This window comes from Sceloporus occidentalis, unplaced genomic scaffold, assembly GCF_023333645.1.
Source record: "Sceloporus occidentalis isolate IW3139 unplaced genomic scaffold, rSceOcc1.0.p SCAF_1, whole genome shotgun sequence".
In the NCBI taxonomy this organism is placed as follows: domain Eukaryota; kingdom Metazoa; phylum Chordata; class Lepidosauria; order Squamata; family Phrynosomatidae; genus Sceloporus; species Sceloporus occidentalis.
In genome coordinates this window covers 136,964,633-137,093,439 of record NW_028316981.1, presented here as the reverse complement: position 1 = coordinate 137,093,439, position 128,807 = coordinate 136,964,633, and the positions used below count along the sequence as shown (strand labels likewise).

At 42.9% G+C, this 128,807-nt stretch overlaps 5 protein-coding genes across 11 annotated transcripts; 2 read left to right on the top strand and 3 right to left on the bottom strand.

Annotated features, from left to right (window-relative positions):
* Window positions 1-10,607: 10,607 nt before the first annotated feature.
* Window positions 10,608-34,065, bottom strand: P4HB (prolyl 4-hydroxylase subunit beta). Of its 2 annotated transcripts, none has more exons than XM_089538321.1 (11): window positions 33,812-34,065; window positions 30,929-31,135; window positions 25,118-25,251; window positions 24,507-24,644; window positions 19,495-19,599; window positions 19,149-19,274; window positions 18,465-18,665; window positions 15,770-15,890; window positions 15,443-15,624; window positions 14,986-15,072; window positions 10,608-11,659 (listed from the first exon to the last, which is right to left on the bottom strand). In XM_089538321.1, exons 1-11 carry the CDS (start codon window positions 33,993-33,995, stop codon window positions 11,573-11,575), a joined length of 1,572 nt encoding a protein of 523 aa, XP_089394447.1. In that variant the 5' UTR covers window positions 33,996-34,065; the 3' UTR covers window positions 10,608-11,572. The 2 variants fall into 2 exon arrangements, with proteins under 2 accessions (XP_089394447.1, XP_089394454.1); XM_089538328.1 differs by lacking the exon at window positions 33,812-34,065 and adding an exon at window positions 31,352-31,391.
* Window positions 34,066-62,575: 28,510 nt separating this feature from the next.
* On the bottom strand, window positions 62,576-86,992 carry ARHGDIA (Rho GDP dissociation inhibitor alpha). The gene is made up of 6 exons (XM_089538309.1): window positions 86,904-86,992; window positions 68,560-68,770; window positions 67,759-67,842; window positions 64,746-64,822; window positions 64,546-64,609; window positions 62,576-64,191 (listed from the first exon to the last, which is right to left on the bottom strand). Exons 2-6 carry the CDS (start codon window positions 68,747-68,749, stop codon window positions 63,992-63,994), a joined length of 615 nt encoding a protein of 204 aa, XP_089394435.1. The 5' UTR covers window positions 68,750-68,770; window positions 86,904-86,992; the 3' UTR covers window positions 62,576-63,991.
* A 3,435-nt stretch (window positions 86,993-90,427) lies between these two features.
* Window positions 90,428-98,603, bottom strand: LOC149322268 (THO complex subunit 4-like). The gene is made up of 6 exons (XM_089538238.1): window positions 98,166-98,603; window positions 95,824-95,955; window positions 93,409-93,556; window positions 92,574-92,637; window positions 92,111-92,279; window positions 90,428-91,217 (listed from the first exon to the last, which is right to left on the bottom strand). The coding sequence occupies exons 1-6, from the start codon at window positions 98,601-98,603 to the stop codon at window positions 91,203-91,205; spliced, it is 966 nt and encodes a 321-aa protein (XP_089394364.1). The 3' UTR covers window positions 90,428-91,202.
* Window positions 98,559-112,443, top strand: ANAPC11 (anaphase promoting complex subunit 11). 6 transcript variants are annotated; one of them, XM_089538299.1, is made up of 4 exons: window positions 98,580-98,668; window positions 104,970-105,123; window positions 105,218-105,368; window positions 112,355-112,443. In XM_089538299.1, the coding sequence occupies exons 2-3, from the start codon at window positions 105,015-105,017 to the stop codon at window positions 105,361-105,363; spliced, it is 255 nt and encodes an 84-aa protein (XP_089394425.1). In that variant the 5' UTR covers window positions 98,580-98,668; window positions 104,970-105,014; the 3' UTR covers window positions 105,364-105,368; window positions 112,355-112,443. The 6 variants fall into 6 exon arrangements, with proteins under 6 accessions (XP_089394408.1, XP_089394425.1, XP_089394417.1 ...); XM_089538291.1 differs by lacking the exon at window positions 112,355-112,443 and adding an exon at window positions 107,397-109,823; XM_089538282.1 differs by lacking the exons at window positions 98,580-98,668; window positions 112,355-112,443 and adding an exon at window positions 98,559-98,578 and having other exon boundaries at window positions 105,218-107,346.
* Window positions 112,378-116,448, top strand: LOC149322266 (neuropeptide B-like). The gene is made up of 3 exons (XM_089538248.1): window positions 112,378-112,447; window positions 113,862-114,165; window positions 116,222-116,448. Exons 2-3 carry the CDS (start codon window positions 113,869-113,871, stop codon window positions 116,345-116,347), a joined length of 423 nt encoding a protein of 140 aa, XP_089394374.1. The 5' UTR covers window positions 112,378-112,447; window positions 113,862-113,868; the 3' UTR covers window positions 116,348-116,448.
* The last annotated feature ends 12,359 nt before the right edge of the window (window positions 116,449-128,807 follow it).

Here is a 128,807-nt window from a genome sequence, read left to right as displayed (position 1 = left end):
TTGAGCCATGTTACTGCCTGAATCCTGAGAGAGAGAAAGCGCAGGAGCTTGTATACTCAGAGAAAATGCTTAAACAACCCTGTAAGTGCCAGACAAGAAGTAGCACATGCTGACAAGAAAGTCATTTGCGGTTTCTATCTGAGTTGTCAGCTCTGAGAGTCATGAAGTGAGCTGGAAGTATTGGGAAGCTGCTATTAACCCAACCATCTCAAGTGACTGGAACATCTCAGAATTCTGCCAGAAAATCTAAGAAGAAGGCAGAGCCCCTTTTCTGTATAACTCACTACACAGGTCAAAAAATAAAATAACTAGTTTCCATTCCACACAAAATTGATACAGGTCCACCCATTCCATCTTCTTCCCCACCGAGTGTTAACAGGCTTCTCACATATTCAGAAAAGTACCAAAGTAAACACCTCTCACTCCTGGAGATACCATTTCCATCGTATCTCTCCCCCACACATCCTTGTGATTGGGTTTCCACCAACCCACCCAAAAAGCATCCCTAGCAGACTGACTGGATAAGAACAACACCTCCTGAAAAAAAAATAAGTAAAGTATGTTTCTATAAAAGGGAATGGCCACTTTAGCAGGCATTGGAGGAGAAAACAGTGCAATTGTGAGGACTGGAGCTGTAATGTGACTCCACATCTCCCTGTTTTGTGGTGTTGGACTTTGCAAAATGATAACATCCCCTGCGAACATACACTGTAACCTGGAACTGTTCTCTCTCTGCCTTCCCAGTAACCCACGTAAGATAGAAGAATGAGATGTCAGCAGGGTCATAGGAAACTTGGTGCTCTCCAAATATTTATACTACAATATGCTGGACTGTTCTGGGCTGATAGAAGCTGTAGTCCAAAATATCAGGTGGGCACCTAGTTAGGGAAAGCTGGTTAGCTAAATGCCTCAGTAGTGGCATCTAAGATGAAGTGCGAACCATGGTCCTTGCTGCTGAACTGTAACTTTCTGTGTTCCTCACCATTGGCTCTGCGGGCTATGGTTGATGAGAGTTGCAGCCCAACAGTATCTGGAAGGCCACATGTTCCCATACAGTCTAAGGCCTGGGGAGATACTTTCTATTATAACTCCCCCAAAACCTCCATTAACCCCATCCTAAGACGGGGAAGATCTGGGAATTTCACAGCGTCATCCAGCTATCCATGTGAGGAGATGACTTTGCCTCCTAGGACTATAAGACCTGGTGCTACCTTGATCTGGTTGACAAATGGCACACACTTGCAAGTGCCTGAAGTAGTTGAAAGGGTCACAGCAGTACCACTTAAGATGGTGGGGGACACTTTGTAGGGACTGAGGAACTGTATCAGCTTGAACTCACTAGATTTCACATCCCCTCCCTTGAATTTGCTTCTGCAGCAACAGCAACCTCCCTTTCCCCTCTAAAACAAGGTGCATGTTCTCCATGTGCCTTGTTTCCTAGTGAACTTGCATTTATAGATAAGGTGTATGGGGTGCATGAATCTTGTTTTAAAAGGTGGGGAAAGCCTGCATGTGTTACACTCCTACAGCAGTGAATCCAGCAGCAGAAGGGACAAGTGGAGGAGGCACATTTTCCATAACTGTGACCCTGGAACTGATGAAAATCATCCTTCTCCTTTAAAGAATCTTACGTGTCATGCTGCATTCATTTTCACCTACTACCAGATGTCTTGGGAGCCTTTTACCAGGTCCAGACAGAACTTTGGGAATATGCAGTTTTAAATATATGAATAAAATGAATGGCAGAAACCATTTTCACCTCAAAGAGAGGTCACTGGCATTCAAGCCACTGGCAGTTTAGCAGCTGAAGTACAGGGATCCTTTTTGTTTCACATGTTGGAAGACATATATTCCACATAGTACAGAAATATGACGTTTTCCTTCTTAAGAACACAGAGACATTCTAGCCTTGTGGTTCCAGAGGAAGGCTGGTCAAGGAGGAGGAGGAAATATACTAATAGTGTATTCAAGATGGAAAACCAAAAAGACATCTTGAGAAACCTTTTTATTGCTCCTTCTCTTCTTCGACTCATGCCTGTTCCCACACAACCGTCTACCATTTGTGCTGCTCATGCTAGCAAACAAACACTGTCCTCCAACTGCCATTAAATAAATTCAGGCATACTCTGGTTGCATCAGCACTGCAGACATAATCCAGTTTGACAGCACTTTAATTGCCATGGCTCACTCCTATGGGATTCTTGGGTGTGTAGTTTTGTGAGACATTTAGCCTTCTCCATCAGAGAGCTCTGGTGACACAGCAAACTATAATTCCATAGCATAGCGGTTAAAATGCTGTCAAGTTGGATTATTTCTGCAGCACAGATGCAGTCTCCAACTGTGTTGGTAAATAGAAAGCTATTTGGAATAACCTACAGACCAGAAACTATTTGGGTAGTTATCACAATCCAAGTGCCAACTTGCCTGGAACTCTAACTGAGCAGAACAAGAAAACAAACTCCTGGTGAGCTTTTCCTTTCTGACATGCAGCAACTTGTTTTTCTGGGCTGGTGCTGCCGCTGCTATTCACTGACGAAGGAGGCATCCTCAATCCCCTCATGTGACAGGAAGGAATATTTACATATGACAATATTTTCAGTACAAGTGGCTGACAAGTTGGGACACCTGTCAGGACCTCATCAATGTGACAGGTAATCACTGCATAGGGCATGCTTGTCTAACCACTATTATCAAGTTCAAATCATGATGGCCTATAAAATCTGCATGCTTCCCCAAGAGTCTTACATTTATCTAATACAATTGACCCTCTATCCACAGATTCAACCATCCACAGTTTGAAAATATTAAAAAATACATAGATTTCCAAAAGCAAACCTTGATTTTACTACTTTATATAAGGGATACTATTTCACTGCCATTATTTTTTACTGGGACTTGATTTTGGTATCCATGGTAGGTTGGGAAGGGATTTCTGTTATTTCTGTTTCTCTCTCTGTTCTGTTTAAGCCAAATACTGACTTGTCAAAAGATCTGCCTATTTTATAGGTCAGGCTTCCCCAACCCAGCATCCTCCAAATGTATCAAATTACTGTACAACTCCCATCATTCTCAGCTGTGGAAGATGAAAAGTGTATGAACTAGAGGTGTTTTGTAGCAGACAAAAATAGAAGTGGAGTACTGTTTAGGTGATAATGCTCAGCAATGTTGAAGGTAGTAGGGAAGAAAAGATTGCACTAAAGGTAGAGAGATTAAATCAAGAAAGCCACAACTTTTGAGTTTGTAAGACTTGAGTAAAACTGTTGAAGACCAGCACTCTTGGAGGTTTTGTATTCATAGAAGTCAATCTGAAGGTTGAATATAATAAATAAAAAAATGATTTAACAATAAATAAGTAAATAAATAATCGTTTAGGCAGTTTCCAGAATGATGGGTGTAGGGCAGGGATGATTGATCATAGCCCCTACTGTATGTTTTTTGTACTGCCACTGCCACAGTTCTCACAATTGGCTAAAGTACAATAACATCCAAAATCCACAAAACAGTGATACCTTTATCAGACCAACCAAAATGCACAAATACATATTGCAAGTTTTAAAATATATTATTGTACTTTGCTATGTGGTCAACACGGCTTCCCCGGATATGTGAAGATACCACATGTTAGGGGAAGCCTAAAGAAGGAATTTACTATTTGAGTTTTCTACCTCCTACAGTTTTTAAAAACTGGGACTGCATTTGGAATGCTTTACCTAACAGCACTTAAAATTTTCCTAATGCAAAAGCATGGAGGCATCTTGATAAATTAAATGTTCTCTGTCTAATAAATGGGTTTGTAACCTCACAATGGGCGGGGACATCCTGGATCTCAAAGGAAGTACCACTATGTGTTGCTAATGGAATTTTAATTTTATTTCCTGGACTTTTAAAATGCTGTGTCTCTCAGTACCACATGGACAGAAGGAGGAGTGGCCTGACTGCATAGATATCCTTCCACATCATCTTAATTCAAAACACCAACGACAATATCTTGACAAAATGCAGTCCTGTGACTAACATCGTCAAAAACATTTTTTCTCCTGTGTAACATTTAACACCTTTACCCGATGAAGCTGCCAGTGGAGCTCTGGAAGATGCAGGATGCAGAACTGTACCCAGGTCTTAGAATCATAGAGTTGGAAGAGACTGCAAGGGCCATCAAGTCCAACCCCATTCTGCCATGCAGGAAATCTCAATCAAAGCATCCCCGACAGATGGCCATCCAGCCTCTGTTTAAAGATCTCCAATGAAGGAGACTCCACCACTCTCTGAGGAAGTTTGTTCCACTGTTGAACAGCCCTTACTGTCAGGACGTTCCTCCTAATGTTGAGGTGAAATCTCTTTTCCTGGAGCTTGCATCCATTGCTCCGGGTCCTGTTCTCTGGAGCAGCAGAAAACAAGCTCGCTCCCTCCTCAATATGACACCCCTTCAAGTATCCAAACAAGGCTATCATATCATCTCTTAACCTTCTCTTCTCCAGGCTAAATATCCCCAGCTCCCTAAGTTGTTCCTCATAGGACATGGTTTCCAGACCCTTCACCCTCCTTTGGACATGCTCCAGTTTCTCAACATCCTTTTTAAATTGGGGTGCCCAGAACTGGACACAATATTCCAGGTGGGGCCTGGCCAGAGCAGAATAGAGTGGAACTATTCCTCTTACAATTTTTACCATAATTCAGGCCAGCCCCACTAGGTTCAGCTCTGCAAATTGTCATAGCATAAATCAAGGCCATTTGAGAACTCATCCAAACTACATCACTGATAGAGTACCAACACTTAACTAGTAGATTGACTAGACTGTACATGTGTGTATGTGCCTTGGAGTCACCTTTCAACTTACTGAGTCACCATGAATTTCATAGGGTTTTCTTAGGCAACAAATAGTGGTATTGCCAGTTCCTTTCTTTGAAATATAGCCTATAGTTTTGGTTTGAAGGGAAGACTGACCGTTAAATTTTACCTCCTAAATATATTCGACATCAAGGAATATGGTAAAAAATATATATGAAAAAGTATTATTGTATGCTTTGGCCGCGGCTAGAATTATATATGCGAAGAATTGGAAGAAAGAGGAGAGTTCTGGAATAGAAGAATGGAGATGGAAAATGTTAGATTTGTTTGAGATGGATAAACTGACACATTTGGTTAATGATAAAAATATGGAAGAATTTAATGATGAATGGGAAATTTGGAAGACATATCTGATTAGTGTGAAAGGATAAAATGTCTACTATAACAGAAACATAATAAAAAGAATTAATAGCAGTGGGAATGTAAAACCAATATTATTGACTTCTAGAATGTAGAATATATAGAAACGGATTAGAAAATGAGGTGCAAGTCACAACAAGTAAGATTGGAAATATTCAAGGATGGACAAGTTAATAATAACAGGGAAAAGTAGAAAATGCTGATCTATTAGGATGTTTGAATAAGATATTTTTTTTAATATATATATATATATATATATATATATATATATATATATAGGATTCAATAGGGGAAACAGGTTTCTGTAGAGTCCAGTTGAAATAATTAAGATAATAAAGAACGAACGAGATAAGTCAGTAATCTAGGAAGTAACCAACCTTATTAAGAACTGAAGAAAAATATTTTATAGGACGTATTGGAATATATTTTAATTAATGTGAATATGATTGTATTGTTTTCCTTTTAAAATGTTTAATAAAATTTATTTTTTTAAAAAGAAAGAAATATAGCCTACAGTACTTCATAGTAATTGGCAGTCTCCCACCCAGGTACTAACCAGGGCTCAACCTGCTTAGCTTCCCAGATCAGAAAGGATCTGGTGCCTTTAGGACATTTAGGCTTCACTATAGTTTGTTATTGTGTGTCTTCAAGTCATTTTTGACTTCTGGCAACTCTAAGGCGAGCCTATTACAAATCTACAGGTAGCTATTACAGGTACATGAAATTCACCAAATGAACACCCTCATGTTACACTTAATTTCTGTGTTTAACAAGGAAACTGATTAAGTCTCAAGATAGATCCAACTTACTGGTAATATTTTTTTTAATGGAGGACCAGCCATTCTGTTTCTTTGTCCCAGCAACCCTAAGTTGAACTTTAAAACCTGAACAGTATGCAAAACCTGAAACATTCAAATCAGGAATGGGAAAAATGTCCTCCAGATGCTGAATTTCAGCTTGCCATTAACTGAGTAGGGCTGATAGAAATTGCAATCCTCTATCTGGATGCTATCAAACCTCCTTCAGGCTGAAGTGTAATCTAATCAAGTCTATGTTTTCTGCTGATATTTCATTCATGATAGGGACTAGCTTTATGACTGCCATAACATCATAGGGGCAGGCTCCAGATACATCAAGCCTGTTTTTTAATTTCACACATCCTCTAACCTGCCCCCCTGCATTGCTCAGCATCACCTGGACTGCATGTATACCACATAATTGATGCAGTTTGTCACCGCTTTAACTGCCATGCCTCAGCGCTATGGAATTATGGGATATGTAGTTCTATGAGCTTTTTAGCTTTGTCAGCACTCTGATGCATGACAAACTACAAATCCCAGGATTCCATATCCATGGCAGCTAAAGCGGTGTCATGCTGCATTAATCTTGCAGCATGGCAGCAGCTTTTGTTAAGAATTCTGGGTAATTCAAATGCTTGTCCAGCATTTTGGATAATTTTAATAACAGCATTGTCTAGCTATGAATATATATTTTATGAACCAACATGGTTTCCTTTGCATTTTGGAATTTTGCAATAATTAATACCGTAGGCAGTATGAATTGCTAAAGTAGGAATGGGAACTACACAGGGCTCCAGATAGTGTAGAACCACAAATCCCAGAAAACATGGCTAACATCAATGGTGAGGAATGCAATTGTACATGATCTGGTGTGAGATAGATAAATGCAGTCGGCAGAGATCTGTTCCTACCATTACAGACCACATGCAATCATCTAGGTACACTGGTAGTGATGCTGCTTTCCTTCCGGTTACCATTTTTGGTTGATTTCAGTCTTGGGTTGCTGGGGAGGGACACTGAAACTTTTTTTATCTGGAGGAACATGCACACTTTTAAAATAAGCAAGGCTTTGTTCCATTAGGCCTGTCTCTCCTGTTCAGACTTGGCAGCTACCACTGTTGCCTCATAATTCTGACACTGTAACTTAGTAGTAGGAATGCACTTATTTTGTTTAGATTACATTGTGTTGAAACTGCTCACCTTGTTTCACTTCAAAGTCTGACTGAACGTAAGAGTGTCCTAGTTCAGCACTCTTGACACTACACCACATCATCATCTGTATGCCACAATTGCTAACAGATGTAGAATATGCTTGTTCAGTATAGGATTCAGCTTCTTTGAGGTTGCTCTTTAAAATACATGTGAGCAAATTCATGGCAGACTAAGGTTCAATGATTTACTTGAAATGTTACAATGTCTGGCGAAATCTGAGATGCCAGAGAGACTGCTGACTAAAAATCCATCAGATCAGGGTGTGTGGGTATCCGGGCCCTGCATAGCGTCTCCCACCTCCCAGGATGTATAGAAGCCAAATTATGTAACACCTGATGAATCATGTCACATTGCTTGACTTACACATACGTAGGTTGTAGAGTTCAGATGATGCAGAACCACAGCTCAGCTTACAGGAGACTCTCCATTCAAGTGCAGTTACGTCAGCACTCAAACATTCCTAGCCAGCACACAATTCAACCCAATAGGAATGATGAAGAAAGTTCCAAATATCCTGGGCCCAACATACCTTACAGATCACGCTTGCCATTTAAAAATAAAAATCAGGTGCTTCTTCCAATATCATACCATCCATTACAAGAAACTGTATCAAGGGAGCTTCCACACCACTTGCAGAATTCCTTACCTCTGACGCTTCGGAGGAAGATATTTTCAGATGTGATTGGAAGTCTTGGTCTAGACCAGAATGGGAATCTTATCCTCCAAACTTTGTTCATGCACAACTCTGTATGCCCCACCATCGTCTTTACTGACTAGGACTGCTGGCAGTGGAAGCCCAACATCTAAAAGGTTTCACAGTTCTTACCTAAGGAGATAATTTTTTGCCTCTTCACTCAGTGGTTTTACCTTTTGTAATATGTAGTAATAATAATAATAATAATAATAATAATAATAATAATAATAGGTTTTATTTATATACTGCCCAATCACTGGGAATCCGAGCGGTTTACAATAGAAGGGATAACAGACAGTTCCCTGCCCACAGGCTTACAATCTAAAAGACACGACACAAAAGGAGAAGGGAATGGTGAGGGAGGGAAGGAATCAGGTCCAGCATTCTTCTCTCCCTCTGAGGCCTGGACCAAGGCAGATGGACCGGAGGGAGGGCTCTTCTTCTTCAGGCTAGCCCCTGATGGAACTGGGCCAGCCTACTCTCTCCCTCAGAGGCCGAAAGATGACAGTTGGGGAGGGAGGAGCCTCTTTCTTCAGGCTAGCCCCTGATGGTACTGGGCCAGCCTTCTCTCTCCCTCAGAGGCCGAAAGATGACAGTTGGGGAGGGAGGAGCCTCTTTCTTCAGGCTAGCCCCTGATGGTACTGGGCCAGCCTTCTCTCGCCCTCAGAGGCCGAAAGATGACAGTTGGGGAGGGAGGAGCCTCTTTCTTCAGGCTAGCCCCTGATGGTACTGGGCCAGCCTTCTCTTACAGTCCAAGATAAAATACACAAGAGGAACTGGAAGAGAAAAATAAGCAATTCAGTCACCCATTTTTTTATTTACAGCTGAGAAATAACTCTCAGAATCCCCTGCATCCAGCCATACACTCACTCAAATACACACTCAAAACAGATGCTTCAGCCCCACATTACAGTAAGGTCGGATGGAGGAAAGAGGTTGAATGGATCCCTCATACACTTCAGACACTACATCTATGTTTCTCTGCATATTTCACACAGAATCCCTCCCATGAATAATGTGCATTGCATCCAAGAAATCTGCAACAGATTCTTTCTAAGGATGTTTACCATGGATATGCCGTGCCTTCAAATGCTCAGCATGATTTCTATGAATTTTGTAGCCTGCATTATTTACTATCTCATTTTGTATTCCCTAGCAGATCTTTCCTGACTACATATTCACTAGTGTACAGTCCAACAAGGAACATCACATATGTAACAGTGAACAGTGACCAAATTATCAATGGGGAATTTAATTAGCTCAAGGTCATGAGAGGAGGCCTGTTACTACACCTCAGATGAGATCGCCCCTTCGATCTGTATATCAGGAACTAGAAATCCAGAAATGAGGCAGAGGCTGTAAGTACAAGCAATGTCTTTTATTGGAAACAGGGATTCAAACACACAGGCACATACACACATACATTCATACCAGACTCAGGAAATAACACAGTAAATGTGGGATAGATATTAGGCTTTCTAATGGAAATACTCACCTGATGTAGAGGTTCTATCTTGAGAAGTCCAAATTGTGTGAGGTTTTGCAAGTCTGCTTTAATATTTAAGGCTTAGCAGACCAAGTCAGAGAGAGACTCTGACTTCAAACTGACATAGATGTTGGCTGCCAGCAGTGAGAGTGTCTAGTAGCAGCACATTCCTAAATTTAGGAGACCTTTTAAGGGTTTAACAGGGTCTCTAGACAAAGGGTAATCAAAGGAAACTGTTTGAAGTATATTTCACATCTTAACCAAATGTTTTGATCTCCACCAAATGTTTCTGCTAGAGTAGGGACCCAAATGGCTATGCAAATGCCATTCCTTTGATTCAAATGGTTCCCCCTCAATCACAAAGAGAGACACTTCCTTAAGACATTTGATAGCATCTTTCCTGATAGCAATTTAGCAGCTCCTTGCATGACCTCATCAGAGCTGGGAAAGGAAATTCGTTTACATATCAAAACTCATGGCTTCCCTTTGTTTCAGTGGGAACCTGTTCTTTTAGATCACATGCGAAGGCCATATAGCTATTCAGGTCAAGATGCACTTTTGATATCAAGATGCAGGTCAGAGATTATCATTTAGATATATTAAAAAGGTGCAGATCAATGTCTATCACATGACAGAACTGTTTCTGTCAGAGGAACTGAGAAAATGGTTCCCCTCTTCCCACAGGAGTCTGACCATAATCCCCAAAGCCTGCTCCCAAATAATAAGTCTCAATCTCAAACCTGTTTTTTTGGAAGGTGTGCAGTGCTGCAAGTGTGGGGGTGGGGGTACAAGTTCCATCCGCACTGTGTTGCATAACTACTGTAACATTGAATGTAGCGTTACATATACACTGATCACTCAGATTAAGATTCTATACTTTTACGATATTGGACTAACACTGTTGGACATTCATATTCTACACTCACAACATGCAGACACTAGGCAAGAGCATAGGGTGACTCAAGCAAATTGTATCAAAAAATGCCTAAATCTTTATGCAGTCTTCCGGGTCTGTGTCATGTACCCTCTTTAAAACAGCAGTTTTGAAGCTATCTGATATGAGTGACAGATAATCCCCCCAACTACTACTATCACATTTATACCCATTAATATCCTTCCTTCCTAGAATCCCATCAAAGTAGCCATGGGCCACCACTTTGAGGAGGACTGTCTTAAAAGATATCAAATAAAATATCAGAAACAATATAGTATTAAAATTAACTTTTATTTGGCCAATGAGTTCCATTTCTTTTTGCATCATGGATGCTCAAAATTAATTCCAATTCTGCTGAAACACAGTCCCCTCCCCATAGCACTCCTTGGCTCTCAAGTACCCTCACACACACACACAAAAAAATAAATCCTAGTTATTGAGTGTCCTTTTTGTTGCATTCTGGCAGGCCATTTTCCAAATAGCTCTGTAAATACCTGGGAAACCCATTCACAAAGACATGTGTATAAGCCAGTCTTATGTCTGTTCAGGGGGCAGGGTGGTGGTGTCAGATTTTTGCCTTCGGAGAGGGAGCAATTGGTTTCTCCTTCCTCAGCTGCAAATCTCTGTACACCTCCTGATCTTTGGAAGAGAGAGATATACTGTTCATTCATAAAAGGAAAGCAAGACAGTAAGTTAAGAGGGTCTATCTTACCCTGCTCATTCATTTTCCTTTCCACAGGCACTGCAATGGTCATCCTAAGGGTGGCCTCCATACTGGAGTGGCCCCTCAAAAATGAGAACAGAGAACAGTTGTGACAGTAACTGAGGCCCTGCTGGGCTAACAGCAATTTATGACATTTTGACAAGTGTGGCTAAAGCCTGAAGGAGGTGTTACTGGTAAAGGTCCCAGGTTAGGCAATGGGATACATTGCCATTTCAATCTGCTTTTACCCCGATCACAGAACACTCTAGAAAAAGAAAATGTACATCACAGTGTGTATATGAAGAAAAAAAGATTCCAGCAGGGCACGCTACCTAATCGGTCCCCTTTTAAAAAACAGAAAAGTAAGACAAGAACAATCAGTTGACAGACAGGATGAAAGGTTACTTTAAACCATTCCCTGTACTCTTCAGCCAGCATCAGTCTTCTGGTTGGAATTTGTTTCTGGACTTGCTTGACTGCATGAGTAGGCAGCCACAGTGTAGTGTCTGGGGGATATGCAGATTGGACTCTTCTTTACAGTTCATCTTTTTTAAGTGTAGCATCCTCTTCATCCTCCCCATCAGTCTCTGGCTCTTCAATATCCTCTAGATCTTCCAGATCCTGCTTAGATGAAAAGGAAAATAAAAGAAGAGATCAGTCATCTGTAGAAGAAAGAAAAGGTCAGTCAGCTTCCTTGCACAGTGAGGGTCCTGCTATAGCAGCTGCCATTATTTTTACTAGTAAGGCAACTAACAAATATACTCCAACATAGAAAATGAAAGTTACTTTAGCTGGCTAAGCCTTAGCTTCAAGACATGCTGGCCAGTTAAAAGGCATGCTTTACAAGAACTTTGACTCCCCAAAAAGCTATGGAAACAGTAAACAAAAGCCTTCAAGCATTCCGAAAAACCAGACAGAAAGGACTTTCAGCCAAAAGTTAACATTTAGTCTAGTTGCCTTCCCATTTTCCCTACAAAAAAGGTCACTTGAGTGGATAAAAAAAGCTTAATGTCTCAGTAGGTACTGCACCCTACAATGTACTTGAGTTTCGTAGAGATGATTGAACTTGTACCTGTGGTCTCTAAATCATATTTAACTGAAAAAAGCCATAAGCATGAAAATAAGCCTGTGCAAATAATAAATAAATAGACTTTACTCTTGTACCCCGCCTTTCTGCTGCAGCAATCAAGGAGGCTTACATGACTAGAATATATTGGAATAATACATACTCTCAATAAATAAATTGACCCCTCCCCCTTAAAACAGGATTAAATATCAAGTGTCTGACCAGCCACAGATAAAGCCTAGATTGAGGCAGTTGTTCTGGTGCCTTGATTATATAGCATTCAGAATCCTGTACAACACTTTAAATTGATAACCAGTGGTTATTACAACTCCAGGAAAATTAGCAGGACCAGTACACAGGAGGAAGTGGTCAACAAGCCACATTCATGTTCATTCAAAGGAAAACATTACAAAAAAATCACACCAGTCCATCCACAAGGTAATAAACACAACCAAAGTACATGGAAATTGATTTCAGTATCACGTTAAGAAGATCTAGATAGCTGTTCATTAACAGATGGGTTCCAAAGTCATCCAAGTTCTCTGCTTTCTGCAGTGTGTTATCCTCAAATATGAGACTGCCTTACAAGATCTTCAATTAACTAAGTACATCATTTTAGCCCAAGCTCTCCCTTCTGTTGTGCAATCTCACTGAAAAAAGTCCCAGAAACTGGCTGGAAATTGAGGATTATCAACCAGACCATGACGATATTGACAAGGTAAAATATCACTCAGTCCACACATGTGTGACCTGTGAGTTGCATGCAACTCAATGCTGTTCTTTATATGGCTTATGAATCCCAGAAGGTTTGAGGAAAACCAATGTAGCTGCTCATCCTGAGAAGTTTGTCTCTCATGTCTTGAGTATCAGTTTCAATAGGTATCCATGCCAAAGTGGCATAATATTCAAGAAATATATACTATTTATTTCTTTTTTCAGCTCAGAGAATGAACACATTTTGGTAAAAGTGTACTGTGTATTAGCAAGGGACTACAACAGGCTAACACTCCCCACACCCGCATACACATACACAGAGGGAATGTTTCAGAAGAAGGCTTATTAACAGTTACAGCAAACTCAGTATGTTTCTTTGATTTAACATTCAATGATGTTAAATGAGAAATCAACCTTCAGTCACAGAATTTCAACTATGCATCAGGAACGTAGCCAGGATTTTAGGAGGGGGGGGGTTCCAGACTAAGTGCCACCATTATAATGAGGCTTGGGTGCGGCGGCACAGCAGCACGCACCATTCATTTTTCTAATGGAAGGGGGGGTCCAGACACCAAGAACCCCCCCCCCCCCCGCTACGTCCCTGTATGCATGAAGGTAGAAATCTACAACTCCAGGCGAATACTTACTTTGACACATTGGTCCAAACGTATATACCTGGTCAAAGACATATCATTTGTATTTTTTCTTTTTAAAGTGCATTCATGTCTTTCAAATCCAGTAATTTCAAAATGCAGTTAAATGTTCAAGAGATAGTTAGCACAGAAAGCATTATCATTTTCAGAAACCTGCCCCATTTTCCAGTTCACATTCTCTTCCCTTTTGAAGTTCTTTCTAAGCAATCTAGATTCATGTTAACACCTAGTACAACTGAAGGGACTCCAGTGCCATCTTGTTTTGGCCAACTGTAAAAGCTCAGCATTTTAGTTGTGATTTCTCTCTCTCCCCTATCCAAACTTTATTTTGCAGGTTTTAAAAAATACATATAAAAAGTAATTATGTTCAAGAGGTTCATGCCCAGCAGACCAAAGCAGCACCAAATCAAAATGAAATCTTCACTTTTATAGAGCTGAATAAAATCAAACAGTTTTAAGGAAAACAAGGCCAGCCAACTGGCACTACTCTGGCCCTGTCTCAGCAACATGTTAGTATCATATCTGATGCCTGGAGAGCATATAGTGTTAAACAGTACACCTACCTATCAATACATTGGATAATAATGCCAAAATTTATTCTTGAATCACAACAGATACCTAATTAGGCACAAAACAAAGGAGCAAGATACCAAATCAAGGGAGTTTCTCAACAAGCAGGAACAGGACAAATCATTTGCTGTACCAACCAGGTGGCTCAAACAGCTGCAGGTTTAGAGGTGACATTCACAGATTTCCATCCAAGATAGCCAGCACATTTGAGAAGCTACTTTTTTGGAATACAGTTCCCAGTCTCCCGGTCAGTACTATCAATGGCCCTGTTGGTAAGGCAATTCTTGGAGTTGAAAGATATGGCATGACAAGGTCACCAGTAATTTGTTTTGACCAAGGTACACCATAGTCCTAGCTAGGGCCCCCCAAGTTCACCTGCTATTCCTGCTGGGCTCTAGCTAAAAAACAGCAGTACTGCAGAGAATAGCATCACCAGTAAAAATGGCCAACAGCAAGAAAACAAGCCAGAATTGCCACACATGCTGACAGACGCCACTTAGGAGAACACGCACACCTGGTATCCAGTGCCGGAGACTGATCCAGCCCAGTGAAGATTCATCTCATGAGAACTACAGATAGTTGGGTCAAGTCTGAGAGAAATGTAAACAGCGTTTCTTGAGCATTTGTGATTACCTCAAAATGATGGGTTCTGACAAACTATGGAAGTTTGTGCCGGCTACTGCAGTTTATGCGGCCCAGCTAGTTAACATGGAATGGCAGTTATTCAGGAACACCCCCACCAGTATGCCAGCTCAATCTGGATATGACCAGCTGTACTTTATTTACAAGTTGCTATGGAAGCAGCATTCTCCGCTGTCACCAGGAGCCATAAGTAGCTTCAACAGAATTTCCCCTTCCTCTAGGATCACATCCAAACCTTGCCCCAGAACTGCACACATAGCAAAGCCCTTAAGGAGTCCACAGCCCTGTTTTCAGATACTCACGTCTTCATCTACACCACCATCTTTTCCACCACTTTCCAGGAACTTCTTAAAGCCCTCCAGTGTCCTCTCACCATTGTAGTCTACAACCTGCAAAGGCAAAGGAGCAAGGAAGTAATCATTTAAAGGACAGCTAAGTCTTCGTGGCCTGAAAATTTACTTTCTGAACAGCCACACAAACGAGATTGGAAAATTAATTTTACCCATGAGTTGAAGAACACCTAGTTACTAGATCCTCATGATTGCTGTGATGAAAGAATAGCCCAAACATGAGTACCATCTTCCATTAAGTAATCTATACCACCTTAACTTTAAGTTACCTATGAAATGACCACACATCCCTGCTCCCTGCAAATCTGTCCAATTCACATCTGTAAAAAACATTTATCTTCCCCACCACTCATTGTTTAAAAACATCCTTTCCAACAGAGACATCTCAAGCAATCTACAGCCCACTCACCGTTCTGCCAGGACCAGCAGGGAAAAACTTGAGGGTAGGGAAGCTGTGGACTTTCACTGCCTCAACTTCATTGGCTGTGGAATCCATCTTGGCAATGATAATGTTTTCATGGTCCTTGTAAGTCTCTCCTAGTTTATCCCAAATGGGAGCCAGTTGTTTACAATGGCCACACCAGGGAGCATCTGCAGGCCAGAAGGTGACAGGTCAGTTTAGCATCTTTTCAGGAAGAGCCAATCCCACATACCACTTCCTGGCAAAGCTGAAAAACATTCCCCTCTACTTTAACGTGGTGCAATTCAAGACCACGACTACCACTAAAGTACTCACAGAATTCCACAAAGACATTCTTTGTCTCATCAAAAGCCACATCTTCAAAGTTTTTCCCAACCAGGACTTTAACAGGCTGTTTATCCCAGTCATCAGAAATTTCTTGGCTCATTAGATGGGGCTGAAAGAGAAAAGCAAGAGAAGCAGCATGAGAGCAACAGTCTGGAATGTGCCAACAGGAACACCCCCCTCCCCCCCCCCCCCCGGCCACAGTTCCAGGACAGCCCAAAGCAACTAACAGACTTGGCCTATAAAAAGCCAGATTAATATAGACTTCCTCTTTCAAGGTCAACCCCTACCCACCCAATGACTGAGACACATAGGTTGCCACATGAAGGTTGCAAGCTGAAATTTTACAAAGTGCCTGTCTATGCATACAAAAACTGCCACCACTCCTGGTGGCAGCACTGAAGAAATACATGGAATGCAATGGAAAGAAAAAGAGCCACATACAGGCATTAAGATTACTTTTCCAAGACTTTTTTTAATAGATGGGTTTTCCCCCTCACTTTTATCATTAGGAGGACCCTTTCAATCAGAAGTGGGCAAAGTGTAGTCCTCAAGATGTTTGACAACTCCCAGCTTCATTGGTTGTGCATGTGGAATTTGCAGTGCAAAACATCTGAAGGGCTGCACTCTGCCCATCCTTAATCTAAAGGGTCAGTGTAATCATAAAAGTGCTGTGGAAAACTTTTTGCTGAGCTCTGGCTTAGGCAAGTGTTCATCAAATGGGTCCCTGCAGAAAATCTGAGCTACAATCACCATCGTTCCAGATCACTGGCCATCATAGCTGGGCTAATTGGAACTGCAGGCCAAAATATTGGGAGACCATTGTTAACATGGTTCCTCAGACCGTGTGGTCAGAACTGGGCTGCAAAGTAACTTGCTAAATTTATTTTCCTTGGATATTTGTTCCATATGTGAACTGCTCTTAGAACCTCTCAATCCTGAACCTATTTTTAATTGGAAGACAATGCATTCTATTTTTTTTGTGTGTGAGATACTTTTAAATAGACAAGGGTAGAAATCTGTGCTTGTTGGTATGTAACTGATTGCAGTGGACTCTCATTAGCCGAACCAACATATCCAATAGTGAGAGGGGATGTAAATTTCAGTCTAAGAACATCTGGAAGGCTAAAACTGCTCACTCTTGAAACAGAAAAGCACTGAAACCATTCCTCATGATCATCTACAGAACTAAAGGTAACCTTTTTAATGTATACATATTTGTAGCTCTGACTTGCCTGCTAGAATAGTGATCATTCTTGAAGTTCTTCCTAATCCTTTCTAAGTGTTAGGTTTACTACTAGAATACCAACTTAAGACAACATCCCTAATACTCAAAAAGCTCAGGAAAATTTTAAAGAAAACCATACATCACCATTGGCAGTCAATATGAAAATGGAAGCTTCCATGACTGAATGTCACACATGCATCAACCATTAGAAGGTTTGGTTGTTAAAGGTTCTAGACTGCTCTTCACCCAAAATGTGCTAGTGTTTGAAGCAGTTTTAAGATGAGGGAAATTCATATACAGTGCCTTACTTTCCCACTGGTGGTACAACCCTTGTAGATTTTACTATATTTTCCCCATAGGATATACGAAAGCTCTAAACAAAGCTCACCAGCATGGTCTGAATATTTAACTTTTGAACCAAACCTTATTGGTCCTATCTACATAGACATCTCTACTGCTACCAGATCTCTTATTCAACCCTTATATTAAGCCACTTAAGACTCAACTCTTCCATTTTCTTTCTAAATCCAACAACCCACCTTTGTTACTTAGGGCCAAAACAGACGGCCTGAAGGGGCGGCTTCAAGCCACCCCAAAGAAAGCTGGATCATGGCTGTGGCAACCGCATGCTGCGGCCCCAATCAGGCTTTTTGCCAGCTCAAAAAGAGGTAGCAAAATACTGTTCCTTTTTGAGCCAGCAAAAGGGCACCCTTTCCGCCAATGCTCTTCTGCAGCCCTGCAGTGTGTAGCGTATGAACACTGTGCTGCCGGAGTGCCGCAAAGCTGGTGCACGTGAAGTCAGGCAAATAGCTTTACAGTGGCTTGGGGGCATGCGTCATCTAAACAACATGCTCCCAAGACGCCTGGAAGCTGCCCTTTCAGGGTCATCTGTGCCAGCCCTTAGAAAGGTTATCTTGATTTTTTAGTTTCATTAATAATGCCTTCTGCTTTTCTGAACTGCATACAGCCTTTTTTTTAAAGTATACATTAACTCAGTCCCTTGAAGGCAAGGAAGAAAGGAAGTGAGGGTAACAAGGACAGTTGAGGAAGCAGCTTTCCAAGTGACAAATTTTAAAAGTAACTGCAGTTCTGTACAGCTGCTGTTGTCCTCTCCAGACTGAGATGGAAGGCTCCCAAGCTCTCGTGCAATGTGAGGACAAGGCCATGCTACCTCTTCTGCACGCCAATAAGCTAGAAGCAGCCCATGAACTGCTCTCAGATTTGAGCTCCCTTTATCAGCACATTAAAGCTATTTACATACTGGCACCATGCCCCACTGACTTTGCCCTTTGGATTTCTCAGCGTGAAGCTCTAAATACTATGCTGTTGGATGCGCTGCAAAGCTACTTTGAAAGGATTCATGCCATGTGACATTTCTCAGGTTCCATGCCATTTGTGGTTGTGGAATCAACTAACAGGGGTGCGTACCCTCTAAAACCACATTTAAACACTTATTACCTTAACTTTGCCCTCCAGGAACTTATTGCAGAAATCCTTGATGTTTTCTGGGGTCAGCTCATCTGATTCTGGTTTGTACTTGGTCATTTCTTCCTCTAGAGTAATGAGGCGAATAGCAGGACATTCCTCTTTCTTGAGACCAAAGAACTCTAAGATCCTCTGGTTATCAGTGTGATCACTGTCTATGTAGATGTACAAGATCTGCACAGGGGGAGTCAGGAGGATACAGAATGAAGGCATTAGAGAAAAGCATGTAGGACAGCAGAGGCACTCTTCCTCTTAAGAGCTACTCCAGTCATTCCATATTTAGAACTGTACCACAAGAGAGAGGCATTCATCAGATTTGAGAAACCCCAACATTTGTACATAATGTTAGCAAACAACTGCAGAACCCCTGTGAGCGACTGCCAAGGAATTCTGACTCTTGGGGCAAAGGCAGGGAGGAAAAAGGAACAGAGTATCATGGACAAGGCAAAGCTAACTAACTGGAGCGGCACGTAAAAGCACTCCACACTGCAACCTTTTGTTGCAAGTCTCACTTCTCTATACTGAAAAATAAATGTCCTCTGATCTTCACCTACATTTATTCAGGTGATAGACAAATATAAGATAGCAATATCAAAACAGTATTCTCAGGCTAGCAAGAGTAAAAGAGGAATTGCAGAGCCACTCCTTGGTCCTTACCTTCCCCTTAAAGCTCTCTGCTGCTTTTTTGAAGTTATCCAGTTTTTCTTGGTAGTCCGTTACACTCTTGGGCAGGAACAAAAGGATGTGGGTCTTGATCTCTCCTCCAAAGATTTTAGGTGCAGTCTGAACAAAAAACATATGCATTACTTGGGAGAAAAAACACTGCAAGGAACCTTGAGCTCTATGCTTCTGTACATTCCTCTCATTCGCTTTCCAGTTTGCTGCATGGAATACAATTTAAGCTGCTTGGACTCACTAGTCCCAACACAGAGCAGAGATTCTCCATGTCACCAACCCAATTCAACCATCCTGATCATACAATTTTGTTGAACCACTTCCATACCTGTTCAGTAAATTCAATCACCAAGGGCAACTGGTTTGATTTGATGAAGTTCAACAGACTCTCTTTTGTTATCTCCCCATCAAAGTTGTTACGGCCTTCATCAAACTGCAGAAAAAAGCACAAGGAGATTCAACTGATGATGACAAAGCTAATCAAGCCCATGGATTTCCAGTCCTCCTACTTAATAATCAAATTCAGCAGAGCAAATTAGACATATGCCATAATTCTAGAAAAGGACAAGATATGCTATTCTTGTGCAGAATTCAGTTTCCTGAAGACCCAATCATTCATTGGGTCTCATAGCTGTGAAGAAATTCTGGCTAAGAATGTGAAAAACATCTTCGGAGATCTCAGAAACCAGAAGCATGTCAGCGTAAGAGTACCACTAGTTTAAGGAGGTGCTGTGGGCTTTAGCACTCTGTCTAGTTCCTTGTCTTTTTCCACAGCAGGTTATTCATAAATTTGCAAGACAAACATGAAGCTGTTCAACTGCAAAATATATGTAGGCTTCTGTACAACTGCTCTTGGCACATTTAAAAAAAACTAGTAAAGGAATTATCAGGGTTATGTTTGTAGGACGCCTGTCCATCATTCCCTTCTGGCCCCAAGGGTGCCCATTTCACATTTCAGACAAGGCATAAAATTCTCAAGTTAAAATCCAGGGCAGAATCTCCACCAAAGCGCTCATCTTACTAATAAGCTAGATCCAACTTTCTAGAAGAGTAAATAGAGCAGCAAGGAGAAAGCAGTTTGACATGAACTGGACACTGAGATTCAGATATGCACTTTCCCAAAAGGGCCCTCGTCAACATTCAAGAATGTCTTAAACAAACAGCCAGGAAGGTGCTGCAAATTTCAGAGCCATGAATACTGAGCATCTGTATCCTAATGATCAGCAAGTTGTTGGTCTTGTTGGAAGGTGACTATTAAGTCTAGTCAACAGAACTGTTAAAAGTGAGCTAGTACCTTAAGCAACAAGACACACTATGAAACCACTAATGAAATAGCAGCTACTCAGAGGGCAACACATCCCCACAGTTATTGTTAGCAACACAGAACAGATGTTTGAAAGAGCACATTATAATTCTGTTGCCAGAAATAATTCTACTGCAGAGAAACATCTATCAGTCTCCATATTCAAAAGTCAAAACCCTTCCAGGAACCCTGAAGGGGGAGAGGGGGGACATAACACAAGGTTATGCACCATGAGGAATAAGCAAGGGACAGCTCTGACTCCACAGAATTGACTCCCTAGAAACACCACTCTGGAGAAAGCACACATAGGCCAATGTCACAGATCACCTTTTCTGAAAAATTAAACACAAATCTGTTTCTAGTAGAACTAAAACTGCAGTAACCAAGGAAGCAAAAGTAGGTTGGGCATTTGGTGGTATCATGGCTAAAAAGTGCTAGAAGCCTGAAACTCCTGATTTAAAATTCATTTTACAGAGGCAAGTGCTCTCAAAAACTCATATGAATAATACCTGCTTCAGAGCTATTACCACCCAAATGTATGCAAACTATGCCAACATCCAGAAGTGCTATACAAAGGAAAAGGGGTACGTACTTTTAGAGTTGTCTGTGAGCCAATTTTGCCATGCCATGGGACTTGATGGGCCACATCCCTGCCCAATGTGGGGAAATTATTTTGCTCTCCCCAAAGACAAAAGTGTTCTGCAACTCCCTTTTCCTAAACAGGCCCAAGGAAGGGGATGCTAAATTTAAATGGTAAATCATGCCCTCAAGAGGCTTTTGAAATGCTATTTGCACTGTGAATTTTTTGAGGGATGGACATCATCATCATCAGTGAGGATTGGAGAGTCTTGTGGGTGCTGCAGCAAGCAGTCTATGGGCTGTATTTTGCCCAACCCAATTGAGAAAAAAGCATATTGACTCCTGAAGATGTCCAAAATTCACTTTTAAAAAAATAAACAAGCTCTTTTCAAAGTCCACAGCAAAATAATCAGGGCCAGATGTTTCCTGCAGAGGATACTGTAGAATTTTATTTCCTTCTGCCTTTTGTGCTTGTTTACATGAGTTACATAGAAGCACCCAATGCATTTTTCTGGTCTGCACAAATCATTTGCATTTAGCAGCTGGAGGTAATTCTGGTTTAGTAGACCAGGCATAGTCAAACACTCATTCTAGACTTTAGGAGAGCGGATTTCAGTAAACTTAGAGAGGTATTGAGGGTGATCCCGTGGTCAGAAATACTAAAAGGGAAGGGAGTTCAGGCCGGATGGGAGTTTCTCAAAAGAGAGATACTGAAGGCACATTTAAAACAGTTCCAGTGAGAAAGAAAAATGGGAAGTGTCTCAAGAAACCAGGATGGATGACTAAGGAACTTTCAACCGAGTTAAGTTTGAAACTGAACATGTATAAGAAATGGAAAAAGGGGGAAATCACAAAAAAGAAATTCAAAGAAATAGCAGGCATTTGTAGGGGTAAAGTCAGAAAAGCTAAAGCGCAGAATGAACTCAGGCTTGCTAGAGAGGTTAAAAAGAATAAAAAGGGATTTTTTGGATATGTCCGCAGCAAAAGGAAGAAGAAGGAAACGGTAGGGCCACTGCGTGGAGAAGATGGCAAAATGCTAACAGAAGACAGAGAAAAGGCAGAATTACTCAACACCTTCTTTGCCTCAGTCTTCTCAGAAAAGGCAAAGGGTGCTCAACCTGAGGATAATGGAGCAGAGGACAGAATAGGGGAATTTCAGCACAGAATAAGTAAAGAGATAGTAGAGGAATACCTTGTTAATCTAAATGAATTTAAGTCTCCAGGACCAGATGAACTACATCTAAGGGTACTAAAAGAACTGGCAAATGTAATATCGGAGCCATTGGCAATCATATTTGAAAACTAGTGGAAAACAGGAGAAATCCCAGCAGACTGGAAGAGGGCAAACATTGTCCCCATCTTCAAAAAGGGGGGGAAAAGAGGATCCCAACAATTATCATCCAGTCAGTCTGACATCAAGACCAGGACAGATTCTGGAGCAGATAATTAAACAGAGAGTCTGTGGACATCTAGAAGGCAATGCCATAATCACAAAAACTCAACATGGGTTTCAGAGAAACGGGTCATGCCAGACAAATCTGATCTCTTTCTTTGAAAAAATTACCAGCTTGGTAGATGAAGGGAATGCTGTGGATATAGTATATCTTGGCCTTTGACAAGGTTTCCCATGACATTCTTGCAAACAAGCTTGTAAAATGTGGGCTAGACAAAGTAACTGTTACATGGATTTGTAATTGGTTGACCGGCCGAACCCAAAGGGTGCTCAACAATGGCTCTTTTTCAGCCTGGAGAGAAGTGACCAGTGGGGTCCCACAGGGCTCTGTCCTGGGCCCAGTGCTATTCAATATCTTTATCAATGACCTGGATGACAGAATTGGGAGCATACTTATCAAATTTGCAGATGACACCAAATTAGGAGGAATAGCTAATACTCCAGAGGACAGGATCAAGATTCAAAATGATCTGAATAGACTAGAAAGCTGGGCCAAAGCTAACAAAATGAAATTCAACACAGAGAAATGTAAGGTACTGCACTTAGGGCAGAAAAATGAAATGCACAGATATAGGATGAGGGACACCTGGCTGAATGAAACTACATGTGAAAGGGATCTGGGAGTCCAAGTAGACCGCAAGTTGAACATGAGTCAACAGTGCGATGCGGCAGCTAAAAAGGCCAATGCAATTTTAGGCTGCATCAATAAAAGTATAGTGTCTAGATCAAGAGAAGTAATAGTGCCACTGTATTCTGCTCTGGTCAGGCCCCACCTGGAATATTGTGTCCAGTTCTGGGCACCACAATTCAAAAAGGACATTGAGAAACTGGAGCGTGTCCAGAGGAGGGCGACTAAAATGGTGAAAGGTCTGGAAAGCTTGCCCTATGAGGAATGACTCAGGGAGCTGGGGATGTGTAGTCTGGAGAAGAGAAGGCTAAGAGGTGATATGATAGCCCTGTTTAAATATTTGAAAGGATGGCATATTGAGGAGGGAGCAAGCTTGTTTTCTGCTGCTCCAGAGAACAAGACCCGGAACAATGGATGCAAGCTAAAGGAAAAGAGATTCCACTTCAACATTAGGAACAACTTCCTGACAGTAAGGGCTGTTGGACAGTGGAACACACTCCCTCGGAATGTAGTGGAGTCTCCTTCCTTGAAGGTCTTTAAGCAGAGGCTAGATTGCCATCTGCTGGGGATGCTTTGATTTGGATTTCCTGCATGGCGGGGGGTTGGACTGGATGGCCCATGCGGTCTCTTCCAACTCTATGATTCTAGCAGCTGGAGGTAATTCTGGTTTAGTAGATAGAAGTCTTCCCACTTTAATAGACAAGCTGTTAACAAGCTAAGTACTAATTAATAGATTAAAATAATGGATAGCCCGAATGAGGAAAATAAGTTCCCATTTAGATGTACTGCCTTTGTCGACCAAGATGACATCTGTCCTAAATTGAACTACTTGAAATGTACAAGTCAGATTGTGGAGTTAAATTTATTTTTGGCCATACTTTGGTCACAATTTATTTTTGTACACAATCTCTTCTTTTGGAACAGTTCTGGTATTAGTGAGCTGCCTTGGCACTTCTCTAAAACCAATGAGTTGAACATAAAATGACTGAGGATATCCATTAAATTTCTCTCTCATGGTAGGCATTTCACATACTTTGGAGGCTCTTAGCTTCAGAACACTAAACCTAGTTACTACCATTCCACACCTGGTTAGTCAAAGTCCCAGCTAGATTTGACTTCGATGCTTAGGTGCTAACAGTGAGGAACTGTACCGGCTGTCCTTAAAACAAACACAGCCTTCTCGCCTGGTCTTTGGAAGAATCCAGACTTGCTCATTTAGCACTGATATCTGTTAAGGCAAAAAGTTGAAATGGCTATCCACATACAAAAAAGGAGGGGAAAAACAGGCAGGAAAACAGTGGGTGAAGCTGTGCCATTAATCTGCAGATTGTTGCCAAATGGACTTAACACATGCTGGCTTTTTATTCTGACACTTACCTTCTTAAAAAGGGCAACTCCATCTTTACTCAGCTGGTATTTGGCAAAGACATCACTGCTGGAAGAGATCCCGAAAGGAATGTCATCAATGGACTCTGCAGCCAGCAAGAACTGTTTGGCAGCAGCAGATTCTGCATCCTGGCAGAGAAGAAAAAGAGTTTTTTTTAAAAACTCTACATCATGCCCATCACCCCCAAAACTTTACAGAGAGCCAAAACAGATACCAGGTGCCACCAATAAGAAAACAGAGTTTAGTTCAAATTTAAGATAAGCAGAGAGGTCTTGACAGTCAGCTAAAGCAACAGTAATCATAGGTCTAGAGCAAACGGAAGGACAACCTGTGGCTCGCAGGCATGTGCTTCCAACCTAACTTCAAAACCCGCTGCAAGCAATCAATTTAGGCCATATGAGGGTGTGATTTCTCCTCTCTCCAAGACAGGCAAGCAGGTGACAGAACGAGAAAAGGGGATGGCCCCGGCAACTGCTGATTGTTGGCCCCACACATGACTAGCACATAATACTCAAAAGATTACCACCACAAGGAATGTGACCCCTGACAAAAAAACAAAATTTCCTCACCCCTAGTCCTGCCAATTGAATAAAAAAATTACCTTAAAGAACCCAATCACAGCAACTTCGTTGGACTCTACTAGTTCTTCAGCTGCTGCAACATCCTTCAAGGCAGTGGCTGCTGGTCCTGTGCGCTTCTTCAACCAGTTCACAATGTCATCTGCTTCCCTGCCAGCTTCATCAGCAAATAAAAGTCACATTATTATCTCCTCTATTAGTTTGAGCAATTAGCATGATCTTGTAGGAGAAAAGTGTTATCTGCTTTGATTTAATACTATTTATCCTACAAGCAGACACCTACAGCTTTCTTTTACCTTTTTGTCTTTCAAGATCAAGTAGCCACCAGACAGTGCTGTTGAGCCCAGAAGAGCCCTACTCAGATCTAAAATATTCTATAGATACACACCCTTCATAGCATGCTGTTTCACTGAACAAACTGGCTCAACTATAGACTTTGGTCTCGTTATCTGTGATGTAATATATTCTACCAGACAAGCAGGTTCCAGGCTGAAGGATTTCACTGAGCACTTCAACAAGAAATGAAGGAAGCAAGTCTTTGCAAACTTAACACTTTGCCTTAAGAGCCAAAGCATGATGCTCTTTAAACTTGTTAAAATGAAACCCATGTTTCAACTAGTTAGCAAGTATGACTGCACTGATTATATAACAAAGAGAATAAGCACCTAGGCAGAAGAGTAGCTGCACATGATTTGTGTCCCATCATTCAGAAAAGGGATTGCCCCTTGCCAGCACAGAAACACCGTTAGAGAAAGATGCACATTATTATTCATTACAACAAGTCTGGAAAGGGGAGATCAGAAGCTCTGCTCTTCTCCTCTGAAGGATGGAACTGGCAAAGATGGAGTGACTGTTCATGTTACAAGTTCTACAGGGGAAGACCAGGGGTAGTTGTTTTGGCAATGAGTAGCCAAAGCACTTCCAGAGATTGATCCCAATGCCAAAGCAGACTTTAAACTGCAAATGTTCAGAATTAGAAAAGGGAAAAAATTAGATCATTCATGACATCCTGCAGTTCAGTCTCAGGAGACTAAAATTGCAATGCTATGGACTTATTGGGAGTATGGTTCCCTGAGCACTATGTATTTGTTCCAAAAAGCATGCACAGGGCTAGGCTGAAGGAGAACTACAAGGCCCTGTAACCAGAAATTTCAGTGAACAATGTCAACTAAAGTTTGTGGTTCCCACTGCAGGGGACAGAGCCCCCTCCTTCCCACCTCACTGATGTCTAAGCCATTTGGTCAAATGAGATCTGTGTGTGCCCTCAGCTCCCCATTCTATCCCCAACTTCCAATGAATTCAGTTATGATTTCCAAGGCACGGATGTGACTATTACAACTATTTTTCTTTACCCCAGGAAGCTGTATCCTATTAACTTTTCCATTTCCAGGACCAATTTATGAAGTAATTCTTTCACAATTAAAGTTTTGGGGCATTCACATACTGCCTTTTCAGAAAGATAAAATCGGAAACAGATAAATCATAATGCAGGGAGTGCTTGGCCACATTTGGCAAGCTGTTCTTGCCCCGCAACTAGAGCAGCCACAGCAAGAGTCAAGGACTAAGTGGCAGCAAATTCACATAAAGGCTTCCCTCTCCAAGTCTTCATAAGTCATGGCTACCAGAAAGAGCCAAGTGCTACATATTATCTAGCTACCAAGGTAAGGAGAAGCCCTGTCCTCAAGGGGAAAGGTTCTGAATCTTTGAAGAACAGAAATAGCATCATCTGAGGCGAGAGCCAGCATGGTGTAGTGCTCTGAGCATTGGACTGGGATACTGGGAGATCAGGTTTCAAATCCCAGCTTGGCCATGGAACTCCACTGGGTAACCTTGGGCAAGTCACACTCTCTCAGCCTCAAAAATGGCAATGACAAACCCTCTCTTAAGAAACTTGCCAAGAAACTCCTATGATAGGGTTGCCTTTCAGTCGCCACTAGTCAGAAACAACTTGAAAGCATACAACAACATGATTGCCCAGGCAGAGTGTCATGTCTATGCCAGTCTTTCCCAAACATTGGTCCTCCAGGTGTTTTGCACTTTAGCTCCCAGAAGCCCTAGCCAGTTTGGCCAACAGTCAGGAATTCTGACAGCTGAAGTCCAAACATCTGGAGTACCAACGTTTCAGAAACACTGATCTAAGCCCTTTGTCCAGGTGCTCCTACCAACTGAGGTGAAGAAGACACTTACAACAAAGGGACACTTCCCCACGTGCTACCCTCTTCACCTTTATTACATTAATTCTGCATACATCCTGCCCATCCCCATCCACCAGCATGCACCATGTTCATCCTTTTCTTCAGGATGAATATAGAGGCCTGACCATCAAGTACAATGGCTAAAACATTTGTCAGCCAAGTAACCGCTCAAGAATTCAGGTCTCAAAGAAAAATCCTGAGATATGATAACCATCTTCAAACATCTGAAGAGATAGTAAGCTAATTTTCTGCTGCTCCAGAAGAACAAACCTAGACCAGTGATTTCAAATTATCAGAAAGGAGTTCAACAGTCGAACATACTACAGTCAGCTCTCCACATCTGCAGCTTTAATTTCTATGGATTTGATTATTCATGGATTTGATTAATATGCTCTCTCTAGGAATCTAGTTCCTCCAGCATGATTCTATGGTCAATATCCATCAGAAGTCTTGCTGAAGAACATAGAGATTCATAGAGAGGTGATTTCTCAGGTAAAAAAATAGTTTTTTGTTATTTGTGGGTTTCCCACTTTTGCAGGGGTCCTGAGCCCCTAAACCCAGTGAATGTGGAGGGACCACTACTTCAGGTCATGGACTCTACTTCACCTGAATTTATATGACCCTTGGGATCTGTCCAAACTCCACAGTTCTATGATGTATATAAATATTTTCCAAAGTTAAAAGATACTATAAAGTACATTATAATGTTATATATACATTAGATGAGTTGTTTCAGTTATATTCAGTATTTCTCTTGGCATAGGACCTAAGGTGGTTTACAATAAATTAAAACATACAACTGAAATCTTAATACAAAAGTTAAAACATAATTAAACATACATTTGATTAAAAGCACAACATTAAAATGTTTAAAACACAGCAAACAAAGACAAAACCAAGCACAACCCGTGAATGACCCCTCTGCTATGATGAGTTAAGAGTCAAAGGCCAATCAAAACTCCTGCACGAAAGAGTTCCACAGCCTGGGAGCAGGGACTGAGATGGCTCTGTTACCAGAGGGCACTGGGACTAAGCCTTGCAGAGAAAGACAACCTGGACTAGAACTCTCAAACTCCAACCAACATAGCCAATGGTCAGAGATTATGGTAAATAACAGCTCAACAGTAGGTTGCCTCTCCTGCGGTTAGTGTCAGAGGCTCCAAAATGGGTTTCACGTAGGGACTTGAAACAAGCAGATGGTAGCCCCACAAAGGCACCGAGCCCCCAGCCATTTGAGAGCACAAGATGTAGTAATCAAGGAGAGAAACTATGTTTGGATCTGTTTTTGCTGATAGAGAAAGAGGTAGGAATCATGACAATATTTTAAGAGAGAAACACCATTATTTGTCATGCTGAATATGGGCATGGGCAGAGGACAAATAAAGTCACACCTCCAAAGTGAAATATTATTTTAGGACCATATACATTAATTTAGGTGTCTGCATGTTAATACAAAATTGTTATACACAAATCCTTTGTTAAAGTATTTTTAAGTAGTTCATCTCTGAAGATGCCACAGGAAAGTTAAGGCTGGTATTACTATGAAACAATTGGTTTGAGCAGCTGATTACAAAAGAAAAGTAAGTTTTTCCTATCTCTATGTAGGTATATCAATGTCCCAGGGTAATTTTATAACTTCCATTTACCATACAATTCAACATGGTACATGTAGGCACTACTGTCACAGTCAGGTGTAGATACAACAAAAGTTGTGTGTGTACTGGCGAGGTAGCAGAAACCAAGATTCCCCAGGTCACTTGCTCATTCTTCATTCTTAGTCTAAGCTAACAAATTTTGGCCAGTCTTGGTAATCAAATAACAACCTCAGCTTATCAGGACTCTGTAGCTTTTCGGGGGTGTGGCAGTGGCAATTCTGATTTCAAGCCTGTGCTACACCTCCAAAACATAGTGCATGGTCATAAACAATGATCTGGTCCTATTCTTAAAGAGCGCTTCTACAATGTAGAAATAATATAGTTTTAACACCACTTTAAGTGCTGTAGCTCCACCCTATGGAATCCTGGAACTTGTAGTTTTACAAGTTATTTACCCTTCTCTGCCAAAGAGTGCTGGTGCCTCAAAAAACTACAAATTGCAGGATTCTGTAAGATGGAGCCATGACAGTGAAAGTGGTGTCAAACTGCATAATTTCTACAATGTAGAATCCCCCTTGATCATAAGATGGATGAGAATGACTACTGCCCCAATTTTCCTACTCATCGGGTGACTTTAGACACTACATATAATTGCAGGGAAAATCCCACCCCCAATGCCACACTGAATAAAATAGGAAGATTAAGGTTAAAGCAAACCAGCAGCACATGAGCCAGCTTTCCCCTCCAGCAACCAAGTTAAGGCATGATGATTTTATCTAAAATCCCCAAGTTGTTTGGAGCATCTCAGAAATATAACGGTCAAATTACCTCCAGCCTTCATCCCACGCTACAGTGAAGGAAGCAGCGAATTGTTCCTAGGCTAGGGGACTCATATTCTCTGTGGCTGGCAAAGCTGTAGAAGCCAATCACTGTGCAACATGACCTGAAAATCTCCTACACTTGTTTCAAAAGCCATGTCTTTTCTTGGTAACAATCCCTTATGAATTCGTTGTTTAGCACTGATATTAATAAAAATTATATTAAAATATTTGCTTGTATACTGTGACTGTTAAACATTTACATTACAAAAGTATTCACTAGGACTACAGTCTTCCACAAAAGCCAGCAAGTTGTTTTCTAGCTGTAATAGATGGAACTTCAGTACATACAATGTTTGTTTCTGAAAATTGCCCATTAAAGACACATGTCTACCCCATGTTATATTTTGAACTCATTTTCTAACAGATTAACATATGGGGAAGAAAGTTACCATTTTTTCTGTTCAGTGATGAGCCAGTTCTTTCTAATGTACCTAAAGGAACAATGCTAGCAGCAGTTATATAAAACTGGCAATATTTACAAATACTATCACCTTTGCTTTGATGCCAATTACAAACTGAGTTGCCATGGAGCACATATTTCTCAAAAAGGACTTGGATATTTTCCTTCCTATGCGAATACAGAAAAGACAGCCTCCTTCATGCACTGCGAAGGAGGAGCCAATCAGTTTGATAGCTCAATTTATGGATTGTATTACGCATCAAAGATGAATATAAAGGGACTCAGCACAGAGTGAAGGGACAGGAATGTGGCAAGAGAAAGGAGGGGTCATTGACATATTACTGACATTATATGCAAGGATAAAGAAATTACAATTTATAATGGAAAGCAATAGTTCAACATACCACCAAGTGGGAACTTGGGGCAAGGGCAACCCTTGTATACAAATCCACAGTATAGAAACCCTTGACTGCTTGGAGCAGGAGCAACAACAAAAAAAAACACCACCTAACTGCTAACAGGCACAAATAGTAGGAATGCATTAGTGACAACAGCAAACAAGATGTGAGCAAGAACAAGGGTGGAATTTTAGCAGTGTTGGTGACCATATACACAATGATCTATTGTGTATCACTAGCATGTCACCAATGTGTTCTAAAAATACATTAATGTTTTGTTCTATGCTCCAAACTCAGTCCTTGAAAGCCCTTGAGGCTTATTGCTTGAACTTTTAAACTTATCATCATTATCACCACGACCTCACCTGAGTACTCTTTGGGGGAAGATTTATCTCCATTCTTAAAAAATTTAATAGTAGGATATCCTCGCACACCAAACTGCTGGGCAAGTTCTGACTCTTCTGTGGCATCCACCTTAGCCAGTCTGATTTCAGAGTTCTCAGATTTCAGCTTAGCTGCCGCCTTTGCATACTCAGGTGCCAGAGCTTTACAGTGACCACACCATGGTGCATCTATGAGAAAGAAACCCAGAAATAGTCAGTATCAAAACCATTGCATGCAGTCTCTCATGTTATCCTTTTATCTTCTATCAACAGGAATGGAGGCACATCATAAAAGCATTCCATGCATGTTGCCCTGGAGCATTCTAAGCAATATGGGGGTGGGGTGGGTGGGGTCTTTCACAGTCAAAAAAGCTCCAGCTTTAACTTCCTTGTTGTATTACACACCTTGCTCTCTGCCCATCAGAAAGTGAATGCAGAATCCCACTTTGCCTGTAAGATTGGGCAATCTCTACAACAGGAGACATATAAGAAAGAGCAAGCAAAATAACTGTGTCCCAAACCAATTATCCCAGATAATCTAAGACAAGGAATGGGCCTACCTAGGCCACTTTGTGCCTTTACACTGTTTACAGCAAAGAACTTGCTAAATGGTTGTAAACATTGTGGGGCTTCAAAAAAGGCAGAAAACCCAGTCTCTACTCCCTATCAGGCAATAACAACTGCAGAAAATTATCATAGCAGCATACCATTAGGCACCACCACCCAGCTTGCTCAAGCTCTATAATTATTAATTTTCTAGAAAAAAAATATTCTCAGGAATATAATTCCTGAGTTCAAGCACAAACTGTGGACAAGAACAGCCCCCGCCCACACACAATTCCTATGCTTTCAAACAACAGGTGCTCAAAAGGCTCCTACACCCTCCAAACATTTTGATACAATTCTCTTATATCAGGAGTTTTATGACTCATTAGAGTATGGCAAAAATATCTTACCACTGACTTCAGCAACACTACAGAACTAGCATGGCTCAGCAAACACTGTATCATGGGCCAGCCAAACTTTTAAAGTTTTTTTAAACTTCTTCACTTCAGTCAGGGACATAGCCAAGGGGGGGGGGGGTGTTCTTGGGGTCCAGACCCCCCCTTCCATTAGAAAAATGAATGGTGTGTGCTGCTGCACCGCCGCGCCCAAGCCCCATTATAATGGTGGCACTTAGTCTGGACCACTCCCCTTCCTAAAATCCTAGCTAGTCCCTGCTTCAGTCGTGCTGGACTAGGAGATCCAGATTCCACTTCCTACGAGGCCAAGAAACACACTGGTTGGTTTGCTTCCTCTCAAGGCAGGATGACCATTTCAACTTTCTGTCCAGGAGGAATTCCATCATGCCCTCCATTCTGAGCAAGACTAAGAAGCATGATCTCTCTATGAGTGCTTTTAGCTTTTAAGTCTGTAATACCCTACATTTTTCTTGAATGTCCTACATTTTGCAGTGCTATGTCTTCCTTTGTGGTTAGGATCTCTGGTCACCATGTTTCAGGGTCATTGTGAAAATAAAGTGGGGCCTCATACTGCCCCCCCCCCGTCCCCCTTCAACTCACTGTGCAAAAGGTGGAGTAGAAGCATTAAGCAATAGCAGATAAACTCGTTGTTACGCCCTTTTGATAGAGCGCCTGACATTCCCACAGACACCGGCAAACACATGGGTCAGGGCTAAATTGGTTCCCTCCCACCCCAAAGGCCTCCTGAAGGGCAATATACAGTCATTCCTCCATATCCACAGATTATTCCACCACCCACAGCTTGAAAAACGTTTTGAAAACGTATGTAAGTCTGGAAAAGCCAGACTTGATTTTGGCATTTTATATAAGGGACACCGCTTTACTTCATCATTGTATTTAAGAGGACTTGAGCATCCAAGGATTTCGGTATCCATGGAAGGAGGGGGTCCTGCTGCCAAACCCCTGCTGATATTGAGCAGGGTGGCCAGCCATCCTCACTGCAAAGGAGGAGAAGGCACTGCAAAAAAGGTAGGACAAAGTGGAGGACTTGACAAAATAAAAACTCATAGTGCTACACACTCTGCTGCCTGTTCATCAGAGAGTGAATGCAGAATCCCAGCTGCCCTACAACATAGAAATAGAAATGCATGCCTCTCTGCATTGCTCAAAATGGAGGACACTTTGGAATTCCTCCTGGAGAGAAGGCTGAAATGTCCTGGAAAAGGAGGGCGCCTGGTCACCCTGGCTCCGCAACGCACACCTTGCTTTTGCCATTGTATAGAAAGGGCACCATTTTACTATGCCATTGTATTTAAAGGGGCTTGAGCATCCACAGGCATACGTATCCACGGGGGGGGGGGGGGGTTGGTGGTCCCCAAACTGTGCCCTTTGAGGTAATTTTGGACTCCAGCTCCCAGGCTATTGGCCGACAGGGCTGAGGTTTCTGGGAGCTAAAGCCCTCAATCTCTTAAAGGGCACAGTTTGGGGTACTATAATACTATGTACCTCCAAACTGTGCTCTAAGGTATTTTGGACTTTAGCTCCCAGAATCCCAGGTTATTGGCCTACGTGGCTGAGGCTTCTGGGAGTTGTAGTCCCAAATCTCTTAGAGGGCACAGTTTGGGGACCACTGCCCTAGAGGCCTTGGGAGAAAATGGCGCCTTCCACGCCCCCTCCTCCTCCTCCGGGGCAAACGCGCAGGAAATACTCGTCCACAGGAGAAGAAAAGGGGACCCAATTCCCCAGGGCCGGCTCCGAGGCCCCTGGAGAGCCACCAACCCCACACGCGTGTCTGCCGTAACGTGTGAAGCGGGGACACGTGAAGCCTTGGGAGGGAGAGGAGAAGACAACGACGACTGCGCGTGTATGTTCCCCCTCAGGAGAGCCTCAGAGGAGGACTCACAGAACTCCACCAGGATGTTGGGGTGCTGCTCCAGCGCCCGCTCGAAGTTGGCCGTCTTGAGGACCAGAACGCCCTCCTCTTCCTCGAAGGCTGCTGCTGCTTCTTCTTCTTCGGCGGCGAAGGCGGAGAGACCTAGAGTGAGGAGGAGGAAGAAGAGCGGCGCGGAGAGCCGGAGGGGCTTCATGGTCGTCGTCGTCGTCGTGGATCCCGGGCGCAGAGAGCGGAGGACGCGGCGGCGGCACCGAGGGAGGGAGAGACAGAGAGAAGCCCCAGTCCCCGCCTCCCCGCTTATAAACCCGCCCTCTGGCTGCTCCCATTGAGCCGCAGCGGCAGCGCCGGGCCCCGCCCCCGTCTTCTGATTGGCCAACGCCGAAGGCCGCGTCATCTTTCCTGACGCTTCCCGAACGCACCTGGAAAGTTTCCTCCGCTCCCTCGGCTATGATTGGCCACAGCTACCCCTGCGGCGCTTCCGATTGGATAAAGCGACCGCCCTTTATCGGATCCTGATTGGTCCCTCTTTTTTTCCCTCCTCCTCCCTCCCCTCAAAGTGCGTTTCTCTCCTCTCTCCTTTGGAACGTGGCATTCTCGCAGGGCCACGCCCGTTTTCAGGCCTGCGCATGCGCACGAGAGCACGACGGGCAGACCTCGTTCGTGGTGGCTTCTGATTGGGCCGCCTGTGACCCGGAAGAGCAGGAAGGGGAAGGACTTCCAGGGCGCCGAGGGGAGGAGGGAGAAGACAAAAAAGAGGAAAGTCCAAAACACCCTGCAGGAAATAATTCCAGTTTGAGACCGCTTTAACTGCCCTGGCTCGGTGCTAGGGAATTCTGGGAATTGTAGTTTTATTGTGGCACCAGAGCTCTGACAGAAGGCTAAATGTCTCACAAAACTACATTCCCCAGGATTCCCTAGCATTGAGCAGTTAAAACAGTCTCAAACTGGGTTATTTCTGCCGTGTGTTTTGGACCTCGCTTGGCTTTTTGTTTTGGATGCTAAGCTAAGAGAAGTGGAAGTTGGTGTCGGGAGGCTTTTTGCGTGTGTAGGCCACACTCTCTCAGCCTCAGAGGGAGGCCAAGGCAAACCCTTTCTGAACAAACCTAACCAGGAAAACACCACAAAGTTGGAAATGACTTGGAAGCACACATCAGCAAACAAGTAATGCAGACACATACATAGCGTGCCTTCAAGTTCCCTGTGGAGCCCACAAGCAGTTTCCTAGAACAAATCTCCACGTTTATTATCAAGTACAGCAAAGCCTTTGACTTGCGTAGATCACACTGAGTGATTTCCAAACTCTGGCCCTCCAAGTGCTTGGGACTTTAGCTCCGCGAAGCCTCAGCCATCTTGGCCAAAAGTGTGGGATTCTGGGGGCTGTGAGCCACAATACCTGGAAGGCCAGAGTTTGGGGATCATTGAAGCGCTGAAACATTTGTTTCCCCCGATGTGTAACTTGTATTCAGGAATCCATCAGTGATATCTTTTATTGACCAACCAAAATGCACAGTATACTTGTTGCAAGCTTTCAAAGCTCCATGGGCTTCTTCATCAGGCAAGATGTTACAAACCAAACAGGAGGAATTGTTATTTAGTTTATTCTTATTAATTATTCAGGAGTAGAGGCTGCCGTCAGAACTGAGCAAAGAAAAACAGAATGGTCCCCCATTGGACAAGGGGTCAAGCAAGGTTGCATGCTATCACTATATGTACTCAGCCTTCATGCAGAAAATGTCGTCTGCAGAGCAGGCTTGGACTCGGAGGCAAGAGGAGTGAAGATTAGCAGCCTAAGATATGCAGACAATACAATACTACTAGCAGAAACCAACAAAGGCCTGGAGCAATTACTTAAGAAGGTCAAGGAGGAACACACCAATTTTGGATTAATACATTTAAAAAACCCAGAAATAATGGCCACAGGAGATCTACAATAATTCATCCTAGACAACAAGAAAATTGAAATAGACAAATATTTCCCATACCTTGGTTCAAATGTTGATCAGAACATTTGTAGCCAAGAAATCCGAAGGAGACTAGGATTGGGAAAGGCAACTATGAAGAAACTGGGCAAGACATAACTCTGAACACTAAAAAAAATAAGGATAATCCAAGCCATTGTATTGCCCATAACCATGTGCAGATGTGAGAGCTGGATAGTGAAAAAGGCTGGTAGGAAGAAAATCAACTCATTTGAGATGTGCTCGGTGAAAAAAATACTCAGAACACTATGGAGGGAAGGAAAACAAACAAATGGGTTCTAGAAGAGATCAAACCCGAATTCTCTCTGGAAGCTAAGGCGCGTTACAGACCGCCATTTAGTACACACTAGAAAGGGGCATGCTAGGGTTAGGAAGGGTCTTACCTTCTTAACCGGCCCTGTCCCTAGTATGCACGGAGCACGTAGTAAATGGCGGCGCCCGTCCACATGGGCGCCACCATCTTTACATCTCGGACACACAGCGTCTGGACGTGGCGCAGTGGAAGTGACGCCGCAGGTGCGCACCTCACGTCGCCACTTCTGGGTGCCAAGAAGAAGCGCCATTTCAGCACTTTTTAGCTGCACCAGGAAGCCTCACGGTCTGACCGCTGGGGCTTCTCGGAGCAGCTAATGGCGGGTGGCGGCAGACCGCCCACTTTTGGGCAGTCTGTAATGCGCCCATGATGACTAAATTGAGGCTATTGTATATTGCCACATCACGACTCCCCCAGAGTGTGGTGGAAACTCCTTCTTTGGAGGTTTTTAAACAGGCTGGATGGCCATCTGTGGGGGGTGCTTTTATTCTGAGTTCCTGCATGGCTGGAGGATAGACTGGATGGCCCTTGAGGGCTCTTCCAACTCTTCTATGAGGAAAAATGAATCATTAGAAAAGACAATGATGCTATGAAAGGAAGAAGGCAGCAGAAAGAGAGGAAGATCACATGCCAGATGTGTAGACTCAGTCAGAGAGGACATAAGCCTGGGCCTGAGCAGAACGTTTGAGGACAGGGGACTTTAGGTCTCATCCACAGGGTCATTATGAGTCAAGGTCAATTCATGGTTAGTTAACAACAACATGGATTTCAAAGAGTTTTCTCAGTCAAGGAATACTCGAGTTGGTTTTGCCAGTTCCTTCATCTGAAATATAGCCCACAGCACCTGATACTGGTTGATGGTCTCCCATCCAAGTACTAATTGTACTGACTGCTTAGCTTCCAAGATCAGATACAGATACACAAAATTACTGTATGTATCTTCTAGTAATGGTCTACTCAGAAAATTTAGCAGAGCTTATTCGCTAGCAAATGGTCATAAAGTTGCATCCTAAGTAGTCCTTTCCGTTAAAATGCAGTGTTTGCCCATTATTTCCTTACATGAGGTAGGATTTTAGTAATAATAGGTCAGGATTTGCAGGAAATTCATTTTATTTCAAAGTATACCAAGAAAACTACCCTTGGCAAACCTGTGAAGGATTTGTGTGAATATCTGTGGTCCTAGGGTTTTGCCACAAGTACCTTTCACCAATACAATGACCGCATCTATACTGTAGCAGTAATGCAGTTTGACACAGCTTTAACTGCATAGTTGTGTGAGATATTTAGTCTTCTCGGTCAGAAATCTCTGGTGCCATAACTACCCAAGATTCCACAGGATGGAGTCATGAAAGTTAAAGTGGTGTCAGACCATAGATTCTGTCTCCCATGCATGTTGTTCTTATTGAGTTCTCTAAGGCTACATCTACACTGTAGAAATAAGGCAGTTTGATACCGCTTTACCTGTCATGGCACCATCATACAAGATCCTGACTACACATTCCAGGATTCCATTGGATGGAACTACAGTACAGCATTTGGTGTCAAACTACATTATTTCTACAATGTAGACACACCCTTAGAAATTCTACACTGCTTTTCTGTACTGTTCAAAGGGATGTACCATGTAATATTTAGAAATACACACGAGGTCAATAAAAGAAAAAAACAGTAAAAAATACAAAAGCAATTAGAATAGGATCAGGTGATCAGCTTTTCCCAGTCTGACACACACACACACACACACACCCCAACATGGGGTGATAGCAGATATGTTCAGTACAGCAATGTGGGGGAAACGCAACAAACTAACAGTCAAGTGCCCATGCTGTACCTGTAACAACACTTGCTGTTCCTGTAACAACACAGAACAATTATTTAGTGGCTGCTATTGCAGAGCAATTAAGTACAGCACCACATACACTTATGGGTAGAAATTATTGTGATCTAAAGCATGTTTACCTAGATTAATCCCACTGATTGTTTAGTTCAATTTACTGGTAGTCTCGGATGAGCATGCATAGGATTGCAACTACTCTCAAGGTACTATGTGAAAATGGAGGCTATCAGCCTAACATATTTTAGTCAATCAGAAGGCAATTATGCTCAAAGGATTTTAAGTGATGCAAAATAACTCCAGCTGTCAAGGTGCAGGTGGATTATAAACTTGTATGTGCTTTAATCTACTGACCAAACCAACAAAACTAATATTTCTACAAAGGAAAAGGCTATCTGGGTCATCAGTAATTTCACATGCCTGTGTTTTCTCAAAGCAATGAGATTAATCCACGTTTGCTTATTTGTTTTGAAATACTGCCCTTTCTGGTTAAGTTGGTTGTTGGCAAACTCTGCAATACTATTTTTTGTAACAGCAAATTCAATTAGATTGCAGTTTTAAAGATGTTGCTCTTAGATCTGGGTGTGTGTTGCTTAACTGTGTCCGTTTTTCCTCCTCTAAGCCATTGTCTTTTATTTGGAGGTGTTGAAAAGATTAAACAAGATAATTACTCTTGTATTCCTCTTTTCTGGTCTGTTAAAAAAATGATCTGGGAACTTCATATTTCCATTACCATTCTGCAGGAGTGGAGAACATATAGCCTACCAGATGTCATAGGAGTCCCAAGTCCCAGCAGCCCTCCCAAGTGGTGATAAATGCTGGGAATTACACTCCAGCAAAATACAAAAGGCCTTCTGATTCCCACTGCTGCTGCACTGTAGCCTGAGATCAATCCTGAAAGCTGTTCTGGATAAATATCTCACAAAACTACAAATCACAGAATTCCAAAGCTGAGCCATGACAGTTAAAGTGGTGCCAAACTGCATTAATTCTGCAGTGCAGATGCAGGCTAGTCACTCACTGCAATGGATAAAATTGATTTAAAATCTGAATGAAGAAAGAACCCAGTAAGAAATATACATATTCTAACAACTGAGTGTGTATGTGTGACTTGGTCATAAAATCTTGAGAATTCATATTTTTGTGGGTTTTTCTGGCTATGTGGCCATGTTCTAGAAGAGTTTATTCCTTACATTTCACCAGCCTCTGAGGCTGGCATCTTCAGAGAATGCTCTTGAGAATTCCTTTGGAGAGCTTGAGTTATTGATCCTGGCTTTTTAAACCAAGATGACATTTGCCTTATAGAATAGAAAGGTTATTCTGAAAATAATAATAATAATAATAATAATAATTATTATTATTATTATTACCCCGCCTTTCCATAAAAATGATCAAGGCGGCTTACAAAAGTTAAAAACATTACAATGCAAGATAAAACAGTACGATATAAGGTTAAAAACATTGCTACAAAAAATGGGAACAGGAATCAATAAAATACACATGTCAAGGGCAAGAAAAGGGAAAAATCAATTTACAATGGTCTGGGGTCAAAAGGAAAAGGACAAGGGGCAGAGAAAGAACAATTAACTAAGGTGGGAAGGCCAACCGAAATAAATGCGTTTTAAAATAACATCTCTTTGCAACTAAAATAAGATAATCAATATTAAATAGTCAAGAATAAAAAAGATGGCCATTCAGCCTGTTTAAAAACCCCAAAAGAAGGAGACTCTACCACTCTCTGAGAGAGTGCGTTCCACTGTTGAACAGCTCTTACTGTCAGGAAGTTCCTCCTAATGTTTAGATGGAATATCTTTTCTTGTACCTTGCATCCATTGCTCTGGGTCTTGTTCTCTGGAGCACCAGAAAACAAGCTTGCTCTATCCTCCATAGGACACTCCTTCAAAGACTTAAACAGGGCTATCATATCACCTCTTAACCGTCTCTTCTCCAGGCTAAACTTCCAAAACAAGGGACTTTTCCCCACTGCACAGCTATAACACTATGATTTTTCTTTAACTCCCATGGTTGCATACTATGGAATTCTGGGGTTTATAGTCTGCTGAAGCACCAGAGGAGCTCTCCGGCTGAGAATTCTGTAAACTACAAATCCCAAGATTCCATAGGACAGAACCATGCCCATTGAAGTGGGATCATAGTAACATAATTGTGTGGTTTGAAAGGGCTAAAGATTGGACTAACAAATGGAAGCACTGCTAAACTTATTTGTATTTCTTTACCATGTCTGTTTCTGGAGAATCGTTCACATAACAAATAAAGAGGGGTCTGAGGTCCTTTTGGTGAGCAACAGCGTGTGACTTGTTGCTCCCACAGTCTAAAATTGTATCCACCCTGAAGATGCTTGTCCCACCTCTCTTCGAGCCTTGGTTGCTGTGAGTTGACAGGCCACTGCATGCAGTGGTTGCTGCATCATGGATCCCTTCTACCCATGTGAGGTGTTCTTACTCATACATTCAGAAGCATCTGTGAAAGAGAATGTGGTTACAGCAGTTCTGAAAAAGATTTGCCTCAGTCTGAAATTGAACTAATAGTGAAAGTTACTCTACAGATAGTGAAACTGAAGGTTCCCAATGACTTCAGGGGAAGAGAATTCAAGTCTCTCAGTTTCAGGTGTACTAGAAGTAATGCCATCGATTTTCAGTGCCTTTGTATTGGTATTTAGCCAAAACCAACAGTGTAAGTGAAATGTATAATACTGCCTTTGCAGGTTTCCAATAAAAAGGTCCACAGAGTTTTAAAGTTTGTTAATTACAATGTTTGAACCACCTTAAAGAGACCCTAGGATGGGGAGAGAAGATAAACTTTAGTGGAGGTAACAATCTTATACAAAAAGATGTGGTTCTGTGCAAAAGTCTTTTAAAGAACAGGTGGGATTTGTACATGCTACATTTTCACAGAAAAGTCTTGAAGTGCCAGTATAGGTGCTATATACCTATATCCATATGGATCCATGTATGCACCATGTCTTTATCCTCACCATGCTGATAAACCTGTCATAATTTTGCCTAGATAGGAAAAAAATGTGCAATACTGGGGGTGGAGGATGGTTTCCCCTTCATGATGGTTCCATGACAATTTGATAGAGCCAGGCTGGGTAAAAGCTCATTACAGTCAGCCTCTCATATCCATGGATTCCTTAATCCATGGATTCAAGCATCCACATCTTAAAAATATCCAAAAATAATTTATTTTGCCATTTTATATAAGGGACGCCATTTTACTGTGTCATTGTATTTAATGGGACTTGAGCATCCACAGGGTCCTGAAACCAAATCCCAGTGGATACCAAGGGCCCACTGTATTTCTCCCTGATTGCCTCCCTTTGATGCCAGTCAAATTTACTATACCTTTCTTGGGGCATTACGAAGGAAGCTTTGGATGCAAGCCTGCCAAGGCTGTACCACAGGTGATACATTCATACCTGAAGAGCTTTTTGTGGGCATACAGTGGGGTCTCTGGAAGGAGGTGCTTGTCCACCTTGTCCACCTGGGTTCAGTAGCAATCTCACAGCATCCACTAGAGCAGTGGTTCCCAACCTTTCTAATGCCACGACCCTTTAATACAGTTCCTCATGTTGTGGCGACCCCCAACCATACAATTATTTTCATTGCTACATGCAAATATGTGTTTTCCGATGGTCTTAGGCGACCCCTGTGAAAGGGTCGTTCGACCCCCAAAGGGGTCCCAACCCACAGGTTGGGAACCACTGCACTAGAGCTTCAGTAGAATTGCTTTGTGTACTTTTTTGTCTGTGTGTACTTTTGGGTCCTTTTAAATATTTATGGCAATTGGGATATAAAATTCATGTAGAATACCTTTCAAAATCATTAAATATAAGTCAACAGTGCTAAAATCAGTTCACTTCTGCCAGGCCCAAACATGTGCACCCCACTGCAAAAGCTGAGAGACCCTCGGCACTTGAAATAACCAGCATTGCTTGCAGCACCTTGGAGTAAATAATCCTCTGTTTGTTGTGGTAACTGCTCCCACACCCCTTTCACCCCTTGCAGTTTGTTGTTGGTATTGTGTACCTTCAAGTTGTTTCTGACTTATGGAGACCATAAGGCAACTCTATCATGTTTGTTTGTTACAAGGTTTGTTCAGAGGAAGTTTGCCTTCGCTTTCCTCATCAGCTGAGAGAGTGTGACTTGCCCAAGGTCACCCAATAGGTTTCCATGGCCAAGCAGGGATTCAAACCATGACCTCCAGAGTCATATTCCTATGCTCAAATCACTATACCATGATGGCTTTCAAGCTGGTTCTACAAAGTAGATAATATAACAAGTTCCATTGGAGAGAATAAGAGGGAGATTGTTTTGAACAGCAGGCTACATTTCTCCAGTGCTCAGTTGCATGTTAATCCATTCCTAGATGTGGGAGTGTTTCTCTCAGCCAAGCTGTTCTAATGGTACAAACTGTTATACAAGAAAGTTCTCTTTCTTCATCAAAGGGTGCCTACTGAGAGTGGGGGGGGGGGGGAAGAGCCTGTTAGACTTGGTACTACTGGGCCACGTCAACGCAGACATTCATCTTGCCAGGTGTCCTCACCAAATGACTTTGATTCAGCTCAAAGTCCCATCTGCCTGTCTGTTCATTCAGAGGACAATGAGCCCGTCCAAGCAGAGTGCCTGAACTGCAATGCTGACTTCATGCTGTGGGAAAAATAGTGAGGCTAAAATGTGGTGCAGTCCTGGGTTGGAGGTAATAAAGACAGGAAAAAAATAATTTCACCCTTAAGAAGTCAATACAGCTGTACAAAAGCCATTTGCTTCCAATAAAATGCTGGAGAGAGTTGTGTGCTTTCAAGCCATTTCTCACTTATGGCAACCCTAAGTCAAACCTATCATAGGGTTTTCTTGTTTGTTTGTTCATAGGGTGTTTGTCCTTGTCTTCCCCTGAGGCTGAGAGCGTGTGACTAGCCCAAGGCCACCCAATGGGTTTCCATAGCCGAGCAGGGATTCAAACCCTGGTCTCAAGAGTCATTATCCGACACTCAGACCACTACACCAGATTGGCCCATCTAGAACTGGCAGACATGATGTGTGTACTACGAAGCTGAGGGCATGGAGGCCACTTGTTATGTTTTATATCCTGGCTTTCAACTGCCTGTTTTCAGTGCCTGCCTGGACTGTGAAAAGCATAGAGGTTGTCAAGCAGTGGCCAAAATGCAATTAATACTTGTGCCTGGGTTAGTGCAGGAATGGGACCTGTGACCCCTAGATGTTGTTGAGCTGCAGCTCCCAGAATTCATTGTAATTGGATAAATTGACTAGGGCTGCTGCGACTAGCAGTCCAATGCCACCTGAGGCAGTGGTTTGATATTTGGAATTTATACTATTTAAAAAAATATTTTCAAGTCATGGATGCTTGAATTGATAAAAAAAATCCATGGATAAGGAGGGCTGACTCTATTTGCCTTACCTTTGTAATTTTGCCTCCCTTTTTTCTTTGGATGCTTAAACCTTGTTTCTAAATGCTTGGCTGAAGTTTTTAAATTACTGTAATCCTAGAAATTTGGGAACAGAAACATTTAATTTGTGGAAGAATTCTTATTTTAGAAGGCAATCCTCTCATTTTGGTGCAAGTTAGGCAGCTTTTTGTTTAATGTTTCATGTTTAAATTCCATTAAAGCAGAAGACAAGTTCTGTATTCTTATTTTCAGAATGACAAAGCTACGGTTGCACAAATATTTCCCTTGTATTTGTTTCCTAATTGTGAACATCCAAACCAGTCTCCCCTGCCTGCTGTGGCTTCCTTCCTCCTCTCTGGGCAGACGTGTCCCAACCTGTTAGGTTTGAGAGCCCAAAGAAGCCACAAGCAACCAGCCGTTTGGAAGCAAGCCTGAGCTGTCCATCTGCAATTGGCTGAACTTCCCTGCCTCTGCCCTGGGCGGTGGTGGCACACAAGCGCATACAGGGAGAAAGGGTTTCTATTTGGTTTTTGTTTTTTAATTTCTGCCTCACTTTGTTATCTTGCTTTTCCTAGTAGGTTCCATAAAAACCAACCAGGGATGCATACACAAACATTATCTGCCCAGTTGGAAGAATTCAAAGACCTAGGATGATATCACATGACTGAAAATGGAAGTATAATCCAGTGTCATCCTGAACGCATTCATGCACATTTACGTTATTGAGCGAAAGGCTACCACATGCAATTGCTGGCAGTCTGAACGCAGTCCAAACGCAATCATGCGTCAATCCACAGTTAAGTAAATTTGGTGAACTAGCGAAGTCACAAACCCCATTCCTAGGCAACTTCGCACTCAGTGCGCTGTTGTTTGGTGTGATGTGCATGTCTCCATTGGTCCTGGTTCCCCCCCCCCCCCCCAAATCTGGAAGGGGGATTTTCCCATGAAACCACATTGCAATTCTGCTTCAATTTTGCTTCCGCTTGTCCTTCAACATTGCTGGGGGGGGGGGGGGCTGCTGCCTGCTAATTAAGAGGGATGGACCGGGAGCTAGTGGATAACTATTATATTCACGTTTTAATGTGACAAGAGTGAATATATGCTCGTTTTAACGTGAATAGCGCATGTTCTTTCAACCATTCTTCCCGACCCCCCCAACCTCTTTTGTAAATTGTGGGGTTCCTTGGTTCCTCTCTCTCATTCACCTAAATATGCTATGCTCCAGTCATCTGGAGTCTCACTGAGCATGCGCAAGGTTTCCAATTCGCAATTAACAACCCACCAGTGTGATGGCTTACTTTGCACAAAATCTGGGTCGCATTCAGGGAGGCCATTACAGCAAATTTAAGTGATAAGTAATCATGTAATTGTGTGAATTTTCAAATTGACCTCGCTATCTTCTCTTTTGAAATTGAGAGCCTCCCGTCCCGTGTGATAAACTTCCTAGTTGTGTCAGTCTGCAAAGGGATCTTGTGGCACCTTTTAACTGAAAGACAGAAGTTGGTAGCCTGAACTTTCATAGACCTGAGCCTACTTTCTCAGATGCATGGATGCCTTGTTGTCATACAGATGTTCCTCCAACGAACGAAGCAATAACCTTGCTTACCTTGCATTGGCCCTTCATTTCCATAAGTTTGATATCTGTAAGCAAACATCTAATTTGCCTTTCAAGTGTAATCCCAACTAACCTGGTTTGTTTTCAACAGCTTCTATTGCAGTTTGTGTATATTCTGATTCAGTGATTTCTACCTCTTTTCTAACTGGACTGAAATGTATTTAATAATAGTTGTGCAACAGGAGAAGAAAACTATTTTACACAGATATTTTTTATCCCTATTTGGCTGTTTTATCTTGTTTTAGCATCTATTCTGTCCTGCCGATTTTTTTTTAACAAAATTGTTCTATTTTTATCCGACTTACTTCATTTACAATTGTTTGCTGATCTGCAATCCTTTGTTGTTAAAGATAGGTCAAAAATGTTAAATATTAATGAATAAAACCTGACAGATATAGCTGTCTCTCATTCTGAAGCTGAATACAGGCTGAACCTGTGGAATGCCTGTTTCACACAGCTGCCAAAGACAGTGGAGACCTTTAATTAAAAACAAAAAAAACAAAAAGCTGAGAGTCCTTCAAGCCTATGGAAGTTTTTTATATATAAAAAACAAAGATGAGACCAGCAGTTGAAGAACTGTCATAAACAATTATATACATGGTAAATGCAACAGTGACTTAAATATTGAGAATGTTATGTTTAGGAGTTCAGATACATTGATGAATGAGACCCTGTCTCTAATTGTTTTCTTAAAGGTCAAATCTGAATTCTGTATAGGACAATTCCAATATGAGAAATACAGTGCCTGAAGGTATTAGTGACTGACCCAGAAACGACTATTATTTGTTTTATTTTAATCTCTCATGCAGCTGCGGTTTTTCTCAACACTTAAGCTTCATGCCAGGAAAAACTTTTTCCATAGGTTTTGTGTGTCAGGCTGCTCTTAAAGGACCAGGAGCAGAGCTATATGAACTCACCTAAGAAAATGCAAGTAAAATAAATACAAAATTTCATTCTATTTTTTTTAAAAAAATTCTTGCTATTTAATATGATTTGTGGGGTGAACCTTATGGTTCTACTCAAGTTCAGTGGGTTTATTTTCAGGCAATTATAAGAATGCAGCTAATGAGTTTCAACTCAGAAAGCTCAGAACAAAGCACCACAGACACAAGAAACATTTCCTGCCTATTCTGCCATCTCTTGGTTAGAACTCTGTGGTCTCATTCCCACTTACAGATAAATCGGTGTGCAATCCAAATTAATGAATTAATTTGACATTGGAGCGTGGTTCCCATCACATTTGCCCCGATCACATTTTCTGTCATCAAAATAATCCACTTGTCTTTGTTTTACCAAATGCAATAATTTAAAAGAATTATAAACTTTTCTTCATATGGTATATGTCCCCAACAAAGATTGCTAAAATTGCCAAACAGGGTATTTCATACTGTTGGAAGTGTAACCAGAAAGGAGGATCCTTATATCATCACTGGTGGCAATGTAACGAAGCTAAAAAATTCTGGAGGCTGATACATAGAAAAATAATAATCACAATGGGGAAAAATATTCCTTTAATTCCCAAACTGTTTTTTTTTTGTTGTTGTTGTTGAATATTACTGATGCAATACCTGACATTTTGGTTCAAGATGAACTGAGTGTTCTGCTATATTTGATAACTGCTGCCCGATTGACATTTGCCAAGCACTGGAAATCTAATACTGTTCCAACAATAGAAGAATGGAGCTTGAAGGTGAATAAACTAGCCAATGTTGATATGATTTCAATGTCCAAAAATCACATATCGATTCAACAATACGATTAAAAATGGAAAGGGATATCTAAATTATGGGAAGACAAGAATAGGAGTTAAGGTTCTGTTTGTGATGTATGTAATTATGTGGATATTCCAATTTAAAAAATCCACTTGTGGTTCCCATTCATGAATGAATCAGTTCAAAATTATTTGCTTCCAGCTGGCCAAAGGGCAAATTTGAATCGATTCCAATCTGCTTGTGGTTTACACTTGCATTGAATCAATTTGGTGTAAAAGATGTGGAAAAAATTAGTGTAAAAAAGACATGTTTTAAATGGGTCTGGTGCATGACCCCCCTCACCAAACTGCTTCAGTAAATTGATATAAGTGGGAACCAAGGTTGTTTGAACAGGTTCAAACCGAATCGTGATCCGGTTTAAAAGGTAGTGGGAATGAGGCCTGTGTGTTCAGTTTCCGGTGGTAATATTACACAGAAACACAAAGGAAGCAGTGTCACAACAGTGCAAGCAAAAGTCACATTTCTAGTTTGCTTGTATGGTTTATCACTTGCAACTTAATTCTGACCATATTTACTTTAGAAGCATGTCCCACTGAACCTGGTGGGGCTTACTCTCTATGTGGTGTGCTTTGAATTGCAGCCCTTGTTTTGTCTTGCCTACACATTTCCTTCACATCATCCGCTCCACCTCATCCTTCAGTTGTCTGATATTCCCTCCCATGTATGAGCTAGTACTTTGGAATGGCTGGGTACAGATCACTTCTTAAGCTTGTTTGGAGCAGATGTGATTATTGATTCTGTCTCCCATAACAGTTCCCCTATTGGATACTTTTTGCAATAATAGAGCAATACATCTGTGCCTAAAACACACCAGAAAGGAAGCTAAAAAAGCAAACATGAAGCCTTAAGGGGAAGAAATAATCGCTTCTGTCAGTATAATAAACTGCAGTGGATCCTCTGCAGGATTTGTGTTCACATTTATTTCCATTGCTTTCAAAGCTGAAAAAAGAGGAATTGGTACCTTTTCTGGATTGGTACCAGTCTTTGCATTGCAAGGCCATGCCTGGCAGCATCAAACTCTGGTGTTGATTAAAGTGGCCTGATCAACATTAAAGATGCTGCAAATGATGCACTTACATTAATTGGTACCAACAATTAGAGCAGTGCAGTTTTCATAGCTATTGACTTCCAAATGATACATCTCCCTTTTTCCAGCACTATAGCAGAATTATATATACTCCCATAATCATTATTTACCAGTCTGTTTTTGCTGGCCTTTTGTCATATTAAATTGTCTCTATCCCTTGGGTTTGTTATTTTTCATCAAACATTAGTTGCTTCCACTCCATTTAAAGAAGTCTTTCAGAGGTACATGTTATTATTCTTATTGAACACATATCTTAATGAATGTACATGAACAAAAGATAGCAGTGCCTTGCTTTCGCCCGCTGTCACCACCCACTAACTACCTGTCCAGACAGTAAATGTTCCTGAATGTACTTAAGGGGCAGCTTTTCTACAGGGAGTACTACTAGTCATAGATTAAGCACTACTATGTTTATTTTAACCCTAAATTGATTTGTTGCTAACACACCATATATGAGAATTCAGTGCAGCAGAACTGACTGTTTCTTGTGATAACAAATAATCTTCATCAGGAGGTCTGTTCCTTATGTGTAAGAAAAGGAGTGTTACCAATACAAAGAATGATCTGTTACCAGTACAAAGAATGATTAGAAAATGCTTATCACAGGGATACAAGAACCTGGCTACCGGCTATATTCCCTGATTATTTGTAGCCTGCAGAACTCCAACTCCACAGCAGGCGTGGAAAGAAGATAGGTGTCTGCAATCTTAAAGTAGCTGTGAAAGAGAAGAGGAAACATCAGACTTAAAAGGTCTGGAAACCACGTCCTATAAGAAGAGACCTAAGGAGCTGGGTATGTTTAGCCTGAAGGAGAGAAGGCTAAGAGGCGATATGATAGCCCTGTTTAAGTATTTGAAGGGATGTCATATTGAGGATGGAACAAGCTACAGGAAAAGAGGTTCCACCTCAACATTAGGAAGAATTCCCCAACAGTAAGAGTTGTTTGACAGTGGAACACGGGCGGGTTATAAACCGCCGCTTTGCGGCGATCTGCCGCCGCCACTGTTTGCTTCGTGAGGGAGCCGCTGCAGCCAAACCGCGCGGCTCCGTTACGGAGCAAAAATGAAGCTCCAAAATGGAGCTTCTTTCCGCGGTGCAGCTATGATGCCGCGAGGTGCCGCTGGCGCACTCACGACATCATAGGCGCCACGACACGTCTGGACGCTATGCGTCCAAGACGTAAACATGGTGGTGGCCATCTGGAACGGCCGCCGCCAAAAAATACATAGTGACTAAGTATTAGGGTTAGGGGGTGCGGAAGCACCGCACCTTCCTAACCCTAATACGTAGTCACTACGTATTTTTGGCGGTCTGTAACCCGCCACACTCTCTTGAAGTGTGGTGAAATCTCCTTCTTTGGAGGTTTTTAAACAGAGGCCGGATAGCCATCTGGTGGGGGTGCTTTGACTCTGTATTCCTGCATGGCAGGGAGTTGGACTGGATGGCCCTTGTGGTCTCTTCCAGCTCTATGAGTCTATGAAACAAACAGCTTCATTTATATACCACTTCATACTGAACTAACAGTGTCTAAGTGGTTTACAACTGTAAGCTAACTGCCCCCAACAATCTGGGTACTCATTTTAGTGACCTTGGAAGGATGCAAGCCTGTCAAGCTTGAGCCCTTTCACTAGTACCAAATCCGCAACCTTATGGTTTTGAGTGAGAGGCTGCAGTACAGGCATTTAACCATGCACCACCAGGGCTATGAAAACTAGAGCAACAGAGTTAAAACTAAAGAAATTATCTGTACTGAACTGTAGCATTTTTAATGGATGGTTCCTTTGGCATTATGTTTTTGCCTTGGAGATACCAAAAACTAGCTACAGTGAGTGGGTGGGTCCATAGAAATCTGGTTAGTTCATGAAATCTGCTCTCATGAACTTTGCCTGTATACTGGTGTTGAACTGCTTTGGCAGTGGGGGAAGGCAGAGATTAAGTTAATGCAAGTCAGATAAGTCATCAAGCTATCATGCACATACAGTTTCAGTACAGCTTGGATATAGTAAGAGAATTTCAGCAGCAGGCATTCCCAGCCTAGAGCCTTCCTTGTTCAGCCCTGGCAATACTATAGCTCTTAGCAAAAGAAAGAGAGCAACTGCTCTTAGGTTCTTTGGCACCAGAGCCAAACACAAACACACAACCAATGAACATTCTAGCAGAGAGAGAGAGAGAGAGAGAGAGTGTGTGTGTGTGTAAAAGAGAGAGAGGGACAGACAGACTCTGTTTGGCTGGTACTTCTCACTGCTCATAATTATATAGAAACCCACACAGATTTGGTTCAGCAAAGCAAATAGGTCAGTAGTCTTAGAGAAGGTGATGAAGCTTAGAATTTTTTGACATTTTTCTTCCTTACCCATGGCCCCTCTAACCTCACTCTGTCGCAAATAACATGTTAATTCTGTGTCATACAATTTAATTCTGTATCATCCATATTAATTTTAGTTGCAATTTCTCTTGGTCAAATGGCAAATTTTGGATTTCTTATTGCACACTCCTCTCTCATCTTTATCATGTTAACAGATGAACATTATATCTCCTCAGATCAATAATCAAAATTTTCCTAATGTCTTCTGCTCCAAAGTGCTAATGGCTATACATTTTGATCTGACCATCTACCAAACGCTCTGCCCCTCTTGTCAAGAAAGCCAAGAAGTGGATGCAATTAAATTTTTATTTTCTATGGGAAACTTGTGACCCTTTCACACTTCACAATTATAGTGCTATAATTACAGTTTAATTGCTATGGCATCCTCCTATGGTATCCTGAGGTTTGTTGTTCTCTGAGGCCCTGGAGATCTCTGGTTGAGAATTCTAAATAACACTCTCTAAACTGCAAATCCCAGAAATTCATAGGATGGAACCATGACAGTAAAACCGGAATTATAGTGCTATAATTGTGTACTGTGAAAGGGACCTTGGTTTCTTTCATCTTACTCTAGTCCATGAATGGGGAATATGTGGTCCTGATGCTGGAATGCAATTTCCATTGGACATTCATTACTCAATTCCAACTCCTGGGAGCTCTAGCAAGCGTGGATGAGAGTGAAAGATTATGGGTATTGCAGTCTAGTAGTATCTGAATATTCCCCGGCTTTTTTGCAGTGTTTCCTGCCATGCTTACTGGATGCAAGGACTGTTCCCATCTTACCTCTTGCAAGAAGCTGGATTTGGGCTAGACCAGAAGCAATGCTTTTGTTATTTTGCTGTTAGCATTAGGCTGAAGTATGGTGCAACTAAGCATAGACCTTGTTCCTCTTCCAGGCAAGGCTGTAGCCGTTCGCTTGATCAGTAACTGACCACCAGTTAAGCGCCGTCAAAGAAAATGAGGAAGAAAACAATTAAGCAGTTAAGGAAATGAATAAAGGCTCAGTTAAGTTGCCCACTGTTGCAAAATATCAAGTAATGCAGTTAAAATATTTAGTGTGTGCTTTTTTAAAGTATTACTATAAACAGCTGTTGAGGACCATGTCCTGACTATATACAGCACTTTATCCTGCTGTATCAGTGATTCCCAAACTTTGGTCTGCCAGATGTTTTGGACTTCAGCACCCAGAAGCCCCAGCCAACTTGACTAACAGTCAGGACCTCTGGGAGCTGAAGTTCAGAACATCTGGGAGACCAGAGTTTGGGAACCATTGTGCTATATCATCCCCAAGGAAAAAAGTCTTATGTGCTTCTGTGTGAAACTGAAGCCTTCCATTGATTCCCCTTCAACACCCTTACCTTCCTTTTCGGTTAATATGCTCAGCAATATGATTTAGAATGTGAGAGTCAATTTTCTTATTGTCATTATTAAACAACTGAGCATCAGAAATCAATGTTGATCCACTGCAAATCAACAAGAAAATTCTATAGATCCAACTTTCCTTTTCCCTCCTAACCACGTTCTAAGTACTGTATACTGTTTTATTTTGGGGACACAACAGTACTTTGAAGGGCAACAAAGTTATTGGTTGAAAAGCCAAGGTCTTTTCAGAGGAAAAAGGACCCCACAACTATTAAGAATTACTTGGGGCTGAGTTGTTCTGTGTTTGTCACTCGATATTAGCTCCTTCTGATCCCAGTTAGTGAACATATGGCCCAATGTGATTACCTCAGGGCAGCTTATAGCACAGTTAATTATAAAATGTAAAATAAAACCAGATTTCAGTTCCAATTAAAACCAATAGTCAAAACCCATTTCATGCCTTCCAACATTTCAAAGATGAAAACTAGGACATGTGTGGCTAAACAACATTGAAGCGTGGTTAAGATGGCAAACGTTATGAATGAGGAAGAACATACAAGCTTGGAGAGGCTGCAGTAGTTTGGTTTTGCTCGAGCCTACTGGGAAGGGCTAATTAAGTGCAGACTACTTTTGCACATTGAACTCAGTTTGCAGCAACTGAAGTAAGCTAAGGATAAAGAGGGGGAGTCAGAGAGTCAGGAGAGGGAGAGAAACATTGTAAAAGGAGCTGAAAAAGTGGGACAACAGAAGACTGCAAACAAAATGAAATGCATAGATGTAGGATGGGAGACACCTGGCTTAGCGAGCCTACATGTGAAAGGGATCTAGGAGTCCTAATAGACCACAAGCTGAACATGGGTCAACAGTATGATGTGGCAGCTAAAAAGGCCAGTGAGATTCTAGGCCACATCAATAGAAGTATAGTGTCTAGATCAGTGGTTCCCAACCTGTGGGTCAGGACCCCTTTAGGGGGCGAACAACCCTTTCACAGGGGTCGCCTAAGACCATCGGAAAACACATATTTGTATGTATGTAGCAATGAAAATAATTGTATGGTTGGAGGTCACCACAACATGAGGAACTGTATTAAAGGGTCGTGGCATTAGAAAGGTTGAGAACCACTGGTCTAGATCAAGGGATGTAATAGTGCCACTCTATTCTGTCTTGTAGGCCTCACCTGGAATACTGTGTCCAGTTCTGGGCACCACAATTCAAAAAGGACATTGAGAAACTGGAGTATATCCAGAGAAGGACAACCAAAATGGTGAAGGGTCTGGAAAGCCTGCCCTATGAGGAAAGACCTAGGGAGCTGGGTATCTTTGGCCTGGAAAAGAAAAAGTTAAAAGGTGATATGATAGCCCTATTTAAGTATTTAAAGGGATGTCATATTGAAGATGGAGTAAACTTGTTTTCTACTGCTCCAGAGACTAGAACAAGGAACAATGGATGCAACAAGCTACAGGAAAAGAGATTCCTCCTAAACATTAAATACTTTTATTATTTCATACAAAATAATAATAAAACATACAGTTTTGTCCAGTTATTTTCAATAAGGCAATCATACATACATACATACACACACACACATACATAATATATATATACACATATATATAATCCCAGCGTAAATTTTCATTGAATATTGACTTCCTCAGTTCCTCCAACATCAAGCCTCATATCATCTCGTTATTTCCACAACATTGTTGATCTATAATACAATTAGAAAATTTTACTATAGTTTTCATAAAGCTTATTAAAAGTCTTATGGTTCTTCCTTTATAAATACTTTGTATTCTAATCAATCTTTTATTTTTCCTGCACCTTTTTCCAGCTTTAATTTACAGTATGCCATAATTGGGGACCATTCCTCTTGTACTACCTCCATATCTTTGTAGTTTATGCAACAGGTTAATGTATCCATTTTGATCATTACCAAAATCTTCATTATCTAGTCATCAGTCCTAGGCATTTCCTGATTCTTCCAACATTGCGCCAGTATCATTCTAGCCACCGTTATCAGATATAACGTTATACATCCATATTTTCTTTCAATCTATAATGGAATCTTGTTCAACATATTTAAAATATATATTTCTGGTCTCATCTCAAATTTGATATGTAGCATTTGTTCAATCAGTGTGTGTATCTGTTTCCAGTATGCTTTAAGTTTCTGGCAGTGCCACCAAATGTGGAACCATGAGCCAGTGGAAAAGAGATTCCACCTAAACATTAGGAGGAACTTCTTGACTGTAAGAGCTAAAACTCTATTATTCTGTGATTCTGTGAAAATTAATGCCAGCCACAGATGTTGGAGAAACGTCAGGAATAAACTCTTCTAGAACATGGCCAGATAGCCCCCAAAAACCCACCAAAAAAACCCACGAATGCCGGCCATGAAAGCCTTCGACTTCACATTAATCAGGACTGTCCCTGTTTTGGGGTATATAATTTTTCCCCAGCCATAATAATAATAATAATAAGAAGAAGAAGAAGAAGAAGTAACCTTACAGTACAAACAACAAATAAAAACAGGGAAAGCAATCCTAATTCCAATAAAACTATCCAAGCAGCCTTGAGAAGTAGTGCTGTGCTAGCGAGATGATAGCATAACAATAGAATGATACTTAGCACAGCTGGAAGCCCTCTGACATGCCTGCAAGCTGCTCTGCAAGTATAGATGTCCCACCTATTTTCAAAGCACCTTTATTTCCAGAGAATACCCACAGAGACATAGCAATTAAAGTTGTATCAAACTGCTATAACAGTTTAGGGTGAATTGTTGTGTGCCTTCAAGTCATTTCCTATTTATAGTGACCTTAAGTCAAACCTATAATGTTTTTTTTTGGGGGGGGCAATATTTGATCAGAGGGGGTTTGCCATTGCCCACCTCTGAGAGAGTGTGACTTGGCCAAGGTCACCCAGTGGGTTTTCATGTCCAAGTAGGGATTCAGACTCTTGCCTCCAAAGTCATAGTCCAGTCCTCAAAATAAATACCATGCTGGATCTCTTAGCTCGAATAAACAATCTGGCAGCCTGGCCCTGACTTTACTAACAGAATCCACACTAACAAAGAGTTTTATTTAAGAGACACAACCTCAGTCTGTTTCAGCAAAAACAGCATAACAACTGGCAACCTCTTGATGCCTAGTTGTGACATGAGTTTTGCCAAGTGTCTGATGAGGTAAGCTCTTGTTTACAGGAGCTTATATTGGGATCAGATGAATCCTTAAACTGCAGTAGGGTGTCTTCTCATAGTAGCTGAAGCCAGGTGAGTGACAGAGAGTAGATCCAACAGAGAGAGAAAAAGGCATTTATTTTACTGAGAATCCAAAGAAAGTCTAAATAAACCATAGCAAAAGCAGCTGTTGTGAGTGTAAATTGTAATAAAAACGAAGGATAAGTGACCCAAGAGTAAATGCAAGAAACATCTTGAATGGTTCCAGCCCAAATTTAGACAGGTTGGGCTAATACTTGTGATCACTGGACCACCGCCAGCTGAGTCTCATTGGAGAATGACAACATCTATAGAAAAGGGCCCATATAGGACACAGAACTCTCACTCGGAAACCTCTTCCATTGGCAGAATTAAAAATGCTGCCTGTCTCCAGTTTATGTAAGAATCTGATTCTGTATGAAAAGCTCATCTATTAGTAGTAAGCTCTGGCAAGCACATGCCATATTGAGGATGCCATACCAGCAAAAATTCCTTATTATAGTATGGAAAGGGGTCTGACTGTGAATGACAGCCTGAAAAACCAAGTACATTGATGAAACGTATAGACCCAAATGCATTATGGCACAAACTTTCATGGACCACTAGAGGATGAGATTTATTAATCCAGACAAGCAAGCTAGGTCCACAACAGCTTGTTCTGTAATAAATACGCTGATCTATAAGATGCTACAAGACTCTTGTTTTTGTGCAACACACTAACACAGCTCTTCCTCTGGAAATTAAATCATGTATGTTGAACTACAGTTATATTTCACTATTTGTCTGGCTCAGAGCATAATTTCATCTCACATTATATATTACTCTTACAGCTCTCTGAGATGGGTTAAGATGCTCTGTCCGCTTAATGGCCAGATAAGGGTTTGAGAGAGCTAGTGTAGTGGGTTGAATGTTGGACTCTGGGAAACCAGGATTCAAAATCTTGCTTGCCCATGGAAAGCCACTAGGTGACTTTGGGAAAGTCACACTCTCTCAGCCTCAGAGGAAGAGAATGTCAAACCCCTTCTGAACAAATCTTGCCAAGAAAACCCTATGATGAGGTTGTTGTTGTGGTGGTGGTGGTGGTAGTTATGTATATTGTGTGCCTTCAAGTCATTTCTGACTTATGGCAACTCTTAGGCAATTTTGTTGTTGTTGTGTGCCTTCAAGTCATTTCCTACTTACGGCAACCCTAAGACAACACTATAATGTGGTTTTCTTGGTAAGTTTCTCCAGAGGGAGTTTGCCATTGCCATCCTCTGAGGCTGAGAGAATGTTCCCCCCTCCCATAGTTTTATTGAAAAAAATTAAAGTTTACATAACCATATACAGAAAAGGAAAAGGGTTTATTATTATTATTATTATTATTATTATTATTATTATTATGCTTTATTTATATAGCGCTGTAGATTTATATACAACAGCACATCACAAAAGTAAAATCTTGTATAAGGCAGCAAAGAAAGAAGGAAAAAAAAGAGGAAATAAAAAACACACAAACATATACATATCATATGGGATTTGCTAACTTTGATGGTTGACAATGATCCACACACACAGGGTTGCCATAATTCTCTACTAAAAACTGGGACAAAATGTAGGACAAAATTTAGACCAAAATATAGGACAATTGTAGGATAAAATTTAGCCCAAAATGTAGGACATTTAAGAAAAATGGAGGGCTAAATTTTATCCTACAGTTGTCCTATATTTTGGTCTAAATTTTGTCCTTCATTTTGTCCCGGTTTTTAATAGAGAATTATGGCAACCCTATACCATTATAAAATTCATTTAGGTAATTCAGTCCATCTTTAGTCCTTCGATTTATTTTTTCAATTTCGCTTCTTCATGCTCCCAAATAAGACTTCCTTTCTTCTTTCAGTCGGTACAATATTATGCTGTTGATTAAGAGTGGAGAGAGGGGGGAAGAAAGCTATACCCATATATATGTGATGCTTATATCTATAAAAATAAAAATATTTATGTATATATCTTCCCCTCTCCCTTCCTTGTCCGAATCTAGTTTCATTTTTATATCTTAAATTGTCATGTCTTGCTTTTCCAAGATAATTTTATTACTTCGTTACTATGACCTTTTGCTTCCTTTTGTTTCACATTTTATTATCCTTATGTTTGTTAGCAATTTCTATTTTTGTTCATGATTTACTTCCTTTAATTTAAAAAAAAGAGGGGGGAAATTCCCTTCAATTTTTGTTGAATCTTAAAGTAGCTAGTTCTCCCCACTTTTGATAGATATCTTATTACTATTTCCCATTCTTCTGCATATTTACTTCCATATCTTGTATTTCTTTTATCTTATCCATATCTATTAATCCAAATGATTTTATTTCCCATTCTTCAGTCTGTGGGATTTTGTTATTTTTCCAGTGTCTAGCAAAAACTATATTGGCTTGGTTTAGAGCAAATATTTTTGCTCTGAGGCTGAAAGAGTGTGACTTGCCCAAGGCCATTCAGTCTAGCTCCACCAGGGCTAGCCTGGAAGAAGAGACTCCTCCCTCCATAATAACTGTCATTTTCCGGCCTAAGAGGGAGTTGACCAGGCAGGCCCAGCTCTACCAGGGTTAGCCTGAAGAAGAAGAACCCTCCCTCTGGTCCATCTGCCTTGGTCCAGGCCTCAGAGGGAGAGAAGGATGCTGGACCTGATCCCTTCCCCCCTCACCATTACCTTCTCCTTTTGTGTCATATCTTTTAGATTGTATGCCTGAGGGCAGAGAACCGGCTATTATCCCCTCTGTTGTAAGCAGCCTGGATTCCCAGTGATTGGGCGGCATATAAATAAACCCTATTATTATTATTATTATTATTATTATTATTATTATTATCATCAGCATCAGCATCAGCATCAGCATCAGCATCCAGTGAAGTTCCATGGCTGAGCCAGTATTCAGACCTTGGTCTCCAGTCATATTCCATGCTTAAACCACTACACCACACTGGCTCTCAGAGTTGCCTGGCTTGCCATTAAGTGGGAAACATCTTCAGGGATAATAACAAAAACAAGGATTTGAACCCAAGTCTCCCCAGTGGGAGCCTCACACTTTAGTGCTTACACCACACTGGCTTCTGTATCATAGTGAGAGCTGCAAATCTGATTGCAAGACAAATATTGCCAAACAAAAGTAAAAGTATGACCAATGCAAGTGAAAGGGCATTATAGATGTGCATTGGCTGGCACAGAAATCTGGCTTGGAAACAGGTGGGTTGTAACAGGGGTCTGCAACTGGTCTTCCCCTAGTTTTCCTTTCCCCTTTATTCCTCCTAAATAATCCCATTTTCTAGCCAGACAGCCAGCTCACTCAATAGCCATTTTAATTGTGATGCAAATTCATCACCGCTGAAAGGGAGGCCTGAAAGAACAGAAAGTAAATCCCACAAAAGGGGCCCAAAGCCAGTCTTTGCATGAAAATCACTAGACCAACTGCAGCTGCTTGAGGCCTTCTTGGCCTTTCTTGGCAAGAGGCAATTTCCAATTGGCTTTAACAGCAACTTTACTCTCTAACAGCCTCTGGTGGTCAACCAAGGAATCAGCAAAGTGTTTCTGCAAAGGCTGGAATTAGTTTTATTAAGGTCTTGTATAAAAAAGGTTACAGCTGGTAAGGAGGTGATAGAGATGAATCTTCCCAGGCTGTGTACACACAGCAGTCCAAGAGTAACATCTGGCTTTGACACTAGCAGATATTTGTAATGTTTCAGTTTACAAGCACACATGGTAAAAAGCATACTTATGATGAAATGTGGGAAGGAGCTTGCTTTGTTAGTATCTGAGAATAAGTTTCCTCTGTGTATAATTCTGTAATTCATTCTATAGAGCCTTGATGTAATACTACACTTTCTTTGCTTTTTCCGTTAAAATAAGAAGATACAGTTGAGAGCTCAGGCTTTCCTACATGCAAAATGGCCACGAGGCGTTTCGAGAGGATATTATATTCACATGTGCATATGCACCAGTTGCCCATTACAATCAGCCCAGGAATAGGCTACCCACACTCAAGGTTGCCACCCTCCGATTCCCAAATATTGTGCTCACCCACAGCATTGCTCTTTCCCCCATATAGAAATGGGAAGAGAGTCAGAATAATCCAGCATCAGTAAGGCCCCAAATCACTGGCAGTAGTTTCAGGCCATTTATATTGTTCCTGTTAAACTAAATGTTTTGTGAGAATTCTGTCCCCCCCCCCCCAATGGAAGTAACTACCTTTGGGGAGGGGGGTATCCTTTTTTCTGTTCTCATGTGCTCCATGTCAAGAGGCACATTTTATTCCTGCAGGCAGACCATCTCAAATCCCAGCAATGTATTAGTTTCTGACATAGAAAAATTCATGTCTGCTATACCAACAGGAAGATAAGTGACTTGATTCCTCTTGTATGTCAGTAAAATACACACATGAAGAGGGGGAACATGCTAGCCTGCTACCTTAATTGCTTTCCTCTCATGGAGGAGGACATGAGGAAAGCATCCTCTTTGTGTGGAGGTTCATCTCTTCAGAGAAGATGCTGTCCACAAGAAAGGGAAAAACCTCAGGTCAGCCCACTCCTCTTCCTTGCATTCATTATCTGCATAGCACTTGAAGAGGTCTTGGATTAAGGAGGTCAGACTCACACCGTGTTCAAAATCTGGCAAGCAAAATTGAGTTTCCTCAGGTAGCTGCCTTATTCTGCCTATCAGCCCTGTACTGTAAAGGTACAGACATCTAGCCTTTAAAGTACCATCTCTGATTTCTTTAAGCTGAGAAGAAAAAAACCCAAACCATTTCTTCAAAACAAAGAGGCATATCATATTCTTCAGAATGGTTTAGCTAGCACATCACAAAGTTATCACACACAGTAGCTTAGGTAGCTAAATCAGAGGCATTTCCTCAGTGGATAGTCTATCCAGGTTCCCATTAACACTACAGTCCCAGCACTATGATTCCATTTTAATGGCTATGTCTGCATCCTAGCGAATCCTGGGGCTTGTACTTTGGTCAGAGGCACCAGAGGAACTGCCTGTCTGAGACTTCTAAATACCCCTTTTAAACTGCAAATTCTATGATTCCATAGGATGCTGCTGTGCCAGTTAAAATGGAACCATAGCACTATAATTCAGAAGTATGAATGGGCCCCAGGTCTGTGTTGCAGGGCTGAAGCTGATAGTGGCAAAACCAAAAGTGGATCCTCAGCTCCCTGATCAACAAGACAGATTGCTCTCCCAGAAGTCTGAAATGAACCCTTGCCGAAGACATTTCAGGTTATTTTTACTGCACAAAGATGTGCACATGTACACATACCTCTGTTCTATGCACCTAGCCCTCTGAAATTCTCTCTGACACCAAGTTTTTATAGCTCAGTAACTGGTAACCACAGTTATGTAACCATAACTGGAATATACTTGGGACTTCTTTTTTTTACAAATTGTTTAATCTAAAACAAGATACTGTGAAAATGTGAACTCAATAAAACAGACAAGTCTACTGAAGCCTACCTCAAAATTACACTTCCAACACAATAGAAGTTGCTCTTTTTCTTCCCTTTTGAATAGAAATATAAGGGGAGTACAGACCACCGATAAATAGCGGTCTGCAGGTGCCCGGTTTTACTCGAGGGATGGCACAGCCCCCAAACTGCGCACCGTCACTCCCAAGTAAAAAGGCCCTGGTATTTCCGGCTTCTTTTTGGGTACCGGAGTGATGTTGCGAGTGCGCCACTGGCACACTCGCAACCTAAGCGATGCATGGCGATGTGCAGACACTGTGCATCACTTATGTCAAAATGGCAGCACCTTTATGGACAGAATGCCACCATTATTGCGCCGCTGTGCCATGCTAGGGTTAGGAACTGTGCGGTTGGTGCACGGTCCCTAACCCTAAAATCAGAACTAGCATGGCACATTTGGCTTGTCTGTTCTGGGCCAAAGTTTCCACACTGTTGCTTTGCTGTCTTCCATCCATTCCTTGCAAATCCTTTGACCAGATCTCTCACTCCTTTGGATTGTAAACTTCTTATTACCTCCTTAGTCTGAAAGGTTAAGAGGATGGCTAATGGCTGTGGTTTTTGCATTCTCTTGCAAGGGATTCACAGCTCTTTCTACAGCTTTTCCTTAACAACTTCTTGTACTTGTATCTGCCAGTGATGATTCACTGAGAACACCATGGGCCTGTTTTCTCTCAAAAAATAAAAAATAAAAATAGTTACAAGTCAAATATGTTGTGCCTAGTACAAAAATACAAACAACAGAGCATGGCTTGTAAATCTCTATGCTGTTTTATTCCCACAGGGTAATAGAGTCAGGCATTTACTGGTGCTCCATCAAACACAAGGCCCCTTCAGCTGAGACAATGTATTGTCCAGCCCAGGGAGAAGTATCCTGTGGCCTGCAGGCTGCTTGTGGTGGTGGTGGGGTTGCTATAGTTTGTTACCCCCACCAACAGGTGAAATATATTTTCTAGAAGTGTTTCACTTGAAAACCACAAAACCATGCCGCCAGAGGTCTCTAGGATGCGGTTCAGGATGGTGTGATGGAAGGGCGATGGAAAAGGCTCAATGCAAGTAAAAAGGAGTAAGAAACTGTGATGATCCCTGTGGTCCAAGCAACCCAAACAGTGGCCCTGTCTTGGCATTTAGTCCCAGCAGATCCTTTATTTTTCTCCGAATCTTCTGTTCTCAATTCACACTTCCTGTGAAGTTGACTGAGACTCTTGGAGAACTTCAAATCACGCTGCCACCACCCAGTGAATGTATAATAACCTTTCCTTAATACACACTGGGACTTAAGTATTTATAGTTCCGTTCTCTTTCTAAACTAAGCAAGTGATAACCGAACTAAGGCACGTGTAAAGAAGTGTAGGTAGACACTTTTAAAGAAAATATTTATTCTATTAACAAAAATAATATAAATCAAGGTCTTTTGACCTTGCAGGTTCAATATGTATAGTTTTCAGATATTCATTTCAAGCAAGCCAACAGAAACAAAATTAAAAAGGCCTAACCATTCTGACACAGTACTGATGCAGAGATGGAATCTTCTAACCCAGAGGGGTTTAAGCTGTAGTTACTAGCCTTGGTCTAGCACAAACTACCTTCCTGAAGTTTGCTTTTCTGACACAGGCTCAACCCTGCAGTTTTTTCCAACAGGCAAGACCCACATCAAGTGAGATACTCTCACTTCAGACTCCCCACTGCAAAACCTCCTCCAGTTCCAACTGATCTCAGAGGCCTTTTTATATCCCTCTTTTGGAAGCTTCCAGAAGAAGCTCTCATTCTTGCTCACTGATTGGCCAAGTAGGTCTTCCCTCAGCTGTGATGTAATTACTCATTTGCATGTACCTCCCTCCCAGCTTAACTCTTTATTGCCTGAGAGAAGTCTTCAAATGACTGGAGGCCCAGTCAGTACAGAAACCAGTGAGGACAATGAGGCCAAGTGCATGTTGATTGTGCAGTTTAAATGCTGGAGGAAAAAGGACATTCTTGGAAAAGAAGCAGCAATACTCCATGGCTGTTTTCTCTGAAGGCTTTTTAGAATGCATCCATAGTAAGTAGCATCACTGCAACAGATGAATTTCCCGAATAACCAATCAATGTCCCCTACCACATACATCAAAGCTGGGGAATGTGCAGACCTGCAGGTGTTGTTGGACTGTAACTCCTAGCAATCTTTAACACTGGCTATGATGGCTGGGGCTGATGGGTGTTGCAGTCCAACAACATCTGAAGGAATTCATTTTGCCTACCCCAGCCATAGATTGATCGAGCTCCATTTTCCTGTTAAACCCACAGCAGGTCTGCAAGAAATTGAACAAGGAGTCAAAAAAACATGGCCACTTTCATGATTTTATTTTACTGTCAGAAAAGGGGAAGCTGATGATTCCAAATTGGTTAATCCAGATCTAAGATTTACAGACAAAAAAATGCATTAAATCAATTTAACAAAAAAATCTCTACAGGGAAGGAGTTGGGATGAGGAGTTGGAGCAGAGACAAAGCTACGAAAGAGAACCACACACACTTGGTCCCAGATCTAGAACAACTTTGGGACTCTCAGTAGCCCACTGAGTAGGGCTGTTGAGCAGGAACTTGGCCCCAGCTGGCTGGCAAGCAGAGAAGATCAGGGCTCTACAGGCCTCTGGTTTCTAATTGCCAGGCCAGTGGGGTCCTGTTGGGGTGGCCGGGCTATTCGGGCATCATGAAGGAAAAGACTCTAATCAAGGCAATAATAAATACTGACAAGCCAGGCACATGATATCAAAGGCAGAACAGATACATAAGGCATTCTCTGCTCTCTTGAGTATTTGTCCATAGCAAGCGCTTTGTTCAGATCAGACGAGGAGCAGCTGAGCTAGGCCAACCCATCTAAATCCCAGAGGCTGTCCTGGGGATTTCAGTGCTTTGCAGCCAGTTTCTGTGTGATTGAACTAACATGGAGATGACAGTGGCATTAGGAACTTCGATGCTCACTGATAGGCCCCTCTCTCCTTAGCTGGAAGCAAAGGCTTCTCTAGCCAAAAGGAGCCTGTAACGATAGCAGCCTGAACCCCGCTTAAGCCCTTGGGGAGACACTAGCCTCAGCAGCATGATCGTCCAGCCAGATTTGAATCAGGAGGAGGGAGGCGTGTGTGTGGACGGGACAGGTGCACATATTAAAAAAGTGTAACAAGGTAGGGATAGGGGGCCCTCCCTGGAGGATGCATGTTACACACATTAAGGCATCATGGTTACAGGAAACCATCACAAATGAAAAACCAGCCCATGTCCCTGAAAGGAAACAGGTGCGCAATGAACATGATTGAGCCTGGAAACAAATTGGGGGAACTGGCCCTTCCCAGCTCTGCATGGAATTAGGATTCCTCTGCACCTCCCCTCTTGCACCCAGAGGCAGAAATGCTTCCCAGGTCCTTGGCCCTGGAAGCAGGAAATGTTGCTTCCCTCTCACTACCCCGCCTGAGATGAATTCAGAAGGGCCAGAACAGAGGACTTCATACTCAAGGCCAGAGGAAGGACAAAGGACCATTCTGCCTGTGGGCCTGGGAAAAGATGGCACAGGTTTGGTCAATTTCTTTCAGTGATTCTTAGGAGGAAACACAGGTGGGGCCTTGAGCACGAACGATCTTCCTGGTGAGCTTAAAAAGGAGAAGGAGAAGAGGGATGCCCAATGCCAGCACTTTGGTACAGGGTGGGGTTTCTACTGTAGCCACTGTCTGAGCAACTCTTGGGGATTTGGCTAGGAATGGCTAATCCTTCCATTCCTTCTTGATGTTCAGATTCCACTCCCAGGAAAGATGGTCTGTCTTATCATCGTCTGTGAATTTGGATCGGATATTGTAACTGCCTCGGGCTAGCATACCCTTGGGGGCTTCCTCCATGGGGGTTAGGAACTCATATTCCTCGGCACGGGGCCCATAGCTGCCAACCATGTAGTCAGTCTTGTCAACTAAAAGAAGAAAAGCAGAAAGAGAGGTAAGACATGAATCTTCCAGGAACAAGAGCAGTTGAAATGTGTCAACAGTTTCCAAAGAACAGCAGCAAGCCTCAAGGGATAGCTAGCCAAACTTGCTGCTTCACCTCTTTTATGGCTAGCACTCAAGGACGAGGGCACATTTTCTGAATTAGGTTAGAGCAAAATTCCACTTTTACTGAAGAGATCACATTTCAGCCTGAGTGGACTCAGCTTCTCTGAAAAAAGGACTCGGCTACTGCCAAGGCTCCTCCCACCCCTGCCACTCTCCCAAAAAACAGAGGAGATGAAAAGAATGGGATCCATAGATCTCTCATACTTAGCACTTACTTTTTACTCCTTTCCTGAACGTATGCTGGATGTACTTCAGCCCTGAAACAATCTCCTTATTCACCTAAACAGAAAGAGGAAGACATCAGCTGACACACACTTCCCTGATAGGCTGCCTCCCTGAGCCCAGAGTTAGAGACTGAGTAATCCAAAGGCCGATCCCTTTGGTAGCTGCTACCAGGCCCCTCACAAGACCTTACCCGAAAGGAGATTTTTATCCGGTACTCCACAGCTTCCTTCAATATAAATGCCTGCTTCTTGAAAGCCTCCAGGTCACCTAGATAGCAAGGAGAGAGGAATCAGAGACAAACATCCCTCAGAGGGCACAAATGTAAGTATTAAGCAAAGGACAGTGAATTCACTTTCATTTGTAATATTGACCATAAAGTGTCTTCCTGAAGAGGTCTTCCCTGGCTATATCAGAACCATCATTCCGCTGCTAATATCTGCTTTCTGTGCTCGAGAGAATTGCAGTTGGTCAGCCTCAAGAAAGAAAAAAGGATATCTAGAACTTTTCCACTCTGGTTTCAGGTCAATTTTGGAACCAAATCAGCCTTGGTAGTCCTGATGGATGACCTGGGACAAAACTGCGTTACAAAACTCTGGTTTCACTTTATTTTCTTGGGTTCCATCCTATGAGATCATCGGAGCTGCAGTTTGGGGGGGGGGGGCTTTCAAATTCTCAGCCAGGGGGTTCCTCTGATGCTTGTCACCAAACTACAAACCCCACAATTCCACAGGAGACAGGTGGGACAGTTGATGTGAAATCAGGTTGCTTTAATTGTTTAGTGTGAAAGGGCTGCAGGAACACAACACCATTACTCCTGCTGATCTCTCAAGGTTTTTTGAAATATTCATCAATGATAACCTTCTGGATGAACACTGTGAGATGGGAACCATGAACAACGGAGTTATGACAGTTCTACTCCCACCTTCAAGATCTTTTTCAGAAGGTGGCATGGCAGGATTTTTGTTCAGTCTTGTGATTGTTAAATTCTGGGGTATAGCAACATTCCATTCTTTATAAAGAAGTCTGTATGATTACACTTTGGACACCCCTGATCTATATGAAACTGCTAGGTGGTTTGAAATAAGTGCCATCAATCTGTTGGCTATGCCCATCTGAATCTGGAAGATAGTAGACCAATGTCGTAGTTGTAAAGAGTTGAATGAGGGCCAACAAACTGAGGATAAACCCAAGAAGGTAAAGACTCCACAGATTGTTAATTCCTAGGTCTAAGATCTGGCTAACCAATCCGTCCAGGATGGAACTATATTTCCTTTGAAGATCAAGTACATAGCTCGGGAGGACATCTAGGTTCAGCTCAAGAAGAGTGCTTTTGCCCATCTTCACTTGACAGACAAGCTACTACATTCCTACAAAGGGATAACCTGGCTGTAGCAGCTCATGCACTAGTAACTCCGCATGCAAATTACAGCAATACACTATTATTTGTGGGGCTGCGCTTAAAGATGACACAAAGTTTCAGCTAGTACAGAATGCAGCAGTAAGACTGCTTTTGGAAAGGTAACACAGAAACCATTAACACTGATTTTAAAAGGAACTGCAAAGGTTAATCATATGGTTCTAGTCTGAGTTCAAGGTGGAAGAGAGGATGCTGAAAGCCTGCACAGACAGAAATCTTGGTATTAGAGATCTGCTAAGGAGATCCTCCTTTGGAGTCCACACTTTTGATCAGTACATTATAGCAAGATATGTACGTTATAGCAAGACCCTTCTCAGTTGTAGCACCCTAGTTATGGAACATCTTTCCTTGGACTCCCTGGCAGTAGCTGAGAGAGTGAATCGTGTTATCTGTTTCACTATCAAAAGCTGGGGAGGGGGAGAGGAGTAAATCTAGCAGCACCTTTAAAACTAAAGAGTTTTGCTTGAGCTTTCATAGATTTCAATTCTCCACTGATGAAGAAATGGATTGAAATCCATGAAGGATGCTAAAATAAATCACTCATTAAAATGCTGCTAGATTCCTTCCCTTTTTATATTGGCAGGTGCTGACACTGACCTCACTTTGGCACCAAAACTATACATACTGCCAAAACATTTAGGTCCTAAGTGATTGTTTAGCTTGGATCTGTCACTGCTGATCTCATACTAATCATTGGTTTTTGATTTCATATTAAGTTATTTTTATAAATTGTGTCCTGCACTAAGATCCACTGAAACAAGCCTCCATAGAGGTAGAACCATGAGCTCTAGCTGGACCACTACAACTACTAAAAGTGTCCTTATATTGCTCTTTCTAGCCAATGAGAATCAAAATGGCACCACAGTAGACTGGTATTTTCCCCAATATTCTTACCTACTTATCCAGTCCAGACACCACAAAAAGATGCATGTACTAAATTGTTCTGAAGGTTTTTCTCCTAGCATTCCAATTCTAAGTAAAATAGCTGGGTTTGCATTGACCTAGTTTAGAATAGTTGTTTTCTAGTCAGAAATAGGTCAAGGATCTTTCTGATAGCATACTTATTTTAATTAATATACCTTAGTGAACTACACACTCTTTCATCTCTCTCAATGAAAGATTGGTAGATGTTTCTCAGCATCAACCATGCCGATGACGACCTCATCTATGAAGTTACCAAAGCCTTGTTTTTTCTAGGTGACTACCTGTCCCATTGACAAGTCAAGTGTTAAAATGAATTGTGGCTATTTTAATCACATGACACTGAAATTACGCACTCATGCATGCAATCAGTCTATTCTGAAACCTTTAAAATGTCTTCAAAACAAAGCTGCTTCCACCTGAGACAAGCTCATCTGTAAATCAAGTCCCAGTAGCATCCTTGCAGAAACATCATTTAAGAAGTTCTCAGATCTATAAACGACCCCTCCACTGTCAAAACTGGGTGCAAAGCAAACACTGTTGGATAAATCCCTCCACAATTTAATAGAGGAAAGTGGCTCTGTCCTCTGTACAGATATATGAATCATAGAATCACAGCGTTGGAAGAGACCACAAGGGCCATCCACAGTCCAACCCCCTGCCATGCATGAACTCTCAATCAAAGCATCCCTGACAGGTGGCCATCCAACCTCTGTTTAAAGACCTCCAAAGAAGGAGACTCCACTACCCTCCGAGGGAGTGTGTTCCACTGTTGAACAAATATACTGAGGCTGAAAGCTCCTCTGCTGAGCTAGTGCTACCAATGCCTGTAGGAGAGGTCAAATGTTCTGATCTAACCCCTTACCTGTCAGGTCCAATTCCAAGGGGCCAGGAGCAGTGCTGCAAACCAAAGTCAGCTTTGTTACCACCACGTTCGGAGTGGTGGGATCTGTAAAACAAGGAGGCATAAATATTACAATGGGATCATGTAGTCTTCCAAACATGGTTGGACTACAACTCCCAGGATTCCAGAATGTGCAATCCATCAACACTTGGAGACCCCAGTTGTAGAAACTAGAACAATCATTGTCACTTCACTGGAGCAAGAATGGGGCTTAGAGTAAATAGGCAAGCTTGAGCCACTTCTACACCAAGACAAACTATTTTCCATGGATATATACTTGCCTCTTTTAAGGTCAGTGTCAGACATTAAGTAATTGCACGCATGGAGAGATCCCAAAACTGACCCTCAGTCCTATCATCCCTGATTACATTTTTTACTGCGGCCATTTCAGGCTCTTTCACAAATGGCAAGTCTGCAAAAAATGAAGCCTAATCCAAGACTGCCTTTTCATTAGTTCTGGTTAAAATTAGTTTTATTTTTAAAGCTTATTCTAAATTTAAGATATGTTTGTTGAGAGGCAGCACAAATGCTGTGCCATTTTACTAACAGACACTCCTCCAAGCCAATCCATTTTAAGACAGAGCAGTTCATAAGCCTTTTCTTGATCTGTGCTGTCTACATTCCACCTACACATTCAGCTGGAAGAAGACTGAACACCTGCCTTCAGATAGGTAATCACTGTGCAATTTGTGAGGGTGGGGCAGATTTCAGCAGCTACATCTTCCCTTCCTCTTATATACACAGCACCCTCCAGGAACTCACCAGCAGCAATGGAGACATTTCCCAGCAGGGCCTCTTTGTACTTTCGTAGGCTCTCATCATCCTTATCCAGTTCCTGGATCTCCTGGATGCTCTTTTGGGCAGGGGGCTTATAGTTGACCGAGTGCTCATCCTCCTCGTTCTCAGCTGCAATCTGGGCCAGCTGTTCAGGAGTGGGTTCTTGCTCAGCCATTTCTGAAACTGCGACTGATGTCTGGTGGAAAGGAGGGCACACACAAAGACATCTTTGTTATGCATATCAGTGTCAAGTTATTAACACAGATAGTAATTAATTATAACAATAACAAGGTAATAAAGCATTAAAGTCATGAGCTAGCATCTTTGTAAGCAATTCTGCTAGCAATAGAGAACCTGCACAATGTAGTGGTTTGAGCGCTGGACTATGGGGACCAGGATTTGAATCCTCGCTCAGCCATGTAAACCTACTGGGAGATCTTGGACAAGTCACACTCTCTCAGCCACAAATGAAGGTAAAGGCAAACCTCCTTTGAACAAATCTTACCAAGAAGACACTGTGATAGGGTTGTTGTATGTCAGAAACTATTTGAGAGCAAACATCAACACTGCTAAGCAACAGTCATAGCTTCTCTCTGCAGGGAAAGAAATATTGGCGGGTTACAGACCGCCATTTAGTACGCACCCCCCTAACCCTAGTACGTATAGAATACGTACAAGATGGCGGCGCCCTGTTCATACAGGCGCCACCATCTTTACGTATTGGACGCTGTGTGTCCGAACGTGTCGCGGCACTAATGACGTCGCGAATGCGCCCCTGGCGCCTCGCGACGTCATTAGGGCGCCGCAAGAAGAAGCTCCATTTTGGAGCTTCTTTTTTGCTCCGTAACAGAGCCGCGCGGTTTGGCTGCGACGGCTCCCTTATGGAGCAAACGGCGGCGGTGGCAGACCGCCTCAAAGCGGCGGTCTATAACCCGCCATAGTCTCAAAGATTAAGAAAGCTACCCAGCTTCTTCCAGAGCAGCAAGGATTTATTTGTAGAAATCAGTGACTTCCTGGCTGAACCCCATCCAACATCAAAAGCAGCAACCAGGGCGGGATGTAGGCATCTGCACTTTGTCCCCATTCCACCCACCCACCCACACACACACCCTGGCTGCTAGAGCAAGGGTTTATTTGCAGGATCTCTCTGTTCTGCTCCTCCCCCATTTAGAGCAGGAAGCAGATCAACTTAGCCATAAGCCTGCTGCTTGCCCTCTGCATGCTTGGTCATCCTGCAACCTGGGCGTCATGTAAGCCTATATAGCCCCACAACTTAGAGTGGCCAATGGTTTTTAGCTGATGTTGGTCTGGGGGATGGGGTTTAGGGGAAAGGGTGACTTGAGAAGCTGACTGAAAAGTCTCAAGACTACACAACTGGCCAGTGAAAGAGAAGATCCAGTGAGGTAAAATGTCTAAGCCTTTCACAGCCAGTTAATAGGAAGCTGTTAGGTAGGATGGCAAAAGCAACCATGGGCAATGAAACTTGCTTGCATTCCAAATCTTGCTAGAGATACTCCCAAATCTTCCACATCTTACAAAAAAGGCCCTTGAAAGTAGCAATTCATCCCAGGAACTCTCTGCGAAGGTCAGATATAATTTGAATTGGTGTCCTCAGGTGACATTTCAAAGGCTCTGGCATTCTTGCTCTTGTCAATTAGTGAGTTCAAGGTTCTGATGTTTAACAACTATACTGCTCCAGGGAGGGTGGCAGTTGTTGCTCTCTCCCCTGTGCTGCTGTCAACTTCCTCTCCTATTCTGTCCTCTTGTGCCTCTTCCCCACAGATTCAAGTTGCATAAACATGCAGGGGTCAAAACCAAGACAAGACTGTCACTGGGAGACGCTGGCAGATACTAAAGGGACACCCCCCCCCCAGAAGAAGCAGACCTGGAAGGTTCCATGCACTCATTGCCTAAGCCACTCAGTTTTCAATAATATACTGCTTCCAAAGTACACACTCATTTGCATAGCAAGAGCAGGAGTGAGATCAGGGAGGGAAGAGCCCTGACTGACAATACTTTGAAACAAAGCCAGATCCATTGCCTCAAAACATTACAAATCGGAAAGGAGCTTTGGGATGCTGCAGTAATCCCATTAAACACATTTGACTTTAGTGCTTTAGGAAAGCCTTAGCGGCTAACAAGACAGAAACTCTCCACTTCACATGACCAGCTTTCAACAGAGGCCTCCTTTTACACAGGAATACTGGTAACTTGTATATGGATAGTTTGTACTGATTCTGACCAATTTGCCTAGTTATTGTCTAAAGGAGCTTTTCAAATTATATGGTGTGGGGGACTTGCAATTATTCCCCCCCTCCAATGTGTTAGGGACCAACACCAGGGACCAGCACCACATCTGTGCCCACTGACTACAACTGTTTCTTTCTTGGAAACATACTAGGGACCGGCAGCCAATGACTCATGGACCAGCACATGTCCAGATACCACGACTTTGAACAGAACTGGTCTACACCACCATTTCCTAAACTGCAGGCTTCCAGCTGTGTTGATGTACAACTACTGCCTTCCTCACACAGCATTACTATTGTGACCACCAAGAGCCATACGTGCTGAGAATGTTGGGAGCTGCAATCCAGCGTATCTGAAAGATGCTAGACCATGGCACATTTATGGACTGACAGGAACTCTCCAGGGTGTGAAACAGGGACATTTTGCAAGCAAAGCACATCTTTGTTAACTGAGTCTGACACTTAATGTTACACCCCTTGCCCTGTACGTACTTTTGAATCTAACACAGCCTTTGGCTATGCTCTTAGGACTAAAGATCTGATGGCTTGAGAATCTGCTAATTCTAGAAGCAGCAGAAAACTAGGCACATTATCACAGAGCAAAGTTTATCCTGAGTAGTCCAGACACAGAGGAACTTACTATTCAATGACCACAAAGTACTGGTTAGATTTTCTATTAACTAATTCCACCAGAACACAAGTAGTGCCACATTTTATTGAAAGGAAGAACCACACAAGCATGGTCAAGTGTATAAGACTTTACACACTGTCAAATGAGCAACATGGAACAAGTATGTGGTCTCCCCTTGCAAAACATGCATGCCTCTTAAAATGGGAAGGCATGCTGAGATGGGAAGGAAAATGGGAACCTACCAAAAGGTGGACAGCCACTCCACACTTCCTTCTTCATTAGAAATGCTAAACTTCTCCTGCAACTTTGTGAATGTTGCACTCCTACAAGCTGTTTAACAGATGAATGCTTCTGAGTCCTCATCCCCACCCCAAATTTAAGCCTCTTTGTGAGAGGCTGATGACATTCCTAACTTTGCTTGCCACATTTATACTTTAAAAAGCTCACACTGATAGCCTCTCCCCCCACCTCAACTTACAGACCTTTCTATGTGTACTTTGGCCTCTTCTTGTGAACAGCTCAGACACAGATGATGCACCCTGTTGTTAATAGAGGGATTATTTTAATATTTTTATTGTTGCAATTTGCTGGTACAATTTGTGTGAGCTAAACAACACTGTGGGTTATGCTTAGACCGCTCACCTTTCACCATTTTGTGGAGAGGAGACAAAAACAGGTATTTCTGAGAAACAACAGTGAACACTAAAGAGCAGCTTCCTTTACTGTGGGTAGGATCACTTGAACACATGTGATAAGGATTCAGTAGCCAGAAATCTTCCTAAACCACAATACCTAGTGAATAAGCAGATATGTTTCACTTCAGAAATCTTCCTAGAGCCAGGTCTGAAGAATGGCAGACTCCTGTTTGACCTGAAGATTCATAATCAGCACTAATCCATTATCTGGCAGCAAACTGCTCCTGGTCCTTCTTTTAACAAAGTACAAAAAGCATTTCATGAAGAAATCCAAAAATGAAGAAATCCACAGGTACAAACTGTGTGCTAAAGATGTCAAAGGAAGGGAGATTCCACTGAGCCTTAAAATTATGGGGGATAATAATAAATTGTCTCTCTTCGAATATTTTCTGGTGTGTAAGGTGGCACTCCAACTTCCAGCAAGAAACTGCATTCTCTTCAGCCTCAGCAGTAGGGCCTCTTTAAGCCAGAGGAGCTGGCTATTGTGACTGGAAGCATAAAGTGATGCAGCCCAGCCCTACCCACTGGGAAAGCAGCACTCCCCTCCCCTCCCAATCAGGAAGCTGGCTCGCTCCCCAAGGGTGTGTCTAGATGCCTTGAACATAACTGAGGAGCTGCTACCACTGGCACAGTTCAGCCGCTTTTCTACATGCATGAATTTGGCTGAGCAGCCACCTACAGATGTCTGCCTATAGCTCATTTCCCACCACTTCAAGGCAGCCAAGAACCATGCCATAGTGACCATCAGGAGAAGCAGGTTTTACACTACCAATACAGTACTTGCAATTCCGAATTGCACACCTAGGTTTCTCGTAAGCCTTCCTACCCACCCACCAAATACCAACTGGTGGGACTCACAGGTGTTGCCTGGTCACAACTTCATGCAGATACTTCCCCCCATCTTTGTATGTGTGCCCTCTCTCTCACCCCCCCCCCATTTCAATTCTCAGCTTTGAACATATGTATGCTTCACATTTTATTCCAGAGTATGAAACCCACTGCCTTTGAGGAACTCTCAGAAAAAGAAGCCATGTGCACAAAACCAATAGCAGCAACTGTGAGATACTGAGATTGTATGTGCATGTGTTAGTGCCTTCAAGTCACCTATTGACTTATGATGACCCCATGAATTTCATAGGGTTTTCTTAGATAAGGAATATGCAGAGATATAGTTTTGCAAGTTCCTTCTTCCTCTGAAATATAGCCTAGAGCACCTGATATGGTAGTTATTGGCAGTCTCCCATTCAAGTACTAAGCAGAACTTAGCTTCCCTACCTTTAGGGTATGTATGCTGTTGTGTGTCTTCAAATAGTTGAAGACTTATGGCGACCCTATCAAGGGGTTTTCTGGGGCTGACTCAATCAAGGTCACCTGGGGACTTTTTCACCCAGGGACCTATGTGCTTCCATCCCAAAAATGGTTAAAGTGTTGGCATCCCGGAAAAGCAAGCCCATTTGCTAATGGTTATCACACAGAGCACAACAAGGGGTTAAAAGCACATTATAGTGGGTCCAATGCGAATTTGGATATCAAATGGATGAGGATAAATTCCCGTTGCTAGCTTGGGAAATACCTTTCTTGCGCATGCTCCAAACTGTCATTTCCACAATTGCCCCCCCTCCCCCATACTCCAGAGAGGGAAGGGTGGCTGTCTTGGAGGCAGGGAGTCGTTTTGAGTGCCTGTTTTAGACAGTGTGGGCGGGCTTCTGGGGTGTTAGCCTTGTCGGCTGCACACACACACCAGCTTCTGATCTATTAGCAGCGCAGGCTGATAGCCAAGAATTGTTGTCTGTTCCTGCCTCCATCCTACATAGGCTTCCCTGTAGTGCGAAGGCAAGCCCGATCCAGGCCTTACCTTTTTATCGACTGCACACCTTTTCTTGGCCTTGTGGGAAAAAGCAAGGAAGGAAGGCAGCAAGCAAACAAATTAGAAAGCAAGGAAGGAAGCTTAGCTAGCAGGCAAGGAAGCCAGCAAGGTACCCCCCTTCCCACCCGGTCATGCCTCCATCCTACAAAAGATCACGGGAATTGTAGTTTGCTTGTAACGAAAGGAATCCATGCCCAATCTATCATGCCAAGATAAATCCGACTTGACTGCAAATTTGCAGTGCAAAAGGATTTACAAATTCGCCATTTTACCGAATTTAGCTATTCCTAGATGATTCGTGATTGCATGTGGATCAGCTTTAGATTGGCTGTGGCGTTTGATATTCTCTTACGAAATTACATTAAAAAGCAGGGATTACCTTTGATTAACCCTCAGTTAACCTTCCAATTTTCATCGTGTGATAAAGTCCCCACCTTCCACGGCCAAGCAGAGAATCAAATTCTAGTCTCCAGAGTCACAGTTCAACATTCAAACCACTACACCACACTGGCTCTTTTTAGGCTGAACACACTACATATCAGATTCTAGATTGCAGCTCTTAGAATTGTCTTGTATGATATGTTGTTGTTGTGTGATTAGCCATTTATAAAATGCAGCTAAACCTCAGAAGCATTGTCACAAAATATAAGGATCTGTGCCTCTCACCCCCCTAAGGCCAAGAGGCTAATCCTCTAAGTCTGCTGCTGGTGCTGTTAGCAACCTGGAAAGCCCTTTCAAGTGCCTTCCTAGGAAAGCTAGTTTCCACAGGCTATCCCCACAGCACCTGAGGGAATACTCAGTTCTAGAAAGCAGATGTACAGCTGCTTTCCTCCAGCAGCACATGCAAATTCGCTGAAGTAGTAGTGGACAAAAAGCTCCAGTCAGGCTGTTCAGCTATAATTCAGCCGAGAAAAGGTGGAGCACATTCTTGTGACCCACACCAGATTCCCTTCATACACTGATTCACAAAATCCCTGCCCACATTAACACAATGGCTTCAAACCAGACAGGAAGGATATGTTCTTGCAAAATACTTGCCCCAGCCTAAGCCTCTTCCTTGGAGGAAGAGAGCAGTTTACTAAGGGTCACTAGCATAAGGGCTGCCTAGAGGAAACAAAGGCCCTTTATCCGCCATTTTCAGGTGGCAGGCAAAACATTAGCAGTGTCACTGTAAATCACACTCTCAGACACTCTGCTTCCCAAACCTGAAACTGCTTAAAAGAGCCAGTTAAAACACTGCACCTCCTCAAGGATACAGATAGTGGGCCCTAACCATCTTAGGCACCAAAAAGTGCACCCCTGGCTAGGGAGAAAAAACTGAGCAGCAAAGAGTACACCTTTGGTGAAGGAATTGTGTGTTTCTAAGTTTTTAGCATCCAAGGAGGTTAATGTGCTTATGCAATGAAAGAGGCTCTGGTATATTTCAAAGGGGGAAACACTGTTACCACCTGCAGGTTTGTGACTCCTTAAAGACTAAAGGATTTGTAGCACACATTTACATGGATTAGCATCCAAACACATAAAAATTTATCCTCATTTTATAAATGCACATAAATGGTGGAATACAGAAGAAAAAGTGTAAACAATAAAGCAATCAGGTTATTGATTATTCTAGTACAAGAAAATCCTTGTCACAGTGAGTCTTAGGCCCTACGGCAAGCTCTCTCAACCAGGATCCAGTAGGTGTTTTAGACTATAACCTCTATCTTCCCCAACCTTCATCAACCCCAGTTGAGATGGGTAGAAAATGTTATCCAAAACAATTGGAGTGATATAGGGCTACGATGCCAACTTTAATGTTCCATAAGAATGTGTTTTTATTTCAATATATTGCTAGATGCAATTCACATAAGCCCTAAACCATGTGTACCCAGTTAGAACTCAAGCAAAAATGCTTAGCTATGTGCAATGACAGATCAGCAAGAATTTATATTGCCTCTTTGGAAAAGATCTGCCCTGTATTCAACCCTACTTTCAAGACTAGATCATTATAGGACCAAACTATGAAGCAGGACTTATAAGCTTAACTTTACATTTTCAGTCTTCCACTGAAATTTGTGTAAAGCTTCAGTAGTAAACTTGCGGCATGTATAAGACACAGAATTTGGCATCTTGAAAACTCTTGTTCTTCCATTAAAACAACAACAACAAGCTATTCTAGTTGTAAAAAAAGTCATGGAAACATGGGCCTGTTCCGCACGGGCGTAATAGTACGGACTGGGTCCGTACTAGGGTTAGAAAGGGGCGTCCCTTCCAGACACCCCCTAACCGTAGTACGGATTGAGTCCATACAAAATGGCAGCGCCCGTTCCACACGGGGGCCACCATTATGATGTCACGAATGCGCCGCCTCCAAACGAGGCAGTGCGGACGTGACGTCTTTGTCTCGTGCGAGGGCGCATAGAGAGCCCTTTCTGCGGTGCTAGAAGGAGCTTCGAAACAGAGCTCCTTCCGCGATTTGCGTCGCTAGCGCAGCCTTTAGACAGCTGCGCCAGCAACGCAAGGGAGAAAGGGGCAGAGTGGCCCCTTTCTCCTCCTCCCCGCCGCCAACAGGTGTCCTTGGAGCTTGAAGCCCCAAGGACACCCCTTTCCAGGCCGCAGGGAAGCGACATTTTGCCGCTTCCCCGCGGCCTGTAAAGTGGCGGATCGGGGCCCCAAAAGCTGCGGTTCTAGCAGCTGAGGCCCCGATCCAGTGGGGAAAGGAGCGCCTACAGGCCACCCCAAAGGGGCGGTCTGTAATGCACCATGTAGTCAGAATTTGGTAGAAATTAAGACATACAAGGGCCTAAAAGCAATGTTTTAATTCTCACAGCTGGGAATTCACTGTTTACATACATGATCTAATTGCCCTTTTCTTGAAGTAGTCCAAGCTTTCCACCCTGAAAGAAAAGTATGCTACGAATTGTGGAAAATACTCCTGGAACATTTGCTTGGCACAAAAGTTGTTTTTAAACAAAGAAACAAAAAAAACTAATGTATTCAAATTTATGAAATAATCTTGGATGTAGCTTCCAAATCAGTGCAATGGCTGAACAACCACAACTTCCTTGTCTTCAAGTACTGGAACTTGGAGACTCAGTGTTTCCTATATGAGACAATCATTTGTTGTCAATATAGCTTGCCAGTAGAAACTGAACAACAGATTCCTATTGTTGAACCCCTGCTTGGTATCACATTGCTTTATCTAGGTTCGTTTTATGAGCACACTAAGAATTACAAGATCATTAACAGATCACCACCATACAAGGCTCCAGTGCAAGAATGAGCACAGATATACATGACTGTTCAGTACACAACCAGGTAATGCAACCTGGATTTACCTTGCACTCATGAATGCAGCCATTCAGAATTAACCAATTTTTCTACGTAAACTACACCAATTGGTAGAAAGATACCCCAATACTATCTTGATGAATTGGAAGTTGAAGATGAAAAAAGCATTAAATGAATGTTTAAGACTTGTCCTGGTAAAAGGGAGGGGGAGGAAGAAGGGTCAGGAAAAACGGGATTAACTAGTGCTGTAGCTTCAGGACTGCTCAGAATGCTCTCAGTACCAATATAGAACTGACAAATTCTCCAGGAACAAGAGCACCTCTATGCCTAAATATAGTCAGAGAAGCAGCTCAGCATGTGTGTGCACTGCACACCTGAGGATGACAGGTGCTTTAACATTGACAAGGCAAATCCCTGTAGAGGTAAAATAACCTGAGCCACTTTTGAATCTGAAGATCCAGGTTGGAGGAACCTCAGGTACTGAGGACAAATCTGGCCTTCTTGAAAAATGAACCACCTATGCCCTTTCCTCACAATACCATCAATGTGTGATTTCCCAACTTCTGTACTTTTGTTGTTGACCATTCTAAAAGACTGAACTACCACTGCTAACAATTAGTGTCAGTAAGAGCTTTAAGATAAAAACACGCTGCAAGCTATCATGTTTAATGTTATGCTGTTATATTTCATGGTCAGAAATAGTAATGAGTGATGTTTGGATATGGAGAAGTTAACTATAACCATTATTTGATTATTATTTTTAAAATCCTTGTATTTGGAGGGTGGGAAGTCAACTGTGGAGTATATCACACGGAGCTTTTTGGAGATTTTCCAGCTCAGTTTCGAGGTGACTTCACTTCCAATGATGCACATTCACGTCGTAATGTGAATGTGTTATCAGACGCCATTCCTTTCTATGGGAGCTCCTTGCAAGGTGCTTCCGCAGTGATTCCAAAGTGACCCCTCATTTTGGTAAAACCGAAAAAAGTGACTTCACAGAATTCGCATTCAAGCTCACTTCAATTGCACTGCGAATTGGTCTGGTGGGGGAAACCACCCCGATGTCACCCCCCTTGGCCCCCTGTGTCCTGCTCCATCATTCCCCTCCTCCTCCTTCATGCCACCCTGCAACCCATCCCATCATTCCCATCATCCCCTGCCTTATCCTGCATCCCAATCTTGGCCCCAGCAACCCCCAGCGAGCTATCCCATCATCCTCTGCCTTCTCCTGCATCCCGATCCTGGCCCCAGGGACCCCCAGCGACCTATCCCATCATCCCATGAAGGATGACAGCTAAGGAGGGGGCAGGGAAGGAGGACAGAATCCAGAGCCCCACTGAGCATGTGCAAGGGTGCTGATTTGAATCATTCAACCTTCCAGTGTGGTAATACGATGTGCACTCACTCCGCTTTGCTTATATCCTCATCACGTGACTTGCTTGGAATAGAACTGACTCTGCTTCCCCCTCAGTTCAGAAGGACAACAGAAAGGCAACCAGGTGTGGTAAAACATCACATTTTAACAATTTGCATTGCTAGACAGGAGTGACTCTGGATCTGGTGTGAAAAAACATCACACTTTGCATTACTAGAACAGGAGTGACTGCGGATCTGAGCTGCAACCCCCCCCACGTGTGATAAGGTCCTGTGTCTCTTTTTGTACATTTGTTTTGTGAGTAGATTGGGTTGGGGTTTATATTTGTGTTAGTATTTTAGTGTAGTGTATTGTTTCTATTTCTAATGTGTTTAATGCATAAAACTATTATTTAAAAAACCATGCTGGTATTTGGGTCCCCTCCTTTTGACCCTCACCCACAAGAATATCTCTAAAACTTAATTTAGTCCTCCAGATGAAAGAGGTTCCCCATCTTTGCTGAAAATAAAAGGCAACTACCAATACTTCACCTTCTAATCTGTAAAAGGCTTGGTAGTAATACAGAAAAAAGCTTACTTGTCCTCTACATGGATATTTCATTACATCCACAATAGTTGAAAATTGGCTTCACAGCGAGGGGTTCCTGGTATTTCCATGACACAGTAAATGTCTCATGCCAGATGCTGTAGACTATATTTCAGAAGAAGGAACTGGCAAACCACCTCCAACTATTCCTTACCTAAGAAAATGCTATGAAATTCAGGGGGTTGCTGTAAGTCAAGAGGCAACATGAAGGCACACACATACTCATTCACTGGGCTACAGCACAGCCAACTGCCAAAGAACTAGCCCCATCAACCTCTTACTTAACGACTGGCCAGATACTGGACCAATACTTAACATGTACCAATGACTCTGGATCAAGAACTAAATCACTCCCATTGTTACAGATGGAAAGAATGAGACTCTGTATATGAATTTACATTACAACATGACTTGTGAAATGTGGCACATGTCTCCCATCCTTCATGTACCTGCAAATTCATGTTATGAAATATTATCATACCACATCTCCCACCAGGGAAGCCAATTTTCTTATATAGATATTCTTTCCAAATAGAGGGGAAACAGAAGTTTGAAAAAGCATTTAGTTTGAAATGGCCAATACCAATTTCCAGTTAATATGAACCTGTAGCATCAGAGAAGTATTTTTACAACTGCACCACCTATTAGCATTATTTTCCATTTCTGCTACTGACAAGCACTTCCTTTCCATCCAAGAACCTTACAACATATTATCCTCTGCTAAAGGAAAGGAGGGGCACGTAAGTCTTTCAGAAAATCACAATCCTGACTTATTAGCCTGCTCCCCTAACATGGAGAACCTTTAGCCTTGTGGCAAAGATACAGGGCTTTTGCCACCAGGAAAATCTGCAACTGAGGTGAGTCAAGAAGAGAAGCTCTTCACACAAATGGTCCCTAAGGCTAAACCACTAATTCACTTTGACAGAAGGTTCTATCTGAATGAAATAGAGATCCCATTAGCTCAGGCATAATGCATTATCCTCCAGTGAGAGAAAGGGATCACTAGGGAGTTTGGACTATCCCTCTTACATGCACAATTGAGCCAAGGGAAGCAAAAAACAGAAAACAAAAACCATAGCTCATTAGTTGCCAGATCCTGTAATTCACACTGGTTTCTACCACATCTGCTAACACTTTTAGAAGAATGGAAAGAACTCTGTTGCAAGAACATTTCTGGCACTGTAGCTGGTGAACAACCTGGTACAGAACTCTTCCACAAACCCTCAAGCATTCTACTTCAAGTCTACGCATTAGTTATTTCTGCTAGAAGATGCCAAGGTTTCCACACCAATTCTGGCACTGTGGCTGGTGGACAGCCTGGTACAGAACTCTTCCACAAACCCTCAAGCATTCTACTTAAAGTCTACGCATTAGTTATTTCTGCTAGAAGATGCCGAGGTTTCCACACCAATGGAAAGACAGGAATGGCAAATGAGATCCTGACTCCTGGCCAGCATTCACCCACTTGATAATGCGTATTGCCATTGTTTGTTAGCTGATAGTACAAGTCTGCTAAGCTGCAGTGTACACAAAGTCTCACCATGGAAACCCAGCAGAAAATATTGACAAGAGTAAGAGCAAAACATTTCAGGAACCTCAGCCTTTACTGGAAATGTTACAGCTCCAATGCAGATTGTTAGGAAGTCCAGTACCAGGAGAGTTGTGTGCCACCAGAGCTCAGAAGGGGGGAATAAAGGAAGTAGGACTTGACTGGCAAGGGCCATTAAAGAGCAGAGCACCAGAACATGGCAAAGCAACTTATGTAAGCCACAGCTAGACAATTAGACAGACTGGAAACCTTCTGGCATAGTCGTAATTAGGCTACAACATCTGAAATCCACTAGGCTGTATTTTAGTGTAATTTGTACCTTAAATACAGTGCCTGTATTTTTCCAAAGCACAGAGGAAAGTCAGTAATGGTATCTCCCACTAAGCCAGCAGTGAGAATCATTCTGCCCACCTGATGTCATTGAACTGCAACTTACTATAGGGTTTCTCACTACAGGCTATGCCAGCTAGAGCTACTAGGAGTTCCAGCACAACATCAGAGGGCCCCATACTGTATGCCCACCCTTACCTTGACAGAGAGAAATATATAGCATAGTGTAGTGGTTTGTGCACTGGACTACAACTTTGGAGATCAGGTTTTGAATCCCTATTTGGCCAGGGCATCTCTCTAGATGACCTTGGGCAAGTTACACTCTCTAAACCTCAGAGGAAGACAAAGGAAAACCCTCTCTGAACAATTCTTGCCAAGAAAATGATGTGATGGGATCATTATAAATTGGAAAGGACACAGTAACCTTAAACAAAAAAGGATCATTTTCTTTTCCAAGGGCCAGAGCAGATGGGTGGGAAAGAGTGTTCCGAGGCTGCTCTGCCCAGAAGTGAGTCCGGACCCCACTGACCACACAGCCTGCTCCCAAGATGGGCTGTGCATGCAGAGGCCAACAAGAGTCGGATTATCTGAGCTCCTTTTCCCCTGATCCAAAGGACTGGAGTGTGGCTTTCGGTCTCTTTGGAGGTGTGCATTGTCTAATTGGCACGCCTCCAAAGTGGCCAGAAGCCACTTCTTTCTGCCTAACTGTTTCACCCCTGAGAGAGTAGTGTTTAATACACAGTGGTTTTCCAAAAATCTGGCTTCTGCTCCATCACATCCTTTTCTGCTGTTCTACATTGAGCGTTAGGACTGACAGCAATATAGCTCTCTAAATAAAGTCCCACTAGAAAGGGCCTACAGAGAACTTAGGAAAAGGAGATAAGGCTACTTTTTTTTAATCCTTGTTTTATATGTCTTTGGTGATTGTATGTTATTATTTTTTTCCTCAATAAAATTTTAAAAAAGAAAGGAAAGATGTACAGGAGTTATATAGTCAGAGCAGGGATCTGTGGCCCTCAAAATGATGCTAGATTTCAACTACAGTCATCCCTTCCTTTATGCAGGGGATCCGTTCCGGTTGCCCCTGCGTAAGGGAAAAACCGCAGACGCTCAAGCCCCATTCAAATGAATGGGGCTCATGCCCGCGGTGCGCACGCCACAGGAGCAAGCACAATTGTTTTCTTCCGGCACGCGGCTCCCTTCCTTCCAGTGTGGCTTTCAGCATATGCTGGAAGCCGCGTAAAACGCGTCCGCATATAACGCGGGCACACTGGGCCAGGAGTGCTAGCCAGTGTAGTGAATGGCGAGGCATGATGAGACTGGCAGACCTGAAACAATCTTGTTGTACACTAAACACACTAGGAAAAAGAACACCCTAGCCCCATGGTGGTGAACCTATGGCACATGTGCCTGAGATGGCACACAAGAGCATTTTTCAGGGCACGTGGAAGCCGGAGAAGAGGAGGAACAGGAGGGCGCCTGTTCTTCTTCTTCCCAGCTGTGCCAGGCCTTCAGATGCTTCCAGAGAGGGAGCTGATAACCCAGGAGGGTGTGGGGAGAGGAGGAGGAACAGACACGTGCACCTGTTCCTCTCCTTTCCCCCTTGCCCCAAGCCCCAGGCCTTCAGCTGTTCCTGGAAGGCGGAAGTGCTACCGGAGGGCGGAAGTTCCTCCTGGCACTGGGTGTTACCTGGTGCCAGAACGCCTTTTAGTTTGAGCACTCAGTCCCTAAAAGGTATGCCACTAGACCCACCCATCTTCTGTACAAGGAGAGTGATTTTGTGAAGAGACTCTAATCCGTGAAGGCTCTCCATATCATATAGAACCTGGGAAAGTATTGTTATTGTTTTATTAACTTATATCCTACCTTTCTCCCAATATAGGGACTCATGGTGGCAGAGAGCAAATTTAAAACAATACAAAAGCATTAAAACATATAGATATAAAAAACTAAATTGAACAATTTAAAAATTAAAACAATTATGCATTAAAATTTAAAAAGTATTAAAAATTCTATACAAACCTTAAAATCTGAATTACACAGCATTTAAAGCCTAACCCGTGTCGGTTTGAAATCACCTGACGACACAAGAATGTCTTTATCTGCTGCCTAAAGGAGAGCAGGGATGGAGCCAGCCTGATCTCTATGGTGGGGGGGGGGGGGTTGCAGAGCCTGGGAGCAGCCATGGAGAAAGCCCTCTCTCTTACTCCCACCAAACAAGCTTGAGAGGATGGTGGGACAGAGAGAAGGGCCTTCCCAGATGATCTCAACACTCTAGTGGGCTCATAAACAGAGATAACAGCCCTTCAAAAAGTCTGGACCCAAGCAGTACAGAGTGTAGAGACAAATACAACCGTAGAGGAAGTAACACACAGTAGAGGGAGACAGAGACAGCAACAGAAGGGTAACACATTTCTCCTCCTCATGCATTTTATGCATAGATATATAACACCTGTATTTGCTAAAGCAAGAGCAAGAATGGTACAGTGATTTGAGTAAGAAATCAGGATTCGATTTCCCATGCAGCCATGAAAACCCCATGCAGCCATGGATGACGTTGGGCGAGTCACACACTCTGACTCCTCAAAAAAACCTATCAAGTGTTGCCATAGTCAGAAAAGAGTTAAAGGCACACAACAACAACAATTCAGCTAAGGTACTTATTACATTTAAGCAGCTTTATTCTATTTACATTCAAGAAAAAGAATTTTCATTGTTTTAAAGCTTTCATTTTTTTTGTAGCAGGCAAGAGCATCTTCACACCCAGTAGAGTATTTGGTTTTTTCACCACCATGAGCAGGCCTAAGAAGTTGGTATCAGATTTACATATGTTGTGCCAAAAGTATGAGTAGCTTATGCAAATGACACTTTCTCCTACACTACTAGATGCTCAGACTAGAGAATACTGAGTAGCAAAGACATTTAGCTGAGACATGAGGACACCCAACTGGCATCTTACTTTTTAAATTCCAAGAGCAGGCTGCGCACATCCCCTTAGACAGTTTAATGTATGAGGGTCATTAAATTTGATGCCAAAAAAATGACAGCCATATGGCAAGAAAGCCACAGACACTCTAATGTTCATAAGAAAATATGTACATTGAACATTATTTGTATCCAGTAATGATCAAACTGCCAAAAGTGTAACAGAACCTATTATTTCCCCACTACTTATGATGTGCTGTTCCGGAATGTATAGCAACAGCTGCATGGCCTACAATAACCCATATTATATAGAATAGCCACCTCCTAACGTGCAGCAATCAGCTCTCAACTTATACTCTGAATCCCTTTTAAAAGCTTCCATCTTAACCTATAACACAACCATATGGAGACAGCATATGCCAAAGGAAGGGCTCAATGGCAAAGATTTGTCATTGTTAGCTGTTGCTAGGAAGGCCACTAATGAGGCAACACAAAATCTTGAGATTCATTTAAAACTATGGAAGAAGGAACAATGCAAAGCCCATTAGTTGCTTCCATGAACAACAACAGGAGTAACAGTTTAGGAGAAGCATACCTAGGTCACTTCTAAGCAATACAGAAGCCTTAAATACCCTGGCAACAAAATTATCTGAATCCTATCTAACTTACTCCACAGGATTTCTGACAACATAATCCTACTTCCTCTTATAGACACAAGAAGGTTTTAATGCTGATCTATGCTTACTTTAAAAGATTTGAACCAGCATGAATCACTTTCCTCCCGCAACAGTACTTCATGATAAGGAGGAGCGGCAGCACTCTTCAAGCCTGCCTGAATAGCAGCAATTCATTAGGTCAAGGGAAACTGTTCACTCTAAACCTAGAAATGTGGGAATATATTGACACTGTAACGAATGAAACTGCACTCTGTACATCATCCGATGCTTCCTCACTCCAGCTAATAATAATACCACATGCTGGCTCAAATTAAGCCCTGATCCATAACTAATCATAGAGTTGCAAGAGACCACAAGAGCCATCCAGTCCAACCCCCCTGCCATGCAGGAACTCCCATCAAAGTAATCTTGACAGATGGCCATCCATCCTCTCTTTAAAGACCTCCAAAGGAGACTCCGCCATCCTCTGAAGAAGTGTGTTCCACTGTTGAATAGCTCAGGAGCTTCTTCCTAATGTTTAGGAGGAGTACCTTTTCCTATAGTTTGAATCCAATGCTCTGTGTCCTGTTCTCTGGAGCAGCAGAAAACAAGGATGCTCCATCCTCAATATCCCTTCAAATACTTAAACAGTGCTATCATATCATGTCTTAACCATCTCTTCTCCAGGCTAAACATACCCAGCTTCCTAAGTCTCTCCTCATAAGGCATGGTTTCAAGACCCTTTACCATTTTGGTCACCCTCCTTTGGACATGCTCCAGCTTGTCAACATCCTTTTTTAATTGTGATGCCCAGTATTCCAGGGAATAAGTCCAATCACAACTCAAAATTGTCTTGAGTTGTGAGTTGTGATTGGGCTTATTCACATGGAATACTGTGTTTTCAGAAGACAGGAAAATTCAGTTCAAGAGCCACCAAACCTTTCAAGGTGGCTTATAAATGGCATAAGATGAATAACAGCTGCACATTTAATGAAAGGTATTGGGAAAAGATGGGTAACACCAGCCCACACTATCGCTGCACAAACAGAGTAGTGATGCACTGTATCTAAGAAAGAATAGACAACAGCAAATAGAGTATACCTATTGCAATAATAAATATCGTGATCACAGCAAGAACTAGAAATCCGAAGCCAGATTAAGTAAGATTTGCCCTTGTATTTACTCCTCCGAAGGAACCTAGACAGGAACAATCACCTGTAGGGGGCGCACCTACACTGCAGCAATGATACCGTTTGAGACCATTTTAACTGCCGTAGCTCCATCCTGTGGAATCCTGGGATCTGTAGCTTTACCAGGGCTTTAGCCTTCCCTGCCAAAGAGTGTGGGCGCCTCATCACTGTCTGCCTTCAGGCCGTTTCCGACCCTGCCACAGGGTTTCCTTGGCAAGGTTTCTTCAGAGCAGTGGTTCCCAACCTGTGGGTCGGGACCCCTTTGGGGGTCGAATGATCCTTTCATGGGGGCCGCCTGAGAGCATTGGAAAACACCTATTTAATTACAGTGAATGAAGCAGCAATGAACATAATTTCATGGGTTTGGGTGACCACAACATGAGGGTCGCGGCATGAGGAAGGTTGGGAACCACTGCTTCCGAGGGAGCCTGGCCATTGCCGTCCTCTGCGGCTGGGAGACCGTGGCTCTCCCTAGGCCACCGCGTGGGTTTCCATGGCTGAGCCTGGCCTCTAGAGCCCGAGCCCAACGCGCCTCACAAGAGGACAAATCCCAGGATGTGGGAGGATGGAGCCATGGCCGTTAAAGCGGCGTCTGACTGCATTGTTCCTAGAGTGCCTGCGGATCAACCCTGCGGGGACACAGACACCTACTCCCCGAAGCAACCACTTTGAGGCCGCTTTGACTGCTCTGCCTGAATGCTATGGAATCCTGGGAACTGTAGTTCTGTCAGAGAGAGAGCGCTCTGGGAATCCCTAGGATTCGCTAGCACTGAGCCAGGGCAGTTAAAGCGGCGTCAAAGTGGATGATTTCTGTCCTGGAGAGAGGTCTCCAAGGGAAGAGCTGCAAGAGGAGTGGCCCACATAACGGCAGCGAGGCAGGCAGCGCCTTCTCCACCTCCGGGCGGGGAAGGGAGACGGAGAAAGACCAGGAGGAGCGGGGGAGAAAGGCAGAAGCGACGCGGAGGAAGCAGCCTCCTCCCCGGAGCCCAGGCCGCCCTCCTCACCTTCTGCCGCTGGTGTCAAACGCCGCCCGCCGCCGCCGCCCAAAATCCACCCGCCCGTGCACGCGCGCGCGCCCCTCACTTCCGCCCCCGCCGCCTGACGTCACTTCCTGCTGAGAACGACGGGTGTGTTTTCCCTCCCTAACCCTTTTTAGAGAGTACTTCCGGTTCCTAAAGAGAAGGCGGAGGGGGGAAGGGACCGAGCACAAGAGAGTTGAGATCCTAGAGAGGCTCCTGACGCGACTGAGGGGCGGGGCTGTATCCCAGGGAGGGAAGGGAACCAGCGCTGTCCTCCTTTTCCCACCTCGCGTCCTACATTTCTTCAACCGGAATCCAGAACAAGTCCTCCATTTTGAGCGTGGCTAAGGAGCACGCGTTTATGGGAGCGTTTCCAGCTTCTTGTGTGGCCACGTCCGACATCTGTTTTCTTGAATGCTCCCCTGCTGCGCCCACAGTGGAGAAATGAAGCAGCTCTGGTGCCACAATTACCGTTCCCAGAATGCCATAGCCTTGAGCCGTGGCGGTTAAAGCGGTGCCAAGCAGGCTCCTTTCCTCAGCGTGGCCACCCTCTGGCACACCTTCCCCTGGGTCTTTTCTTGGCAAGGCTTCTTCAGAGGCCTGCCATGGCCCTCCTCTGAGGCTGAGAGTGTGTGATTCGCCCAAGGCCTCCTCGGTGGGTTTTAAAAACCTATTGCCCAATCTCCCCCCCCCCCCGCGATCTTACGCTGAATCAAAGTTCCACTAGTGTTCCCAGAATGCCATAGCCATGAGCCACAGGCGCCGTTGAAGCAGTGCCAGACAGGGCCGTTCCCCCAGTGCGGGCGCAGCAAGGGTGACATTCAAGACATCGCTGGGAACACTCCTATGAACGCCTGCCCCTTAGCCACACTCAACATGGCCCTGCTAATTTGTTGATATCATTCAGCCGGAGGTGGGAGGGAACCCAGGTGAACCATCAATGAAATACTGTATTCGCACTGCACTCTGGAGACCGTGGCTTGAATCCCTGCTCAGCCATGGAAACCCACTGGGCGGCCTTGGGCAATAAGAAGTCACACTCTCTCGGCCTCCTCAGGGGAAGGAGGCAGTGGCAAAGCCCCATGATATGGTTGCTTTGAGGTCACCATAAATTAGAATCAACATTAAGGGTGAGGATCTTGTTGGGCGTAAAGCACCTGGTGCCCTAAGATACCTGTGTATGATTCTAATGCTGCAAAACAGTTTATGAGACCCTTCTGGTCAGACTCCCCCCCCCCCCCCAAGAACTTCTTAAGGTGAAGCAATTCAGCAGTGTCTCAGTACAGAGGTGGGCATTTCAGGGCACAGCATGTTTCCGTTAAGCACAGACTGCCATGTCAAGAAAGCCATCATCTGTAGTGCCAATTCATTACCTACTCCTGGAGTATAATATCTGTGTAAATGTGTTTAAGCTCATAAATAAGTCAGTGTCCCAAAAACCCACAGTCCACCATCCTATCAAATTTGCATTCCAGTGTGAATGAATTTTGTTTATATTACTGTCCCAAATAAATAAATGTGATCCCTGAGAACTAGATTATAACTTCTTTTCCAAGTCATGATTATTTGGTACCCCTTGTAATATATCAATTTTCACAAGTATTATTTTTAACAACTATCTTGGCTAAAGATACAGACAGCATACATTAAGTGGTTACAATTCCCAATTATCGCTTAAGCATGATGTTTTCTATGTTGAATCAAAATACCACAAATTATCATTTGACTTAAGAGTGCTGTTATTTCAAAGTGAGTAATATTAATTAATTAATTAATTTGTTTTATGTATATACCGCTATTCCAAAGATCATAGCGGTGAACAGCAAGTAAGCTAATTAGCAAGTAATCTAATTTGCCCCCAACAGTCTGGGTACTCATTTTAGCGACCTCGGAAGGATGCAAGCCTGAGTCGAGCTTGGGCCCTTTTGCTGGTCTTGAACTCGCAACCTTGTGGTTTTGAGTGAATGGCTGCAGTACAGGCATTTAACCACTGCGCCACCAGTTAATGAGTGGAAAACAGATTGCTTATTTCTTCAAATGAACATGGAAAAAATGTTTTGTCTTTGGAAGACCTAAATATCCATCTGAATTTGGAAGCATTTCACCATATGCTAAATTATGTGGGAAGGGCCCCAAGAAACCAGCAAGCATTTTGCACCAAATGGATGTATTTGTATTTTGAACTATTGTGCTTTACTGTGAAAAGTAGTATTTATTTAAATGCTATCCCAAATTTTGGAACCTGAATGTATTCTTATCTGCTGAATTCTAAGTGGGAATAAACTGACAATATAAATTTTAATGAAGACATGGCAGAGGGTTTAGAGATCAAAAAATTAACAATGAAGCTGTCCTGCATATTGTTCTATGAAAAAACAAAAGTGTTCTATCATTAGCTTACTGGTACATACATTCTCTTATCTTGTAAACCTATGTCAATAAATCTACCATTATAGTATGTATCTGAAATGGAGCGAATGTGAGGTTCTCATAACTTAAGGATTCCCCAGTACTGTCACAAGTATCTATGAATTATTTAAGAACTACTAAGATCTTATTATCCAGCAAGTATCCATTTAAACTGGTTTAATCTTCTTTTAACTTGACCCGCTTTTTAAACTAATAGATTAGCCCTGTTTAAATATTTGAAGGGATGTCACATTGAGGATGGAGCAAGCAAGTTTGTTTTCTGCTGCTGCAGAGACTAGGACCCGGAACAATGGATGCAAGCTCCAGGAAGATTCCACCTCAACATTAGGAGGAACTTCCTGACAGTAAGGGCTGTTCAACAGTGGAAGACACTCCCTTGGAGTGTAGTGGAATCTCCTTTCTTGGAGGTCTTTAAACAGAGGCTGGATGGCCATCTGTTGGGGATGCTTTGATTTGGATTTCCTGAATGGCAGGGGGTTGGACTGGATGGCCCTTGAGGTCTCTTCCAACTCTATAATTCTATGAGATTGTTTACATTGTTTTAAATCATGTCACAGCACACTGCCCTAAGATCTTTAGACCGAAGGTGGGCTATAAATATTTTAATACATACATACTTGTTCCACTATTGGAGCTATTTTTGTTAATTGTTTTTTCCAACACCAATATTCAAGCAGTATTCATTAGTCTCATGTAACTCTGGTATTTTACTGTATCCACTTTGTTTTCAAATGATGCAATCCCACTCTCATTTGAGCATTAAGAAGCTGTTGTCACAATAAGACAGTAACCATGAAGATATTAATCCAAGATTTCAAAACCGAGTCTTCTTTGTTAAAACCCACTGTTATGGATAGTTCTACACGCTGGGTGGTATTGGCAGCATTAATGTATTCCTCGTAGTTATACACTATCCCACTCCCAACATAAGAGGCAGTATTTCCACAACACATTATTTTGACATACATTCTATTGTCCCCCCTTTTCCATATGACTTGTGGAAATAATTTTAACCCTCTTCTAACAACAGGTAACAAAGCTGCCGGCAAATTTACTTGAAATAAGAATTCAGTAGGGAGTTGCAAGTTGAAAGACTAAATCTTTACTTGGCATGTTGGAGTCACTGAATTTTCACAGCAACTATTTTACAGTAAAAATACTGAGGTGGGACCAGCACTGAACTTTGGAATCAAGTGTTAAATACAAAAACGACTTTAACAAGATTTTTTCCCCCTCTGCTTTACTACCAAGGGTGGAGCCATTTCACTGGAGACCACCACCACCACCACACCACCTCCCAGCAAACATAGTTATACTGTTTGGCTTTAGCATAGACAAAGGGAGGAGAATCAACACACAGGAGATGGGAGATATACAGTTTACAAGACCCAACTGGAGGAAGGAGACCTGAGAGAACAGAATCCCTGCCCATGGGAAGGGCAGTCAGCACCAACTCTTTTGCTAGGGGCCTGTAGGCACACAGCTGCTCCCCTACCCATCTTGGCTTCTGCAGTCCCAAAGCTAGGCTCCAGCTGCAACAGGAAGCAGACATTTACAGCTCTAGACACATTTCTATTTTATTATTGCCATGGTGAAAAAGTCACCTTGGCCCAACTGGCAACCAGTAAAATTTTTCCCAAAAATAACTCAGTACAAAACAGGTCTGTTCCAGATTTAAAAAAAAAAGAAGAAAGAAACCTTTACATGAGTTTAAAACCTATTCCAAAACATAATAGTAAAACAAATTCCATTCTTGATATTAGTAGCCGCCGCCATACACCTTTCCCCCTCCCACTGGGGAGCATGGAATGAGATGTCTGCAGTCCTTCCCATGCACACAATGCACCAACGACTTTAACTGGTATCCATCTAGGAGGAAAGAAAGTCAGTTACTTGACTGCCAGCATACAAAAAAGCCACAGGCTTAATGACCCACACGCCCCAGCAGCGCAGATCAATTAAACCTATTTGCACTTCGGTTTTCTTTAAAAACCCAGACACTCTAAAACTGTTTCCCCATCTATTTTTTTTTTAAAAAAATACATGATAGGTATGCTGTTGGGAGAATATTTTCAAAATATTTGTTTCATAGGCTCATGTATGTTTAGGGACGCACATCCCTCTCAAGTTCTGTTTTCACAGGAAAAGTTCTGAGAATACATGTAATCTGAACTGTCACTAAAGTAAAGCCTAAGTCAGCATTTTCAATACTTGTTATCATATCATATTAAATAAATGTTTAATGACTTAATACAAGAGTATCCTCCACATTATTTTGAAGGATCATCATTTTATGACACAGTTAATTGAAGACTTGTTTTTTTAGTCTCAAGTGATACTACTGATCAACCCCAAAATCTATTCAAGGTGCAATAGCTACAACTTTTCATAGTAGCATCTTGTTGTCACATCTGTAAGCATTCCTGCTTAGTTATTTATTACATATAAACAATACATAAAACATCCTATTCATAAATGAAGGCACTGCAAACATGTTGGGCAGAGATTTCCACTTAAAACTTTGCAGTTTAAGTGTGCTACCAAATGTAATTAAAATCTACATCTAAACTGTATTTGGAACTCCAAAAATATATTACAAATTGATTTCTAATTAATGAGGAGCAAGCACTTTTAGAGTCTGACTACCATCTTCCTCACAAAGACTTTTTGTGAAGCTGTACTTTACAAACCAATGCTACTAGTATATGCCAGCTGTTACCAGATTCATTTGTCCCTTTCCTGCTGCATCCATTAGTACCTACCCTGGCATTGTAAGCATCCAACTGTGCATCCAATTCTTCTGCAGAGAGCTGCTGTTTGGAACTCCTGCCTGCACCTCTACCTCTGCCTCTGTTGCCCCGACTACCTCGTCTGCCACCACCAAAACCACCTGAACCACCACGGTTTCTGGTCATGCCGCCTCTATTTATACTAAAATCAAAATAAAAATGGAATTAGGAGCATAGTAAATATTCTGCAAAGAAAATTCAAGATATGCATTCTATGAAAAATTCTGGACAAGAGGTATGGCAATATGGGTGAATTTTAAAAATCATGTTCCAAAATGCATGTGGATACAGAGTACTCCTTGAAGTCCACATGCATTTTGAATATTCAAAATTCTGGATCAAAATCTAAGTGTATAGGGCTTGCATTGTGCAGTTCCCATTGAAGTCTACCACACAATCTTAACTGACAAGCATCATATAAGATAAAGTCTCCTACCTCTGTATTGGTCTCCTCTGTGTATCTATTTGTGATGTAACCAGCTGGATGTTCATGGGACGTCCTAGGAAGAACAAAAAGGACAAGTGATTGTAAGTAAGCCTTTCTAGTCTGTTAAAAAAGGTTACTAAACTGCTTTTGAGAAATGGGGGAATGGCAAAGTAAACTGGCAGAGCAGGACTTTCGTAAACCCATGTCCCCGATAATGATGTACTTAAAAGATGTAGGAATAGTTGCAAGGTGTAGTTGCCATTGTGGCATTGGGCTCAAGGGGCTGGTGGCTAGGTAGCTTGGCTCCGGGCGGCAGCATGTCTCCGTGTGAAGCTCCCTCTATTTATCAAGGCATCATCATCTTAGCAGCAGCAGTAGTAGTACTAGGCCTCTTTCTCCTCTTCCGCCTCTTTTCTTTTTCTTTCTTTCTTTTTAATTATTCCCCCTTTTTTGTTGTTGTTTTATTATCTTTTTGCCCCTCCTCTTCCACCTTCTTATCCCTTTTTTTTCTCCTCAGAGAGAGAGAGAGAGAGAGAGAGAGAAATATATACACTTTATCCAAGATGGCGAAGACCCCTTCCGAATGGCAAAATTCGGGGTGGGGTAGAGAATACTGACCACTTCTCAAAGCATGCCTTTCCTAACAGTCTGCTCGGTCTCTATGCAGAGCACAAAGGAACAGCAGCTCCATCTTTTCCTTCCCATCCACCTACATGGAATGCTACATATACTCCCTATACACAGTTCCTTGCCATCTATGGCTACCAGGCAAGTGTTTCAATATAAAGGTCTCCTATCTCCCATCCCATTATGTAAACATCACAGTAAACAGTTAAGTACTTACCATCCAGTGGAACTCCATTGTATTGTTTCATAGCCTTCAAAGCATCAGCCTTCCTCTCAAAATGAACATCTGCAGTACCTAGACTACGGCCAGATCGGTCATAGTGCACTGCTGCCTTCTTCAACGTCCCAAACTCTGCAAAAAGTTCCTGAAAAATAGTAAGCAAAGTGAGAAGTTATCTAAACTTGGAATATGGTAAAAAGATTTTGTAAAATATTCTGGTCTCTCTAGCAGGATTACCTATTAAGCATGCCTTCCAGTCGCATTTGACTTTTTACTGTAGCTACAAGTCAGATCTCACATCAACGTTGTCTCGTTTTCTACTTAACTTACTACTAGAACTTAATTAAAAAATACAAGGAAAGTAGACCAGCAGATCTTCTGAGGAGACAGAGAATGTACTCCAAAGGTGTTTTTTTTTATTTTATTGAAACTTAAAACAGACAATCAAATATACAAACACCAAACATACATAATAACACACTTACATACTCGATGCATTAACATACTTACAATGGGGATTCAAAAAGAGAAAATAGTAATAATGATATATTGAGAGATAACCCATCATTAAAATAATACGTTTTTATATAGGGAATATTACTCTATGATCACTTTCTTTCCCCACTCCTATATTTCCCTTCTTCATCTTTCCCTTCTCCTATTCCTTGCTTTACTTCTTAACCATCTCCTGCTTCTTTCCTTCTCATCTTAACTATCTTTGATCCTCCATTGTTTCCTTCTCTTTCCTTCAAATTCCTTCTAAAACCTCTTCCCCCTTATTACTACTTACTTTTCTTTTCCAGTTCCCCATTCCCTGCGATTACTACGCCTTCATCTTCATGCTTACAAACCTCAGATCTCACATCAACTTTGCCTCCTTTTCTACTTAACTTACTACTAGAACTTAATTAAAAAATACAAGGAAAGTAGACCAGCAGATCTTCTGAGGAGACAGAGAATGTACTCCAAAGGTGTTTTTGAGACTCCAGCCTCTACCATGTTTCCCTAGCCCCAAAATAAAACGGGGGGCTTGGGTCCCCCAAAACTTAAAGAAAGCTTCTGTAAACCAAAAGCTGCCTTAGTTACATCCTGTAATGATCCACAGTGGATCCTGAGGGTTGGAAAACTACCCCTTGTACACTTGAAGTTGCGCACCTTGCTCAAGCCACATAAATACGCCTAAACAAGTTTGCGATCTTGCTTAACTGTTTAAACTGTTGTATCACTTGAATCTTAGATTATACAAGCACCTTTTGTCTTGTGCTGTTTTAAGACTGATTGGCAAAAAGGCAGAACACCTTGAGCCCAATGTGTGAGCAGACTATCATCTGAAATATAAACAACCCTAAAATTTTTTTTCTCTACTTAGAACTTAATACACTAGTTTTCTTTCTTATAAAATATTCTATCAAACATGAAATGAAGTAGATACACATAAAATAATCTTTTACCAAGATTCCTATAAATTAAACATTACTTGAATTTACATTTTTAAAAAATTTAAATATGATTTCAAAGTGTAAAACAGTAATGGAAAATGTGGCTCAACAAGATAAAATGTTTTCTCTGCAAGGTAAAGGATTTAATCTCTTTTTACAGATTAATTTTAAATCCAAATTTCTTGGCATGGAAGAATTCAAATAGATGTTTTCACATCCCAAGCCAGTACAGTAAGCATCAGTGTGGATCACATGTTTCTACTGTAAATACTGGCGGGTTACAGACCGCCACAAGGGACGTCCTTAGGACGTTCCATTTTGAAAAAGGGGCATCTCTTCCAGACGCCCCTTACCTTGTTATGGACAGAGTCTGTAACAAATGGCGGCGGCCATTCCACACAGCCGCTGCCATTTTGACATAACGGACGCTCTGCACCCGCACGTCGCGGCCCAGAAGTGATTCCACAAGTGCACGCTTTGGCACTTGCGGTGTCTCTTCCAGGTTGCCGGAAGGAGCGCGATTTTCGCGCTCCTTCTTTGTAGTGCGGAGGAGTCGCACGGTTTGGCTGTTGCGACTCCTCCGTGCTGCAACTGGCAGCAGCCTGAGACCGCCCCTTTTGGGTAGTCTGTAACGGGCCCTAATCACTCTTAAGAAGCTGCCTCAATTTCGTAAGTGCACAAAACAAGACCACCTACATTAATGATTTGCTGACCATCCCCAACTATCAGTGAGAAAAAACAGTAATACTAATCATGTCACAACTAGGGATTTCTGGACACTTTCTCATCTCTCCCAAAATGTGAACTTGTCATAATCAGGAAAGAACCCACACAAGAGAAATTTGCAACAAGAGATTATTGGATGACTAAAATGTATGCAGTGATATTAATATCAGTATCAATAAAGCTATATTATTAACTACAATAATCCACTATGCTAGGGCATCTCTTATTACAGATTAAAAAAACATACCTGTATATCTGCATCCGACACACCAAAATCTAGATTAGAGACAAGGAGCTTTCCGCCTGTCTCTACACCAGCACCAGGACCAAAGCCACTATCAAAGAGATCATGTTGCCACTTTTCAGGAAGTTGTTTGGGCTGTAAAGAAAATGAACCTCAAGTCAATAACAGACTCAACATCCTAAAGGATACTACCTTCATTTATAAAGTGCCTCGCCACCTCTATTCAAGCTAGTTTCCCCCAGTAGTAGTTGTTGTGTGGCTTCAAGTTGTGAACCTATTATGGGGTTTTCTTGGCAGGTTTCTCAGAGGGGGGTTGCCATTGCCATCCTCTGAGACTGAGAGAGTGTGACTTGCCCCAAGGTTCCAAAGCCAAGCCAGGATTCGAATCCTGATCTCCAAAGGCCTAGTCCAAACTCAAACCACTATGCCACACTGGCTTTTTTAAAGTACTGTATTAGCTTCTGAATATCTGTGTTCTCTCCCAAGACACAAGTCTAAATCCCAATGTGAGCCCTAAGTAGATCTAGTTGCCCATCCAAAGAGAATCCTATCAGCACTTTTAGTGATTTAAGTGGAATGTACATCTCTATTCACTATCTTAGGTAACTAGTTATGCATTCATATCTAAATTTATTGATTCATTTGTGATTAGATATGTCTGATGTTCCTTTGGTAAAAAGGGTGTTATAAATGTTGCTGCTGCTGTTATTGATGGTCCCACTTTTGTCTTCAGAGTCATGGTCCAACACTCAAACCACAACACCATGCTGGTTCTCATAAATATTAGTTTCTGAATACCTGTGTTTTCTCTGCAAGTTTGTTCTCGTTCTGTGCCTTAAGGTTATTTCCAACTGATGGCAACCCTAAGGCAAACCCATTTCTGGGTTTTCTTCACAGTGGGTTTGCCATTGCCATCTCTGAGGGTGAGAGAGGATGACATGCCAAATATTACTTGGTGGTGTTTTCATGACTGAGCTGGCAACACGTTTGCAGAGTCACAGTCCAGCACTCCTATTGGATCCTATTGCGAGCTCTGACTAGAGCAGCACCACTGAATCAACTAGATTTTCCTACAACCGGCTTGACAGTCCTACATTAGTTGGGATATTCAAAGATATAGCCCTATTAGTCTGTAGAAACAGTATGTAGAGAGATCTTGTAGCAGCTCTGAGACTAACTGAAAGAAAGAAGTTGGCAGTATCAGCTTTCACAGACTTTAGTCTACTACATTTGGATTTGCATCTGAGGAAGTAGACTTAAGTCTACAAAACCTCATGCTGCCAACTTCTTTCAGTTGGTCTCAAAGGTGCTACAAGATCTCTCTACGTTAATGGGGACAGTGGGCAAGCAGCCACAATCTCTCAGGCTCAGAGTAAGGCCTTGTGGTTTTGGGTGTTGGACTGTTCCTTTTTAAGATAACGTAATGAAAACATCATATGTGTAATACAAGACATAAGCTTGTTACAAAAAAGGGGAGTGTACTGTACTTAAACAAATGATGGTACTTTGCCCACAGGGAAACCATACTTACCCATACAGAATCATTGGGGAATACAAGTATTCCCCAATGATTCCCTATAGACAAATATTCTCCTATGCTTCCCTATGATCAAGTATTCCCCAGTGTTTCCCTATGGCAAGCATTCTTCAATGATTCTCTATGGGTCAGTAGGGTTTCCCTATGGGCAAATATTTTCCAGTGTTTCTAACACCATCCGGCCCAGGAGGGAGTGAAAAGGCAGGCCCAGCTCCATTAGGGCTAGGCAGAGGAAGAAGAAGGCTCCTCCGTCCAGTCCATCTGCCTTGGTCCAGGCCTCGGAGGGAGAGAAGAACTGCTGGACCTGGTCCCCTTCCTCACAATCATTCCCTTCTCCTTTTGTGTCATGTCTTTTTAGATTGTAAGCCTGAGGGTGGGGAACATACTAATTGTATGCCACTCTGAGAGCCTTCAGGGCTGAAGGGCGCAGTATAGATACCATAAGTAAACGGAACAGATAAATGGCACACGGGCACGTACTCCCCAATGGTTCCCTATGAGCAAGTGCTCTCCACTGTATCCCTATGGGGCAAGTATCCCCCTGTTTCCCTCTGGGCAAAGAACCCCCATTTGTTTCAGCACGCCTCACAAAATAATAATAACAACAATATCAACACTTCCAACTTGCAGTGCGAGGCACACAACTACAACAAGGGCGACACACAAGGCAGGCGAGGAGTTCCCCAGGGAACCTCCTCCTCCTCCTCCTCCTCCTCCCGGCGTGAGTTCCATCCGTTCCTGTTGGAGCCCCGGGGGCTTCCACCCAGCCCAGCCCACCCGCAGAGCCTCCCCTGCCTGGGCCCCGTACCCGGCTGTACGGCGCAGGCCTGTTCCTGCCTCCTCCCCGCGAGAGGGCGGCTCTGTTCCGGAGGGGGCCTCCTCCGCCTCCCGCCCGTCCAGCGCCCCCTCTCCCGGCGCCTCCGCCTCTCCCGGCCGCTCCTCGGCCCCGTCCCCGCCCGCCGCCTCTCCCGGCGCCGCCGCCGCCTCCTCCTCCGCGCTGGCTCCGGTTCAGCTTGATAATGTCGTCCAAAGACATATCCATTTTGTCGCCCATGACGATGATGATGATGGCGGTGATGGCGGCTCCCTCCGGCTCCAAGGGCCTACGCTTCCGGCCGCGCGAGACCGGAAAAGGCCGGAAAAGGAAAAGGCGGGGAGCAGAAAGAAAGGAAGGAAGGGAAAGAAAGAAAGAAAGAAAGAGCGCGCGCGAGGGAGAGAAAGGTGCGCGCGCACCCGCCTCGCGCATGAAGGGCTCTGCCGCCGGGAAGGAAAAGCCTCAGACGCTTCGCCCGCGCGGTTCTTTTTTATAAGGTTGGGAGGGCGCAAGGCAGTATGGGAAGGCCTCAGGGGGCGGGACTTCCGGGACGGGGAAGGTATGTTTGGGCGGGAAGGCTGCGAGGGCCGCGGCTTAAACTGAGGACGAGGAGCATTGGGGACCAGGAAAGAGACGGAGGTCCAAAACACCCCGTTTGAGGCCGCTTTAAGTGCCCTGGCTCAATGCTAGGGAATTCTGGGAGCTGTAGTTGTGAGACATTGGGCTTTCTCTTCTGAGAGAGAACACGAGAACTCTGGTGCCACACTAGAACTACAATTCCCAGGGTCCCTAGCACTGAGCCCGGGCAGTTAAAGAGGCCTCAAACTGGGTTGTTTCTGCTGCACAGTGTGTTTTGGACCCAAGTAGAGGGTAGTTGGTACCGTCTTCCTGAGGGCCGCATTCCCAGCGCCCTCGCCTCTCCTGCGCCCCCAAATTATTATTATTATTATTATTATTATTATTATTATTATTGCTACATGTCAATTTATGGCTTGGCTGTCCTTGTGCCCCTCTCTCTTCAGAAACGCTCTCAGGGCGGTTTGCAAATAGCTAATTAGACAAATGGCTGCGTCTTCGTAGGGAAGACCCTCCAAGCGTCCTCCCCGCGGAGGAGGAGGAGGAGGAGGAGGCGGCGCCACAAAATGGAGGGCATCCAAGGAAACTAAGAGGGCACGGCTAAATACAAAGCTGAAACCACTGCTAGGCGTATCAGGGCAAGCTCCTTAGTGGCGCTCAGAACGGAGGACCTGTTGGGATTCCTCCTGGGCGGGAGCTTGGAGTGGAAGAGAGGGAGACGTCGTGTCTGCCTGCCCTGCCCTCCCTTGGCAGCCATTTTGCCCCTCGTTGGCTGAAGGGAGGGAGTCTTCGCGCCCTCTTGAAACACAAACCTGAGTCGCTCGCAGTGCGCCCTAAACTCTGCCCTTTAAGACGTTTTGGACTCCAGCTCCCAGAAGTCTCAGCCATGGTGGACAGTATGGAATTCTGGGAGCTGAAGTCCAAAAGCCCTCAAAGAGCACAGTTTGGGGACCACTGTTTGTTGTTGTTTGGTGCCTTCAAGTCTTTTCTGGTTTATGGCAACCTTTAGGCATGTCACACTTCCTCAGCCTCAGGATGGCAAAGGCAAACCCTCTCTGAAGAACCTTGCCAAGAAAAACCCTCCTGCCTTCAAATGACTCCCTACTTATGGCAGCTCTAATGTATCATGGTGTTTTCTTGGCACGTTTGCACTTGCTATCTCTGGCTGAGAGAGTGTGACCTGCCCAAGATGAGTTTGTATGGCCTTGGGGTCGCTGTAAGTCAGAAATGACTTGAAGACACACAATAAGGCAACCTTATCAAAGGTTGTTCTGGGGCTGAAATATTCAGGGGTAGCTGGGTTGGCCATTTAACAAATGCAAACAAAACTCCATCAGGGATCCCTTTCGGCCTGTTACAGACTGCCAAAATAAAGCTGCTTCGGGTCTCTTTGGAGGTATGCTATTTAAATGATGCATGGGTCCTAAGAGTCTGGAGGTCGCACCAAAGCCACACTCCATTCCTAAGCACTGGAGGGCAGCTTTGGTGCAGCTTCCAGATTCTTAGGATGCATGCATCATTTAAACAGCATACCTCCAAAGAGACCCGAAGCAGCTTTATTTTGGCAGTCTGTAACAGGCCTTGGCCACCCGAAATGCCCAATATACTTGTGGCAAGCTTTGGAGCTCCATGGGCTTCTTCGCCAGGCAAGATGTCACAAACCCAACAGGAGAAAGAAAGGGAGGAAACAACGGGAGATGTTAGTCAGATGCCATCATGCTCTTTCAGCCCTTAGTAGAGAGGGGAGGATGGGGAAGATATCTTTTGCAGACAGGCTCCCTCCTTCCGGCCATGTGGTAATAGGGAGATTTTCAAAGTTCAGGAAATTTGAAGTCCATTTGCATCTCAACAGGGACCCCTCTGAAAGAGTCTGGGGCTGAAAGAGTGTCACTTGCCCAGGTCCCCCAGTGGGTTTCAGTGGCTGAGCTGGGATTCAGACCTTGGTCTCACTCCAGAGTCCTAGTCCAACTCTCAAACCACTGTGCCACGCTGGCTCTCTTGAATATTTGCTTCTGAATATATTTTCTCCCCAAGACAAATAGCTAAATCTCATGTTGAGCCCTGAGTAGAACAGTACACACTGTACTCGCTTGCATTCATACTCCACCCTTTTCTCCCTAGCCATTCATAGTGCTGGAAGTGAAGACTATGGTGCAAAACACACTGCAGAAATAATTCAGTTTGAGACTACTTTAACTGCCCTGGCTCAATGCTAGGGAATTCTGGGAACTGTAGTTTTGTGAGACATTTAGCCTTCTCTCTCAAAGAGCTCTGGTGCCACAATAAATTACCATTCCGAGGATTCCCTAGCACTGAGCCAAGGCAGTTAAAGCAGTCTCAAACTGGATTATTTCTGCTGTGTGTTTTGGACCTATATAAACTTGTGGTGAGGGCTTCTGTTTTGCTGATGTTAATCAGTAAGCCATGATATATAAAGAGTTCTGAACACAATACATGTTGAGTCTCACATGTATCCGAAATGCTTGGGACTAGAAGTGATGGATCTTGCTTTGGGGGGGAGGGGGGATTTTTGAATATTTGCATAAACATAATGAGGTATCTTGGAAATGGCACTTAAGTCTAAACATGAAATTCTTTTATGTTTTGAATACACCTTATAAAGACAGCCTGAAGTTAATTTTATACATAATATGTTTAATTGTATATGAAACAAAGTTTGTGTACACAAACAAAGGTGTCACTATCTCAGCCACCCATGCAGATGATTTTGGAGTATTTCATAATTCCAGATAAGCAATACTCAACTTGTAATAGCATAATATTGGGGCTGAAAGCAATGACATAAAGAAAAAGTTCCTAGTTCTAACTAGAATAGAGTCATTAAACTGATGAGTTTTACATTAGTGTTGATTTATCATTCAGCAGTTAATCCAGTGGGTTTGCTGTATTTGGAGAAAACCCTTGACATTAGGCCAGCGCTTCAAAAGCAGTGGCTGAACTCTTAAACTTTCTTCAGGGCAGGTGTTTAAAGAAAGATGGGTAAGAATGGAGAGTTGGCAGGTACGGATTATTGTTGTTGTGGGCCTTCAAGTCCTTTCCGATTTGTGGCAACCCTACGACAAGCGGGGTTTTCTTGGCAAGATCTGTTCAGAGGAGGTTTGCCATTGCCTTCTCCTGAGGCTAAGAGTGTGTGACTTGCCCAAGGTCACCTAGTGGGTTTCTGTGCCTAAACAGGGATTTGAACTGTTCTCCAGAGTTGTAGTCCAGCACTCAAACCACTACACCATACTGGCACTACAGTTTTTAAAATATTAGTCTGTAGATTAAATCATCAACACTTTCTCTAGCAGGCAAAGACATTTCTGTCTATGCAGGCTTTTGCAATAATATATAATTGTTCACAGGGAGGTTTCCTATTGGGGCTGGTCAGGGAGGTTTCTTATTATGCATTATTTTTGTATGCGTTTAAAATGATTTTATACTGTGAAGTCGAAGGCTTTCACAGACGGCATCTATAGTTTTTTGTGGGGGGTTCAGCCTATGTGGCTGTGTTCTAGAAGAGTTTTTTCCTGACATTTCACCAGCATCTGTGGCTGTCATCTTCGGAGAATGCTGGCAAGGAGGTGAGTGGGATATATTGTGTGACCTTTGTTTGGAAGGAAGTGATTTACATGTTAATCTGTGTGTTGACCTGTATTGAATGGCAAGGTTCCAGGGTGTCTATTTAATTAGTGATACATTGTCTGCTAAGACAACTTCAACAGGAAAGAAGTAACCCTTAAACTTAAAGAAGTTTTGGCTACCAGACACTAATCCTCTTTTGCAGTAGCCTCCCAGCCTGAGGCCTGCCATCAGCACAGAACAATACACATGCAAATCACTCCTGCATTCCCAGGCTCACACAGTATGTGTGTGTGTGTGTGTGTGTATATATATATATATATATATATACACACACACAGTTTTTCCAAGCAAGCATTCTCTGAAGATGCCAGCCACAGAGGCTGGCGAAACGGCAGGAAGAAAATCTAGAACAAGGCCACACAGCCCGAAAAACCCACAAAAAATTATGGATACCGGCCATGAAAACCTTCAACTTCACTTTTGGCTACCAGTCCTGAAAAACACCAAACTCAAAACTCAAAACATGCAAATGAACACCACCAGGATCATGGGATTTCCCAGCAGACCATCATTTAATTAAATGGACACCCAGAGGCCTTGCCATTCAACACAGACCAATACACAGATTAATATGTAAATCACTTCCAACCAAAGGTCACATAGTGTACATATACCGCACTCACCTCCGTGCCAGCATTCTCTGAAGATTGCAGCCACCCAAGCTGGCAAAACATCAGGAAAAGAACTCTTCTAGAACACAGCTACATATCCAAAAAAGCCACAAAAACTATAATTTTATATGTTTTAATGTGATGTTTTAGTTGTTTTAAATATGAAGTTGCAAAATACAGTTCTGCTGTTATGGCCACTAGCTTTAATAATAATTGTTCTTTTTAAAAAGTGCTTTTTAAAGCAAGTTTTTCTGATTGAACTTATGTTAATTGAAGGATTGGTTTCCCAATGGCATTTCTTGCACTATAAAGTGATTAAAAAGAAGCAACGGACACTGGATACAGGCCTAACAATGAATAGCTGCCAATAAAATGTTAAAGTTAAAATGTTATTCTCATAGCAGCATTGGAAAGTAGTAATAATAACTAGACTTTAAAAAAATATGAATATTGTAATCAATTTTTTTAAAAAAAAAATAGTGATTTTTTAAAAAGTCATTTAGTTTAAACAAGCCAGTCCTAGTTTTTGGTGATTCCTTTTTTGAATTATCTTGGGTCTCACTCCAGGAGAAAGTTGGCCTATAAATTAATTAAATAAGACAAGACTGAACAATGTAGTGCAAAATGTGGATGGGACATAGGTGTTCCAGTGATTATTAAAGACTCTAAAAAGTGATTATTAAAGACTTCACACAATCTAATCCTATCTGTCTACTCCAAACTCTGTTAAATGCAATGAGGCTTGTTTCCTGTACAACGGGTGTAGGATTGCAGTATAATAATATTTTCAAAGGAACAACCATTGTTGTTTTATCTCATTAGCCTGCCTGGGAGCATTTTTGCACCTAACCTTGTCTCACATAAGTTAATACAGCCACCACTTCATTTTCGTGGGGGATCTAATCCGCCCCCCCCCCCCAAAAAAATGAAAAATCGCCAATATTCAAGCCGCATTGACTTGAATGGCGGTGCACACGCCATTTTGTCCCCCTCCGTTTGCTGTCTGCGAATGGGCAAGGGATATGGACTCCAAGTCTGCAAAAACAGAGAGGCGACTGTATAGTGTCTCCTCAATTCCATTTTAAGACTTATAAAAGTAGGGTTTTTCCATAATGCTGAGCACATCATTTTATCTTCTCCTAACTTTCTTGTGGGGAGGGGTTAGTTTTGTATCCAGCCTCAAGAAGAGAAATGGTGAATTCATAGGTTTGCTCACTCCTTTTGCGATGTCTTAGCTGATACAAATAAAGAGATCTCTTTTTCTTTTGGACCAAACTCTTGCAACTTCTGGCTGGATTATTGTTGGTGATTTGTATGTTCTGTTATAAGTCACTCTTTCAAGTGGAGTGTAGTAGCAGAGGCAGTTGGGGGGATGGTAGCAAAAGCCATTTGAATCAGGAACTTAAAGCTGCCATGCCAGCTCCCAAGTGGTTCTGGGACAAAGAAAGCAGATTTTTCTCCTGAGGGAGATTTCTCTAGTGTTTCCTGATTTGCAGTATCCAGATCCACTGTGCTTCTGCCATGCTTGTGTTGCCTTCTACATTAGTGTAGTTAAGCTGGGCAATGGGACCTTGGGTTTTGTCTGCTGTAAATTATGGTACCATAGAAATAATCTAAACAAATAATCTAGGCAAAACCAAAAATGGTCAAACATTAACACCTTTTTTTTTTTAACTTACCAAAGATCTGTGCTCCCATCTTGTCCTAACTTGGGATTTTAGGCCATTTTACACCATTCATAGAGTAGGCATTAGCCTAACATGCCTCCTTGACAACATGCATACTGTAAGATGGCTATTAGCATCATTTATAAAGCCATCCGTATTGCTACATTGGTGGAAAGAGTGAATAGTTCCAAAAGTTACACAAATTCTTGCTCCCATTTTGTTAAGAACACATACTTTCTCACTTTGAAGAGTTCTAGTAATTAACTCCTATTCAGGCTTTTTCTTTTTCTTCCCTTCAGGTACTATTCCAAGCTCATTCTGAGTTTAGTGTATAGTCAGACACAATGAAAGTGAAAATCAAGAGCTGGCATGGAGTTGCCTCCTGGCTGTGGGTTGCCAATGACGAGAATTGTGGCATTTGCCGGATGGCTTTTAATGGCTGCTGCCCAGATTGTGAGTATCAGAACTATTTGCCCACTGATATTCTCCTTGATCAATATATGCAATCTTTTCCCAGCTTTGTCCTGATGAGACTTGTGTTTTGCAGGTAAGGTGCCTGGAGATGATTGCCCTCTGGTGTGGGGTCAATGTTCGCACTGCTTCCATATGCATTGCATTCTCAAGTGGCTGAACTCTCAGCAAGTCCAGCAGCACTGTCCAATGTGCCGACAGGAATGGAAGTTCAAAGAGTGACAATGGCAAGATTTCTCCCCTCTTATCGATTTCACACATTACTCTTAAAGATTCATCCCCCACTGCCTCTTTCTAGAGAACTTGTTCTTACAGTATTGTATTGTGTCAGCATTTCTAAAGCTTCCAAAAGTAAGACTGAATCAAAGGAAGTGGAGACATTCAACATACAATTTTTGGTGTGTGTTATCATTCAGATTGCATTTTCTCAGTACTTTTTACCATGTCTGCAGTTCAGGTTTTTCTGTCATTATGCTGTACAATCCTTGCTGTGAACCATATCTGTATCACATAAGGTGTGGATGGCTGTACTGGGGAGAAGCCTAGAATACTGAATAAGAAAATACCATAATGTTGTTTTAATGTATGCTAGATGTTACCTGGACCTTTTGTAATGCTTGGGAGTTTATATCTTGGTGAATCATCTGAAATCCAATAGGCCTAGCTTCTGGAGTTGTGTCTCGTCTGAAATTTGTTTAAAAAGACTCTTCCTATTAAACACCTTCCTCTGTTATATTCTGAGACATGGAGCAGCTCAACCTGTTTTCCATTGCTGTATCTTGTGTTAGTGTTGCTGCTATTTTACTGCCAATCTGATTTCCTGACTCTCTAGCTCAGCCAGCATAGAATCTTTAGACCACAATCCTGTTCTTATTTGAGGCAATACAAATTCACTAAGGCAAAATCCCTGCAAGGTCCCACTGTTATGCATAGAGTCTACACTTAGATCTAAGTCATAGAGTACAAACGTGGTGCTAGAGATTACAAGGATGGACTAGAATTTGTGCCTGCATATTGCTGCACAGTTGGCCTTCAATGCAATAATATGTTTGTTCCCTAAAGGCTGCAATGCCAAGCACTCTTGTTGCCAAAAGCTTGCCCACAGTCTTAGTGAGACCACTTGTACAGTGGGTGATTCCAAGAAATGATGTGATTCATTCCCTGTGATGCTCCTTGCCTCTTTCCATCTGAACTGGGATTCTTCAAAGCTGGCCTCAGCCAGGAGTGCAGTGTTTTATCTATTGCCAATACTCTCCTATCATTGTGAGATGATAGTATGTGAGTTGTGGGGAAGGATGAGATGTTATTGGTTATTTTTTAAACCATATCTATAATTATTTTTAATAGGAAAAGGTTCCCAGTTTAGCTATTTAGCCATACAGCCTACAGACCAGCTGTTTTTGATGCTTCATCCTGGCTGTTGAGTGCCCAGTCCTTTTGCTATGTATGCCACCCCCGCCTGCAAATGTGTAATTGGTGGCCCCCTGTGCACCCAAATGAGAAGGTGGTGTTAATAAATTATTTCATTTGATGACCTTTCCAACAGCAAAGGCTATTACTAGCTAAATTGCAAGTTAAGTCACAAAAAGGGGGTATTCTTTAGCAGGCAATAAAAAAAACAAACACCCTTCTGAGTATCCTTAATGTTCTCCCAAGTCTTCAGAGATGTGTCCTTTCACAGCATAACACCACATGAGATTTCTTGACAGCTTTTAGACAACAGTGACTTTGACTTGAAGTATATTCTGCTTCTATTTTCTCCAGATGTCCAGTAGTTGAGATATAACTTTTGATTAAAACTGAGACCACACTCTCCTTGTGTACAGATGTCTTACTTTTATAACTGGAAAAGATGCCCTTACATATGTTAGCATCTGTTACTCTCTTGGGCCTGCCACAAGCAAATGACCAACCAACCAAAAGCAATGACATTCAGAAACACATTATCAGTGCCATTCTTGGAAGGTGGGTGTTTCTACTCCACTATGTAACAGTAATCCAGTTGTTCCTAGTGCTGAGATATGGAACAATTGTCTAGACTAGAGGCAGCAGAGGCTGGAAGGAGGTGATGCAAGAATACAGTACTCTCAATTTAAATATTTAGACTCAAAGGAATACTGAATACAACAATTTAATTACTGTTCATACTTGCAGGACTGCTTAAGTTACCCAGTTTCATGATGCTTACAAAAAGTAAGAGTTACAGAATGCTGATGTTCAAAATATTTTCTGAATCTATTCTCTATCTTCCAAAGGTTCAGCATTATCCAAATGGTACTGGAAGTACTGAAACAGTACACTAAACAATTCTATCCCCAAGTTATAATAAGCCTTAGGAAGCAGTCATTGCCACAGAAGATCAAGATTTTCACAATCAGAATGCTCCCTGGCCTGCTGGAAGAGCACTGTCAGCACAGTACACAAGATGAGGCAAAACTCTGCCACTTCTCAAGCTCCTTTGTTTTTATAATGCTTCAAGATCCTTGGGAGAGGCGTGAAATATAAATAAACTTTATTATTATTATTAACAAGTACCCCAATGTACAAAGATTTTCCCATGTGCCATTTGCCTTCCCTTGGAGGGGGTCAGGGATGCCACTGCTATCGATGATGTACTGTAACATTTTTACCCATGATTTTGGCCAAAACACATTGCAAAAATAATCCATTTTGAGACCACTTTAGCTGCTCTAGCTCAGTGGGACTCCTGTGAATTGTAGTTTATTGTGGCACCAAAGCTCTCTGTCTCACAAAACTACAGTTCCCAGAATTCCCTAGCCTTGCGCCAGGACAGTTAAAGCAGTCTCAAACTGGATTATTTCTGCAGTGTGTTTTGGACCTTTGTTTCTGTAACCCTCAGGAAGCTGAATCATTTTGTCAGGATAATCTATAATGCATACTGGTACATGTTTCAGCCTCAGCTGCATGTCCATGACATAAATATACTAAGGAACCTATGCTTAAAACGTATTTTTGTATAACTTGGAAAGCTAGTTTCCAATAATGAGTTTTCATCTTTTCCTCTTATATTTCAGTGCTAGCAAGCACCTCAAGCTTTATATGTGATTCATGCTCTCATTCCAAAGTGCAGACCAGTGTAGGAAGGGTTGGCATATGTTAGTGTCTCATGCAAGGCTACCGTATCAAATAAGGTACCCTGCTTCATGAGGAGCTGTGGTTTCTCTCTGCAGTTTGGTACAGATCAGTACATAGGTCACCTGAGGATAAGGCAGTCAAGCAAACAAAATGTACAAACCATTGTTTTAATAAATGTTACTGTTTTCCTCAAAGATTGCTCCTATGCATGTGTTGAACATGGCCATGGGGCTAGCAGAAGGAAATAATCTTCCATGCTGCACCCCAAGAGAACTGAGATACCTTGGGTAGCCTTAACCTTTCTATAGAAAAAAGTCTTGCACTGTGGTATCTTCCCATGTAGGCAAATTGGACAAAACATGCCTCCTGTATTTTCAGTCTCTGAAAACTGCTTGCAGTGATTTGTTCAATCATTCCCAAAACCTGTGTCTGATGTTTTCTGTATATCTAGTGTTGTGAATGTTTTGTGAATTTTTAACAATGTGTTTTTTAACTTGTAAGCAACTTGTGAGTCCTAAACTGTGGGAAAGGTGAGGTAAAAGTTAATAGAACAAGTGTTAAAACCTGACAAATTTAGCTCTAATTCTAAGCATACCTTCATCACATGTTTGGTAATCTAACTTTATTAGCCTTCCTCAACCTGCCCCTTCTGAGGGATTGCAGTTAAATGCTCCAAAAAACAAGTTTCCTGTTTTAGTCTCTGCTAAATTGCAGCTGTAGTCAGAACTTAAGAGCACTTTTAAAAACACAACATGCCTTATGAGGAGAGACTTCAGGAGCTATCTATGGTTATCTTGAGGAAGAGACGGTTAAGAGGTTATATGATAGCACTGTTTACGTATTTGAAGGGATGTCATTTTGAGGATGGAGCATGCTGTTTTCTTCTGCTCCAGAGAATAGGACCCAGAGCAATGGGTTCAAACTACAGGAAAAGAGATTCCACCTGAACATTAGGAGAAACTCAGTAAGAGCTGTTTGACAATGGAACACACTCCCTCGAAGTGTGGTACAGTCTCCTCCTTTGGAGGTTTTTAAAGGGGCTGGATAACCATCTGTCAGATGGACTGGATGGCCTTGTGGTCTCTTCCAACTCTAGGATTCTAACAGTAACTAATGTATTATTGTGTCCTAAAAATGGTGTTTAATAATTTATTTAATATTACAGCATGGGCCCTAGGACTAAAAATGTACATATTGTGTTTATTTTATCAAAAAGCTTTTGCTTGTATATATGTATAGGAAGCATTATTTCACACAATATCATTGAGTAATGGCTGTTGTTAAATTTAAATCAGAAGTCTCCCATTCATAGATGGATGCCTGCACAAACAGATGATGCCACAAGAGGACAGCAGGAAGCTCTAGATATTATTTAACAAATAAAATGCTTTCTGAGCTAGCCTGGCGGAGTGGTTTGAGTGTTGTCCTAAGGCTCTGGAGACCAGGATTCAAATCAAAGCTTGGTTGTGAAACCCACTGGGTGGCCTTAGGCAAGTCACATGCTCTCGGCCTCACGGCAAGGCAATGGGAAACCTCTAAACAAATCTTGTCAAGAGAACCCCATGATAGAGCCTTAGGGTCACCATAAGTTGAAACTGACTGGAAGGCACACAACAATAACAACAACAGAATGTATTCTATTGTGGTTGTGTTGCCATGAGTCTGGTTTAGTTGTTTGCTGGGATGCACCTTCAAGCTCACTCTGACTTATGCAGAGCCTAGCCTGGGTTCTCTTGGCAATAAATCTTGGCAAGGTTTAGTCTGCTTTCCTCTGAACCTGAGAGAGTAACTTGTCCAAGGACACCCAGTGAGTTTCCAAAGCTGAGAAAGAATGTGAACCCTGGTCTGGAGTCTTAGTCATTACTCAAACTCTATGTAGAAATTAATAGCTTTAACTTGAACAGGAACTGCTGTTTTTGCCTGCCTGCTTCAGCAAGGAACAGCTCCTTTGGTCACAGGAAAGTGGCTGGAAAAAAACTGGGGGAAGGCATTTGGAGATATGGAGAACAGCAGAAAGAACAAGGTACAATTTTGGAAGCAAGAAAAGCTCTGCACCACTATCCCCCTCAACAATTTTTCTAGATAATTACTCTAGAATAAATCTTGCACTCAGATAGGGTTCGCAACAGTTTCGTGCCTCTGCTTATGTATAGAATCTGGATGGCTTAAAGTGAAATATCCTCAAGGCTTCAGATCCCCTCTGATCTTAAAAGCTAAGCAGGGTGAGCTCTGGTTACTACTTGGATGAGAGTACCATGGGCTGTAGGCTATATTTCAGAGGAAGGACCTGTCAAAACCACCCCTGAGAATTCCTTGCCTAAGAAAACCCCTAGGAAATTCATGGGGTCCCCATAAATTGACAAGGGCCTTCACACACACACACCTTCTCTATGGCAAGGCACACTAAACATTCACTGCAAAGAGACACTTTTATTCTTGAGCCCATTCTGTAAAGAGCACATAGGGATGGGATAGCCCTAGATCAAAAGACTAGACATAGAGTCAGAGCAAGTGTTTTAGAATAAACCAAGGTGTTGGTAGCCCCATGCACCAGACAGGTAGGGCTCACCTTAACTCTCCCAAGGCAGCTGCCTCCCTGTCAAGGGTCCATCCATGTCCAGGGCATTTTCCTGCCTCAGCTTCTGTGGAGAAGGACATATATCAACCCAACTCTCCCTTGCAAAAAGAGAGTCTTCCTCCCTCCCAGGGATCTGGAATTGTCCAATGTGGGAAACATGACTATGGGCTGGCATCTCTCGGCCAGTGGAGACTGCCTCAGCACTGCAGAAATAATCCGCTTTGCCATGGCTCCATGCAATGGAATTCTGGTTGTGGGACCACTAGAGCAATCCATTCCATAGCATTGAGCCATGGTAGTTAAAAAATCGTGTCAAACTGGATTATTTCTGCAGTGTGGATGCAGCCTAGGCAGGCTGAGTCTGGGGCAGTTTCTGGAGCCCTCTGCCCTCTGATCCCAGCTGCTTTCGCACCCCAAATTTGCTGGACTTATCCGAGGACAACAGTGGAGCCAGGTCCCCGAGCCGATCCCACAATAAAGAGGACAGGGTGACCAGATGTCCTCCTATTCCAGGACATGTCTTCCATTCCAACCTCCTGTCCAGGAGGAATTCCAAAGTGTCCTCTATTTGGACCATGGTTAAGAAGTATTAATTTATCTTTATAGGGGTGTAGCTTTGTGTTGAGTCCTGTCCTCCATTTTGTGATGCCTTGTCCCCCTTGGCAGTGAGGACACATCAGGTCACCCTGGTTTGAAGAGATCTGCCCAAGCTCTGCCCTATGAGGAGAGGCTTAGGGACCTGGGTATGTTAAACCTGGAGAAGAGAAGGTGATATAGCCATGTTGAAATATTTGAAGGAGTGTCACGTTGAGGCTGAGAGCCAGCGTGGCATAGTCATTTGAATGTTGGACAATGACTCTGGAGTCCAGGGTGCCAATCCCCTTGGGTGACCTTGGGCAAGTTGCACTCTCTCAGCCTCACAGGATGGCCATGGCAAGCCCTCTCCAAAGAAGCCTGCCAAGAAAACCTTGTGACAGGTGCACCTTAGGGACCCCATAAAAGTCAGAAATGGGGGCACACAACAACAGCATACTGAGGCTGGAGCAAGCTTGTTTTCTGCTGCTTCAGGGACCCAGAACAATGGATGCAAGCTCCAGGAAAAGAGATTCCACTTCAACATTAGGAGGAGCTTCCTGACAGTAAGGGCTGTTGGACAGTGGAACACACTCTTTCCTCGAAGTGTAGTGGAATCTCCTTCCTTGGAGGTCTTTAAGCAGAGGCTGGATGGCCATCTGTCGGGGATGCTTTGACTGAGAATTCCTGCATGGCAGAATGGGGTTGGACTGGATAGCCCTTATAGTCTCTTCCAACGCTCCGATTCTTTGATTCTGTTCTATTATTTTAATAGCTATCTGTTTTAATATTGTAATAATATTGTAATAACTTAATTCCTTTTTAATGTACTTTCCCCCCCTGTGTTTTAATTGTACTGTTTTTTAATGTTGTGAAGCTGCTCCAAGTCCCAGTTCTGGAGAAAGAGCGGGATATAAATAAATATAATATAATAAATAAATATTCTACGATTCTGTCATCTTTCAGCTGACATTAGTGTAGCAGTTCTTCACTGGAACAGTGCTTGGTTTCCATCTTTGACACATTTGAAGACCCATCTCTTCTGGCACGCCTATCCAGGTAGTTTTTGATCATGAATTTGAAACATGAATTTTATATTTAATTATTGTTCTATGTATTGTCATATAAATAGTGCGTCGATCTCTTAATATGTGTATTTTATGCAGCTTAATATGTGCATTTTATGTAATGATTGCGTTTTAACTGTGTTGTAACCCACCTCGAGCCATGAAGAGAGGCAGGTGAGAAAATTATTGTTGTTGTTATTATTATTATTATTATTATATAAGCCATACAAAGCATAAAGTGAGTGTCAGATTCAAATGCTTTTCTTCTACACTCAAGACAACTCACAAAGTCCATCTGGCTGCTCTGGCCCTGTTACACAAAGATGCACCTGCATCTCTGACTTCAAGAACAGCTGCAACCGAAAATCATGGAATCATAGAGTTGGAAGAGACCACAAGGGCCATCCAGTCCAATCCCCTGACATGCAGGAAATCACAATCAAAGCATCCCCAACAGATGGCCATCCACCCTCTGTTTAAAGATTTCCATGGAAGGAGACTCTGCTACACTCCAAGGGAGTGTGTTCCACTGTCGAACAGCCCTTACTGTCAGGAAGTTCTTCCTAATGTTGAGGTGGAATCTCTTTTCCTGTAGCTTGCATCCATTGTTCTGCGTTCTGTTCTCTGGAGCAGCAGAAAACAAGATTGCTCCCTCCTCAATATGACATCCCCCCAAATATTTAAACAGGGCTATCATATCACCTCTTAACCTTCTAAACATCCCCAGCTCCCTAAGTCATTCCTCGTAGGGCTTCATGGTTTCCAGACCCTTCACCATTTTAGTCACCCTCCTTTGGACACGCTCCAGTTTCTCAATGTCCTTTTTGAATTGTGGTGCCCAGAACTGGACACAATATTCCAGGTGAGGCCTGACCAGAGCAGAATACAGTGGCACTATTACTTCTCTTGATCTAGACACTATACTTTTATTGATGCAGCCTAAAATTGCATTGGCCTTTTGACCAACATCGCACTGTTGACTCATGTTCAACTTGCGGTCTACTTGGACTCCAAGATCCCTTTCACACGTAGTTTCATTCAGCCAGGTGTCCCCCATCCTATATCTGTGCATTTCATTTTTCTGCCCTAAGTGCAGTACCTTACATTTCTCTGTGTTGAAATTCATTTTGTTAGCTGTGGCCCAACTTTCAAGTATATTCAGGTCATTTTGAATGTTGATCAATTTTGAAAGGAACTGGCCTTGGCTTCTGGGTCCCTGCAGGGCCGGGGGCTGGACTGGATGCCCCTGGGGGTCCCTTCTAGGTCTAGGCTCCTAGGATCGCAAGGCACCCAAGGCGCTGCTCCCTCCCTCCCTTCCCTTCCTTCCCTCCCTCCCTCCCTCTCCTGCTCCCCATATAAGCTGGCCCTGATGGCTGGGTGCCTCTCATTCCTCCCTTCCCTTGCAGCCTCACCATGCGGGGAGCCCCTGCCCTGGCGCTGCTGCTCTGCCTGCTGAGCCCTCCTCCTCCGGCCGAGGGATGGTACAAGCAGGCGGCCGGGCCCAGCTACTACTCGGTGGGAAGGGCCTCGGGGCTCCTCTCCGGCATCCGACGCTCCCCTTACAGCCGGCGATCCGACGACAACAGCAGCAGCAACAACAACAACGCGCCCGACAGCAGCAGCAGCCCCAGCGCCGAAAGCGGAGCCCCCGCCGCCCCCTCTTTCTTGCTGCCTGAGCCCCGCCAGAGCCCCGGGGGGCTGAGGAACATGGTGAGAGGATGGGAGCCCCGGAGCAGGGCAGGGAGCCAGGGACACCCAGATCCCTCGGGAACAGGGGGCACGGGGGCCCCAGCAAATGTGCGTTGAGCCATGGCTAAGGATCCAGGGCTAGAGGAACGTTGGGCCGGTCGGAGATGGTTCCTAGGGAGGGTGGGAATGGGTCTCCCTCAGGCGGAAAACGCCTTGAAGGCACAAGTCGGGGGCGTCCAAAAAGACCCCGCAGGAAACCATCCCGCTATGAGAGCGCTTTAACTGCCCTGGCTCAATGCTGGTGAAAGACTGAGCCTGCTTTGCCAGAGAGCTCTGGTGCCCCAACCAGCGACGACTCTCCGGACTCCCTGGCGCTGAGCCCGGGCAGTGAAAGCGGCCTCAAGCGGGGAGATGCCCTGCGGCATCTGTGTTTCTGGACCTTCCGGACCCCCCTGGTGCCTGGGTTCCCCACTCAGGGAGAGCATTCCCAGCGTCTCTGAGAAGAGCGGTCTCGGGTGGGATGCCTCCTCCAACCCTACAGACTATCCCAAAGCCATGGCCAGACACACATTGCGGCTTGTCTGTCTTTTCCGACGTATGTGGCGACCCTCAAGCAACCCTGTGGCGGGGCTTTCTTGGCAAGAGTGGTCCAGAGGAGGTTTGCCATGGCTGTCCCCTGAGGAGGCGGAGAGAGTGGGACTTGCCTCAAAGCACCCAGTGGGTTTCATGGCCCAGATAGGACTCGAACCCTGCTCTCCAGAGCCCTAGTCCAGCGCTCCAACCCCTAGGCCACACTGTCTCATCTGGTGTATCTAACCTTTGCTTCTGTTAGGCGTAGTCTATCATTCCCGTCCCCTCTGTGTGTCCTGCCTGCTTTCCGATTTATGGAAACGCTAAGGCAACTCTATCACTGGGTTTTCTTGGGACGTTTCTTCGGAGAGGTTTTGCCACAGCCATCCTCTGAGGAGGCTGAGAGAGTGTGACTTATTGCCCAAGGTCCCCCAGTGGGGTTTCGTGGCTGAGCTTGGATTCCTAGCCCAGGTCTCCAGAGACCCATAGTCCGATGCTCAAAATGTTCCCAAGAGGCATCACGATCCTTGTATTTCTGAGAGAAGGCGCCAGCGTGATGTCCTGGTTTGAGGGCTGGACTCTGGAGACTAAGGTTCGGATCCTGGCTGGGCTACGAAAGCCCACTGGGGGACCTTGAGCAAGTCACACTCTCTCAGCCTCAGAGGATGGCCACGGCAAACCCCTTTGCAGAAAGCATGCCAAGAAAACACTGTGATAGGGTGGTTATAAGTCACAAACGATTCGAAAGCATACGACAACGACAACAATTTTATTAGGTTATAAAAATATTGTGTTTATTTTCTTTGTTTCATGTTTATTATATTATTGCCATCATCTAACCGAGTTAAAGGGCACCAGAGAGGGACCCAAAGAGAGATTAAGACAAAACAAAACCAGCCCTGACCGACAAACGGTTTGTAAAACCAACACAAGCCATTGGCAAAGGGACCTTGTAGTACCTTTGAGACTATTCCTGAGCAAAAGAAGTGGTAGCCTAAACTTTGGCAGGCTGTGCCCGCATTCGCACTGTAGAAATAATCCAGTTCGACACCGCTTTCACCATCATGGCTCAATACTATGGAATTCTGGGAAGTGTAGTTTTGGGAGACATGCAGCCTTTGCTGCCAGAGAGCTCTGCTGCCTCAACAAACTACACTTTCCCAAAATCCCATAGCACTGAGCCACGGTAGTAAGAGTGGTATCGCACCGGATTATTTCTGCAGTGCGGATGCTGCCTGTGCGCCAGCTTCCTCAGATGCAGGCCCTAGGGGATGCTGGACACTGTAGTCTGGCACCAGAGCTCTCAAGGCTAAATGTCTAGGCCCACAACAAACTCCAACTCCCAGAATTCCATAGCAGTGAGCCAGACAACAAGTTAAAGCGGTGCCAAACCAGGTTATGTCTCCAGTGTGGATCCTTGGACTGCAACTCCTATCAGCCCCAGACAGCATTTGAGCCTTGCAAGCCTTAATCCGCCTCTTTCTTCCTCCCTCCTCCTCTCTGGCAGGCGGTGTGCGTGAAAGAGGTGGCTCCGGAGCTGCAGAGCTGCCAGCTGGTGCCCGGTGTGCCCAGCCTGATCCAGTGCAAGGCCGAGGTCACCGTCTCGCTGGACTCCTCCGACTGCAGCCCTTGAAGGACCCTGGCCAAGGAAGGAAGGCCCAGAGGAGGAGGGACCAGGGATGCTGTTGTTCTCCTTTCTCTTCCCACCCTGCTGCACCCGACAATAAAGGCGTTTGCAATGGCTCTGCTGGTGCTTCTCCTGGCTCTGCTTCATACACCAAACCGGGGTGGGTGGGTCCAGACATGTCCTTTTCCAGGACATGTCCTACATAGAATCCTGGAAGAGACCTCCAGCATCATCCAGTCCACTCCCCTGCCATGCAGAAACATCAGGTGGTCATCCAGTCACCCTTTAAAAAAAACCCAGAGATTAAGAGGCCGCTTTACCTGCCCTGGCTCAATGCTAGGGAATTCTGGGAACTGTAGTGCTGTGAGACATTTCGCCTTCTTTGTCAGAGAGCTCTGGTGCCACAGTGAACTACAATTCCCAGGATTCCATAGCACTGAGTCAGAGCAGTTAAAGAGGTTTCAGACTGGATTCTTTCTGCAGTGTGTTTTGGACACTCCACCGCTCTCTAAGGTCCAAAACACCCTGCAGAAATAATCCACTTTCAGACCATTTTAACTGCCCTAGCTCACTGTGCTAGGGAATCCTGGGAACTACAATTTGTTATGGCATCAGACCTCTCTGACAGAGAAGGCTCAATGTCTCCCAAAACCACAGTTCCCAGAATCCCCTAGCATTGAGCCAGGGCAGTCAAAGCAGTCTCAAACTGGATTGTTTCTGCGGTTTCTGCGGTTTGGACCCAAGGCGGTGTCTGCCGCTGTTGAACAGCCTGGCCATCAGGAAGTTTCTCCTGAAATTTAAGCGGAATCTCTTTGCCTGTAGTTTGAATCCATTGCTCCATTGGTCTCCAGAGCTGTGGAAAACAAGCCTCTTCCCTCTTCTATATGACATCTCTTCAAATATTTAAACATGACTATCATGTCCCCTCTTAACCTTTTCATTGCAGGAGGAATTTCAGAAAGTCCTCCATTTGGATCAGGACTAAGCAGCAGCATGCATTTCTCTTTCTAGGAGTGTGTTTTTAGCTTTTATTTTGGCATGTCTTACCTTCTTCTGGAATGTCCTACATTTGGTGGCAACACAGGAGGGTCTCAAAAAGAGAACTACACCTAACAAATTGGGGGGGAAACATGTAGGTGCCAAATATAATAGAAAAAAGGGAAAAAAATAAAACTGGAGAACATACAGAGAGCAACAACCAGTAATATCATTAACTGAAATTACATGAAACAAACAACAGGTAAGGAATGTTATATTATTGGTAGTTACTCTCTGTATGTTCTCCAGTCATTTTTTGTTCTTTATTAGATTTGGTACCCACATGATTTCCCCTTAGGTTGTTAGGTAACTCTGCCACCAGATGTAGGAGCCATGGGGAATGAATGGCAAGGTGGTAACTGGGAACTGGTTAGGACCTTGGGAACCAGTTAGGACCACTGGATCCATTGTAAAACCCTTTCTTTGAGACCCCAGTAGAAGGTGGGATCTTCATTTCTGTCCCACCTAGCCATTTCTAAGCCAGCCTGCCATGTTTGGGAGGGTTCTTATCATTACATTCTAAGAAAACTGGCAGAGTTTTAAATCATTTCTTTGTACCCGGAGAAGCAAGCCCACACTGAATGCCAGAGGCTCACTTCTGGGGGAATGGAGATCTGTCACTGCAGCCTTGCTTTCTGATTCTGAGTGTGTCAGTTAGTACCCTGCTCCCACCTTATTCTGGCTGAATTGCAGGCTTAAAAGTGGAGGGGAAATCTCTCCTTTTTCTCTAAAGGACATAGAAGTGCTGGTCAGAATTGGAGCCACACAGAACGCATGACGTTCTCTAAGAGAGCATGTCAGGTCCATACAGAGTTAGTCCTGTCTCTGTAGAAACTGGCAGAAAGCCTTCATTTTAAGGAAACATATTCAGGGAAAGCTGTGCTGGCCATTCAGCAAAACATAACAAAATCCACAATCCACAAAAGATGTACCTGTATTGCTGTTTTGTGGATTTTGTGCTTTGTTGTACTTTAAGGGTTTGCTTCCCTTCATAGGATAAAGCAAAATTCACCGGTAGTCAATATCTACTAAATAGCAAGTACTAAAGTCCCACAAGCGCCTACACTTTGTGCTCCCCAGAACTCCCACAGGGGTGTGGAAGCTTTCAAATTTTTCACACATCAGTATTGTAAAATATGGTTCGTGATATCCAGGCATCTTTATCTCAATCCTGTAGACAGCAAACACGGGAGTCACAATTTCACTGTGTCTCTTCCTTTGCTCCACTCCTTTTGCGCTAACTATCCAAGGCAGGGGTACTTCTGGAAATTAGGCTAAGCCCCTTGTGAAGTAAGATGGTGTCGTGCATAAAGGAATTTGTCTGAGACCAGGACAGGCTGGTGGTACATTTCACCCATTCTTGCCCACTCCAGCACAAACTTCCCAAGCTTTCTGCCAAGTAATGAGAGAGGCACCTTCTTTCTGCAGACAAAGCATGTGCTCTTCCGCTGGGTATTGGTCCCTCTTTCCTTCCCCACTTCTCTTCACTTATTTATTGCCACCACCCTCTTTCCAACAGTTTACCTCCTCGGCTGCAACATCACAGTGCCACAATTTCATCCTGGTGCCAGGAATCATAAGATGCCAATGGAGCTTTGGCTCAGAGATGAAGGGGCATGTGTGAGAGTGGGAGGGAGCTGCTGGCGCTGCCCAGTGGCTTGCATATAGTGAGGGCAAAGCAATCCTTTAGGAACCTTCCCCAGCTTTCTCCTGACACAAGGACATCTAGACAAATGCATCTCTGGGTTTATTTTATTTTTTGCCAGTGTTATAATAGTCCAAGTCCATGGAAGGGAGAGGGCTATCTTTGCCTAGAAGATACTACAACCCATTAAAGAAACCTTGGGGTACTTTTAGATGAGACATTTATCATGCTGTTGCTGACTTTCACAGAGATTGCATGTACTATTCTCTTCCACTTCTAGGAGTCCCATGTTTTCCTGTAGCATCTTCCATGTCTTGCCCTTTTTTGTTTGTTTATTAAAATGTTGTTAAGGAGGGAAAGATGGAATAGTTGCACAATGGCTTTTGAGTGGCAGCACCAGGAGCTGTCCATCTGTGGGCATTCCAGACACTATCTTTTCCAATTGCTTAATTAAAGTGGTTAACCAGGAACTAAAGGCAATTGAAACAGCAATTTATGCACACACAGAGCCCCAAGACTCCCGTATAAACATGCATTGGATTGTGGTGCACAGCTGTCATTCAAAGCATGTGGAGATGCAAATAAATTTCATTAAAATTATAGATAGGTCAAGATGTTTTCCGATGGCATCTTCTGAGTCTTGCCTTTTTGTTGCTGTTTAGGAAAAAAACTGTTAAAGCAGAAAAGACAGAATAGTTGCACAATGCCTTTTCATTTGCAGCACTTTATGCTCTTGTGTTTTAAGCTATGTTGCTTAAAAAATATTGAGTGTTGCCTAACATTTGATCAATCCACTAAATAATTTTCTCCCTATCAATAAACATACCAGTGTAGGAGGTATCTGCTTTTCATACCAGGAGCACATTTCCTTTTCTGTACCAAAATCTATTCCACAGCATAATTTTTATAAGGGGAATCCTACAGCCTTTAAAAGGGACTCTCCATATTCTTGGAATGGTGAAAGAATTAAGTGCTTGAGAAAGTTATTTTTCTTGACTACAGTCCCCAGAATCCCCCCAGTCAGCACAGGCACTGGGAATTTTAGTTGAAATTATAGGACTTATTACAGTTTATTCAAGGAGCTGACAGCTGAGTGAAAGAAGAAACTGAAAATCACTTTCGCCTCTTCTATTCTCGCCTCACTTTGGGCTTGCTGGAGTGGAGTATGGAAGCTCACACACTTCCTCTGAATATTGTTTCAAAGATGACTTGTGGAATAAATTGGACACCCACAAGAATCTGAGCGTGTTGTTTTAAATGGTGGAAGTATGCTTCAAAAACAGGTTGGAGGGGACAAAGAGCAGCTGGAAAGGAGGAAAAATGAAATTGAAATAATCAAGATAGTCCTTGATTTAAATATTAAATAAATAACTCACAGATGAGCAACTTCATCTACATTGCTGATGATCAAAACAGGATTTTAAAAAAATGAACATACAAATGATTGAAAAATTGTGAAAAGGACAGAAATACAAAACATATAGAGTGGGACCTTGTTATCCACTGGGGTTTGGTTCCAGGATCCCCCCTAGATAACAAAATCCATGGATGCTCAAATCCCATTATATATATATAATGGCAGAGCAAAATGGTGTCCCTTATATAAAATGGAAAATCAAGGTTTACTATTTTGAATTTATACTTTTTTGGAGTATTTTCAAGCCATGGATGCTTGAATCCATGGATAAAAAATCCATGGATAAGGAGGGCTGACTCTATTTACAGAACACCTAGACTTGTAATGAAATGTCCAGAATGAAGGCTTCCCGCTTGCATTGTATCAGCAACCACAGATTCTGGAAGAATCTCGAATGACCTTTTACAGCCAAGGCTAATGGCCTTTACTCTGTTCTCATCCTTCTTGATTTGTCTGCTGCCTTTGACACTGTTGATCACTGTCTTCTAGTGGATATACTTTCTGACCTTGGGTTCTCAGACTCTGTTCTTGACTGGTTTAGATCTTACTTGTCTGGCAGATCTTTTGCAGTAGTTGCAGGTGGTCAGACTTCTTCTCCTGTTCCCTTATCTGTTGGAGTTCCCCAGGGCTCTGTTCTGGGTCCCCTTCTGTTTTCTCTCTACACACTGTCCTTAGGAAAACTCATCAGCTCTTTTGGCTTTTCCTACCATCTGTATGCCGATGACACTTAGCTGTTATCTTTCTGCCCCTGACCTTTCTCCAAGGCTTGAACAGCAAGTTTCATCATGTCTCACAGCTGTCTCGCAGTGGATGCGGCATCGGCGTTTGAAGCTCAACATGTCCAAGACTGAGCTTCTTGTCTTTCCTCCTAAGCCCACCCTTCAACACTCATTTTCTGTCTCTGTGGACAACATTTCCATTCAACCAGTCCAGCAAGCCTGCAGTCTTGGTTTCATCTTTGATTCTTCTCTGTCGTGTATCCCTCAGATCCAGACCACAGCCAAGGCTTGTAGATTCTCTTTGTACAATATTGCTAAAATCCGACCATATCTCTCCGCCTCTACTGCCAAGATCCTGGTCCATGCCCTAGTGATCTCACGACTCGATTACTGTAACGTCCTCCTGGCTGGGCTTCCTCTTTCTCACCTCCGTCCTTTAATCTCTGTTCAGCGTTCAGCTGCACGCATCATCACTTCCACCCACCGCTCTGACCACATCTCTCCTGTGTTGGCATCCCTTCACTGGCTCCCTCTCCCTTTCCGCATTCAGTATAAGCTCCTGCTGTCGACATTCAAAGCCCTCCATGGACTGGCCCCTCCTTACTTATCAGACCTTCTTTCTCCTCACCTTCCCACTCGGGCCCTCCGTTCTGATAGTCAAGGTCTGCTGTCTCAGCCCAGGATTTCCTCTGCCCCATCCCGGATTCGCCCCTTTTCACTTGCTGCCCCTCACTCCTGGAACCTTCTTCCCCCACAAGCAAGAGCCATCACTTCTTTAACCAGCTTCAAAACGGAGTTGAAAACCATCCTGTTCAGAGAAGCCTTCCCAGGCATTGCATAATTGTCGCTTACTATTTGATGTTCTTTTGTTGCCTGTTTATCGATCCCTTTCCTGTATTACTATGTACTGTATATGCATTATCCTACTTGAGCGTATGTATTTTCCCTGGAAGATTAACCATCCATTATGAAGCCAAGCCCTCCCTCCAGTCCATCTGCCTTGGTCCAGGCCTCGGAGGTAGAGAGGAACTGCTGGACCTCTTACCCTTTCCCACCACCACTCCCTTCTCCTTCTGTGTCATATCTTTTTAGATTGTAAGCCCGAGGGCAGGGAACCATCTAACTAAAAAGATTGCATGTACAGCGCTGTGTAAATTTACAGCGCTTCATAAATAAAGGTTAATAATAATAATAATAATAATAACAAAGCACCATACATTCACAGCAAAGTGTGTGTGTGTTCTACTAGCAACACACAAGATGTTTTGTCCCAAGTATACACTTTATCCTCCAGCACTCTAAACGCTAAACTAGACTACAAAAATATGTCTGTGGATAATCAGGAAGGTCATACCCAATGGCAAAGGCAAAGAAGATTAGCCACATCTTCCTGTAAAAGGACTACACAGCAGTCTGAAATGATTTTCCGTGAGTTCAATGTTTTTCTGAAAGGGATGGCAGTATTTTATTTTAAAACTATCCTATTTGAATAGTTTTAGAATTGCTCATCCAGGAATTTTGACATTAAAGGTCAAATCAGGAATTGTAAATAATTGGAACCATTATGATGAGCCAAACATGGGTTTGCCAGGGACTCAGCAAGAAAGCTTACACCGTTACATTTTCCTGATTAGTTCACCCTTGTAGGTACTGCAATAGCAAACACGATTTTTCTTTTCTAAATTTGCAGGGGAGGTGTATGCTTTGAGCAGCAACCACAATTGCTCCATGCATACCAGTGTTTCCAGGACAAATACATAAAGTGAAATCCATGTGTGTTTAAACTTTTGTGAATCCAGTTTGGGGCAGAATTTCCAGATGTGCACACACAATTGTTAAAGACTTGGAACTCAGAAATAACTACATAGATCATTTGTTTACTTGAAATTCACTTTGTTTTTCAGCAATTAAGGCATAACTAGGAACACAGGATGTAGCAACAGACCTCTGGTCCATTTAGCCAGGTATTGTTGACTTGGACCCTGGGGTTTCATACAGGATTCTTTTCCGGTCTATATGGAAGATGCCTGGCAGTATCCCATCCGAATACTAACCTGGCTTTACCTTGCTTAGCTTCCAGGATTAAATGAGATCAGAAACATTCAGGTTGATATAGTACTGTACAGCTATATTGCATTACAGCTTCCTGAAACCTAACTTAATATAGCTTCACTCCCATTGTAGTTACTTTTATCATGATGAGGATGTAATTATAAGCTCTGTAAAGATTTATGCGTCTATTGTCTGTTCTTGTAGAAAACACACATTGTTTGCATCTACCATATAAAGTGGAATGGTCCACACTTTGTGGTTGTACATTTTGCATGCAATGTATTAAGCAGCCTTCAGAACATTTGGTCCTTTTATGACAGTTCAGCCTCTCTAAATTGTCACTGGGCACAGACTGAATCCCTGTTGATGGGAAAGGCAAGATCATTTTCTCTATGTCACTGCTCCTCAAGCTATCTGATGTGGGGAGATCAGCATTTTATTTCTCCAGTGCAACAAGGACTGGCACTATATTTGTGTCCTTTGGCTACAACAGTTTATTTCTTTTCTGGAAACTCTCCACAGACCAGCAGCTGGTGGCTTGATGGCCAGCAGGGGTCCACAGACCACCACTGCTTTATACCGACAGACAGGCAGGCATATGTAGCCCTCCATGCAAGAATTACTAGTAGGAATTACCAGCAGGAATTACCATAATTGACTCATCTCATCTATGTAAATAAATGAGCCAAATTATCAGAGGAATAGGTCCTACCGCCTAGCCATAACTAATACTGTCAAGCAGAACCAGTCACCTTCCCTGAGAGACGGCACCAGTGACTGTAGCTTAACTCTAAATGGCAGGCTGGTCAAGAGAAGGGGCAGTGCCAGTAGTGGCATCCCGGAGGAAGCAAAAAGGGGGAAGCCCAACAGCAATGCTCAGAGATCAGGTTTACAACAAAAACAGGAATTATCAACAACACCTGGCCATAGATAAGATTACTATACACTAATCTCTCTTGTTGCTGTCACTTGTGGAAACTCTACTGTAGGGTTTTCTTGGCAAGATTTATACAGAGGAAACTTGCCATTGCCGTCTTCTAAGGCTAACAGAGTGTAGTTTATCCAAAGTCACCAAGTGGGCTTCCATGGCTGAGGGGGAATCCAAATCCTGGACTTGGCTGCATTTACACTGCAGAAATAATGCAGTTTGACACCACTTTAATTGTAATAGAATGCTATGGGATTTATTGGATTTGTTGTTTTGTGAGATATTTAGCCTTCCCTGTCAAGAGAGCTTTGGTGCTGCAATAAGCTACAAATCCCACGATTCCATAGCACTGAGCTATGGCAGTTACAGCAGTGACAGATTGCAATTATTTCTGCAGTGCAGATGCAGCCCTTGTCTAACATCCAGATCATATATATCCAAGGGTAGTCATGTTGGCCATGCAGCTAAATATAGCAAAATCCAAAAGAAATTCTGTACAGTATTAGCTTTATTAAGCCAACTAAAAGGTGAAAAATACATTAAAGAATTTATCACACGGGATGATTCCTGAGCAGAAGCTAAATTTAAACTGAAAACAACCCGCACTTGCTGGTTGTTTTTCAGACAACATTTGGGGTTAACCTGAACAGAAAGTTGAAACAAAACTTCATTTGGGGGATGTTTTTCACACAACATTTGGTTGAAAGAGAAATAACGCAAAAATAACCCAAACGTGAAGTCATCAAAACCAGCTCCTTTTTTCTTTCACTAAATTCCGAAAGTACAAAGGAGCTTTCCATTTGGATTATTTTCGCGTTATTTCTTTTTCACACCAATGCATCTGACAAACAGATTTTAATATCCCGCTTCTGTCCAGGATTTTACCAATTCACCTTCTATGTGATAAACTCCTATGAAAGCTTTTGAAATGCATAGGATTCTTAAAGGAGTTCTAGGAAGCTCCAGATTCAACATTCTCCCTGAAATAAATGATGCTAGTTGCCAGCATTAACTGGCCTTTACCTATATCAAAGTTGCCTCCCTCACCATCTTAAATTCACCTTTAATGTCTCAAGTTGCAACACTCTGACCTTCCATTGTCAAATTTCTTCTCCTAAAATGATTTTTAAAATCCATGTATGATTATGGGCTACATATCTATGGCCCCATTCTCCCTAGCCCATGTGCACTGGATAGAACTGGGCAGATCCGGTTGCTCCCATACTGAATCTGCCTGGAAAGAAGTTTGTACTGCCCTTTACCTTGATCGATGCAATTTGTCCCTCTGGAGTTCACATTTGCAGTACCGCTTTAAAATGGAGCCTCCTTTGTTGTCAATCAAATTCACTTCCATTTTCGTCAAATGTGACATATCCTACAACCACTGGCCAACTGAATGGGTGCTTTCCCACCTCCTTTAAAAAAAAAAAAAGCTGGCAGCAGTGTGTGCATATTCTGTCAACTTGTCAAATTTAAAAACCTCCAGGTGTGTGTGTGTTGTGTGTATTTGGGTCATTACAGATGATGGCAACCCTAAAACGACCCCATCCTGGGGTTTTCATGGCAAGATTGGTTCCAAGGAGATTTGCATTGCCATTCCCTTGAGGCTGAAAGAGTGTGACTCCCCCAAAGTCATGAGTTTCCACAGCCTTCCCTCTGAATGCCAGCCTCTAGCTTCCCCTTCACTTCCAGCCCAGCATTTCCTCCTCTTTGGAACCTCTTCCCTTCCCTTCAAGCCCAATGCCACTTCCAAAGCCCTTGCCTCCCCCTCATGCCATCCTCTTCCCTTCCCTTTCAGCCCAAAGCATGCGCATAATCTGTCACAATAATACTCATAATAATACCTCTCCTCAGAATGTCATCTCTGCATCCTCTTTCTTTGCTTTCCCTTCGATTGCCACCCCAGAATGCCTTACATACACATATATATATGTAGCAAAAGCATTCACGCATTGTATCAATTTGCCAAATTTAAAAGGAAACACAAGTATTTGCATATTCTGTCACACACACACACACACACAAAATTTTAAAAACGTGCCATGCCGGCAGCAAGCAAACTAAAGGGAACTGTAGCACAAGCAGACACATTCTATCAATATGTATCAACCTGTAGAACAAGCATTCACATAATCTGTCAAAAATAAAATTACAAAGAGAGAGAGAGAGAGAGAGAGAGAGAGAGAGAGAGAGAGAGAGAGAAAGCTGCCTGCGAGAGGGGAGTCATGTTCCACGCTCTGCCCTCCCTCTGACCTAAACCCTCCTCTGAACTCATAACTGGGGCCAAGTTCACATTTGCCAGCACCCGTTTTTTCTCAAAAGATACAGGAAATAATCCACTTTCAAAAGACCCACGCCAAGGGCGATTTGCCCCTGAACGGGTGTGCAAAGCTCAAATTCGAGTGTAAAAAAACTGGCACCAGTATGAACTTCCCACTTTTAATCCGGTTTCTGAACTGGGGTAAAAGGTAGTCTGAATGGCCCCTGTGTCAACAAAATAAGAATTGCTTAAATGCAATGCATCTAATTTTTTAAAATGTCTAAGTAAGCCAGTAATATCTATTATTTCCAACTGTGTGCCCCTAGGAACCTCCAGCTTGCAAAATAGACCTCACTTTCAAGCTTTTATTTAAAATATGTAGGATTAAATCCTATTGTCAGTTCTAGTTAGAACAGATCCATTGAATTAATAGTAATTAAGGAAATTAATACTTATATCATGTATGCTAATTCAATTGATTCAAATGGAATTCTTTTCCTCCTTTTCCTCCTCTTCTTTCTTCCACTCTCTTCCTTCCCTTCATTTCCTTCTACAGTACTTCACTTCTCCTCATCTTTAAAAACAATGTGTAAAGACCCTAAACCAGAATGTTCTCAAATTGTAGTTTGCAGTAGATTCAGCACATCCAGCACATTAGAAAGACAAGAGTTATTAAAATATGAGCTATGTATTGTACTTTGTAGAACAAATAAACTGCCATGCATGCTTATTGCTGCTGAAACCCCCAGCCTATAAAAACAAGGACTGCTACTCTAAGTAAAGCCAGGAAGAGGATGAAAAAAAAACCCCCTCATCTCCACACAATAGTCTATTAATCAACAAAGAATCTTGCAGTAAGTTAAAGACTAACAGATTCATGATGAAAAAAGTTTAGAATATTAGAGCTCAGTGTATCAGATACGGTATGTAAAATTTTCTCCTCCTTAAGGAAGAAAATGATGCTTACATTTCTGAGGTGATAAAGGAAAAGATCCAATATGCACCTTGGCAGAGCATAAGCCTCTAGTAGAGAACACTGTTGGGGGTCAGGAGGAGGATGGCTCTTTGCTCTCTGCCATTTCCTATGCAGGTGTATAACCATAGCTTTGGGGAAGTCAAGAGGCTAAGCTCCAGTATCCAGTCAGCACCCCGGTGTGTTTCTCCCTGTTGTCCTTGCACCCCTAGGGAACAAGAGGGAATTGTCAGCTACTAGTATAATGCTGCATCTTCTCTGGATGTTCAAAGGCAGCCAAAATACATGCAAATGTATCCCCTGGAACTGCTTTTTTGATAAAGCTGCTAGATTCTGTCTTAGGAAAACACTGGTCAATCCATCCTTGGACATTAAAGGAATTTTGCTATGACACTCAGGTTAGTAAAGGACTAACTGAATTTGCCTTTATAGGATAGTCTGCTGACTGGCGGTTGTGCATGTCTGAAGTGTTCTAATAAATTTCATTAATTGTTTTGTCCTTATAAAGATGAGTGAACATGGTTATCTGCTTTGTTTGTAAATAATGAAATCTATTGTGAAGTCAAAGGCTTTCATAGCTGGCATCCATAGTTTTTTGTGGGTTTTTCGGGCTATGAGGCCATGTTCTAGAAGAGTTTATCCCTGACATTTTGCCAATCGCTGTGGCTGGCTGTGGCCACAGTGGCTGGTGAAACGTCAGGAATAAACTTTTCTAGAACACAAAAAAACATGAAATCCATGATACGTACACAATAGAGACAGAGGATGTATAGAATCATAGAACTGGAAGGGACCACAAGGGCCATCCAGTCCAATCCTCTGCATGCAGGAATTCTCTAATCAAAGCATACCCAATAGATGGCCATCCAGCCTCTGCTTAAAGACAGACTGGGGAAATTATTTTGTCCATGTTAACATGAATATTTTGTTGGTCAAAGGCCATGTGGGTTGGAGGATTCTTGTCATCTAAAAAACTGGAACCCTGTCTGAAATTGCTATGGAATTGAGGATGTGGGGGGACATGGAAACAGAGGCCAGCAGAATGGGAGATCCCAGTTGTGGAGATCTGTAAAGATGTTTTGGTCAAGGGTGGTCTCACTGTTAGGGCAGTCAGGGCACTCACTACCCACCACTCATCCTACCAGCAGGGGATAGAGAATATGCTTAGACTGTGCTCAGCTAGTAAACTAGATATATTTGGCTCCATCTCTGATGACTCCACTCTTGCTCTACCAGCCTCAGTAGGCATCAACCACCACTGGTTGCAATCTTTATGTCCATAGCTGATAAACCTACATCTGAGCTAGGGGTTCTATGGTGCTTTGTTTGTAATTGGACTCGGTTTCCTATCAGCCCTAGCCAGACAGTCTGAAGCGATGACAGGAACTGTAGTTCAACAATACCTATGGGGCCATAGGATCCCTATCCCTGACC

What these genes read in the sequence shown, in the direction of transcription:
- P4HB (XM_089538321.1), bottom strand. Translation starts at nt 33,995, where the DNA reads ATGAAGCCCCTCCGGCTCTCCGCGCCGCTCTTCTTCCTCCTCCTCACT. An exon ending in TTCCCCCAAAGAGTACTCAG is followed by an intron (nt 25,252 to 30,928) that starts GTGAGGTCGTGG and finishes TTGCTGATGAAG; the next exon opens with CTGGCAGGGAAGCAGATGAC. An exon ending in CAGAGAGCTTTAAGGGGAAG is followed by an intron (nt 18,666 to 19,148) that starts GTAAGGACCAAG and finishes CCCCCTGTGCAG; the next exon opens with ATCTTGTACATCTACATAGA.
- ARHGDIA (XM_089538309.1), bottom strand. Translation starts at nt 68,749, where the DNA reads ATGGCTGAGCAAGAACCCACTCCTGAACAGCTGGCCCAGATTGCAGCT. An exon ending in AAATGTCTCCATTGCTGCTG is followed by an intron (nt 67,843 to 68,559) that starts GTGAGTTCCTGG and finishes CTTGTTTTACAG; the next exon opens with ATCCCACCACTCCGAACGTG. An exon ending in GTTCAGGAAAGGAGTAAAAA is followed by an intron (nt 64,192 to 64,545) that starts GTAAGTGCTAAG and finishes TTCTTCTTTTAG; the next exon opens with TTGACAAGACTGACTACATG.
- LOC149322268 (XM_089538238.1), bottom strand. Translation starts at nt 98,603, where the DNA reads ATGCGCGAGGCGGGTGCGCGCGCACCTTTCTCTCCCTCGCGCGCGCTC. An exon ending in GGCCTGCGCCGTACAGCCGG is followed by an intron (nt 95,956 to 98,165) that starts GTACGGGGCCCA and finishes TTTTCTTTACAG; the next exon opens with CCCAAACAACTTCCTGAAAA. An exon ending in CAGAGGAGACCAATACAGAG is followed by an intron (nt 92,280 to 92,573) that starts GTAGGAGACTTT and finishes TTTTGATTTTAG; the next exon opens with TATAAATAGAGGCGGCATGA.
- ANAPC11 (XM_089538299.1), top strand. Translation starts at nt 105,015, where the DNA reads ATGAAAGTGAAAATCAAGAGCTGGCATGGAGTTGCCTCCTGGCTGTGG. An exon ending in TAATGGCTGCTGCCCAGATT is followed by an intron (nt 105,124 to 105,217) that starts GTGAGTATCAGA and finishes TGTGTTTTGCAG; the next exon opens with GTAAGGTGCCTGGAGATGAT.
- LOC149322266 (XM_089538248.1), top strand. Translation starts at nt 113,869, where the DNA reads ATGCGGGGAGCCCCTGCCCTGGCGCTGCTGCTCTGCCTGCTGAGCCCT. An exon ending in CCGGGGGGCTGAGGAACATG is followed by an intron (nt 114,166 to 116,221) that starts GTGAGAGGATGG and finishes CCTCTCTGGCAG; the next exon opens with GCGGTGTGCGTGAAAGAGGT.